The sequence below is a fragment of the Macaca nemestrina genome, chromosome 8, assembly GCF_043159975.1.
Source record: "Macaca nemestrina isolate mMacNem1 chromosome 8, mMacNem.hap1, whole genome shotgun sequence".
Taxonomy (NCBI): domain Eukaryota; kingdom Metazoa; phylum Chordata; class Mammalia; order Primates; family Cercopithecidae; genus Macaca; species Macaca nemestrina.
This window is the reverse complement of record NC_092132.1, coordinates 128,949,181-129,050,259: the sequence shown is the minus strand read 5'-3', so window position 1 is coordinate 129,050,259 and position 101,079 is coordinate 128,949,181. Positions and strand designations below refer to the sequence as shown.

Here is a 101,079-nt window from a genome sequence, read left to right as displayed (position 1 = left end):
GAACATGGAACCAAACATGGCTGGGTCTCCTAAACTCTCTGAGCCCCCGTTTCCTCATTTTAAAGCAAAGCCAATACTAACTACAATCCAAGGTTCTTACGATGGTTAGTAAAAATATCTGTGCACATATCTAGCACAAAGCCTGCTCCTGGTCTTTTTGGAGAAAGAATGGTGGCAATGCTATCTGACCAGGGGACATGGGAACAAGAGTCCCGTCTCCAACAGTCTGTGTACTCCACTGTGTTTCTTAAAATCAAACAGATCAAGCAGAAGAACACTCTTACTATTTTTAGGTCTCAGTCCCAACCCTCAGTGTACACCACGTGGACAGATTGTGTGGGACCAGAAGGAGCACTGGACTAGGAGCCCTTGGAGGCCCCCTCCTCCTCACCTCCAGGTCTCACTTGGGTTCCACTAAACTTTCAAAGGGTTTGGAGACAGTCAAGGGAGGGAACTTCTTTCCAAGTGGGAGAAAGCCTTGGCTGTGGCCCCACCTCAACTTCTGTAGAGTATAGTCAAAGATAAAGTTATAATCCCATAGAAACTGGAGCTGAATCAGCTTTTTCTGGCTGGACTAGTAGTGTGGCTATTCTGCTTGTGGGCAGATGCAGGGTAGGGGTGCTGGAGAGCCTGAGATCCCTGCTGTCAACAACAGACACTTTATCTCATCTGCCCTCCCATCTAACACCTGTATACACACCTGGAGGGCTCCCTTTTTTGGGCTTACAGTACCCCTTCCCCGGGAGTTCTGAATTGGAGAAAGATTTAACCAGGTATGCCACTTCACTCACAACACAGCACTTTATTATGGAGTATGTGCAACTTGGTGTAAGGATTTCTGAAATTCACACAATTTACAGGTATTTAATGGGTTATAAATTTTCAATGTCAGAATTATACTCAAGCCATGTTAGTAATGGTCACTCCTTCTGGCCCAATAGATTTAAATCTTCTTCTGCCCAGTTTCCTCTTCAATCAGACTTTCCTGAAAAATATATAACAAATATATCAAGACTGACTTTACCAGCTGAATTTCATTACATTTTTGACATTTTAGTTTCTAAAATATCAGTCTAGAAGGAATTGGTCTGTTTGATTTTGTACTCCAGTTAGCGCTAGAGAGACATGATAAATTGGGTTTGTTGTTTTTTTGTTTGAGACAGAACCTCACTCTGTCACCCAGGCTGGAGTGCAGTAGTATGATCTCAGCTCATGGCAACCTCCACCTTCCGGCGTCAAATGATTCTTGTGCCTCAGCCTCTCTAGTAGTTGGGATTGCAGGCATGCATCACCACATCTGGCTAATTTTTATATTTTTAGTAGAGACAGTTTTGCTGTGTTGGCCAGGCTGGTCTTGAACTCTTGACCTCAAGTGATCCACTTACCTCGGCTTCCCAAAGTGCTGGGATTACAGGCATGAGCCACTGTGCCTGGCCGATTGGGTCTTTTTAAGCTACTTAATATACATAAAATCTACATTAGTAGTTTAAGAGTGAGTTGTGAGGAAGGAAGTGAAAAAAGTCTGGTTATTTACTTTGCTATTAAACCAGTCTTTGCTTCAGTTTCTTCATAATGTCATGTTTGGCAAATTTCACTGCTTGCCAGTTTTGTAATGCAGTAAGCAAAATTAGAAAAAAAAAGGAAATAGTCCGGGCGTGGTGGCTCACGCCTGTAATCCCAGCACTTTGGGAGGCCAAGGTGGGCAAATCATAAGGTTAAGAGATCGAGACCATCCTGGCCAACATGGTGAAATCCCATCTCTACTAAAAATACAAAAATTAGCTGGGTGTGGTGGCACATGACTGTAATCTCAGCTACTCGGGAGGCCGAGTCAGGAGAATCACTTGAACCCAGGAGACGGAGGTTGCATTGAGCTGGGATTGCACCTCACTCTGGCCTGGCGACAGAGTGAGACTCCGTCTCAAAACAAAAAGAAAGTAAAAGAAGGAAGTAACGATGTCTGCCCACTTTTTTCTTTGTCCGTGGGTATATTAAGTTGAAGTCACTGTAGACAAAATTATAGCTTATTTTTATATATGATTTATTTGGGCTTACCTAGCTCCTAGGCATAACTGATAATTAACTGTAATGCCTTCTGATTGCCACAAATAAGTGGACAATAGAGATCAGAGAATATCCACATCAAATCCAAGATTCAACTTAAGTCAGGCAGAGTGGCTCACACCTTTAATCCCAGCACTTTGGGAGGATCATTTGAGGCTGGGATTTCGAGACCACCCTGGGCAACACAGACCCTGTCTCTACAAAACATTAAAAAATAAAATCAGCTAGGTGTGGTGGCAAGGGCTTATAGTCCCAGCTACTAGGGAGGCTAATCTAGTCTCAAGAATTGCTTGAGCCTGGGAGGTTGAGGCTGTGGTGAGCATTGATTGCACCACTGTACTGTAGCCCAGGCAACAGAGCAAGATCCTGTCTCAACAAATATTTTTTTAAAAGGATTCAACTGATACATTCAATTCTCTTTATACTTTTTCATCAAAAACCTAATAAGATTAGTGTATTTCCACTTTGGGGGGTGGAATTTGGAGGTGGTTATAGTCCTATCAGGAAATTGGAAATCAAATCCATCACTCTCTAAATTATAAATTTAGTAGTTTGATAATTTTCATTCCAAAGGAGAAAAAAAACCCATCTAGAGTAGTGTTTCTCATGTGTATATTCCCCAGGGTTCTGGAAAACCATGTAAGATAAAGTGCAGTTGCAGGATCAGGTGGAGGGCTATGGAGGAGCCTAGAGAGGAGTAGTCTAGGGGGTTTGGTGATTTTACTTGAACTGAAACGCAGCAGTGGGAAGAAATTTGCTTTGTTGGTTATCCCAAAAGCTAGAGCCAGGATTAACAGATAAAAGTTACAGAGAGATTTCAATTCAACTTCAGAAACAAACAAACAAAAAAACGTTTCAGCCCCTAGTGCTGTCTAACCACTGACTGGGATTGTCATGAAACACAGTCCTACCACAGGAGGTAACACAGGAGTCAGGAACGTAAGCCCCGCAGTGGCTGGGAGGTGGCTGTCCTGAGTGATTCCCAAAGGCCTATCCACCTCTAGAGCTCTATGTTATGATCACGTTATGATCACTTTAACTTACCAGAGCTCCTTTCAGGTCTTGGAGGGGAGAACGTGGCTGGTGCATGGTGCATTCGAAGTGTTGGGTTTCTGCCAGTTGACCAACCTCTTTGACTATCTGAAGAAAGAGAATGTGATTCTTTGAGATGGAGATAAAGAAATGAAATGGTGTTTTCCATTTCCACCAAAAAATCGTGGAGAGTGGGGTCAAGGGGGATGTGGGGCTGAGGGGGACTGGGAAGGTTGCAGGATTAGCATAGGGACTTTAAGGACACAGGACATTTCTACAGAATGGCATGGGGATCTGGAAATCATGGAGACAGAAGATATCATATTTTCCCCTTAAAGATGACAAGAGGGAGGCGTTTTGAGCCTCCTGAGAGTCAGTAGACCCCAAAAAACAAACCCCAAGAGTTTTTTATAGTTGTAAAAAGGATTGGTTTTTATTTTCTAGGTTTTACTAAATATGTCATAGTTAAATGAGATTTGCTTCATGTATAACCTGCAGATAAGAGGCTTCAGATTCCGGGTCTTCTTTAATATTAAAGTATCTTTATTATTTCTCAGAAAAGAGATAATTCTTTCCAATGATAATGAAACGATTTTAAATTTTTCCCTTTCTCAGCCCTAGGTTATTTTTCGGGTTAATCAGCTAACATAGATGGCTTCTTTCCTCACATGACCCTGATGAGTAGTCGTATTTTATAAATAAAAATCCTCCCAGCACTTTGGGAGGCCAAGGTGGGAGGATCCCTTGAGCCCAGGAGTTTGAGACCAGCCTGGGCAACATAGGGAAGCCCCATCTCTATAAAAAATTTTAAAAATTAGTTGGGTGTGATAATGCATGCCTGTGGTCCCAGCTATGCAGAAGGCTGAGGTGGGAGGATCACTTGAGCCCAAGAGGTCAAGGGTGCAGTGAGCTGTGATTGTGCCACTAAACTCCAGCCTAGAAAACACAGTGAGACCCTGTCTTAGAAAATAAGCCCAGAAAACAAAAAAGCAAGTACCTCACGTTAGCGTTGGTGCCAGTTCTATCATCTAATCTTTATGAAATTAAATCAGCATGTTTTCTACTACGTTATTTTATCATCTTGAGTTTGCTAATTCCTGTATTCTACCAGTCTCCAACTTTGCTTAAATGCCCCTATCAGTGAAAAGAAATGATAGGGCATACATCGTTGATAAGGATACTCATTTATAAATTATAAAAATGTAGTGATCTAATATCACAGATATTTTTAAAAGATGAAATGAGGAGAAACACATACAAAGTTCTAACGTTTTCTTTCCAAATCCCAAAGAATCATCTTCTGATACAGACCTTGACCCTATCGCATTGTTTCTAATTCCTTTAGCAATCCCAAACACTCAGAATGTGACGTGCTATCTCACACTTGTTGCTATTAATATATTCTTTTGGAATTTTTCCAGCTCTTTGTTTAGCCCCTGTCTGAACCGAAAGTAGGAATGGTACTTCTATTTTGTCAGTGCCTTATCTCAGCTGGAGTATCTAGGGTACAACATCATAGAATATTGCCATTGGGGCTCATCCTGAATGTTTAATATAGTTAAATTGAATCAAATTGCTATGTCTTATTTTGAAGCTGAGAGAAACTTACCTCTTGGAAAGAATCCATCAAATTTTCAGCATCTCTCTTTCCTCCAGGACGCAGTCCATAGGACCAGTGCTGGCTGGAGCAGCCCTCCACACACAGAGTCAGCAGAATAAGGCCAGCTAGGAGTTTTGGAATTGGCTCCATTCTAAGGCACATGAATGCACAATCAAATTAGACGCAGCAAGGTTGAGTAGAAACTAAAAGACCTCTTTAGTGAAAAAGCTAGCATCTATATCACTAACCCTGCAGAAGACAGAAGTCAGAGTCACAGTTTTTATACACAGACACTGAAACTGAGACACCTGCTGGCTTGCCTTGAGTTTCTTAGCCACTGGGGACAAAATGAGTACTTAAGCTCACATGTTCAGGATCTTTTTAGTACTAAAACAGTCTATACTTTTATTTTTATTGTTTGGTTATCCAAACCCCGTAATTCATCCCTTATCAAGTTCACCATTTTGCCGTAACATTTCCCCCGTGATTGGTCTTCAACTCTTTCATTCCTGAGATAAAGAGAACTGAGCCATCTGTTAAGGAAAGTAGCTCCTGCTAGAAATCTCTGGCTAATATAAAATTGGTTGACATTAAATGGCTACCCCATGGTACTAATGACATTTTTCTATTTATCCTTCAGTCTTCCTAGCGTTACTGCTGGCTGGACCATCTGTGGCTCAGGACTCAACACTGTTCAAAGTAGTTAGTCCCCGACCAAATGCCTTCCTAGCCAAGGGGGCCTCTAATTTTCTAATGAAATGTGTCTCCAAGTTAATTTTCATTTGATGGGAAAGAGGCTAAAGACTAAATCAAACACTGGTCAATAAGCTGTGTGATTCCCCAAAGCCTGGATCTCTATGGCTCGTGCTGGCAAGGACAGTGAAGAACAGAACATCATTAGATACCGTCACACCTGGATTTAGCCCTTAGGCTGTCAAATGCCCTGTAGACATACAATAGCATGCAATCTAAAAAAGAAAAACTCGTGCTAGAAATAATACAAAGCCTTTTACCTGTTTAGAGGCAGACAGCCAAAAAGATCCCAAGCTTCCCTCGAAGTAGGTTGAGTATTGTGACTTTTCTGTTTTCCTATCTTCCTTTTTATAGGGAATTTTTCCAGGACATTGAAATGTTTCCTGCTGGTAAATTATACTGCACATGGACTATGCTTTTTTTTTTTTTTTAATGGTAATTTTTAAAAATCCTCACAGAAAGCCCTTTAATGGTGTATGTAATTGGAACACCCCCTGGTGTATCTGTTAAATTTACTTAAGTGCAGCCATTAAAACCTCAGCTAAAACTGTTATAGCTGAGGCCACAATTCAAAGAGATTAAAATCCAACTAGGTTGGATTCCCTTGAGGAAACCAGCAGACCTATCGAAAGTTCAAGGAAAATAGATGTCTTAGATTAAGTGAAGTCAAATGCATACATAACTTCCACAAAGGAGGCTACACAATAAATATAGGACATTGAGTCAGGATGTCTGGAAGCTTCTGGCTCTTGGATTCTTCATTTGCAAAAGGAAGGGTGTAGACTAGATGGACTAGATCACAGAGTTGCTTCCAATTTTAAAAATCTGATTTATAAATAAGTGACACTATATACCAAGTTCATGTAGGATCCTAAATCAGTGCGTGTTTGAAAATTCCCTCATCTACCCATCAGGTTCCCTGCTTGACTTATCTTGAAAGCCTAGTTCTAAAGCATCAAAAAGGCAAGAAACCTATACCAAGAGCAAGACCATATTGAGCAGACTTACATCAGCAGACCAACTCATTTCAGTTGATGCTTATTGAGTTAAATATGCAAAACATTGTTAAGGGCAGTGGGAACAGAAAGATGAGAAATTATAGTTATTTAATAAATAGCACATGTATAAGAGCACTCATTACAATAGCCCTGCAAAGTGGGTATCATTATCCAAATTTTGTAGATGTTCCACCCCAGAGGTGTAACGGTGGACATGTTATTTACACAGGACAAGCATGTAAAACACACACACACACACACACACACACACCCACCCATTACTCTTCATTACATTTATTTGAATACCCATGGTTGTCTTCCCCTAATTTACCCCTAGGCTGAAACCTATAATAGTCAAAGATCCCATCTTATTTAAATCTCTCTTAAGAAACCCCTGGCATTTAGTCAGCATTCAGTAAGTACAGGTTTGAATGAATGAACGAAGGAATGAATAGAAAGCAAAAACCTTTTAACCAGGTAAGGCCTAATGCTGCCTCTATTTCTGCATCAAAGATATGCTTTATCTGACACAGAATTAAACTTTCATGTGTAATTGGCTGTAAATCCTGTTATATTAGCTAAACTGTAAGATGGCTAACAAATATAACTGGATATTGGTTCATTTTACAGCTGGGATTGGCAATTTCCCCGCAGGTAGGATGCTAAACCCATCAGTCATTGCCCAGTCTCCTCTGGAATAACTACATTTGCAGGGATTTCAGGGTAAAGAGAAATGGTGTCTTATCTAAGCAAATTCCCTTGCTTTGTCCAGCCATCTCTGTGGAGTCTGTCCAGTCCTCATGATAGGATAGAGAAGGGAGTACACTTTAAAGTATAATTGCAAATAGAGGAGAATTTAAAAATAAAACGTAAGTATTTGACTTTGTTCCATTTAAATTATTTCCTTTAGACACTTTGACTCATGTGTCATTCTGACATGAAGAGTGGAATCTCATTGCACTACAGTATACAATAAGGACAGACCATTTTTCAGCAAGAGTTCATTATGGTTGAATAGTGCTAGTTTAAATTGTCCAATTGATTTGTATTTGCTGAGAGATGTGCATCTAAGTATTGCTGAAGCAGAAAATGTGGTCTCTGGATAGGACTAATGAAATGGGAGTTAAGACTTGTGGGCCGGGCGCGGTGGCTCAAGCCTGTAATCCCAGCACTTTGGGAGGCCGAGGCGGGCGGATCATGAGGTCAGGAGATCGAGACCATCCTGGCTAACACGGTGAAACCCCGTCTCTACTAAAAATACAAAAAACTAGCCGGGCGCGGTGGCGGGCGCCTGTAGTCCCAGCTACTCGGGAGGCTGAGGCAGGAGAATGGCGTAAACCCGGGAGGCGGAGCTTGCAGTGAGCTGAGACCCGGCCACTGCATTCCAGCCTGGGTGACAGAGCAAGACTCCGTCTCAAAAAAAAAAAAAAAAAAAAAAAAAAAGACTTGTGACGCCTATTGTCCGGTGAATCACTTATCTCTCGATTTCTTGTAGGTTATTTCTAACAGTTGAGATTAAATTTTTGAAAAATGCTTTGAAATTATTAAGATGAATACAGCAATACCGTATTAACATTCTCTAGAGGGTGAGAATATATATATACACACACACATATATATATAAAGGAGAGTTTATTAAGTATTAACTCACACGATCTCAAGGTCCCACAGTAGGCCATCTGCAAGCTGAGGAGCAAGGAAAGCCAGTCCGAGTCCCAAAGCTGAAGAACTTGGAGTCCGATGTTTGAGGGCAGGAAGCATCCAGCACAGAAGGATGTAGGCTGGGAGGCTAGGCCCATCTAGACTTCTCATGTTTTTCTGCCTGCTTTATATTTGCTGGCAGCTGATTAGATGGTGCCCACCCAGATTAAGGGTGGGTCTGCCTTCCCTAGCCCACTGACTCAAATGTTAATCTCCTTTGGCAACACCTTCACAGACATTCCCAGGATCAATACTTTGCATGCTTCAATCCAATCAAGTTGATACTCAGTATTAACCATTGCAAACATGGTCTATGAATTCATTAATATGCTGTATGTCCTTAAAGTCTCCATTAGCACTGTCTTAGGTCACACAGATCTCAAGGCAAAAGTCAACTTTGTTTTGACTTACTTTCTATATCACCAAATAGGTTATCAAACCACTATGTAATTAATGAGTTTTTGATATTGAATGAATAACTTAAAACCATTTAAGGATTCCATGGTTAGGTCAATTTACCAAAAAGTTAAATATAATAAATTGGGTTTAAATAATTGGATTTTACAGTTGTCATATTTTTTCTAAATTTGAAAGAATGGCTGTAGAGAAAAAACTGCTTCATCAACATCAAAACACCTCAAAATTATTACAGCAATGATTTCATAATCTCACTGAAATGACAGATGAAAAAAATCTTTTCTTGCCCTAATGTAAAATCTCAGCAGGAAGCACTTAAGGTTAACTCCTGCTGACACGTCTAATCAGGTTGTAAAAGGGTTTCAGAGAATTAATCCTTGGATAAGGTGCTTTATACTGAAATAATGTAACCACTTTTCTTTGTAGTAATGAATCTTTTAATTTTAAAGGTAATTCTTCCTTGGGGACTTAGTGCAATTCTAAGTTTTTCCATATATTAAAGATGATTTAAAGTTGACATAGGGCAGATTTACAATACACGTAAGAGTCATAAAATGAAATGGAGAAAATATTCCAAGTTGATTTATGATTGAACCCTTCATAAGAATAATGAATTTACAACATTTTCTACTAGAATCTCCTTGAGACTGTAGTTGAAAGAACTAGACTACAATAGATAGTATTGCTTAGGCAGTTACTTGAGTACCAAATTTTACTAATGCAGATAATCTAGCTAGCTTACATTTAAAACCTTTTTCCTGTCATCCCAACAACTGTATTTTTACCTATGTGTACAGACATGTTTCCTCTCTAGGGTTAATGGAAGTTTTACTATTTTGACGGTTTCTTCCCTCCTTAAAAATTCTCTATCCTAGTTATCAGGCAAAAAATGTTTTGGGGCATACTATTTATCCAGCCTAATAAAGCTAACTGGTAATATTCATCACCTAAAGAGTGATGAATTTAACACAAACAAATTAAATGAATTATTGGGGAGGCAGTCTTTTCTTTTGTTCAGAATTCATAAGGTTTGTGTTGTTAGCATGGTGTGTTTTTTAAAAGAATGATAAAAATAATCATGTTTAAAGAAATAAATTTACTTTAATGGTACTTTCAAAAAGACTAATCCACAACAAATTAAGTTATACTGTATTTCCTTTGTTACCCAGAACCACAGGGCTGATTGTCAACACATATTGAAGAAATGTAAGTAAAATACGGAAAGTGATGATTTTCAAAAGGAAGAGAAGAAACTCCTTTTCAACACTTTATATCATTTATTAATGCAGTATACATTAGATCTAAAATCTGCAGTTTCTAAGCACACCATGTTTAGATCTTTCAGATCCTTCTGCAGTTTTAGGTTATTTCTACAGAGGTACCTTTAAGTGAATGAGTAACACATTCTATAATTCCTGAAAATATAGTACAGAGTGAAATGATTTAAATATAATTTAGGCACATATTGATTATGAAAATAGATTATCTCTCAATACAATACTTCTCTGTCTTGGTAAAAATAATAAAGCAAAGAAAATAATTCATTTCTGAAGTTGCTTTCCTTCACCTGTAAAGGTCTGATCTCCTCCCACTATGCATATGTACCCTTTACTGTTAAGGAAAGCTTTGCATATGTAGATATACAAGAATAAGCTACGTAAATACTAAAGATATGTCATTCTCCCAAAGGAGACACAGGTGGTTTTCAATGATTCCTTGCCTCATGTTGATGAGTCTGTAGAATTCAGAACCCATTTGGACACAGCTAATATCCCTGCTCTTGGGGTAGAAATAAGGACACCAGGTCATTGGTAGGGAGGTACAGGTCCTTCCTCTGCTGCTGCAGAGATAATGACTCAAGAAAATTGGGCTACAATTTGTTTAGGACACACACACACACATATATATATGTATATGTAGAAGAATCACAGGTGCTGACTGATTGGTATTACACCTTGGACCAGCCAAATGCCTTTATTTTTACTTTACATATATTTTTTGGTGGCTGTAATCAAATGTGTGTTTAAAATTCCTCATTCCCCACTGTAGGGTTCTAGCTGCAATTATATTACATTGCCTTTTAGCAGGCAACTCTACCATCTTCATTCATATATGCTTTGATTGCAGTAGCTCTGGATTTAGTATCTATTTCTAAGCTGGCCCTATGTCAACTATTCGGTATTTGAATTAAATGAATATTAATGATGCACCTTGGTTTTTTGGTTTTGAAGTGTCTTCTTATCCTTGTGATGATTGTATGAGAAAACTAGGCTAACAGTGTAAATAGAATTGCTTGGCCTGGTGTTGAGTGGAACTTGCCTAGAATGAAATTCTGAGAAATTCTCACTTATAAGTGTTGTAGTGATAGGTAAGTGCTTCCTCCATCCAGAGTCCCACTGTACCTTTGGAATGACAGTGATGTACAATGATGTCTTTCTTTCCACTCTGTCTCAATCAGTAAGAACTGGATATTACTTTAATTTAGCTACTGTTTTGTCCTAAAAAGTAAACATTTTAAAAATGAACCTGAAAAGAGTCTTAGGGAGTCTGATCTCACCATATTCATATGGTGTGACAGGTATTTAAAGAGAGGAGGCATCACTAAAGCTATTTATAAACCTGAACAACCTTTTCCAAGTTTTCATAAAGTTTTAACAATTTAAATATCCATACTGCATCTAGGTATTCAATAAATATAATTGCATATGTTGTGCTTTCCATAAATTAAAATCCTCAAATGCATCTCAAACCAAGATGGTATTTCCACATCATGCCTATTTAAAAGCAAATATAATAGATACTATTCCTGGTCATAAAACCAGGTAAACCCCCCTACCCCGTTCAAAAGGCAGCAATATCTAGTTTCCCTACATCTATTAAATGAGTGCTTTTCTGTTAAAAATCAGAAAATGGAAAAAAAGTCAGTTTTTTCCCTTATGCACCGCTCAGAACAAGCATAATCCTCTAAATGTTTTTTTTAAATTTCCTTACAGTGTTATTTCTTCTAGACAACTGAGTGGGTGGAGAAAGAAAAGTGATAAGGAAAACATTTTCATCTTGTATATCTTCCTCCAGCCCCTAAAATTCTCATCTGACACTTTGTGACATGTGTAGTGGTGTCAGCATCTCTTCAAATATAGCTCCCTTCACGTTGGACCCTCTCAGGTTGGCTTCTTGAAGATCACACCCAGACAGATCACAATTCTGCAAGATGAAAACAATATTCACATAATTCATGTGGAAATTTCAGGCCTTATCTGTTTCTGCTCAAAACGATTTCTGGGGCAGATTAGGAAAATGTTCCTATACAATAAAACTCATTTAATTTCCGGAAAACTGATGATACACCACCCTAAATTAAGATGATATTCTATCTGTATTTGTTACCTCTAGTTAATGTTCAGGCTGTATATATATAAACAAAGGTTAAAGAAGAAGCATGTCCCTTGTTCTTGCATATTTTAAAATGAGACATTGAAAACAGGGGTCCCCAACTCCTGGGCCACAGACTGATACTGGTCCATGGCCTGTTAAGAATCAGGCCACACAGCAGGAGGTCACCAGTAGATGAAGCTTCATCTGTATTTACAGCCACTCCCTGTATGGCTCAAGTTACAGCCTGAGCTCCATCTCTGTCAGATCAGCAAGGGCATTAGATTCGCATAGGAGAGTGAAACCTATTGTGAACTGCACATGTGAGGAATCCAGGTTGTGTACTCCTTATGAGAATCTAATGCCTGATGATCTCTCACTGTCTCCAACATCCCCAGATGCGAATGTCTACTTGCAAGAAAACAAACTCAGGGCTCCCACTGATTCTACATTATGGTGAGTTATATAATTATTTCATTATATATTACAATGTAATACTAGTAGAAATAAAGTGCACAATAAATGTAACGCACTTGAATCATCCCAAAACCACCCCTGACCCTGGTCTGTGAAAATATTGTCTTCCACAAAACCAGTCCCTGGTGCCAAAAAGGTCGGGGACCATTGATTTAAAATACAAAATGGATTCCAACATAATAAATAAATAAATAAATACACACACACACACACACACACACACACACACACAAACAAACAAAAAAAACGGAGTTTTGCTCTTGTTGCCCAGGCCAGAGTGCAATCTCGGCTCAGGGCAACCTCCAGCTCCAGGATTCAAGTGAGTCTCCTGCCTCAGCTTCCCGACTAGCTGGGATTACAGGCACTCACCACCACACTCAGCTAATTTTTTGTATTTTTACTAGAGACGGGGTTTCACCATGTTGGCCAGGCTGGTCTCAAACTCCTGACCTCAAGTGATTCACCCACCTTGGCCTCCCAAAGTGCTGGGATTACAGGCATGAGCTACTGCGCCTGGCCCCAAGGTAATAAATATTATCAAAACAATTTTACTATGATCCAAGAACAATAACAACAAAAGGAATGAGATGGGGGGAAGACTATTTTTCTTTTAATCTGAAAAGATTTTACTTAATCAAATTGTGTAATACATTTTTCCATTCCCTAGCCCTAGTATTTTTACACCAAGGAACTGCCTTTCTTTTTAAAGCCCCAAAGGTATGTATATAATACAATGAGTTTTGACAGATGTACAAAATAGTGTAACCACTGCAATTTGAAGCTGTTTCTTAATTTCTCTTGAGATCACGGAGCGGTAAGATAGAGATTCCAGTTAAGTCCCTGGATATGATACGGGACAATGGTTAGAGAGAAGGGTGACTAAATGTAACCTCTTAGGAGAACAAATGTCAGCAGCTCACCCCTCAATAGTCAACCTGATCAGTCTTTGCAATCAGTTAGACAGAGGGAGGCTTTTGCTGCTAAGCCACTCTGAGTACATAAAACCAAGGAAAATAATAGAATCTTAGGTGAAAGTGATGTAATAAATAATAAATAATTGTGTTTGTGATAGGATTATAATCTTAGGCCAATTCTTTTTGCCTTGAAGTTGAAAGGGGTCTGCTACTCTGCTACTGAGAGCTATCAAGAGATCTAGGCAAAAATATTAAGAAAAAAAACAGCAAGCTAAATTTTGACATACTGTTCTCTGCTATCCAATTTATACCAGATTTCATAGCTACCAGCCCCATGTGGCTACTTAAATTTAAATGAATTAAAATTAAATAAAATTTAAAAATCAATTTCTCATCTGCACTAGCCACATCTCAAGTGCTCAACAGCTCTATATGGCTAGTAGCTACTATACTGAAGAGCACCGACATAGAACGTGTCCCTCCTGCACAAAGTGCTATTGGATGGTGCTGATGTAGACCTATCAACAGCTATCGAGTCTGCTAGCTAAACTGGCAAATTAAGAAGACATACAAATACAATTCTTTGAAAAAGATGACTAGGCAAAATTATAATCTCAGGCTGATAAACCAAAAAACATATGGTTCCAATTTTAAATAGACTTCCTGAACCTGATTTCAAACCTGGATATCATTTAAATTTCTCAAGTAGTTTAAGAAGTAATCTAGCCCATTTAGTTCTGTTCGGAATTAAATTTTATGGAAAATACAATACATTAGATAATGCATCTATCAAACTTATTTACTTGAGAAAAACTTAAGGAAAAGGAGAGAAATGAAATCAACTTAGTCTGAATGCCAGATGAGTCTTCCAATCCAGTTTTACCAACCAACTACTTTGTTTTGATTTCAATACATTTTGCATGAGATGCTTAGTAAGTCTAGAGTAATAAAAACTCTTAAAATGTTGGTGAACTCACCTCTAAATCAGTTCCTGCCAGAGTTGCTCCTCTGAGGTTACAGTTCTTCAACTTTGCATTTTTTAAGGTAGCCACTCTCAGGTTAATTCCTGTCATCTGACTTCCTTCCATATCCACACCTTTCAGATTAGCACCTACAGTGAACACATTCTGGGAGTAGTTTAACTTAAAAATATAGTTATCTACCTTCAACAAAACTGCAAGATGACTTAATGGAGGTCAATAATGACAGTCTCTTTTGACTTTTGGAAATGAATCTAAAATCTTGTCTCTCAACGAACTTATAAACAGTTCACTAATGAAAGAATGCTTTCATTGATACTTTTGAGGGAAGAAATTTAGTTCTGTCTTATGATGGTTAGCACTTTCATAATATGCCTCTACAGGTTTATGATAAGGAAGGTTAAGTAGTCTCCTAAATATACAAGTAAACAAAGTGATCAGTCACAGATAAAACAGTAACAAATTAAGAAACAATAAATTAAATCTTAAAATGATTTTTATAAACTCCCTGGCTTTATGCAAAAGAAATTTTTCCTTTTGGTCAGTGTAAGAATATTTTATTCCATTTGAAAGTTTAAGACATTGATATTTAATTTTCCAATTAAAACTTTATTAAATATTTGAGGCTTTATTTTTTCTGAGTCCTCCGTTTTGATTAGCATTTGACTGAAACCAAATGGAGGTATCTTACTGCTTTGGAAGTTCTCCAAATATGATGACAGAAGAAACCTATTCCCTACAGCTATCCTGTTTCACCCTTAACAATTATTTTCCAGGGCTTTTTCCTTTACAGTCTGCTTCCTCCATAGAATAGGTATTTACAGAAAGGATCTCACCTTCTAAATTGGCTTTAAGACCAGAAGGATCCTCAAAATTACACAGTTTCAGGGATGCTCCTTCTGCATTAGAACAGAGCATCTTGACTCCCTGGAGATTTGCACACTGCAAAGAAAAGAGAAAAGTCCTGGTGGTAAGGTTCATAATTTTGTTCAAATTAGCTCAAACAGTAAAAGAAAAAATAGAAAAGGGGAAAAGGCTCAACTCAACACACTCATAATCAATTATTTTCTGTTTACAATAAAGGCTTTTCTAATTAAACGCAGTAAGAAATGGGAACATTTGAAAGAAATTTTTTTTTAAAGAACTGTTTTTAAAAAAATAAATGCAAATTAACAATAGCATGCTCATTTTACATGAAACATAATGGTGTAGATAAAGAAGTTGGGAGAGTCAGAACTATGACATCTCTATCTCTATTTTTATAAACACACCTATGCATGACAATGAAATAGTCAAAATGTATGGGTAAAGAAGGCATACACTTGTTAGGGGTATGGATTTTCTTATTACTATGGGAATCTTAATGTTCTGAGTGAAATTACTGATATTCTAAGATGCTACTACTGCCTTCAAGTCAGAGGTCAGAATACGAATGCCAGCATTTAAACGCATTATTTAGCTACAAAACACTAACAAGATGCTTTTTGAGTCTTTCTGCACCAACCATGGCTAAACATTAGCAACCCTGAGCAGGCACATCACAATGCATAATGCAAGGCAGAGAGTAAAATGGTAGAAAATATATGTTTTAAGGCTGTTTTGTTTTGTTTTGTTTGAGACAAAGCCTCACTCCGTCACCCAGGATGGAGTGCGGTGGTGCTATCTCAGCTCACTGCAACCTCTGCCTCCCAAGTTCAGGTGATTCTCGTGCCTCAGCCTCCTGAGTAGCTTGGATTACAGGCATGCACCACCACGCCTGGCTAATTTTTGCATTTTTAGTAGAGACGGGTTTTCACCATGTTGGCTAGGCTGGTCTTGACCTCAAGTGATCTACCTTCCTCTGCCTCCCAAAGTGCTCGGTTTACAGGCTTGACCCACCTCATCCAGCCAAGAGTTTTAAATTATGTTCATTTATCTCAAAGAGTTTTTGACAAACTTTTTTTTTAGGGCTTAACACAAACAAAGATGCCTCTCGACATTCCACTATTTAAAGACTAGGTCCTTCAAACTTTTTTTTGATGCTAGTCTTTTTCCTGTTTTGTTACTAACCTGACCCTCCATAAGACAGAATAAGAACAGTGAAAGTAACTAAAATGCATATTTGGTAGATTTTGTTACTAGCTCGGATACATGGCTTCATGGAGAAATAAGCTGCAGCTAATGAGTAAAACCCAAATTACAATAATTCAATAAATGACCACCAAAAGCAAGATGGTATTAATTTAAAAGACATACAGACATGGGCCTTGGTGGTAAGGAACTTAAAAGTTGTTAAAAATTAATAGATTTCGGCTGGGCGCGGTGGCTCAAGCCTGTAATCCCAGCACTTTGGGAGGCTGAGACGGGCGGATCACAAGGTCAGGATATCGAGACCATCCTGGCTAACACGGCGAAACCCCGTCTCTACTAAAAACACAAAAAATTAGCCGGGCGAGGTGGCGGCGCCTGTGGTCCCAGCTACTCGGGAGGCCGAGGCAGGAGAATGGCGGGAACCCGGGAGGCGGAGCTTGCAGTGAGCTGAGATCCGGCCACTGCACTCCAGCCTGGGCGACAGAGTGAGACTCCATCTCAAAAAAAAAAAAAAAATTAATAGATTTCATTGTTGGTCTGCATCTACCCTCTAACTTCAAATAAACACAGGTAACTGTCATGAATACATACATATACATACATATAAATATACACATATACAGAGAGAGAGGGAAAAAGCCACTGAGATGTTAACTTCCACAAACTGATGCATACCATATTTATTTCAAAATATCTATCAAATAATTCTTGAGCAGTAACATTTTCCCATTCCAGAAATGAGGTTGAATAGATTTCAAGGTTCCTTTCAGTTTTACCTTTATAATTTGCTGAAAATACGAGTCCTGACAAAGTACAGTATATTGAGGAGATCAGGAACTAATTCCAAGATTTAATTTCTTTTTAGTTGCTAAACCTTTCAGGTCTATGTTTAATAAAGGATATCAAACCTGTAAAACCAAATTCATTTCACTTTCAGACCCTTTAGTCTTATATCAACATAATAAATTATCTGTTTTCAAGTAAAAGCTCCCATAAAAGACAGTTATAATTCCTGTCTCAAAGGCTCTTTGAGACTGTTCAATAGACTAAACATTTACTTTTCTCTTGTAGCCTAAAATGATACTTACGTCAAGCACTGATCCAGAAAGATCAGCTCGTTCAAGATTTGCACAGCAAAGATTTGCATGTGCAAGATTGCAGCGGCTTAAATTGGCCATTTTGAAGTTAATGTATCGAAGGTCCAAACGAGAAAGATCAGCACCACTGAAGTTCAAACCCTGAAATAAAAAAGCACAAATTGTCACCATAATTAAATCGTCTGTTTGTATTAAATTTAATTACTATAGCTAACCACCAAGTTTTTTTTAGAAGCAATTGGCAGTTCAGTTACTTGGAGTTTATTACAAAACATGATCAAAATGGACTTAGATACATGAAAGAAGTGTCCTTAAATAGGTTCCTCATAAAAGAAACTCTATCAACATATACATTAGAATATAGCCTGGCTATAATTCATTTATGTGTAGAAGTTTCTAAAGAGGTATCCCTGTTAGTCCTATACCTGCTAATAAGTATTTAAACCTAATTATATTTAAATTATTTTATTAATTCAATAATTCAAAACAGTTTATCAGGCAAAAATGAATACTGTGGTCTTTAAAATCTGAAATGCTACAGTACACATAAGTAAAGTACCTGCCACTGATCGGACCATATATTGCAAATGTACAAATAATTACTTTTAAAAAACTGCTGCAATTTCCATGCATTATTCATAAACTGCTGCATGAGGTATAATTAGGCAATTTAAAAAGGCTATTATTGCATCTCTTTTTGGTTAACCATTTCAGAACTAAATCAATGCTATGACCCATAATTAAATTAGATCTTGCACATAAAAGAAAAATAAAGCAAAATAACCCCAAAACACTAGAAGAATGTAAAATTTTATTTTGCTGATAGAAATAATTCATGTAATTCATGTAAAATTCATGTTAATTACCTGGCATCGCAGTTCTGACTTGGTTGGAGTTGCTAGCAAAAATCGGACAAATTCCTTTCGGGATATTGGTGAATGATCCTCTGGTGGCTGAGAATTCTTGAAAAAGATATTAAGAAATTAGTGGAGTCTTTTGGGAGATAGCTACAATATATATAACAGTGGCTAATGTAAAAACAGGCTTACCTTTATTGCCACTTCCAGGTGTTCAATCAATGAGTCAATACCAAAAAACCTTGCTTCTTCTAACACACCTATCAGAACAAAAATGATTCTGAAACAACTAATTTAGTGAATGTATTACAGTCACTTTAAATTTAGTAAAATACGATTAGTTAACATAATTTTAACATTTAATTGACTTTTTAAATGGAGCAGATCTGAACATGTTTGCCACAAGTATCTTTGACATAATGAGTCAGAAAATGATGGAAATGAATAAAAGTTTAAAAAGTACAAAAAAGTGGCTGGGCGCGGTGGCTCAAGCCTGTAATCCCAGCACTTTGGGAGGCCGAGACGGGCGGATCACGAGGTCAGGAGATCGAGACCATCCTGGCTAACACTGTGAAACCCCATCTCTACTAAGAAATACAAAAAACTAGCCGGGTAAGGTGGCGGGTGCCTGTAGTCCCAGCTACTCCGGAGGCTGAGGCGGGAGAACGGCGTAAACCCGGGAGGCGGAGCTTGCAGTGAGCTGAGATCCGGCCACTGCACTCCAGCCTGGGCGACAGAGCCAGACTCCGCCTCAAAAAAAAAAAAAAAAAAAAAAAAAAAAAAGTACAAAAAAGTATAATTCAGAAATCTTATAGGAGAATAAATTTTAAAAATATTGGTAAATACTAAAAGAGGTTTCATTTATCATTTACTTTAACTTGGTAAAAAACAATGTACATCCTTTACATGACTTGGTATGTTTACTTATTCTAATCTGTTAATAAACATCATCAGAATGTGTGGGAATACATTTGGGTTCCATTATCTTTCAAATGAGAAGACCTCAATCAGTTGGCTGTTGACTTGGTAAAAAACTACTTAGAACTCTGGAATTACAAAGAAAGTATCAGACATAATCCCTCCCTTCAAACACAAGCTAATAAGGTAAGTAGATACCGAAAACCACAAGCCGTTATTTGGGAAGAATAATACAATCTTTTCTGTGAAAACCAAACTCTATGGACGATAATACAATTGTAAAACAAAGGTCATCCAAGGTACAGCATCCGGCTACCACTCTGGCATACAGGGTCCACATTTCCCCTTCAAGAGGCATCCAAAGATTATGCCATTCTGGTCGGATATATATCCCCGGTGGAAACCCAACATATTACAAAAGAGGTTCTTGTGGGCCACGCTCTCAATTTGCCAAGATCTGAGTAAAGCAGAACTCTTAGGGAATGCAGCCAGGATACATTTCTAATTCTAGGTTTAGAAATAAATCTTTAAAACATCCAGAGAAGCCTCAGAAATACAAAAGACAGGCCAGGCACGGTGGCTCAACACCTGTAATCCCAGCACTTTCGGAGGCTGAGGCGGGTGGATCACTTGAGGTCAGGAGTTCGAGACCAGCCTGGCCAACACATGGTGAAACCCTGTCTCTACTAAAAAAAAAAAAAAAAAAAAAAATATTAGCTGGGCATTGTGGTGTGTGCCTATAATCCCAGCTACTCGGGAAGCTGAGGCAGGAGAATCACTTGAACCCAGAAGGCACAGTTTGCAGTGAGCGGAGATCACGTCATTGCACTCCAGCTTGGGTAACAGAGGGAGACTCTCTCAAAAAAAAAAAAAAAATCAAAATCTGGATTTGAATCCCAGCTCTGCCACTCACTACTTTTTGGTGTTAGTGAAATTACTGTAGATTGTTTTAAAGCATATAATTACTTGGGCAATCTGTAGGCAATATAAAGAGTTTGGATGGAAACTGTACTAATTAAAAACAATGCTTTATAAAATGAATCCAGCAGAGAGCTCTGCTTTTTGAACACTTGCACAAATAAAAGAAATAGTTGAGAAACATGAAAAAGAAAAAACTAGCAAATCTTGGTAATAGCTTGGTTTGCAGATATATGACAGAGCATGGATAAATATATTTCTGATGTTATTTTCTAGGCAAGTAGGATACAAAATGCTATCAATAATCTGAAGAAAAATTAAAATGGGAGAAATAGAAAGCAACAAGAATTTAGTTACAAAGTTATAGAACTAGCTAAAAGAGTCAAATAATGTCTTTTTTTTTTTTTTTTTTTTTTTTTTGCAATAGGTACATGTTAAAGGGAATATAAAGTTTGTTATAGCAACACTAGAAGTTAGTGGGTGTTTTGTATTTCACTACAGAAACTGTAAGCTAGCAGTCCTCAGGCTGATTCTGATGTATTCAGCATGTAATGTTTTCAAAATAAAAACATGTCACATAAAATTTTAGATACCCAGGTTTCTTCAAAAACCAAGGTTCTGGCACTCTACATCTGTCCACATTGCACATGGCAATGATCTGCTGAAGCTGGCAGGCATGTGACCTCAAGATCACCAACTGCCTACCACTCCTCAAGTACTAACATCACATCAACTTCAGTCACTTAGAGGCCTAATAGCATCCAAATGTGCAACCAGTGTTTTATAAGGGCTTTTGTCTACATCACCTCCATTAACCTTCACAAAAATCTTGTGATGTAGATAGGGTTGAGAGTGCTTTTAACACTCATTTTTCCAATATGACTCAGAGAAATTTTCCCCAAGTTAGTCTCCCTAAGTTAGCAAATTGTAGAATCAAATCTCTAATTGAGAATTATGATTGCAAGTCATGATTTGCCCTCTTGACTACTCTAGTTCTCACATAATGTGGAGAATATCCAGAACTTGGAGCCAAGTTACATTCATAATTCAATTTTTAAAAAAGGAAACAACCAAATCGTTTAAAGTCACTTGTCATATAGAATCTATATCAGTTTAGAATATAAAGCTGATGTGTATGGCTTAGATATTTACCTATATGTACAAAGACTACCTACCTGAAGGACCACCTGTCCGTGCCTAAATCTATTTCTACACCTATATACACTCATATACATGAGAAAACATCTAGTTTAAAAAATAGAAAAAAAAATACTTTTACTTTATGGAAATATACTGTCACTGAGTGAAACAAAGTTAAAATCTTAAACTTACAAAAATGTGAGTAGTTACATAATTATATTGAAAGTCTACATAAACTCACCCAATAAATTAATGCCATCATTTACAATGAGCTGTCCATGACGCAAGTAGTTCAAAATGGGTTCAAAGTACTCAGGACTTCGGTCAATTAAGAAAGCTCCTCTATGATCTTGCTTATTTCCCCAGACACCTGTGTTACCATTATAATAAAGAAAGTACCCCATAAACAAAAAATAAAGTCAGAAATGTATGAGGAAAAAATTGCTTAATATATCAGTAAGTTTTTACTCTTAAAAACTGACATAATTAGTAAGTACAGAAAGTCGGGAGTTATAAAGGCAGCACAGATACAAAACAGGTAAGACGAAATGTGAAACCAACGTATTACACTCACCTTTGTCCTTAAACATGTGGGCCAGCATACTGTCAGGTTCTTTATTCACTAAAGTGCTCCTAAGAATTCAGGGAAAAAAATTGATTTCTCCATTTGTCTTTATAAACAAACATATTTAAGTCAAGAGTATACTCGATCCCAGCTGCTCTCTCAAAAAGATGCATGCTACAACCTGGTAGGAGTAACGCTGGGAAACAAAAACGTGCAGTAAGTTGCCATTTATCAGATCCCTTCTAATCGGGTACTTCCTTTGATTTAAACATTTTTTAGTTTCCTTTGCTGTAAATACTTCTCTGTCTATCCTGTTAGCAAACTATTACATAATAATATTCTTGATCTTCCAAACTTACATTTTTCTGCCCTTTAATAAAAGCAGTTGTAGCCTCTACAAATTTCAGTACTGTTAATTTTTACTTATATTGTGTGTCTATTACTCAATATCTAAAAAGCATGTTCTAAAACACTGAAGTGATGCCTTTTATGCTTTCTCAGGAATGAACCATGTTTTTACTTTGTTCTTCAAAAAAACTTATAAAAAATGGTTTCAGATCACACAGTATATTTAAGCAGCATTTGAGTATCTTTTTAGGGAATCAGCAAATTGAAGAACAAATGGTACACAGTGCTCCTTTTGCATTCTCTTTCTCTCTAACACACATACACATACACCTACCGTGTAGTTGTAAAGTACCGCCCTCCAACATTTAACGTCAGCCAGTCTGTGTGGAATCCTAACAATCCCTCAGGAGGCTTAGAATCTGTCTGAGGATCTAGAGATGACATGTAGAAAATAATACAAATATTAAGATTGGGGATTCTGGGAAGACGGTAATGGCATAATTTTTAAAACTGAATACACACATAATAAAAGCATACCAGAGCTACTAGGACAGCAATACCCAAACCCACAGACTGCATCTAAAACAACACTAGGTGATAAGGTAGTCCCACCAATACCAACAGCTATAAGAGCAGCATGCTTTCAGCGCCTGTGAAAGAAAAAGCAGAGAGATGCAACAGGGTATATGATGAACCCATGAATGTGAAAGCCATCCATAGATACTGACTTCATTGCTTAATAAGTTCAGCTGAGAACAACAGATTGAGATGACCCCAAAAGTGAGTGATGCAAGTACTTTGCAGTAAGATCTGATAGGGCTGAAAATAAACTCTCAAAACCATAACCAAAATAAATGGTCAAAACTCCCTTCTATGGACAAAGCCCCACACTGATAACATGCTGGGAAAATAATCCAAGCTGAATGCAACAGAGACAACAGAGACTAAAAAAAAAAAGGACTCCAGACGAAAGTTAAGAGGTCTAATAGACCAAAATATATCAGAAAATGAGTTCTGTATGTTTTTAACACTTCACAAAAACAACAGAAAAGGGAACTCTAGAGCCATGAAATTAGAAAAACTGTCCTGTCAGCCCTCTTTTCAAGTTAAGAAAAACTAACTTCACATAAAAATGAGCAATACAAAAGGATTGATCAAATGTAATACAAAAGTGTTAAAATAATAATAATAATGTCCTTATAGATAATGCCAGAAATACCCACAAAATAGATCAAAATTATAATCTAATATTCCAAAACATGCTAAAATAAGTTTATACAAGGTATAAAATAACAATATAAACCAGGATTTACAAATTCAGAAACGTGTAGCAAGAACTCCCAAGAGAATTAGAAATAAAAGAAAAACGATTTTTAAAATAAAGACTAAAGCAAAAGAAATACAAGAGTGATTAAACACAATGACAGTGACTTAAGGGAAAGAAAAGGTAAAAAAGAGAATAGCTTGAAAAATTAAAAAGAAACGGCCACACATGGTGGCTCATAACCGTAATCCTTTGGGAGGCCGAGGCAGGTGGATTGCTTGAGCTCAGGAGTTCGAGACCAGCCTGGGCAACAGGGCAAAACCCCAAAATCCCATCTCTACAAAAAATACAAAAAAATTATCCGAGCATGGTGGCACACATCTGCAGTCCCAGCTACTGGCTGGGGGCTGAGGCAGGAGAATCACTTGAACCCAGGAGGTTGAAGCTGCAGTGAGCCAAGATCACACCACTGCCTTACAGCCTGAGTGACGAAGTGAGGCCCTGTCTCAAAAAAATAAATAAATAAAATACAAAGAAAAGAAAAGAAAGTTTCAAATGTAAAAGACAAGTGTAAAAGATCCACCATACATACAATAGAGTCCTGAAAGAAGGAACTCAAATCAAAGTGAACAAAATAAAAATGTAAACTTCAAGAAAACTGTACTGAAATTTTAAAATACACACACTTGAAACTATATATTGAAAGGATCCATCACATACTGAGAAAACCAATTCAGAACAACTCAGAACACCAAAAAATATTCTACTAAAATTACTGTACTTTAAAGAAAGAGAAATATCCTTTGGGTGATCTATGAAAAATAATCACATAAGAAAGATCAGATTTTTTGAGACCAACACCTCAAGCCAGAATAAAACGCAGTAACGTATTTAAGATATTCAAAGAAAAATGATGTGAACCAAGGATTTTTCAATAGCTTCACTGAGGTATAATTAACACAGAACAAATTACACATACTAAAGTTTATAATAAGCGTTGACATATAATTTTATACCAAAATCATATAAAGATGGTGGATGGCAATGACATCTTGCCACTGGAAGATGTCAGAGACTATTGTTCTCATAGTTTCTTGGAGAGAAATCTACTAGAGAACAAGTTTCAGATAACCACTGGAAACATAACAAAAGGATGGAGGTAAATGTACGCTTGAAGAAGTAAAACTAAATGAGAGTATAAAGGGAGACAGTATGGTATACAATGGCTGTATGTTCTGACAATGCAGAAACAATACAATTATTTTTAAGTAAGGGGAGAAAAGATTTAGCATATGAAAAACATTTAACTGTTTTTAGTAATTATATTGGTACTGAAAGTATTGGGTTTGTTACGCTGACATTTTTAGATGTGTTCTGTATGGGATATAGTAAATGAGTAATTATGTGACATTATAATTCTATTAGTCCCTGTGTCCCTGAAAGTCAGTATTATTGATATAGAAAAAGGAGACACAGATGTAAGAACAGAAGAGGAAAAGTAAAAACCTTATAATCCTTAATATAAACTTTAAGTATTAGTATGAACCCATGAGTTATTTCATCTATCCATATTGTGTTATATATGATATGTAAACTTTCTATCCTATAACATATATACAAATTTTATCTCTACCTATATATTTTCAGTTCTGTCCACCAAAAAGCATAGCAACAATGATAAACCCAATAACAAACAGCCTCCCTAGCTCCCAGATTTGTCTTGGAAAGACACTTCCCACTAAAAAAAATCAAGGCTTGTTGGAAAAATGTTGATCCAGGTCTGAGACAGGAAAAGGCTTTAAGATGAACACCTGTTATTCCAGATAATAAGAAAGCTATAAAATCCAACAGGGCTTGTTAAAAAGACCTGAAGAGATTTCCAGTGGCCAAAAATTAAGACAATCTGAACACCAATAAATGCAGAGGATGAAAATATACCAAATATTTTAAAATCCATCAGTTAACAATAAAAAAAAACCTTAATTGATCATTTTTTATTGTGTTTGTATGCAGTGGACCAATTAAGTGATCGTTGCCTGCCAATCACTGTTAGGCCAATGGATAAAAGATGAGGAAAAGTTATTACTCACAGTTTTAAGGTAGAGACAGACAGACAAGAGTATGCACTTACTTCCAAGTTGACAATTGCCTGTGCATCAATCCTGAGAACTACTTCCACTCACCAAATACAATTAGTATGATGTTTTAAAAAATACTTAAATATTCAGTGTTGACTGTATGGATCTAAATAAATCAAATACTTTATCTTACTTTTGGCCTTTTCTTTTGAGATATACAACTATAAGCTTTCTTCCAAATCAAAGGGTAGTGTGTGTGCACACCCATGTTTGTGGTTGATACCAAGTTATTTTTTGACTGATCTGATCACTGTGAAATACTGTCAAACACTGTTTATGCAAGCAATATTTACTCACAAATATGTAATACAACATGTAGAAAAATTTTGACATTTACTATCAAAGAAAAAATTCTGAAACAATTGTTTCTAAAATCAAAACTACCTTACTATGTTATAGTTAATGAATATGTACACCTTGAAAGCATTTTAAAGGCATGTAAAAGATGAAGCATCCATAATAAACTACGATCATATAGTAAAAAATTTAACACATACACCCAATGTAGAATAAAAAAGTGTGAAGATCTGAATACAGCCATAAGATCATTTTTGATGTTTAAGCTTAATAGCCCCATTTAAAGTAATTGCCATTCCATCTTTTTTTTTTTTTTTTTTGGCAGATAAAACTGGCTTTTAAAGTCACTTACCAATAAATGGCTCTCCTTCACAAACAAACAAAACATCATCATCCCTGGGGAAATCAAAATTTAAAAAGCCACCATCAAAATCTAAAAATCACATTAATTATCTGTTGCTTATAGGAATTATTCCTTAGAATTATATAAACAAAAGGTTTTGCTATCAATCTAGACTGCAAAGAAGCTAAGTTTCCAATGCTTTGTTTGGCTCCCTGAACTTAACTGTCTTTGAATTTAAATTCAAAAATAAGATCTTGCACATGAAAGTACTTTTGAAATGGGGGGGGGAGAAATCCCACTACACAAATTATGTGAGTTCAGCTTTCTTATCAACTGGGAATGAATAATTATGCTCAAAGGATAGATTAAAGCCACAGCTAACTCCTCTTTTTTTCTTTACCTTTTTTTTACCCCTAAATCATTAGCTGTTGTGTGCTTTGGAGATGAAATAAACTGTCATATTAAATCTAGGAAAAATACAGCTGGAAGTAACTCTGCTGTCAGTGTTTACCCACTACAGATCCACCATACACCCAAATGTAAATGGTTGCACATAACCCACAGTTCTAGACAATCAGTGTACATCCTCTTCCTCAACCTATTACACCAGATAACGTATTGTGAACCTAAAACGAATAAGTCGATATTTTATAGCTCAGAAGGCTTCAGTTATAACCTTCCATTGTAGAAGTTTTTATTTCCTATAGGACATCACAGGACACATTAAATTTTTCTAAGAAGCAGAGTTTGTGCTTGTTAAGGAGAAAGTTAGGTTGATGAGGACCATCATCCAACAATGTGACTCAGTTTTCCTTAGAAACTGAAAGAAGCTGGGAGATACATATTGAAAAACTCGAAATTATCCTAATTTATTTGGATTTAAAATGTAGTATATAGTATTTCCTACTTGTTCACCATGCCAATTTACTGTTTTCAGATTAGTATAAAAATCTGGTTTTTTTTTTCATTAACAAAACCCAATTAGCTGTATGACCTGAGTGAGTCCTCAGCTTCACAGGTAATTCGTTTCCTCGTCTGTAAAATGAAGGGTCTAGAACTGATTCACTGCAAAAGCAGTATACTATATTGAAAGGTCATTTTGATCTGGATTTATACAGAGACTTTGTGTATTATTGTAACTTAAAGCATCATTATCTTCACATCATTGATAAAAAAAACTCATGCTCTGCCAATCAAATGGTATAACTCAGGCAAAGCAATAATAACATAACTGGCATAGTCAACACTTAATTTGTGTTCCCTTTACCATCTTCTTTGTTAAGCATCTTCCTGCTCCAAAATTCTCTGACCTCGTGAAGATGAAGTAAGGTGAACTACACACTTGTTTTAAAGAGATGAATCTGCCTGGGATATTTAAAGAACAAACAAATAAGTCTATAATTATGGTGGATCACTGGTGATATCTCTACTTAGAATTATATCATATTTATAAAGTTTTCACAAAATCTGGCCTTTGTAATATTTATAAAATGCAAAGCATTTCTTAGGAAATGATTAACAAGCAGGTGCATATAAAAGTGAAGAGATGAATTAGATTTCTAATGTTAAAAACTGCATGTCTTATTAGATCCTTCTGTAGTACCACAAAGAAGAAATTCCTCATAGCCATATATGAACTATGCAGAAAGACTATCAGTATACTGAAATGTATACTAAGGGTTTTCTAGCTGATCAATACAGCTTAAGCCCAAATGATTTAAATTCCAAAGAGCAAATTCTAGGTAATCACTTGCCAAAATCCTGTATTCTTAACAGTGATTAAACTACTGCTTAAGGGAAACAGCATAGCACCAAGAAGTTGAGGCACACTGTTGACAGCTTATAAAAAGGTGAAGGTTACCTGATCAAAGCAATATCATCAATCAGTCCACCTTTCCCATTATATACACTGGTGGCTTTTATGCCGAGTTTACTGCTGGCCACAGAAAGCAAATCAGATAAAGTTCCATATACAGCAACCACCTGTAAATACACCAGATTAATATGAACAACTTATTTAATAAATGTTATCCCAACAAGTTACAAACCATCACAGTAAAACAGGGCTAAAAAGAGTATCATATAAAAGGAGACTTCAACAGGTTCTTAACAGTGCCCCCTTTTCTTCTATGACTCACTTATTCACTTGGTGCCTAAAATTGTCGAATCCTAAACTAGAACATAAGAAATCATCTCTGACCAAAACAATCTACAATCCTAAGGTGCGTTAAATAGCACTCCAGTTGTGAAGTAAGATAGACCCACACTTCAATCTAGAGTCTGACATTTTCTAGCTGTCAACTTGAGTCAACCTATTGATGCTTCTGTTGCTTTAACTAAAAATGAAGAAAATAGTAGCACCTACTTCAGAAGGTTATTACGAATTCATGCATAAGAGCTTGGCAAAGAGACTGAGACCTAGTAAGTCCCTATTATGTTGTCCTTTTATTATTTATTTATTTGAATGGTGCACCCTTAGAATAGGAGTCCACTGGTGCTGTTTATTATATCATTATCTACATAAACTACCATAGAAAATATAACTTCCTACCTCATTTATTTAATTCTTCATTAACTAAGACAGATTTTAGCATCTAACATTAAGAATACAGCAAACAGCTGGGTGACAAGGAATTGATCTGTCCTGCTGTGAATCCAGCATTCTGATATATGTGTAAGATACATGCAACTGTTTAAGCAAGGGGGCTGACAATCTCTACATGTAAGTGAATTTTGTGCCCTGGTCCTAACTGTAACTATGGGTTCCCAGCGGCTGAGTTGTACAGTTGCACCATTATTAGTTATGACCTCTGAAAGTTAGGAATAAAAAGTAGGAGAGGGTCGGGCGCAGTGGTTCAAGCCTGTAATCCCAGCACTTTGTAAGGCTGAGACTGGCAGAGCACTTAAGGACTGGAGTTTGACCAGCCAGACCAAAATGGAGAAACCCTATCTTTACTAAAATACAAAAATCAGTCAGGTGTGGTGGCACATGCCTGTAGCTACTCCAGAGAATTGCTTGAACCCGGGAGACAGAGGTTGCAGTGAGCCAAGGTTGCACCACTGCACTCCAGCCTGTGTGACTGAGCAAGCCTCTGTCTCCCCCACAAAAAAAAAGAAAAAGAAGTACGTGAAGAGCTAAACATGAAGCACAATCATCTAGCTCATGGATGTCCCAAGATCATTATGTCAAGATGCCATATGAAGTGAGCACTAAGGCTGGTCCTCTGTCCACCAGTGACTGGAATACAGTGGAGAGTTTCTAGTTAAATAAATAAAGTAAATGGAGGCCATAGAAAAAGCTGCTTGATAACAAAGAGTGTGCAGTTTTTCAAAAGCAGAGTACTCAGATTCCAACTTTTTTCTCTTGGATCAGAAGGATGAAAGAGAGAAGAGTGCTGGAGCATTTTGGAAAGTGTTGAAGGCGAGAAAAATGTAAGCGGAACCAAGTACATTATTAAAAATAATGCATAACCCAACTGTCTATAAGCAGGTAATTGTATAAATATGGTATAGACATACAACTGAATATTATTCAGCAATAAGAAACAATGAGGCCAGGTACAGTGGCTGATGCCTGTAATCCCAGCACTTTGAGAGGCTGAGGCAGGTGGATCGCTTCGAGACCCGCCTGGCCAACATGGTGAAACATGGTCTTTACAAAAAAAAAATACAAAAAGTAGCAAAGATGGTGGCACATCCCTGTAGTCTCAGCTGCTTGGGAGGCCAAGGTGGGAGGATGACCTGAGCCTGCTAAGTCAAGGCTGCAGTGAGCCAAGATCATACCACTGTACTCCAGCCTGGACATGATGGGATGGAAAAGAAAAAAGGAAAAGAGAAAGGAAAGGAAAAAGGAAAAAAAAGGGGAAGGGAAAGGAAAGGAAAGAAAAAAGAAAATGAAAGGAAAGAAGAGAAGAGCCATGAATTCTGACACGTTACAACATGGATGAACCTTTGTGACCGTATGCTAAATGAAGTAAGCCAATAAGAAAAGGATAAATATTCTAAGATACCACTCACATGAAAGTACCCAAAACAGGCAAATTCATAGAGATAGAAAGCAGAATAAACGTTACCAAGGCATAGATGGGAATGGAGAGTTATTTCTTAATGGGTACAATTTCTGTTTGGGATGATGACCAAGTACTAGAAATAAACAGTGGTGATGGTTACACACATTGCGAATGTAAACAATGTCAATGAATTACACATTTAAAAAATGGTTAAAATAATAAATTTTGTTCTATCTTCTATCACAATAAAAAAATAATGCAAAGCACTAGGCACAGTGTCCTACACACAGCAGGCTTGCCACAAATAATTAAAGCCTGAGTAAAATATGTCCCCCATATTTCCTATGATTGTTCACCTCTGCAACACAGTGAGGAATTCTGTAATTGCATTATACACATTCCTGGGAAAAAGGTAAGAGAAATATAGTACCTAGGGCATTGCACATGGCAAAGCTGGGGTTGTGTTAAGGCAAAGAGCATGAAGAGAGTAAAGACAGAGAAGAGAGAAGCAAACATGCAAAGGAGCAAGAGACTGACCACAGCAGATGCAAAACAACTTCTGCAGTCAGAAGGTACTGAGAGGAGGGTAAGAAGCACCTCTTTCCCAATTCAACGTTCTTGGCATAGTTGCCATTATACAAATAATTTTCTAAATCTTTCGTTTCCCTCTTATTTACCTCTGGCCCTTGTATCTCAATATGGCTTTCTTTTGCCTGATATCCCCTCCTTGCCCTAACATCAACTTTCTTCCTCAGTATCGCTTTCACTGCTCTTTCACCCATACCATAAAATAGATGCAAGTTGAATGCACCTGCCTGTATTATCCTTCTGTGATTAACATATTATAGCTTAAGATCTTATATGACTTATTCAAAATACACTAACTTGAATTGTCGTTTACTTCTATAGGATTGACTTGGTTTTTCTGTGGGTTAGCTGTCTTCCGATGAAAATAAAGGCCACCTGCCACGTTTTAAAGCTGTGCTGTCCAATGTGGAAACCACAAGCTTCATGAGTCTATTTAAATTTTAATGTATTAAAATTAAAAGTTAAAATGCAGTTCAGTCACACTAGCCACATTTCAAGTGCTCAACTGCCACACTGGCTAGTGGTTTCCATATTGAATAGCACAGATTTCCATCATCTCAGTAGTTCTATCAGACAGTGCCATTCTGAAGAGCAGAATAAAATGAAAAAGAAGGAAAAAAAACCCACTATTTTAATTCTATTAGGCTTTCCCATGACATAGGAACCCAAAGTAACAAATTGATGAAATACAACTCAAGACCTGTTTGTTGTTTTATTCAGAGGGTTAGGATGTTGCCATCTTCCATTTCTTCCCCACTGAAGTCAAATGTGACCAGATGAGAGAAAAAAAATCACACATACTATTTGGCAAGGACTATTCTCAAGGCAATCAAAGTACAATAGGTGTCTCCTTGAAGGCTGTAAAACTACTAAAGGAGCACAGTCTAGGTATAAACTGAATTCAACTTTTATTTTATTGCCACTTAAATCAATCTTAATAAACTATCAAAAACAATTTACCATATCACTAAGTATTTTCTAATCTGGCTGTCTGCCTGGATCCTAAAGGTCCAGTAAAAATATTAATTTGCAAAAAGTTGCCATGAATTCTGTGAACAGAGGTGACTACCCCTTGGTAAAGCTGATAAGCAGCACTAAAGAAGTACATCCCTGAGTTGTTCTACTAATAACCGCCATAGGTTCAAATTGAAGGATCCACCTAGCTAAATGGTACATTACCTGGCTTATAGCAGGTCTTTGATAAGTATTTCTTGAATGTTGAGTGTTGAACTAGGACACGCCTTTTTTGTGTGACAATCAGTCATATTCATTTAAGACAGTCACACTGTCATTAGGGTAAAAAAATACACAGTATAAATGCAATTCTAAAGCAATCTGGGCACAGTGGCTCATGCCTGTAATGCTGGCACTTTTTGGAAGGCCAAGGTAGTAGGATCACCTGAGGTCAGGAGTTCAAGACCAGCCTGGCCAACATAGCAAAACCGTGCCACCACACCCAGCTAATTTTTACATTTTTAGTAGAGACGGGGTTTCACCACGTTGGCCAGGAGGATGTCGATCTCTTGACCTCGTGATCCACCCACCTCAGCCTCCCAAAGTGCTGGGATTACAGGCGTGAGCCACCACGTCCAGCTGAGTTTTTTGTTTTATTTTGTTTGTTTTCCAAATTTGTTACAACGAACCTTTATTAATTTTGTAATAAGGGGGGAAAGTTTTAATTTATTTTAAGGTCTCCATAGCTCCAGATACTAGTTCTACAAATAAAATTAACAGTTTACAATCAGGCAGTTAACAATTTCCTTTAAGTGAAATGACCAAATGGTAGTCAATTAGAGAAAATAGAATTAAAATTAATACAAAGAATCTTATAGTTCTAGAAATTTGAAAATTTCCCTCGATTTGGGCCAATATACTTATTTTCACTTGGAGGGCTATTCTTGACATTTGTTTTCCAACTAGTCATTCGAGCATACTAACAATACCAAACAAATAAAAAGGAGTTATATTGTAATACTAATATTCATATATTCAAAATCTCTGTATTTTAAACTAATTAGAAACCAGATTTTAAAATATGTATCAACATAAATTTGTTATACATATAGAAAAGATGATTAAGTTAGATTGGCACATGTATTCTTTATACAACAACTCTGTTGAGAAAGAGGAACGATAAAAATCTTGTGTATCATGGGCATAAGCTCCAGTGAGTATATACTAAGTTTGTTGTTGTCCTCATACTGAGCCAAAGAAATCATAAAATGATAGTGCTTACAAAGATCATTTGCTTTCTATGTGTTGTCTCCACCATGTGGGCCTGATGTTTCCATGTCACTGTGATTATCTACTTTAATAACTTAGGCCCTAAGAACAGAAGCATTTTACAGAGTAAATTGAGAAGCATGTCTATTAAAGTTCATGATGACTGTATTATACTACTGCTCAGAGTCAATTCTTTTTAAATTTCAGATCCCATGACAAGTGAAAGCTGTCTATGAGTTGGAAAGTAAAAGGACACCATGTCTAGTAGGATTGGCTAGTTTTAATTTGCCTTTAAACACAATTTTCAAATTGTAACCTATATTATTTAAATTTAAAAATTAAAACCTGCACACGTACAAAAAATATTTTTTCTTCTTTACCCACAATATTTATTACATAATACACAAGGAATACTTGTTGAATTTATGCAGGCTGATTTACCTAACAAAATCACCAATCACAATTAATAGCTAAATGTAGAACTCAATTTTCTCTACCTATACTTTTAGTCAAATACATTTTAAATATTTACATGAGCCGATTCTTTAAAAGGTGAGATAATTAACTCTAAGGTGAAAAAAGAAAATATTTAAAATGGAAAATGTTGACAATACCAAGTGCTGGAGTAGTTGTAGCCCAATGGGGAAGGTTCATGCAGTGCTGGTGGGAATATAAATTACTGCAATGACTTTGAAAAAAATCTGGTATTATTTTACAAAACTGAATATTTACATTACTTAACACCCAATAATTACAACTACGTGTCTATACCTTAGAGTGGTGGTTCTCACATGTGTGATCCTGTCACCTAGAGCATCTGAATCACATTTCACCTGCAAATTAAAAATGCACATTCCTACCCCATCCCAGACCTGCTGAATATTAACCTTTGGGGATGAAGTCCAGCGGTTTTCTCAAATCCTCCTCCTCCTTCAAGTGACTCTGATGCATGCTAAAGTTTGAGAACTACTTCCCTAGAAAAATGCTTGCTGCTGTGCACCAGGATACATATATAGAAATATTCATGACAGCACTGTTAATTTAACAACAAAATATAAAGAAAATAACCTAATGTCTACTGACAGTATTTGTATAGCATGTACTTTAATAAAGCAGTAAAAATGAATAAATTATCACTATGTCAGATATTATGGTTAGAACAAAATTATACTGAATGAAAAAAGCAAGGACTGGCCTGGCATGGTGGCTCATGCCTGTAGTCCCAGCACCTTGGGAGACTGAGGACGGAGGACTGCTTGAGGTCAGGAGTTTGAGACCAGCCTGGGCAACAGAGAAGACATTGTCTCCACAAAAAACTATATACAGTATAATATCAATTTGAGATACAGTATGTCCCGGAGCTGATTTTTTAAAAATGGCTAGGCGCAGTGGCTCACGCCTGTAATCCCAATACTTTGGGCGGCCGAGACAGGCAGATGAGGTCAGCTGAGACCAGCCTGACCAACATGGTGAAACCCCGTCTCTACTAAAAATAGAAAAATTAGCCGTGAGTGCTGGCAAGCTCCTGTAATTCCAGCTACTCAGGAGGCTGAGGCAGGAGAATCACTTGAACCCAGGCTGTCAGAGGTTGCAGTGAGCCAAGATCGCGCCACTGCACTCTAGCCTGGGCAACAGTGCGAGACCCTGTCTTAAAAAAAAAAAAAAAGGGTAATTTAGTTATGCATATATATGTGACAAAACTATTGATTTAAAAACACACACACACAGCAAAGAGAAAAACAAAACAGAGGTACAGGAAAGTGGATGAGCACATTATGTTATTGATAACATGCTACTTCTCGGGTTGTCTGGCAGACTTACAGATATTTTCTATATTATGTTCCTCTTAATTTTTATGTACATTCTTTATTGTATTCTTTACTATGTATCAAATATATTAAGAAATGTTCAAGCTTAAAAAGTGGGCTCTCACTAGGTTCTTTTTTTTTTTTTTTTTTGAGACGGAGTCTCGCTCTGCCGCCCAGGCTGGAGTGCAGTGGCTGGATCTCAGCTCACTGCAAGCTCCGCCTCCCGGGTTCACGCCATTCTCCTGCCTCAGCCTCCCGAGTAGTTGGGACTACAGGCGCCCGCCACCGCGCCCGGCTAGTTTTTTGTATTTTTTAGTAGAGACGGGGTTTCACCGTGTTAGCCAGGATGGTCTTGATCTCCTGACCTCGTGATCCGCCCGTCTCGGCCTCCCAAAGTGCTGGGATTACAGGCTTGAGCCACCGCGCCCGGCCTAGGTTCTTATTAATGTTTAGACTTCAGAGGCAGAGGTTCACATAAAATTTTCACCTTCCTCCAACTCTAACAACGTCATGGATTCAAACTGGCATACTTACTACCAACAACACATTTCTTTTTCATTCTTTGTTGTTGTTGTTGTTTTAGAGATGGTATCTCACTCTGTTGCCCAGGTTCGTCTTGAACTCCTGAACTTCAGCAATCCTCCCACCTCAGCCTCTCAAAGTGCTGGGATTACAGGCATGAGTCATTGTGCCTGCCCCCAACAACATGTTTCTGACCTAATACCAAAACCTGAAAAAAAGTTATTTCTTGGACCAAGAATGAAAACACGGTACAGAATGAAAGTATTTCCTACCCTGTTTGCCATGTTTGGCATGATGCCACGTACTCAGAAGGCATTTACTAAGTGTTCACTGAATGAATGAATGAATGATGAATTAATCAGTATACAAAAGGCCTAGGACTTGCACAGCTCATTAATGAATATTCTGAAGTAAAAAAAGCACTCTGTGTTCAAGACATGCAGAAATTCTGCACTGACATTAAGTTGCTCAGAAGCCACACACTGCATTCAGATGTGCAAGTCCCCATTTCAATTTCCTTAATGCCAACTCTTACAGGGAATATTAAAAAGAATAATGAAAATGTTGAGGCACATGGAAAAAGGATGACAGGCACAACATAACTGACTCTTTTGGAGCAGTTTTAAAAAACAACAAAAAACCCTCAAAATTTAAATTAAATATTCCAGTGATTAGAACTAAGGCCTTCAAATGTTTCTGACCACACACCCCAATGGTAACACACTTTTGGGCATGTGCTCAAACATCTGTATATTTATGTAGTTACAAACCATATTCCACTATTAGAAAGTACATGTTTTCCCAAATGATGAGGACTTTTAGTGATTTAGACTATGAATCAGCCAGTAAGAATCTCCTAAATATTTATCATTAAATTTAGTGAAATTCTGCCAAATACAGGATTGACTTTAAACATCAAAATAAGCCGGGTGTGGTGGCTCATGCCTGTAATCCTAGCACTTTGGGAGGCCAAGGCAGGTGGATCACCTAAGGTCAAGAGTTCAGGACTAGCCTGGCCAACATGGTGAAACCCTGTCTCTACCAAAAATACAAAAATTAGTCCCAAGTTATGCAAGAGGCGGAGTCAGGAGAATAGCTTTAACTTGGAGGGTGGAGGTTGCAGTGAGCTGAGATCACGCCACTGCACTCCAGCCTGAGTGGAAGAGCAAACCGCTGTATCAAATAAATAAATAAATATAAAGATAAAAGTAAAAAACAAAAACCAAAAAATAAAATCAGAAAAGAAAAAAAATCTGAAGCCATTTGTCTTCATGTCCTAGAAAGTATTTCTAAATATCTTGCTAACTAGGATGACTCATCCTGTCAATGGCTAATATTTCAAAGAATAACATACACTTAGGGAGAGGCTGATTATTAATAGCAATTAATAAATAGGACTTCAACTAGTCTTCTTTAAAACTCAGCACTGTTTCAACTTCTCAGGCCCAAAGAGATCCACTCTTTTTTTAGTCTCATGGTTTATACATACTAGGAGAAGTGGCAGCTCCTGCCATTTCCTCATTGTTTACTTGTGCTTGCATAATTCATATTGACTTCAAGCTGCAGTTTCTTTGAAGTAATCCTTTAAGATCACTTGGCATTTTGGTGAGGGTTAATTTAGTTAAAACTAGATATAAATCTTAACGTGGCAGTTGTAAGCTTCCACAGCACAATGTCAATGACAACCAATCAGTGAAGAAGCCACTATTAATTAACCTTTTCACATGTGAAGGCCCTCCCTTCTTACAGGAGACCTGAGACCAGCTGACATGTTCAATGACTGGAGGCACCTGTGTCTTTCCAGATCCAAAAAATCACGTTTCCATATTATTTTATATTTTTAAGTGTAAGATACAAACAAAAGGTATATTTCTTCCTGACCTCCAATAAATCATCTTGGACACCGTCCGTGGTGTGCCATCTCACTCTGGAAACCACTGTTCAGAGAATGCATAGCCCTCTCTCCAACATCAAATACATTCACCACTAGTTACATTTATTCAATACACAGAAAATTCGTGGTGAGCATGTAACACAGCACCTTGGAAGAATTCTCTGCCTCTCCACACCTTTCCCCGGGCTTTATAGTCCCACAGTCTGGTAACCACTAAACAAGCTATAAGAGGGAAACTTATTTGAAAAAAAACAGATTATTCTTATAACCAGGAAATAAAAGCAGAAGCGAGGTAAAGGAGATAAAGTAAGTGGTACAGATATTCCAACTGGTGGATGGGAAATCAAATTCTGTTCTATTTGAGTAGCACTTTTCCCTAGCTTATTCTTAATGAACATTCATGTCATGATCATGCCAATCCAATTAGTCACTTTATATATAAAAATGCAAGCTGTTATGTATTATGTAGCTCTTTTGTCAAATAAGAGTAATTATAAAATTTTTTAATCAACTGAAAGGAGAGAAAGCACTGCCAACGTTATCTTAGAATATGTTCATCAGCTGAGCAGTGAAGATCACGGCTTTGTTTCTTTTTATCTAGTATTCTCCAGTTTGGATTTTTATGATCGTTGTAACATGAACATATTCATATTTAATTATTTGAGATGCATTTCCCCCAATCTTCTGAGATTCTCTAGCAGAATATTTTTAAAGTAAATAAAATTTAAATCCAAGAATGTAGTCAAAACTAGATAGTTTAAAAAAAATCCGTGTGAACAATATGGAAAGACCAATTCAGTTAATTTTTGACAACCAAATTGAGTGGATTCGGGAGAGATTTAGAGCAAAAATATTTATGACTAGGTCTAAATATTTGTCTTCCATGAGTAACATAGCAGAGATACTGCATTAAAAAGGTCAATCGGAAGTTTGTTTTTGAGAAATATTACCAATTTTGGATATACTCAATCTTTCTTAGAGTAACAACATACGTTTTAGATAACACCAGCTAACTACAGAACAGGTTTAGAAAAAGTTAATAGTGATGAGAAATGTAAACTTCGTGAGCATATTTTCGGGGTAGCATTCATGATAACTCGAGAACTCGAATTTATACCAATTCTGTTTTAAAATGAGTATTAAATCTCTAGGACCAGAAGAACAGAAAATTATAGCCAACAAACCACACTCTGGTTCGAATTTTCAGGGCATGTTTACTCTACACTGAATAATGGGAAAGCCATTTTTAATGCCACTGGACAATTTCACTATTTAAAAATTTACAGTGTTTCCCGAATGTGCAGGCACCAGAGTATTTTGGCAACTAACACAGTGAAACCCATTTACCTTTACCTTAGACTCGTAAAGGCTGAGTTACTTCTGGGTGTCATTTAGCAACGCAGTAAATGTCTGCCTTGAACAGTCAAAATTTCCCAAAGTAGCAGAACAACTTTCATGGGTGGGGCAAAAGGCTGGGAAGGAAGAGAATTCATTTTGGCTTGCTCCAGCGCTGGAAGAACACTTAGCACCACACCCTCCGCAAAGGCCTACCTAACACAGCAAAGGCGACTGTCAAATCGATCCCTTTTGGGTCTGCTGTCCCCGTCCTCTAGGGAATCAAAATAAGGCAAAATAATAAAACGAGTACAGAGAAGTTTGGCGGCGTCGGGGAGTGGGGGCTTGAGGCATCTCAGAGAGAAGGGCAAAAATCAACAAGAAAATGCCCCCATTTTTAAAATCCTGTCTTCGACCTCGGATGGGAGATTTTGTTTATCCACGGGCAGTTTACTTCTGTCTCCCTGACCCAGCTCCACAGGCTCTGGTGCTCGCCGCCACTTTCCGAGCAGACCATTACTCAGCACGGGAGCCGGCGCGCCTCCTCCCGCAGGCGGGAGCGGGGTCTCGGGGAGAGGCGGGAAGAGGCGCGACCGCCCGGGCGCCCAGGTGACCGCGGCCCTCTCCGCTCCCCAGTCCCCGCGCCCCCTGCACCGCGCATCCGGGAGCCCCGGAGCCCCCGGCCCGACCCGCGCCGGCCCCCAGGCAGCTGAGGCGCCGAAGGGCAGGCTCGGGGACAGGGGTCCTGAGGGTCGGGAGGAGGCCGCGGGGACCCTGTGCTGTCCCCGGGCGCCCCCAGCCCGCGCACGCCCACCTCCCAGCCCCTCTGCCCAACTTCACGGCTGCCCCGCCAGCCGGGTCCGCACCCTCCACCCTCGCCCCGACCCACGGCCCGCCGCGCCCACTCACGCCCCCGTTACCTTTCCGTTCTTAGGGCTGCCGTTCAGGAACAGGGTCACCCGCCTCATCGCGCTGCCCCCGCTGGGTCCTGAGTGAGCCGCCACCCTCCCACCTGGTCCTACTCCCACCTTTTTCTCCTCCCGCCCTTCCCCTCCCTCCACCCACTCGGATTCGCCTCCCTTCGCCACCTTCCTGCCCTTGGGGACACACCACACACACGCACTCTGTCCCACACCCTGGGCTCGGCCGGTCCTCCTTCCCACCCCGCCCCTAGGCTCCTCAGCCTGCCTGGGGCCCTTCCCCCACCTCTCCGAGACTGACATTCAGCCTACCAACCAACCTGCGTCACCGGCCAGGGTCCAGCCAATCAGCACCCAGTATCGGGCGGGCCCTGGCTAACCTAGCCGGCATGGAGGGAGGGAAGAGACGCTGAAGGCTAGTAGACGGGAAGGGGCATCAGCCAATCAGAGAGGCTCCTGGAGCCGGACGGCGACTTACAGCGTTACTGAGCAGGCGCACACTCAAGTCTAGGTAGCGCTCATCTGCATACGAGGGCGGGGTCTACGGAAAGGAGGTGGAGCGCTGAAAGGGACCCAAGCACCAGTCAGCCCCTCCTCCTGCGTTAGCCCCGCCCACAAGCCGGCCCAGCGAGGAAACGGCTGCGGTAGGGACAGAGTGATTGGGTAAGAGCCAGCTCTTCGCTCTGTTAGGATTGGTTGAATGAGTCTTTTCGAAGTTTGCAGCATCCAATAGAAAGGTGGTAGGCGGAGTTAAAGCGCTAACTGAAGCGTTACTCCGCGAGACTCTCCCGGAAAGTAGTCCCCACGGTCACAGGTCAGTAGTAGGTGTCTGTGGTCGGCGGGTTGACTGCAGCTCGCGGTGGCCCGACTCCGAGCCCAAGAAGTCACTGGGAGGGCTCGGAGTGTGCGCAGACCGGAGAAAGGGGCGGTAGCGGAGTGATTCGTAGAGTAAGTTCGGCATCGAGGGGCGGGGCCGGGAATTTGAATCGGGCGGCGGGCGGAGGAGGCGGCCGGGCAGAGCGAAAGACAGGGACTGCGCGGGTTGTGAGTCCGAGTCGGCCTCGGGGACCCTGGACTCCTTGTTCTGAGAGCGGTTCCCGGCTACGGGTGCTTTGCCAGCAGAGCCCTTCCGGACAGAGGAGCCGGGGTCTGGAAGCAGCGACCTACGCGACGCTCGCCTGCCTCGGGGCTCTGAGATTAAGCCTATCTGCCTGGCGGGCCTTCAGGTGCGGCGTGAGAGGTAGGATTGCAGCCACCCTGCCATGGGGCTGCTTCTCCGGGGCGTTTTTATGGCGTTTGTTCGGCTTACCCTGCAGCACAGAGTTAGTACTCCTCTCAGGAGCTGCTCTGGGTGACCAGGGGTGCATCCGGACCTGCTGAGACAATTTCTGGAAATGGACGGAGCTGCGTCTTGAGAGGGGTACCCTTATGATTCAGGTCTTCACTTCGGTTGAAAAGCCATGGCTTATCCTTTGGGGTCTGCTTTGGTGCCTGAACAGCAGTTTCCTCCATTTCTTTCTGTTTAATTTGGCCTTAAAAGTACGCGCTTTGAGTAGAAGAATGGTTAGCACAGGCTGGGAAGGGTATTGGGGCTGAGTGGGAGGGAAGTGGAGTTGGTTAACAGGTACAAAAACATAGAATGAATAAGATCTAGTATTTGCTAGCACAACAGGGTGACGGTCCATAATTTAATTGTGCATTTAAAAATAACAAAGTGTAATTGGATTGTTTTTAACAAAAAGGATAAATATTTGAGATGATGGCTACCTCATTTACTTTGATTTGATTATTACGACTTGCATGCCTGTATCAAAATATTTCACGTACCCCATAAATATATACATCTACTGTATACCCACAGAAATTAAAATAAAAAATGGAACCTGCGACGTGTGTTTCTATGCCAGTATGGACTGTATTACAATTCAGTCTTGAATGAGGTTTGTGATCGAATCACATTCATCTTGCTGGTGGGGTTATTTTTCATTGTTTCTCTTCACCTCTTAGATGGATGCCAATTCAAAAGACAAGCCCCCTGAAACCAAGGAGTCTGCAATGAATAATGCTGGTATGTGATGATCTGCTGCCTCCTTGGGAAGTTAAAGGTTTAGACAGAGAGTTGTCCTCACCCCTACAATATGTCGTGCGTTTCAGGAAATGCGTCTTTCATTTTGGGAACTGGGAAGATTATGACTCCTCAGAAGCATGCCGAATTACCTCCTAATCCTTGCACACCAGATACTTTTAAATCCCCTTTGAACTTTTCCACAGTAACCGTAGAGCAATTGGGAATTACACCTGAAAGCTTTGTTAGGAACTCTACAGGTAAGAAAAGTTGTCATTCTCTTGTAATGCTTTTCAAGTTTAAACATGACTTTAATGTAATTCAGCTTTATTTGTTTATATGTACTGTCATATTATTTTAGGTCCTAAATTGCCTACTCTGCACACTCGCTTCTTCAGGGAGACTTCTGTGCTCGTGCATGGCTCATTTAGCATAGCAGGGATCACAGAATTGCAAGGCACCCAGCATGATAATGTTCTGAAGTCAGAGTTGTGCTTAATGCCAGTACTAGAAAAAAATGTGTGTGAGTCACTTTTTGACCTGTCATATGGGATGCAGGAGGGTGTTTGATATGAATAGTAATACTACATTTTGTTTTCATTTATGGCAAAAATAAGAGAAAGTTTAAGAGCAATTAAGAAAATATAATACTGAAAGATCAGGATGTACCTCCTTTAAAAATCACAAACAGGGCTGGGCACAGTGGCTCATGCTTGTAATCCCAGCACTTTGGGAGGCCGAGGCAGGCAGATAACCAGAGGTCAAGAGTTCAAGACCAGCCTGACCAACATAGAGAAATCTTGTCTCTACTAAAAATACAAAATTAGTCGGGCGTGGTGGCGCATGCCTGTATTCCCAGCTACTCAGGAGTTTGAGGCAGGAGAATCGCTTGAACCTGGGAGGCGGAGGTTACTGTGCGCTGAGATCGCACCATTGCACTCCAGCCTGGGCAACAAGAGTGAAACTCTGTCTCAAAAAAAAAAAAAAAAAAACAGAAGATTGATTCCAGCTAATGTCCTTCAAGCAGTAGAAATGAAGTTTACCAGTGAAGTCTGACTTAGATGGAAAAGAAGGAAATACTATATGAGAATGGAATTGGATCAGAGAATAGGTTTTAGAGTTGGAGGATAATGGAAGTCTTGAACATCACAGGGCACTAGACCAGGTAATACATAAGACAAGGTACAAGTGGCATGCCACCCTAACTTGCATTCTCAAGAACATGACTCTTAGACTTTTAAAAAGCCAGATTCATTTTGTGTGCTTAGGCATATGTCCAAAATTCAGGATAGTACCAATGGTAGGTATCAGAAAGAAACCAATCATCTTGAAGAATTAAGAACCTGAGACTGCATGTACCTAGGTGGAGATCTTACCTTTCAGTTGTTGGGGATAAAACTGACTTATTTAGAAAAAGAAAAATCCTGAGTCAAAAGCAAAAGCCATCTGTGTGTAGGAAATATGAAACGAAAATGAAAACTTAAAACGTGTTCATGTATTTATTCCACAACTTTTAATAACTGTTCTATGTACCAGGCACTGTTTTAGAAGCATGGACTAAGTCAGCAGACAAAACAGATTCCTCTTCCACTGACTGTGTATGAACGACTCTGCCAGTAACTCTCTACTGAGCTTTCTGTAGCACATGTTTATCATGTTTTCTCTCTCAGGCTGGTACATCACACGTATTGGACGTGGTTACTGATGATTGCCTTGTTTTGTTCCAATTTGTAAGAGAGTTTCATTACAGGAAAGTCATCATCCTACCTTAAAAAGTCCAGACGACGTTCTGCAGTCGGTGCTCGGGGCTCTCCTGAAACAAACCATCTGATTCGTTTCATCGCTCGGCAGCAAAATATAAAGAATGCTAGGAAATCTCCTTTGGCACAAGATTCTCCTTCCCAGGTATGATTTTCTTCTGAGTTCTGTTGTGAATTCTGTTATGAAGCTTTTGTGCTGTCTTTACACCTTCTAGTGCATCTGCTCTGTTTCAAACCTGGAGAGAGATTTTCTCTGTGTTTTAGAGAACATGCAGTTAGCGGCTGGCCGCGGTGGCTCATGCCTATAATCCCAGTACTCTTGGGAGGTGGAGGGAGGCAGATAACTTGAGGTCAGGAGTTCGAGACCAGCCTGGCCAACATGGTGAAACCCCATCTCTACTAAAAATACGAAAATTAGCCGGGTGTGGTGGCAGGTGCCTGTAATTCCAGCTACTCGGGAGGCTGAGGCACGAGAATTGCTTGAACCTGGGAGGCAGAGGTTGCACTGAGCCAAGATTATGCCACTGTATTTCAGTCTGGGCGACAGAGTGAGACTGTCTCAAAAAAAAAAAAAAAAAAAAACAATGCATAAATGATGCTGTTGACCATGGGTAATTTTTCTTTGTTTTGTTTTAGAGACGATCTCAGTCGCCCAGGCTAGAGTGCAGTGGTACAATCATAGCTCCCTGTAGCAATGAGCTCCTGGGCTTAAGGAATCCTCCCACTTTAGCTTTCCAAGTAGCTGGAACTATAGGCATGTGCCACAGCAATGGACTAATTTAAAAAATTTTTTTTTGTAGAGATGGGGCCTCACTGTGTTGCCCAGGCTTGTTTTGAACTCCTGACCTTAAGCACTCGCTATCAAAGTGCTGGGGTTACAGGTGTGTGCCACAGTGCCTAACTCAAACAAGGGTATTTTAAGAGTTGTGAGACCCTGGATAGAAATAGCTTTCTAGAGGAGCTTTCTATTTTATTTCACAATTTTTTTTTCTAGTTAAGATCTAGTTTTCTATGAGGTGAGGCACTATTAGCTTTTTAAGAGCTTATCTCTAAGTTTCTAATTTTTTCATGACTACTCTGTGTTGATGTATAGGGGCAAGGGTCTCCAGGGACAAAATGTATTTAGGACAGCCTTGTGGAGAGGAGCAGCTTATTTACCTGCTGATGGGGGTGTATTTAACTATTTTTTCAAATTTTTATTTAAATAATACCTGCCCCTAAAAAGTCAGATACAGTCTTGTGTTACATAGTGACATGTTGCTCAATGAAGGACTAAATATACAATGGTGGTCTCATAAGATAATAATGGAGCTGAAAAATTTCTAAGGCCTGGTGATGTGGCTCACGTAACATCGTAAAACAATGCATTGCTCACGTGTTTGTGGTGATGCTGGTGCAAAGAGTTCTACACTGCTGCCAGTTATCTACAAAAGGTTATCTACAATACATAATACTTGATAGTGATAATGAATGACTGTTCCTGGTTTATATATTTACCATAGACTTTGTATCATTAATTTAAAGTGTATTCCTTCTCTGATTTAAAAAAAAAAAAGGACCTTAATGTAGTACGTGTGTCGTGCTGGCAGCAGCCTCACATGTTCTCCCTAATCCATTGGCTATCCCACAGAGCAGTCAAGGAGAGGTACTAATTTAAAGTAGAAACCGAATCATTCACCCAGCTGCTCAAAGTCTTCCCATGGCCTCCTGCGATCCCTTGAATTAAACCCATACCCCTTCCTGATGCCTTTGTATGCCCACTCTGGTCTCTCCCCATCTCCTTCCACTCAAAGGGCATGCTGGCCTTTCTGCCCCATTCTGTTTCCACTTGGGGCCTTGGCCCTTGTTCTTGGAGAGTACCTCCCTCCTGTGACAACTTCCCTTAGACCACTTTCTCATTGTTTTGCCTTCAACTCAGATTTTACTAAAGATAGAGGTCTGTCCTGATTCTAGCTAAACCAGCACTTTTAGGGACTCAGCCACATTACTGATTTTTCTTCTCAATAGCACCTCTTGTACCTGTAACTACATTTATATGTTTTCAGAATTTCACTCTAGACAGTAATTTCCCTGGCCGGATATGGTGGCTCACACTGTAATCCCAGCACTTTGAGAGGCAAAGGAGGGAGGATCATTTGAAGCCAGGAGTTTGAGACCAGCCTGGGCAATATCACAAAACTCTGTCTCTACAAAAAAAAATTTTTAATTAGCTGGATGTGGTGGCACATGCCTGTGGTCCAAGCTATTTGAGAGGCTGAAGTTGGAGGATTGTTTGAGCCCAAGACACCAAGGCTGCATTGAGCTGTGATTGTGCCACTGCACTCCAGCCTGGCTGATGGAGCAAGACCCTGTCTCAAAAAAAAATGAAGTAATTTTCCCTAGATCCTAACCCCCTCAAACAGTTTGTGGTACATGGAAGAAAGGTTGTTGACTAACCGACACAATTCCTAAGACAAAAACCTCAAAAAAGCAGTGCATTTTAAATGTTTCATTTGCTTTATATGTAAACATTGTTCTCCTTCTCCAGTAGAATATAGAGAAAAAACTATTTTGACTAGAGACACTTACCATTTTTTTTAAAGTAGCATTTCAAAGGTGCTGCATGTTCCTAGGATATTAAACCTGCCCCTACCATGTTCAAATATGAGTACAGAAAAAGCATGTTCAAAGTAAACTGTATGAATTTGAGATCATCTTTTCCCTATTGTTCTATTAGATGAGTTGAGCACAAGCCTTTTATGAATATTATTGCTGTTTATGTCATGAACGTTTATGTCATCAAGCATATTTCAATGTAAAATGTTTTCTTATTATATAATACAGAATTTGCTTTATACTTAACCAGGAAGAGAATCAAATGTGTGAACAGATCACCATCAAACCTGGCTTCACAATATGAACTGCTTTTTCTCTCTATGATATATATATTTTTTCTGAGACCAAGTTTTATTCTGTTGCCCAGCCTGAAGTACAGTGGCGTGATCTCGACTCATTGCAACCTCCCAGGTTCAAGTGATTCTTCCACCTCAGCCTCCCACATAGCTGGGATTACAGGCACGCACCACCATGCCTGGTTAATTTTTGTATTTTTAGTAGAGACGGGGTTTCACCATGTTAGCCAGACTGGTCTCGAACTCCTGACCTCATGTGATCCTCCCACCTTGGCCTCCCAAAATGCTGGGATTACATGCATGAGCCACCGTGCCCGGCCTACTGTGTATGATATCTTAAAGGGAGGTAATTTTTACTTCACTTTTTGCCCATTAGTATAATTTTTAAAAATTGCCACAAACTTTGTGTCAGTGGAAATGTTAGTAGTGCAAGTAATAAAAAAAAAATTTAGAGAGAGAACTTCATTTGTAATTTATTTTTTATGTAAACGGAACTCTCAATTTTTATATTACTTGCCTTTATCTGGCACTTCTATCCCTACTAGTATAGATTTCATTTTATCAGTCTCTGGCTGGAACCCTGCTAACGGGGTTTCCATAGAGCTTCTGTGCTTATACCGTCTAACTTTGTATTTTAAGAGAATGGCTGGCTTTCAACCCTACAAAGTAAATATCCTCCAGTTCCCATACAATCAGGAAAATTAACTGGGAAGAGCCAAAAAAGAGAGCAAGGCAAATGTGGTATCTGAGTATGTATGGAACTTCTGTATCTCGTTCTGGCCCCTGGGCTGGAGGGCATGTGTAGAGCGGTGCTGAGTAGAAAGAGCTTGGACTGAAGTAGGTATGCTGAGACTTACCTGTGACACAGGCACCATGCAGATGGCTTCCTTTGGATACATCCAGCACAACACTTGGTAAAAATTACAAACAGGTTCCTCCTGTCCCTTTTTGTTGCACCATCCCAGAGCGCAATGTTTTCTTGGCACCCTCCATCTGCTCTTAGGCTGGCCTCTCAACATTTTTGTGCTAAACTTCTTTATTCAAACTGAAAATGTGTAATTCCAGGGTAAAGAAGCTCTGCCACACTAACTCCTTACCTCTGATCTTCAAAAAGCGTATGTGTACTGTATTTAATTTTGGATTCAAAGGCTGTAGGCCTAGAATATAGGAAGTATGAATTGATTATAATACTTCTTATATATTTTGTACTTTCACAGGGCAGCCCTGCACTGTATCGAAATGTTAACTCTTTAAGAGAGCGAATATCGGCCTTCCAGTCAGCTTTTCACTCCATAAAGGAAAACGAGAAAATGACCGACTGTCCAGAATTCTCAGAGGCAGGAAGAGAGTCCGAGATGACAGACTTGAGTGAGTAGAGATAATTCGTTCAGTTTTGACTTCAGTATTTATAAAGACAAGCTTCTGAGATATGAAATTATTTAGTGTGAAACCATTCTTTTCAGAACACAGTTATATTTATGAAATGAGACTAACATTAAAAATTTGGGGCATTTCACACAAAAATATGGATTTCTGGTTTCTCTTGGAAAAAAAAATCTGGCATCAGGCATTCCTAATCCTACATTTCCACATGGTTGCAATTAAATTTTAAGTTTTAAAATGTCAGAGATAATTAGCTCATTTCACCTTTACTATAGAGCTTTTGGCAATTTTGAGTTTACAAATCTTGATTTTTACAGGATTATTATTAAGCTTGGCAAGCATTTAATACATGAAATAAATTCATATAAATTTTATATGAGTACCAAACACCCAACCTTGATGTTAAAAACAAATATATCCAGCCAGGCGCAGTGGCTCATGCCTGTAATTCCAGCACTTTGGGAGGCTGAGGAGGGAGGATCACTTGGGGTCAGGAATTCGAGACCAGCCTGGCCAACATGGTGAAACCCTGTCTCTACTAAAAATACAAAAATTAAGCAGGCGTGGTGGCACATGCCTGTAATCCCGGCTACTGGGGAGGCTGAGGCGGGAGAATTGCTTGAACCCGGGAGGTAGAGGTTGTGGTGATCCCAGATCGTGCCATTGCACTCTAGCCTGGGCAAAGAAGTGAGACTCACTTTCAAAAAAAACAAAAAACAAAAAAAAACCACACACACAAGTATATCCAATCTGATAATCTGCTATGTTCTTTAACTCTTAGATTGTAATTTATTTGGTTGTTTTTTCAGGTTTTTTTTTTTTTCTCTCCAATCACCAAGCATTTCAGACACCAGAATGTGACAAAATCTTGGTCTTACTGTAATCATTATAACCATTCTCTGGTACTTTACACGCTAAGGTTCCAAATGAGTTTGTTTTGAATTCTTGAACCATCTTTAAGTGCAATTTCAACACCACCCATGAGGATTGCTCTGTTAGCCCAAGACAAGTCCCCCTCATCTGTCTCTAGAGTGCGTGACCCGTTCAGATGTACCGATTTATATTTGTAGTTTGTGACTCACTTATTGTTTCAGTTTTTTCCTGGGTCTTAAAATTTATTTACATCATTATAATTCTGCAGACAATTCCTTTTTTTTAAGCTAGAAAAAACTGAGGCACATTGTGATTGTCTGTTTCATAAAGTCATACAGAGTATTGGAACATAACCACATCTTTTAAAATAACAGGTGTCGTCATACATTTAAAAAGCGTAAGGTACCATATTAGACATGCGAAAGTATTTTAGTATATCTTATCTTTTCAATAGGCATGTTTTCTTTCCTTTCAGTTAGATTTATTGTTTTGGAATAAAAAAGTGTGCTAGATTTTTCTTTTCATTGATAATTTAGACTCAAGCACTAGATTTTACTAAAATTATTATGATGCACAATAGCCGGGCATGGTGGCTCATGCCTGTAATCCCAGCACTTTGGGAGGCTGAAGTGGGTAGATCACCTGAGGTCAGGAGTTCAGACCAGCCTGACCAACGTGGTGAAACCCCGTCTGTACTAAATATACAAAGATTAGCCGGGCATGGTGGTGTGAGCCTGTAATCCCAGCTACTCAGGAGACAGAGGCAGGAGAATCACTTGAACCCAGGAGGTGGAGGTTGCAGTGAGCTGATCCAGCCTGGGTGACAAGAGTGAAACTCCGTCTCAAAAAAAAAAAAAAAAAAAAAGAAAGAAATATATATATTATATATATGAAAACATTTATGCCTGTGTTGTTTTGTTTTTGTTTTGTGTTTATAGCCAGAAAGGAAGGCCTCAACGTGTGCCAGCAGTCTGGGTTCCCTGCAGTGTTGTCCTCCAAACGTCGGAGAATATCCTATCAGAGAGACTCTGATGAAAATCTAACAGATGCTAAAGGAAAAGTAACTGGTCTCCAGATACTCAGTATTGATACAGACAGAGCATGTGCAGTTGAAACTTCTGCAGATCTTTCTGAGGTAATTCACTTACTTTACGCATAGGAAAATGAAGTTTTGGTTTTCTCCATAGGCAGTTTTAACGCTGTCAGTGCCATTCTTCAATTTTAGTACCTTGTTCTAGCTGGGTGTGTGTGTGTGTGTGTGTGTGTGTGTGTGTGTGTGTGTGTGTGTGTGTGTGTGTGTGTGTGTGTGTGTGTGTGTGTGTGTCTGTGTGTGTGTGTGTGTGTGTGTGTGTGTGTGTGTGTGTGTGTCTGTGTGTGTGTGTGTGTGTGTGTGTGTGTGTGTGTGTCCTACCCCTTAATTTCGTGGTTGTTGGTATTTATCGCTTATTAGAGACAGTTTGGATAGCGATCTCACTTTTGACTACTAACCTTACAAAGAGAATAAGCCCTGGGGTCTTCTGTGTGTGAGGTATTCTAGAGGGTGATACTCTAAGAAGGGAGGAAGTTACAGTCCTGCCCTCAGGCAGTATTTTTTCTACTGGGGAGCAGGGTATAAGCAGATGCCTTCTATGTGGGGTGTACTCCACAGGCCTGGGAGTCTTGCACTTATGCCTGCCCCTGACTGCTTTCCTTCTGATGGAAATCAGGGTGCCATTCAGCAATTTCTCCTTTGCTCTGCTCACTTCTTTCAAGTAGCTGTAGGGATTTTTGTGGCTTACAACTACCTAAACCCTGTCAAGACGATCAAAAGGTGATATTAGGAGAAAAGTAATACTACTGAAGATCAGCTGACCTGTGTGCACATGTGAACAGGGAGCTGGTCTTTCCTGACGGGCTTTTCTTGCTTCATGCTCCTAGTTCTGGTTTGACACACTAGCTCCTCATGTCCTTTGTGAGAGGAGACACCTAACACCATTACAGTTGGAACTCTTTCTGCACCTTCTCTATCACTTAGATCCAGTGCTCGTCCTATTCGTTTTACATGGACTGGCAGAACAAAGATTTGATAGTTATTAGAGATTCTTCAGGCTCCAGTGGGTTTCCTTTGTATTTCAGTCACCTGTAATCTCGGCTCCCTCCACCCTGTTCAGGTTGTTATGAAATCCCCACCGAACAGAAGCAAGAGTAATTGTTTGTTATCAGAACTTTGATTAATTGTTTGAACATACATCATGATTCAGATATTATTTCTGAATTAATGTGGCTGTGTTTTCTATCCTAGCCTTTAATGTTTTTCATATCCCAGTTATTGATTTCATTTGGCATTTGATAATTATATAAACTTTATTTTGAGAATTTTCTCTAAACAATTGCAGATGATACAACTCTCTAGGCTATAACAACAAAAATATGTCCTTTAAACTTTTCCTGGGGAATTAAAAGTTGATTTGTCAGATGTTTAGGATGCAGTTAGTATAGATACTTCATTGTTAGATCCTGTACACTTTGAGTTTATGAGATAATGAAGGTGACTGATTGAACATCAGATTTCCAGGTAATCCATAATGTTTACTCAAATCTTTAAAAAGACATTAGTAGTACTGTAATTAATAAAATGTAATACTCTTTCCATTTTTCCCCAAGAAATCGTCTAAATGTGGTTCAATACAGTCTGGAGTTTTAGTTGAAGAGTCTCTTCCCCTTTCAGAGCTCACAGAGACTTCAAATGGTAAGTAATCTTTTCTTAGTACATGGCCAGTTTCCCGATTCATAGACATTTATGATTAGTGTACCTGTTTGCTAAAATTTGGGGGAAATGAAATTGCTTCCTACTTTTTAGGAGCTCATGGCCTAGTAGAGATGCTTGCGAATTCTTTTTATATGAGAGATATTCTCTTTTTTAAGCTACCTTCAATAAGAATTAGTGAAGTATTTCCAAACTCATGGAATTTAGTATAAAGAGGTAGCACCTATGAACATATTAACAAGTATTCTTTGTTAGAGAAACCCTACTTGTAATAATTTTATTTGTTTTTAAGCATGTAAAAAGAGTTTTACCAGAATGTAAAAATCATTCTTTCTCAAAATCAGTATGCTTGTACTGAGTGAAGTGAACATTACTAGCAAGGGTTTAGCTTGACTTTTTTTTTTTTTTTGAGATGGAGTCTCGCTCTGCCGCCCAGGCTGGAGTACAGTGGCCAGATCTCAGCTCACTGCAAGCTCCGCCTCCCGGGTTCACGCCATTCTCCTGCCTCAGCCTCCCGAGTAGCTGGGACTACAGGCGCCCGCCACCTCGCCCGGCTAGTTTTTTTGTATTTTTTAGTAGAGACAGGTTTCACCGTGTTAGCCAGGATGGTCTCGATCTCCTGACCTCATGATCCGCCTGTCTCAGCCTCCCAAAGTGCTGGGATTACAGGCTTGAGCCACCGCACCCGGCCGCTTGATTTTTTTTTCTACTTAGATCTTTAAAGTAAAACTCTTATGGGCATATAATTGGATCTTGTGTTTTTTTAATCCATTCTGATAATTTATTGTAATTGGAATATTTCATCTATTAACTTCAGGTAATTACTTAACGTGGTTTTATTCACATCTGTCATTTTATCATATGTTTTCTATTCCTAATTATTGCTCTGTAATCTTTCATAGTCTGTTTAATTGATATTATACAGTATCACATAAAATACAGAAACTACAAACTCTGCAGATCAATTTCCTCTCCTTTCCAGCCATGGCTTTTATGATCCTTTACAGATATACATTTATTTCATTATAAGCCCCACAAGATGTTGTTTTTGGATTAAACAGTTATATGTGCTTTTTTTTTCTTTTTTTTTAAGGCAGTTTCTTACTCTCTTGCCCAGGCTGGAGGGCAGTGGTGCAATCGCGGCTCATTGCAACCTCCCCCTTCCAGGTTCAAGCCATTCTTGTGTTTTAGCCTCCTGAGTAGCTGGGATTACAGGTGTACACCACCGTGCCCAGCTAATTTTTATGTTTTTAGTAGAGATGGGGTTTTGCCATATTGGCCAGGCTGGGCTTCAACTCCTTGCCTTCAGCAATCCACCTGTCTTGGCCTCCTAAAGTCCTGGGATTACAGGCGTGAGCCACTGTGCCCAGCCAAAACAGTTGTATGTGCTTTAAATAGGTTAAGAGGGGAAAAATAGTCTTTTATATTTACCCAGATACACCATTTCTTATGTTCTTCATTTTTTCCTAAAGATCTGAGTTTCTCTGTCTTATTTTCCTTCAACCTGAAAAAGAACTTCTTTAGCAATTTTGTAGTGAGCATCTACTCTGACTTTGAATTTTAATCATAAGATAAATAGGTGGATGTGCACCTGCATGGTCCCCCTGCATAGGGCAAGGTTGTGAGTTTGTTACCACGATAGAATAAGGTGTTCTTGCCTTCAACAGTTTCTTTTTTTCTTCTTCTTATTTTTGAGATGGACTCTCGCTCTGTTGCCCAGGCTGGAGTGCAATGGCGCAATCTCGTCTCACTGCAACCTCTGCCTCCTGGGTTCAAGCAATTCTCTGCTTCAGCCTCCTGAGTAGCTAGAATTACAGGCACCTGCCACCATGCCCAGCTAATTTTTTTGTGTTTTCAGTTAAAACGGGGTTTCACCATCTTGGCCAGGCTGGTCTTGAACTGCTGACCTCATGATCCACGTCTCGGCCTCCCAAAGTGCTGGGATTACAGGCATGAGCCACTGTGCCCGGCCCAATGGTTTCTTAACAATTCTTTTTGCTTTGCTCTTATGGGACTTTGCGTAGGAGTGACAGATTCTCTGTGACAGTGATTATAGATTGTATGAAGTGTGGTGATTAACAGTTGTCATCGTACTAAACACCTCACTCTACAATGTGAAATGTTGAAATCACACAGGCCAAAATTTTATTTAGGCGTGCCATGAAGCCGTGCTCGGAAATACTGTAATTAGACAGGGAAGACTAGATCTACCATAGTAGATGGGGCCTTGATGAAAGGAGTCTGGTGTTGATTTCTGTATTTTAAACTCTGTTGTTTTTTGGTGGCACCCCAGACAGTGCACCTTCAGGAAGAATAAAAAGATGTTCTAAGATGGAATCAAATGTCCCTTGTTAAGGGGGAGCTTAGGGAGACCTGCATGGCACCTCCGATCTCCTTTACCCCGTCTGCTTCCTCTGTTTTACCTATGTAGCCAGAAATCCAACTCAGTGACTCTGCCTGCCTTCTCTGCACCTGCCCCAGAGCTGCTAATATTTGGTATGCTGATAGCCTCAATTTTTTTTTTTTTAACCTCAAATGGCTCTGTGCTGTTTCTTTTTTTTTCTTTTTTTCTTTTTTTTTTTTTTTGAGATGGAGTCTTGCTGTGTCACCCAGGCTGGAGTGCAGTGGCGCGGTCTCAACTCACTGTAACCTCCGCTTCCTGGGTTCAAGCCATTCTCCTACCTCAGCCTCCCGAGTAGCTGGGATTACAGGCACTCGCCACCATGCCCAGCTAATTTTTGTATTATTGTAGAAATGGGATTTCACCATGTTGGCCAGGCTGATCTTGAACTCCTGATCACAGGTGATCTGCCCGCCTTGGCCTCCCAAAGGGGTGGGATTACAGGCGTGAGCCACCGCTCCCAGCCCATCTGTGCTGTTTCTTAATCAATCCACACACTTTCACACCTTATTTTTCTCTTAAAATATCCAACACTCCTTCCTTTATTTCTTTTTAAAATTTAGATACATATAATTTATGTTTTCAACAGATAATTTTATAGTGTATGTGTCATGTAATTGTTTTGTTTTTCTTAAATGTATTACTATTATTTTTGAATGACAAGCCATAACTGTACATATTTATGGGGAACAATATGATATTTTGATATATTTATACAATGTGGCATGATTAAATCAGGATAATTAACATGTCCCTCACTTCACTTACCTGTCTTTTTTTTTTTTTATGGTGAGACATTTAAAAATTATTCTCTTAGTTATTTGGAAATATATAATACACTAATATTGACTATAGACATTGTTGTGTAATAGATCTCAAAACTGATTCCACTTGTCTATCTGAGACCTTGTATTCTTTGATCAACAACTCCCCATTTCCTTCCTCACCACTTCTACAGCCTCTGGTAACCACTATTCAACTCTTTACTTCTATAAGTTCAACTTTGTTAGATTCCTCATATACATGAAATCATGTGGTTTTTGTCTTTTGTGCCTGGCTTGTTTCACTTAGCAAAATCTCTTCCAGATTCATCCATGTTGTTGCAAATGAGAGTCTCCTCGCTTTTAGGGTTAAATAGTATTCTGCTGTGTGTATATACAATGTTTTCTTTGTCCATTCACCCATTAATGGACGCTTTTCATTGACGAGAATGATGTTAGCGACAGGTTTGTCACGTATGACCTTTACTGTGTTGAAGAACATTCTGTTCCTAATCTGAGAATTTTTATTGTGATATTGTGTTCAATTTTGTCAAATGCTTTTTCTCTATCTATTGAGGTGATCATATGGTTTTTAATCTTTGTTTTCATTTTCCAAGAGTGTTTATTAAAATAGGCAGTAATCAGTACATTTACATCATATGAGCAGTTATTCAAAATCAGCCCTTCCAGGAGAGGGGCTACATCTCAGTTTTCCTGTCTATGTAATAAAATGCCAAAAGTACTTCCCTAAAGTACAAAGGCATTTCCTTAGTAGTCTTGGTACCAGTAACAGAATATGATTACTAAACATCTCTAACGTGGTTTTCATTACAAAGAAACATGTTTCACATAAGAGCTTCATAATACCCAGAGACAGAATTTGTGCGTGCTTAAAATTTGAAGCCAGGCTATTTCTGATATATATTTTTTCATTTCTTCCAGTTTTTTATTTTTATAAATATGCATGCAGTTTCCTACCAGTTTAAAACACACACACAAAACACTGCTCAGAGCACCACGAATGCCTTACAGTAGCTTATTTGAGACTATAATCGTAATTCATGGAGGGGAGTACTAATTTCTATTATGATTTGCTCCTTTCCCCAAATCTCAGCAATTGTCAGATACAAAAAAGGTTTCTGGGCAGAGGGCCAAAGAATAATTATGAATAATTTCACAATGATCTGCTTAAGGAAACATAAATGGTTTCTTAATGGTGATCATATGACTTTTATTTTTCATCATCTTTATGTCATGTATCACATAGATTTGGATATGTTGAACCATCCTTGCATCCGAGGGATAAATCTAATTTGATCATGGTGAATGATTCTTTTAATGTGTTCCTGAATTAGGTTTGCTAATATTTTGTGGAGGATTTTTGCATCTTTGTTCACCAGGGATATTGGTGTATAATTTTCTTATATGTAGCAGGGTAGTGCTAACCTTATAAAATGACAAGGAAGTATTTGCAAGTATTTTCTCTACTTTTTTTTTTTTTTAAGTGTTTGGGAAACCTTGTCAGTTCTTTAAATGTTTGATGGAAGTCAGCAATAAAGCCATCTGGTCCTGGGCTTTTCTTTTGGTGGGAGATTTTTATTACTAAATCAGTCGTCATCTTACTCATTATTGGTCTTTTGAGATTTTCTATTTGTTCATGATCCATTTCTTTTACCCAATTTGTTGGCATTTAATTATTCATAGTAGTTTCTTGTGATCGTTTGTATTTTGGAGTCAAGTTCTCTGGTTGCTTCCTGTGCTCTGAAGTCAAATGATATTGCTAGCTGTCCTCCACGGTCTAGTAAGATCACTGGCTGGACTCTGCCTCCGTCAGGTAGAGCTGCTCTCTGGGCTCTGTGATTGTCTGTGATTTGGCAGAGTTGCAGGTTGTCTTCCTTGGCTGGTCAGTACTATTGTTTAGAATCTGTAGTTGGGCAGAACCAGGTGACGGGCTCTGAGGCTGCTTGAGGTTGTTGCTTGGCCCCATAGGGTGGGCAGGGCCTGAGGCTGTACTCCACAGATGTGTGTGGATTTCGGCTTGCCTCCCAGCCCAGGGTAGGGTTAAGCAGAGCACTGAGGTTTGGTAGAGTCACCCCTCTGCAGCTGGGGTCGATCAGGGACAGATGCTCCTTCCACAGGTAATCACTGACACCACCTGGCTTGGGGAACACTTAGTGACGGCAGAAGGGCTTAGTTTGATCACCTTTCCACTGCTAGGATTGGGTAGGCCCAGATGTACCTTTCATGGGTAATTGCTGACCTACAGTTGCTCCCCCTAAGCTAAAGTCCAAACTCTGAAACTTTTTGAGTGCCAGCATGACACTCAAAGGAGATGGTTATTGGAGCATCTCTGGATTTTCAGGTTAGAGATGCTTGACTGGTAAGCAGAATGCAAATATTTAGGCCGGGTGTAGTAGCTCACACCTGTAATCCCAGCACTTTGGGAGGCTGAGGCAGGCAGATCACAAGGTCAGGAGTTCGAGACCAGCCTGACCAATATAGTGAAATCCTGTCTCTACTAAAAATACAAAAATTAGCCGGGCATGGTGGCGCCTGCCTGTAATACCAGCTACTCAGGAGGCTGAGGCAGGAGAATTGCTTGAATCTGGGAGGCGGAGGTTGCAGTGAGCCGAGATTGCGCCGCTGCACTGGAGCCTGTGTGACAGAGCGAGACTTCATCTCAAAAAAATAAATAAATAAAATAAAAAATGCAAATATTTAATTGCAAGCACCAGAACTTAGTTGGCTCACATCTTTACAGCTAGGGGCCAGATATTTCCTCTGTGGGCAATCGCTGACCTACAGTTGCCTCTGGACCTGGGGAAGACCTGATGGGAGCACCCAGGCTGTGTGGGGAAGCTGGACAGGGATTTGAACCACTAACCATGTTTCCTGCAGCTTAATACCGCTGGCTGGTTTCTCTGGTGTGGCATCTCTGTTAGCTGGAATGCAGGAAACCACCAAAATTTGCTCTCTGGTGGCTGTGATCCCCATCCCTCATTCTTTGTTTTTATCTGAGCCCCAGTGGTCCAGCCTTGCCAGTACTCCCAGTGTTTCCTGGGGGGCGAGACAAGAATGCAGCGCCTGTGAAGGATCCCAGAACGGTGGGGAAGCCAAATGTCTGCCTCTCACTTACCCTTCCCACTGTAGAAACTGTGGGTCCAGGGGAATTCTCTGTGTGTGGCACTGTGCCAGTTGGGAGAAGGGCAGCACAGTCAAACAGAACAGTTTCTTACCACTTGTTTGTGGCTTTTCTCCATTCTGGGGTCCAAGGAGGTGTCTCAACCTCACTCCCAAATTCTGGTATATTCAGGATGTTATTTTTGCCTGCAGACAGTTGCTCATTAGATTTCTCTGGGAACAGGAATGAAGCCACAGAACTCTTACTCCACTATCTCCCCCATGTCACTCCAGTATTTTTGTTTTATATCGAAGTACATATATGTAAGGAATTAGATATAATTCAGATTTAACTGGGCCCCTGCATCTTTATTTGCCAAATCTGGCAGCTCTACTCATGAGTGATCTGAGAGAAAGTTCCCTGGTAGCCTTTTGCAGCTCCTTGCTTCCTGTACCGTTGAGAAAATAAGAGATGTTGGGAGCAAGGTCTTGGGCCTCTCACCCCTGAGCCCTCCTGCATCTCTGTATGTGTATATCTACCTTCGCTCCTCTTTCAAAAGGGTCTCGATGTTCTTACCTAGGGCCAGCCTCTTTTTTTTTTTTTGAGATGGAGTCTCACTCTGTCGCTCAGGCTGGAGTGCAGTGGTGCGGCCTCAGCTCACTACAACCTCTGCCTCCTGGGTTCAAGTGATTCTCTTGCCTCAGCCCTCCTGAGTAGCTGGGACTACAGGCACAAGCCACCACGCCTGGCTAATTTTTGTATTTTTAGTAGAGACGCTGTCTCACCATGTTGGCCAGTCCGGTCTCAAACTCCTAATCTCTGGTAATCTGCCCACCTTGGCCTCCCAAAGTGCTGGAATTACAGACATGAGCCACCATGCCTGGCCTCCACCCTCTTTTTTATGGACTGATTCCCATTGCTCCTTCTCTTTCCAAGGACTTTGTGTCTGAGTTGTCCCCTCTCTTTTCTGAATTGTTAACTTTTCTTATTCAGCTACAAGATGCTGTAAAATATCCCATCTTAAACTTCCCTTTGCCCCAGGATTCCCTTCTAGCCAGAACACCATTTCTTTACTCTCCTTTAGGCAAAACTTTTAAGAGAAGGCCGCACTCTGTCTCCTTGCCTCCCATTCTCTCTTGATCCAGCTCCAAATAGGCCTTGTTTACCAACCATCTCCTGGCTGCCATCCCAGTGGTAGTCAGTCTCAACACATTGGTCTCCTTGATGTCTTAGCAGCCCTATGGACAGATATAGACATCTATAACCAGGCCCTCCTGTGAGAAGTGTTTTCCTCACTGGGTTTCAGGATGTCATTCTCATTTTCCCGTGTATCACTGACCATTTCCTCTTTGTGTATTTTCTTTGCTCCTCTTCTTCCATCCTGACCTTCAAATATTTGAATGCCCCCCGACCTTCGCGTTCAGTGCTTGGACCTTTTTTCTCTATATACAGGTTGAGCATCCCTAAGCCAAAAATCCGAACTATAAAACTTTTTTTTTTTTTTTTTTTTTTTTGAGACAGAGTCTCGCTCTGTCGCCCAGGCTGGAGTACAGTGGCGTGATCTCCGCTCACTGCAAGCTGCGCCGCCTCCCGGGTTCACGCCATTCTCCTGCCTCAGCCTCCCGAGAAGCTGGGACTACAGGCGCCCGCCACCATGCCCAGCTAATTTTTTTTTTTGTATTTTTAGTAGAGACGGGGTTTCACCGTGTTTGCCAGGATGGTCTCGATCTCCTGACCTCGTGATCCACCCGCCTTGGCCTCCCAAAGTGCTGGGATTACAGGCGTGAGCCACCGCGCCCGGCCAACTATGAAACTTTTTGAGTGCAGACATGACACGCAAAGGAGATGGTTAGTAGAGCATTTCTGGGTTTTCAGGTTAGAGATGCTTGACCGGTAAGTAGAATGCAAATATTTCAAAATCTGAAAAAAAAATTGTAATCTGAAACACTTCTGATTCTAAGCATTTGGATAAAAGATACCCAATGTGCACTCTTTCTAGGTGACTTCAGACATTATCACATGCTGTTGACTTCAAATTAAAATAGCTGCCCGTGGTCTTTTCCCGGAACTCTTGAATTAAGTCCCCAGCTCCCTTTCATGACCTTCACTTGAATGCCTAATAAACATCTCAAACTGAACATAGTCCAATAGGTCTTGATTAATTTTTCCTTCACGAACCCGCTCATCTCTGTTTTCTTCATCTTAGTAAATGACACTCTCATTCACCTCATTGCTGTATCTCAAAATTGGACTTAACTTGATACCTCTCTTTTTCTTTTCCCTTTTTTTTTTTTCTCTTAAGTCAGAGTCTTTGCTGTGTCACCCAGGCTGGAGTGCAGTGTGGTGTGATCTTGGCTCACTGCAGCCTCAACCTTCTGGGCTCAAGGAGTCCTCCCACCTCAGCCTTCCTAGTAGCTGGGACCACAGGTGCGCACCACCATGCCCAGCTAATTTTTTTTTTTTGGTAGATACAGGATCCTACTATGTTGCCCAGGCTGGTCGCCAACTCTTGGGCTCAAGCGATCCTTCCATTCCACCTCAGTCTCCCAAAGTGCTGGGATTACAGGTGTGAGCCACTGCACCCAACTGATACCTCTCTTTTTCAGATGAAACTTGTTATCACATTGACAAATGCTGTTGGGTCTTCAAAATATGTCAAATGTCCACCCCCTTCTCACCTTTTGCATTCCTATCAGTGTGGTCCAGGCCATCACCATCTCCTGCCTGGATTGTTTTATATGTCCTCTGAAGTTGTCCTGCTTCCCCTCTTTCCCCAGTCCCCTGTTACAGTTTTTCACACAGTAGCCAGAACACTGGTTTTATAATGTAAGTCAGTCACAGTATCTCACTGCCCTCCTCAAAATCTTTTATCAACTTCCTGTTATACTTAGAGAAGTAGCCAAAGAACATATTATTTCTACTAGGCCTTCCCTGGCCTGGTTCTGAACCACTGCTCTGAACTTATTTCTCAGCTCTCTTGTCCATGCCCCCTGTTCCAGCCACAGCAGCCTTGCTGGGCCTCTGCTATGCCAGGTACATCTTTACCTCAGGTCTTTGCACTTGGCTTTGTGTGCATAGTGTCCATTCCTAAATCTGTGTGTGGTTCACCTCGTTCTATTCAGGTGTCTGCTCAGGAGCTCTCTGTTTACCCAAAGCAGTAGCACTTCCTTCCAGCTTATCATACTGTATTCCTCTCTTGCTACATTATTTTCTTTAATAGCATATATTAACTACTTGTTGTGTGTGTGTGTGTGTGTATATATATATATATATTTAGCTTTTTATTTGAAATAACTAAATTTGTTATCTAGTTGTAAGAAATAATATAAAGAAATCCAATATTCCCTTCACCTAGTCTCCCCCAGTAGTGACATGTTGCATAGCTACAATATATTAATATCACAACCAGGAAATGGACATTGCTACAATCCACCAACTTGTTTTCAGATTTCACCAGTTTTACATGCACACACTTTTGTGTATGTTTAGTCCATGTGGTTTTATCACGTGTGGATTCATGTGAGCACAGTGCAGCCAAGTCACAGCGTGCGGTTCTGTCCTGAGGATCCTCATGTTACTCTTCATAGCCACCACTCCTTCTCTCTCCCTCCTTCCTGCTGTGAGATATTATAATCCCTGCTTATTCCGTGCTGGTTGATGGAGTGTGCTCGTCTTTACTTCTTCAGCACCCAGAGGAGTGCCTGCCACATCGTGTATTTGTTAAATGGATCACTTAATCATAAGGCAACGTTCTCCTGTGGGAAGAATTTGGGAAGAAAAGCCATGCCTGTTTGGGGCACATGCAGTGTGTTTGTAGTTTGGTGTGATGATCTTTCTCTTCTCGTTCCTGCCACCCTCGAATGTTGACATGCCTGTGACTCTAGCAATAAAATTGCTTATTAGTCAGTGCTTGGCTCAGATTAGTTTTTATGGTCCAAGTAGTAGGTGTCATGAGTAGAGGCACACTAATAGCTTATAGCTGATTCATGATACCTTCTTTCAAACTCTGACTCAGAGATTTCCTGGGGAGCCAAATCCCCATACCCACTTTACCCTTCATAGTCATATTTGAGGTAAAAACTGACCAATGCTGCTTCTTTACCTCCTTTTTTCTTTCCAAATGAAATCCCAGACGTTACTGCCTAATCAGGTTATATTAGGTTTGAATTTCTTCATAGCACGTTATTATCTTTGCAAATACACAATATATTTTTGGTCTGGAACAAACAGATTTAAGAGATCTTCCACCTCTCAAGTTTACATGTTTATCTTGAAGCACTGAAGGTTGCTGACTGTGTAGTGGGCAAAGGATCAAGCGATGCCGTTTCGCCTGACATGTTCACAGCAGAAGTGAGCTCAGACGCAGTCCCTGATGTCAGGTCACCAGCTACTCCAGCGGGCAGGAGGGACCTTTCCACCCCTAAGACCTTTGTACTTCGTTCTGTACTGAAGAAACCCTCTGTTAAGATGTGTCTAGAGAGCTTACAGGTAAGAAGAGAGTTAAATTTCCTAAAGCAAATGAATAAAAAGTTCAAGTAATACCCTTGAAATGTCATATTTCATACTAGTTTAAAAGAAAATGTCTTACCTGTCTTATTGTGAATTTTTTTCCTTATCTTTTCTTATTGACAACACTGTGTAGTTTCTTTTTGTTCTTATTTTTTAAAAATTAAATATAGTGTATAGTATGCAGAATTTAATATAAGTAGACTGTAGTTTATAAAGGGTCATAATCTTACATAATCTTATTGCACTAACATTATTGATTTATATAATTATATAAGTGATATTGATTACTTAATCATAATTAATGTGTCAGTCTGTTAAACTGATTATTCCTCCCAAAATATTTGGTCTTAAAAGTACCTCTTATAGCCATCCTTTTTTCTCTAAGCCCACTCAATGTGAGGAAAGAGGAAGTTGATAGGAACTAGCTGGCATTTATTGAGTAGTTTCTATTGATAGTTCTGGCATATATATACAGCAGTAGTGCTCCCAGAAAGGTATAGGACCTGTTTGACATACACTTAGGCTTGTAGGTTGTTAAGTGAACCCAGATAAGTCTGCTGTTAAAATCCGTGACAGGCTGTCAGTCCATGAGAGGTTGAGAGAATAGCCTCAGGAGTCAAAATGCCAAGTTTCAGATCTTGACTTGGAAACGTAGTCACTGAGCAAATTATTTGACCTTTCTGTGCCTGGTTTCCTTATCTATAAAAATGTAAAGTTAGTAACTACTTTTCGAGTAATTTGAGCATTAAATGGGATACTATAAAATCACCACGAGTGTCTGGCACCTCAGAAATACAAATCTTTTTTTCAAACGATAAACATTTTAACATACAAGTATGCCTACAAGCCTATTCTGATCTGTTCTGAAGCCAAAAGGAACTAAATTACCTTCTATTTACGTGGATCATTGATGGTCAGTTGCTATTTATAAAGCTTTAATAATTTTGGTTAAAGAGCTGATTTGTGGCCAGGTACAATAGCTCACACCTGTAATCCCCTGACTTTGGAAGGCCAAGACTGAAGGATCGCTTGAGCCCAGGAGTTTGAGACCAGTCTGGGCCAAAAAAAAAAGCTGGTTTGGATCTGTAATACACACAGCGCTGTTTGTTCATATCTTCTCCTCAAAAAGACAACATCTGAATGATCCGTGGAACTCTTATTTTATAACAATATGACACAGCAAGTATTAAGTCTTGTCATTAGAATCATATGAAAACACAACTGGCCGGACGTAGTGTCTCACGCCTGTAATCCCAGCACTTTGGGAGGCCAAGGCAGGTGGATCACGAGATCAGGAGATAGAGACCGTCCTGGCTGACACAGTGAAACCCTGTCTGTACTAAAAATACAAAAAATTAGCCAGGCGTGGTGGCAGGCGCCTGTAGTCCCAGCTACTCAAGAGGCTGGGGCAGGAGAATGGCTTGAACCTGGGAGGCAGAGCTTGCAGTGAGCCAAGATTGGGCCACTGCACTCCAGCCTGGGCAACAGAGTGAGACTCCGTCTCAAAAAAAAAAGGAAAACAAAACATTTACAACTAATGATCTTTATACTAAGATGGCAAAAATTGGGAGGCATATAAATTGTGAGTTGTTTGCTGACTTTTCTGATTGTTTTAGTTAAAAATAAATCTAAAAGTAAACATGAGCTTTGTTGTATAAGTTAACTTATTTTGCAGTATTTGGTATGTGCATTTTCCTGGTCAGAAAAATGAACTGACTTGAGAGACAGATGAAGGAGGTTTATTTGGGGCAAGATTATTTCTTAGAGCAGGTACTGTTCTTAGAATTGGATGTACAGGAGAAAATGAGGAATTCTTGATAACAAGGACTGGTCAGAGGTTTAGGTTGAGGCTAGACGAGTAGGTGGTGATTAAGAGGGAACTTTGATCCAGTCTGTAGGCCTGGCTGTCTCCTGCTGAGCTCCAGGGGCCCTGTGTTTAGGCTTGTTCTGTCTTTTTCTACGGGGCTTACAATATCCCTTCCTTCCTAACTTGCCTACACTGTAATCTTCATTTGGAGAAACACACAGGGACAACTGCTACCTTCTTTCGTTGTTTCTTCTTCAAGAATATAGTAACGTAAAAAGATTTAAATACCAGGAATAGGTGTGGTTCGCATGTTTAAAAGATAGAACACGATGTTACACCATTTAACTGTTGGCTTTTTTCTTATTTTAGTGCAATTCTTCTATCTCAGATCATTTATATAGTTTTCCTCATCTGACACCATATATGGTACATGTAGCCTTCAAATCCATTGGTTCTGCATCCATGGATTAAACCAACCACAGATCAAAAATTATCAGGGAAAAAAAGTCACAAAACACATAAAAACAATAACATATAACAGCATCATACCATACATATTAACAACACCATATATCAATGCCATTTAAAAGTATTCTTTTAGGTTGGGCACAGTGGCTCATAGCTGTAATCCCAGCACTTTGGGAGGCTGAGGCACACGGATTGCTTGAGCTCATGGGTTCGAGACCATCCTGGGCAACATGGCGAAACCTCATCTCTGCAGAAAAATACAGAAATTAGCTGGGTGTGGTAGTGCGCACTTGTAGTCCCAGCTACTCGGGAGGCTGAGATGGGAGAATGGCTTGAGCCTGGGAGACAGGTTGCAGTGACCTGAGATTGCACCATTGCACTCCAGCCTGGGTGATAGAGCCAGACCTTATCTCAAAAATAAATAAATAAATAAAAAGTATTCTTTTACGTGACATTTAACATTGTATTAGATACTATAAGTAGTATTTAAAGTGTACGGGAGGATGTGTTCAAGTTGTATGAAAATACGGGCCATTTTATAAAAGGGACTTGAGCATCCGTGGATTTTGGTATCATGGGGGGGGGCCCTAAAACGAATCTCCCATAGATACCAAGCGATAACCATATGCTTTTATTCTAGCTACTCATGTTTTCCTTAACTTTATTTGCTAGATCAAACATTGAATGAATTTGATCCACGTTTATTGATTCCTGTGCTTCAATTTTGCCCTGAAATGCCGTGTTCTAAAGTGGTATGTAGGGGACATAGTTATGATTTTTGCCTGATATCATGGTTTTGAGCCAGGACAGTTACTGAAAATAAAGGTAATCTTTCATACAGGAGTATCTATCTGCAGCTGACAGAGAATTTCAAAACTGCCGTTTTTAATGATGACATCTATGTATTTCTATATGTAAAATGATTCATTGATGTTTATTCTGTTTAGGAACACTGTAACAACCTCTGTGATGATGATGGGACTCATCCCAGCTTAATCTCAAATCTCCCAAACTGTTGCAAAGATAAAGAAGCAGGTAAGAAATTCATACTTGTTTTTAAGCTTGAGGATATCATTTTCTTGTTAATAAACCTGGTATAATATATGAAATTTTCAATGCCTTAATGTTTCTGAAATAACACTTGAATGAAGAACAGTTGAAAGGGATAGAATCTCCTTGGAGAGCCTCAGAATTGGTGTGTCCATTTCATGGATCCATTTTTACTTAGTGGTGGGATTTGTAAGAAAATTTATATTTCAATTTTATAAACGTTTAAGATATGCACATTTTTACTTGGAAATCTGTTACCATATTTTAATTGGAAATGTGCTTATCTTCTCCATTTTGAATTTGCTCTACCAACAATTATTTTGTAGCTTTACTAGCTATTATACAAATAATAGCTGAATATAATCACATTAAAAGATTCTAGTATATGCCTTTTAGATAAGAAATATAGCTTAGTTTTTAAGTTACTCTCATTTATTATCTAATTATAAAAGACGAAGAAAATTTTGAAGCACCAGCCTTTCTAAATATGAGGAAGAGGAAGAGAGTTACTTTTGGAGAGGACTTAAGCCCGGAAGTGTTTGATGAATCTTTGCCAGCAAATACTCCATTGCGTAAAGGAGGAACACCTGTTTGTAAAAAGGACTTCGATGGTCTCAGTTCCCTGCTGCTTGAGCAGTCACCTGTTCCTGAACCATTACCTCAACCAGATTTTGATGACAAGGGGGAGAATCTTGTAAGTGTGAAAAGCATGGAACAGCTGGGCGCGGTGGCTCAAGCCTGTAATCCCAGCACTTTGGGAGGCCGAGATGGGCGGATCACGAGGTCAGGAGATCGAGACCATCCTGGCTATCATGGTGAAACCCCGTCTCTACTAAAAATTACAAAAAACTAGCCGGGTGAGGTGGCGGGCACCTGTAGTCCCAGCTACTCGGGAGGCTGAGGCAGGAGAATGGCGTAAACCCGGGAGGTGGAGCTTGCAGTGAGCTGAGATCCGGCCACTGCACTCCAGCCTGGGCGACAGAGCGAGACTCCGTCTCAAAAAAAAAAAAAAAAAAAAAAAGAAAAGCATGGAACAAACTTGCCTGTATTTTCATCGAGATTCACCTGCTTTGCATGAGCAATCACTATGCTTTGAAATAATGAGATACACTAAATGATATGCCATGGTTTAAATTAATCTATTTTGTATGTAGGTTTTTGTGAATTTTTCCCCATTACAAATAATACTTCCCTGACTCCTTGTACATATTGAACAGATTTATACCAATGAATTTAACAACTCAGGTAAACTGGATACATTCCTTGGAAGACAAACTACCAAAGCTCCCTAAAGGTGAAATAAATAACCTCAGTAGCCCTATATCAACTTAAGACATGTAAATTTTAGTTAAACCTTCCCACAAAGAAAACTCTAGGTACAGATGATTTTTTTTTTTTTTTTTTTTTTTGAGGTAGGGTCTTACTCTGTCACCCAAGCTGGAGTGCAGTGGTGTGATCATGGCTCACTGCAGCCTCAACCTCCCAGGCTCAAGCTATCCTTCTGTATCCTTCCATCTTAGCCTCCCAAGTAGCTGGGACTATGGGCACACATCACCATGCCTGGCTAGTTTTTGATGATTTTACTGATGAGTACTACCAAACATTTGAGCAAGTTAAAATACTAATTCTACACAAGTTTTTCCACAAATTGAAGGAGTAGGTTAATTGATGTCAGCATTGTGATTTCAGCATTAACCTGGTGCTAAAATCAGACAGGCATTGCAAGAGAGGAAAACTACAGTTCAGTATCCTTGTAAACATAGCAATATATAAAAAGATAAAATACATCATAACCATGTGAGATTTAGCCTTGGGCTGCAAAGTTGTGTTATGTTTGAAAAACAATCAGTGTAATTCGCCTTGTTAAGAAACTAAGACAGAAATATGGTCATCTGAGTAGATGCAGAAAAAGCATTTAACAAAATCTAGTATCCATTTCTCATTTAAAAAACAAAACCTCTGAGCAAAATGGTAATAAAAGAGAATTTCTTCAAAGTGACAAATGTTGTCTATGCAAAACCAACAGTTAATGTCTTACCAGCAATTATGTGGAAAAGATTTGCTATCTGTATTTATATTGCCATCTTACCCTGGAATTTCCTGAGTAATGTTATAACATTAGATTGTGTTTATGAATGAATTTTTAAATTTTCTTTATAGGAGTTAGAAATTTAGCAGCAGATCATTATGTGTACTTTTGCTTATAAATTTTCTTAATAGTTTGATGGATTGCAGTTAGTAAACCTTCAATTGCAAACATGATTGGTAAGTGATATACATATATTTTTCTATTCAATATATTTGTTTTGCTTTGACTTTTAGAATCTTTTATTGATTACCCATCTGTATGTTTATTATAGTTTCTCCTACCAAAATAAATTCTTACTTTTCTTTTGGGCACATTATATATTCACTGCTTTTAAAGATATCTAACTTCTACTCTTTTTTCCTTTGTTTAGGAAAACATAGAACCACTTCAAGTATCATTTGCCGTTCTGAGTTCTCCTAATAAGTCATCAATCTCTGAGACCCTTTCAGGTAGTAACTTTTGTTTACCTTAAAATCATAAGTGTTATTTTTTATGTGTGTATATGTTGACTGTTTTTATTTTCTTTTAAAAATTTCATATTTGTTACCACAACATATACTTGGTTTAAAAAAACCTAATAGTATTGGAAAGCTGACATGAAGCTATTCATCCATCCCTTTTCCATTCCAAGCCTCATACTTCATAATCACCCACAATTCACTTCCTCAGATGGAATCCCCATTTTGTTAGTTGCTAGAAGCAGTGGAGTTAGCCTCTCAACTCTTAAGTATCAGTGACAAACTGCTCTTCACGGTTTACAGAACTGATATCTGGATTATAAGGATCATTCTTGAATATCCAGACTTTTTCCTCAACATTAGTGTGGCATTTTTAGCACATGTGCTTTCCAAGGTCTCTGGATATTTTATGATTATGACAAAGCAACAGAGATTGCTCCCATCTTTTCTGACAAACCAGGACTTAGCTGGCAGATGTCATGGGACGGGCACCTTTATTCAGGTGTCCTCCCTGGCGGAAACCCTTTAGTGGCTTCTTGTTGACACAAACCAAACATAGTAGACTCCAAGCCATGCGTTACTAAGTTAGAGCTAAAATTTGAACTATAGTCTATCACGTTCCAAAACCCATACCCTTAAACACATTATATGCCTTTCATTTATATCATTAAAAGTCACATGCCGGGCTCGTTGGCTCATGCCTGTAATCCCAGCGCTTGGGGAGGCCGAGACAGGCGGATCACTTGACGTCAGGAGTTTGAGACCAGCCTGGCCAACATGGTGAAACCTGGTCTCTACTGAAAATACAAAAAAAAAAATTAGCCAGGCATGGTAGTGGGTGCCTATAATCTCAGCTACTCAGGAGGCTGAGGCAGGAGCATCACTTGAACCCAGGAGATGGAGGTTGCAGTGAGCTGAGATTGCACCACTGTACTCCAACCTGGGTGACAGAGTGAGACTCCATCTCAAAAAAGTAAAGTGGTCAAAATAAAATTTTCCTATCCTACACTTTAAATAAAATTTGAAACAAGTAAAGTATTTTCATGGTTATCTTAATGCCCTTTATTGTGATTTCATTATACAAAATGTATCGTGGAATAAATGGACGTTCATGAAAATACATGCATTTATTATAATGTGATTTATTCTGCTGTCTTAGCTTGGTAATGTGTTAAGCAGTCACCATGGAAAGTGGTGAAAGTTTCTGAGTATCCAGTAAACTTAAAATTTTTTAAAACGAAAAAAAATTGGATTTCAAAATTTCTGCTGCTTGACTCCTCTTTTTTTGTTTAGATATGATATTAAATGTGGGTATCCTAAACACAGTGTTTCCAAAGGAAGATGCATGTTATAATTTTTGGTTTCCTACCCTGATTCTGTCTTTGTCTTATCAGGCACAGATACCTTTAGTTCTTCAAATAACCATGAGAAAATACCCTCTCATAAAGTTGGTAGAATAACAAGGACTTCTAACAGAAGAAATGTAAGTGTTTGTGTTTGGCACAACATACTTGTTTTTAAATCATACAATATACTTTTTCTGTTTTCGTTGTCAAATGATAATGGGTGAAATCTTGGTTTAATCAGTGTCATTAAGAACTAATACTTTGGCTGGGCGCCGTGGCTCACGCCTGTAATCCCAACACTTTGGGAGGCCGAGGTGGGCGAATCATGAGGTCAGGAGATCAAGACCATTCTGGCTAACACGGTAAAACCGCGTCTCTACTAAAAATACAAAAAAAATTAGCTGTACGTGGTGGCGGGTGCCTGTAGTCCCAGCTACTAGGGAGGCTGAGGCAGGAGGAGAAAGGCATGAACTCGGGAGGCAGAGCTTGCAGTGAGCCGAGATCGTGCCACTGCTCTCCAGCCTGGGCGACAGAGCAAGACTCTGTCTAAAAAAAAAAAAAAAAAAACTAATACTTTATCCTACCTAGCATGTAACCTATAAGGTGATAATGTGTTTCTGATTTGATTTTAATTATATTAGAAGAAAAATCTAAAAAGCTGCTTTGGGCCGGGCACGGTGGCTCAAGCCTGTAATCCCAGCACTTTGGGAGGCCGAGATGGGCGGATCACGAGGTCAGGAGATCGAGACCATCCTGGCTAACACAGTGAAACCCCGTCTCTACTAAAAAGTACAAAAAATTAGCCGGGCGAGGTGGCGGGCGCCTGTAGTCCCAGCTACTCGGGTGGCTGAGGCAGGAGAATAGCAGGAACCCGGGAGGCGGAGCTTGCAATGAGCAGAGATCTGGCCACTGCACTCCAGCCTGGGCGACAGAGCGAGACTCCGTCTCAAAAAAAAGCTGCTTTCAGAGCTGTGTTAACATGGAAGTTAACAAAATTTGTTTGGGATCTGTATGATTTTATGAATTTCTTTGATGTGAAAGTGGAGAGGATCAGCATGTAATTAACAGAACCAGAAAATAAGTATAACCTTTTTAAAATTGTGCTTCAGTCTGTTTGATTTTTAACACTTGATTTCACCTGGGAGTTATATATAAGCATAACTCCCATTGAATGCATGTTTTTTGCTATTTTGTTAAATTAGATAAAATTTGGATTTTTGTTTATAACATCATAAAGTATAAACATATACTTTCATATGGTTGGATGTTAAACCCAGGATTCAAACCTAGATAATCTAAAAATTCATGATTTTGTCCCCATAACCCAGCAGTTAGGTGCTAAATTGTAGGTTCTTAAGGAGTAGTTGATGAATGAATAAATTAACGAATTCTTAAGCTGTTTTTTCTTTCTTCCCCAATATAATTGGGTGATGTATATATGCTTCTGGGTCTGCATTTGATGATTCAGAAATTGGTAATTACCATTTCCACCAATTTTCATCAAAGTGCTTTTAATAGGATTTGTGAATTAAGAAGTGGGATCTAAAGTGGTAGAAGCATCCTGGGAAGCACAACAAGATTGAGAGCTGCACATTTACATGTAATTGCTTGTGCTTTATGGTATCCTTACTTTACACTTTCTTTATAGCAATTGGTCAGTTTTGTAGAAGAAAATGTTTGCAACTTATTGAATACAGAAGTTCAGCCTTGTAAAGAAAAGAAAAGTAATAGGAGGAAGTCTCAAGAAACGAAGTGTACAAAGAGAGCACTTCCTAAGAAGAATCAGGTAAGCATGTGTTTAAAGATATAATAAAGAGTAGAAGTGGTGTGTTTCCTTATTGTATGATTAGGAAGATACAGAAACAAATTTTTTTCCAGTCGACATTGGACAAAGATTATTAATGCAATCTTGTCGTGGAGTAGAATGGGGTTGGGGGGTTATATACTTAACTTTGAATTACCTAAGGAACACTTTTGCATCTTCTTCATCTTCTTGTGTTGTGTGTGTCCTGCACAGTAAATTAATAGGCACTCAAACCTGAAATTGATTCTCATGTTTGAATCTACCCCAACGTATCATCCTTTTGGGAATCCTGATTTTTTTAGACAGGGATGAGTGTGCCACTTGCTACTTGTTAGATTCTCTTCTTCCAGTTGCTGAATCAAATTTTTCCCTAAATTTAAGGAAAAATTTAGAAATTAGCTCTCAGTCTTTCCTAACACTTCTCATCATCTCAGATACGCTTACAGTCCATGTGATTAGCCAATTTAACACCTTAATCCAGTTCCTTTTCCTTCTCCAGCCCAGTGATCTGGACTCCACACTCTGAAGCCACCTATTCACTCTTGCTGCCATTCTTACAACTTGTTACTGCCTAACACCTTCGCATGTGTAGCAATGCTCATTCTCTGACCGCCAACTTCCTGTCCATCCAGCCTGCTCACTCCCTTACTCTGAAATTCTTTCTGCACTATTAAGCTTTTAGACACATCTTAAGTTCACGTTTCCCTCTTCATCCTGAACTGAGTGAAGTGTTTCCAACTCTTGTCAGGAATCTCAATTCCGGATCCTTTTCCTTCCACCTCATCCATCCAGCAAAATTTCCAGTCTGACTGAGTTATCCTTTCTCCTATCTGACATAGCCTCTAGAGACACAGGAGTTGGGGGTAGTGCTACTACACATTCACTGACATCTGGCCTTCTTCACCACTTTGCTGCTTCACCTTATTTTTAATACTAAAGCCAGTGCATACTTTTCAGTCCTGTTCCTATTGGACATCTTAGCATTTGACATGATGGAACACTCCTGTACAGTCTCTGTCTAAGGTTTGTTTTCTGTCCCCCATTGTTAAATGTTTGTATTTTCCAGAATTCTCTTCTTTGCCCTTGTAAATTGTTTGTTTTCTGGGTAATTTCATAAACATAGTTAATGACCATATATGAAGACTAGAACTTCCTGATCTATAAATCTGTGTTCAACTACATACTAGACATCTGCCTTTAACCATGCTATGTCAAAATCAACATTTCTAAAACTAAACTTATCAATCTACACACCCACCCAAAACATTCCATAAACTTCCTTTCCCCTCCATAAAATAAAAATAACTGCTTTTCTTGGTTAAATGGCACAGATATCCTTAAGTCATTAAATCCGGAAGGAACTGAGTGTTTTCCTGCTTTAGTTCACTTTTTTAGGTCACACATTCTTGATAAAATGATGAAAGATTATCTTACTGAAAAAAATACCATTAATTCAAAAATATACATACAACTTATTATATTAGAAATTGATTTTCTTCGTGTGTGTGTGTGTGTGTGTGTGTATATATATATATATACATTTTAAAGCACTCTTACAAAGAATATGCACCTATTCATATAAAATTTTGGCCAGAAAGTACAAAAAGGATTGAGCATTAAGTCACTGCAATCCCTCCCAGGACTTTGCTGAACTAATACCATTTATGTAATAAAAGGAATACAGTTAGAATAGCAATGAGAGGAGGAAAGGGATGAGGAGGGGTATTGAGAAACCGACAACAGCTTTCAATGAATTTCTAGAAGACCAAGCAGATGGGAGCATGTTGACAGATAAAAAAAGGTGGAAAGATTGACAGCTCAGAATGTTCTAGGAGGGAACTAGAGAGGAGCCGGGAGCAGGCCTGTTCATGGGAATCCCAAGAGACCCTGGCCCAGAATTGGCAGGTACGATGGATGGTGAGTGTGAGAGGTGGTACTGAAAAACAGAGAGATGAATTGAAGTCCTATATTTGGGACAGTTTGCACCAGTTGGCATGCCAGCCCCCTCCCACCCTGATGCTCAGAACAGATGTTGTCATCTAGATTAAAGCCCTCATTCTGGCATTTGGAAAGTCCCACAGTCTTGACAGCCAGCTCCTGCCCTGATGCAAATCCTGACAGTTGACACTCCAGCATTCTGCCCCACCCTGCCCCACACAGAGTTCCTAGGTAGGATTTTCATGCAGGAAATAGACTGAGCTGGAAAGCAAGTAAACCTATACCAACTTACCCAATCTTAAATAAGAAACAGACAATTGAATAGAACAAATAGCATGAAGGAGAAAAGACCAATGTTAATAAGGTTAAAAACTGACCTCAGAGAAATAGGTTATTCAAGGAATAGAAGGAAATTTTATATACATAAATATGTACTCTAATTTAAGAAAATATCATCTGCATGAAAGTAAGGAGATGCTATGAAAAAGGAATTGCAAAAACATGAAATTTAGTAGTTGGACAAAAGAATTAAAGTTAAGGAAAGTCGCCCAGAAGGTAAAGCAAAAGAAAGACTGGAAACGAGAATCTAGGAGACATCTATAGGACTGTTAGGAAGAAGAAGGATAAAAGAGAATGGAAGAAGTTATCCAAATAAAAGAAGAGGATTTCCCAAAAATAGAATGGAAGAAATTATCCAATTAAAAGAAGACGATTTCCTAGAACTGAAGAAAGGAGTCTTCAAGTTAAAAGCACCCACTGAATGCCTGGTACAATGAAGAACAGCCAGGGGGTAGGCCTGTAACTGTGAAACTGAACAATAAGGATAAGGAGGAAAGTGGACTTTTCCTACAGAGACATAAGAACCAGAGTGGCATCAAGTCTAACAATAGCCTGAAAGCCGCAAAATCATACAAGAGTTCATTTAAAGCTTAGAAGAAAACTTAATTTTAACTGAGTATTCTACACCAAGCCAAAGTCTCAATTAAGTGTGAAGGAAAAAATAAAAGACATTTGAGTGTTTCTTTTTTTCTTTTCTTTTTATTTTGAGAGGTCTCACTCTCACCCAGGCTGGAGTGCAGTGCTGCAGTCACTGCTCACTGCTTACTGCATGCTTGACCTCCCGGGCTCAAGTGATCCTCCCACCTCAGCCTCATGAGTAGCTGAGACTACAGGTGCACACCACCACACTTGGCTAGTTTTATTTTGTTTTATTTTGTTTTTGAGATGAAGTCTCACTCTGTTGCCCCAGGCTGGAGTGCGGTGGCATGATCTTGGCTTACCACAACCTCCACCTCCTGGGTTCAAGCGATTCTCCTGCCTCAGCCTCCCAATTAGCTGGGACTACAGGTGCGCACCGCCATGCCTGGCTAATTTTTGTATTTTTAGTAGAGACGAGGTTTCACTATGTTAGTCAGGCTGGTCTCGAGCTTCTGACCTCGTGATCTGCCCTCCTCAGCCTCCCAGAGTGCTGGGATTACAGGCTTGAGCCACCATGCCTGGCTGGCTCATTTTGTTTTACTTTCTTGTAGCAGGGTGGGGGTGTGGGGGTTGGCCTCACCTTGTTGCCCAGGCTGGTCTCAAACTCTTCCTGGGCTCAATCACTTCTCTCACCCCAGCTTTCTAAAGTGCTGGGATTACAGGCTTGAGCCAGCATGCCCAGCCATAAAGTTATTTTTCTTTGGATGCTACTGGAGGAGAAACTTTAGCAAAATGAGGAACTAAGCTTAAGAATTCAGGACACAATGGATCTAACAATACAAGAGTGTGATCAAAGGGAAATCGCTGGTTATAGCTGTTCAGCCAGCCCAGAAGAGCAACCAGTCCAAATTTGAGCAGGGAGAAGGTGCTGGAGGAAAAAAACAGAAAAGACCTGTGATTGAAAGAATGAAAGGTATGTCACATACAAAAAAAAAAAAATGGTAATTATATACCATTTCAAATAGAAGTCTGTGTAAAAGTTTTAGAGTAAATATGAAGCAAACGTTACTATGATTTCAAGCAATAATGCAGAATAAGGAAAAGTAGATTTTATGGTGCTAGGAATCATCTCCCTCAAGGGTCCCAGAGGAGAAGAAAGGAATATGAAAGTTGTGCTTGGCAGAGCCATGAAAAATGTTTGCACAGTCATCATAATATAGATGCTATTTGTTTTCAACTAAGGACGAAGCTTTTTGTTGTGCAGGACGATGTAAGTGTTAACAATCCAATAATAACAGGAAAATGTAGTTAATGGCAGAAGGTGAAAAATGAGTTAAAAAGGTAGAAACAAGGGGGCTAATGATGTTGCTGGCAAGAGTGCAGACTCTGGACCAGACCCCTGGGTTTAAATCCTGCGTTCATTCCTCCCTCCAGTGCAATGCTGGGTAAAAGTCTGGACTCCTGTTTTGTTTGTTTGTAAAACAGTGGTGGAAATGGATGTTAGAAGTTTGCGAATCTTAATGAATTCATGCGTGCTCAACTCTTAGAAAAGCGCCTGACCATAATAAGCTTTGTGGCCATTATCATTATCATGAGACATTCAAGATATATATTTTAAATTTTAATGAAATAGAAATGTAAAAGTTCAATGTTTACCAACAGAAGAACCAAAATTAACATAGAAAAGAGGCAGGTTTGGTTTTAAGTGAGCAGTTTTTTTCATCTTTCATAGCAAGGCATTGACAGATAACTAAAATTAGATTAAACGCCACTTCTCAACCAGAAGTAGCGTTAGAATCCTCAAGAGTAAATTCCTTTATAAACCAGAAATAGAGAAAGTTCCCAAAGTGTGACTTAAAACCAGAAACAGTGAGGGCAAAGGATTGGTGAATTTGATATCTTTTGAACCATACATCATGGAGTATACATAAGGAAAAAAATCCCCATAAGAAAATTTAAAAGACAAAGGACAAAAAGTATTTGCAACTCATATCAGACACCAAGGATTAATGTCACTAATATTTAAAGAGCTTCTAAGTTACTTAGAAAGGAACAGTCTTCAAAAGATAACAAAACATTTACAAAACTGAAATGAAAATGACCTTCAACATAGGAAGGAAATGTTCAGGCTTCCTCATCGTAAGAGAACTGCATCTCTAACATGCATTGAGATGCGTTTCTCACCTTTTAGATACCAAAAATCTGAAAGTTGACAGCATACTCACGTGGTGAGGCTATGGGGCAAAAACGCACACTCATACATTTTCTGTTAAAGCAGACCTCTGTGGAGGAGTATTTGGCAGTATCTGGCCAAATTAAATATTCATTTATCCTTTGACCCAATAGGCCTATTTCTAGAAATCTATCTCAGAGATTCACTGATCAAAATACAAAAATATGTGTTTATTTATTGCAGCATTCTTCGTAAAGCAAAAGACTAAAAGCAAACCATATGCTCATCGATATGAGACTTGTTGAAAAAACTGTGGTATTTCCATAAAGTGAGTATTAGACAGCTGTAGAAAGCTGTGAAGAGAACTTCCATACACTTCTATGCAGTGATGCCAAGGGGACACAGATGGCCCTTTATATACTGTGGTCCAGCATCTGTGGTTGGTTGAATCAGAAACATTCAGGGCTGGGTGAGGTGACTCACACCTGTAGTCTCAGCACTTTGGGAGGCTGAGATTGGAGGACTGCTTGAGGCCAGGAGTGCGAGACCAGCCTGGTCAACATAGTACAACCCTATCTGTATTTTTTTAAATATATTATTTTTTAAAAAGAAAATACTCAGAAAAATCCAGTAACAATACAATTTTAAAAATACAAATTTTAAAATACAGCATATTAACTATGTAGTATTTATATTGTATTCAGTGTTAAGTCATCTAGAGATGCTTTAAAGCATAGTTATGCTGTATTTTTACAGTATAATGCTGTGAAAGGAAGTTTGCATAGGCTCTATGCAAATACTGTGCCATTTTGTGTCAGGGACTTGAGTATCTGCAGATTTTTGGTATCCACAGGAGGTCCTAGAACCAATTCCCGTACAGATACTGCAGGGTGACTGTGTTTACTGTTAAAATGAAAAAAGCATGTTATAAAACAATATATGTGATCAACTACCGGTTATGGACTGAATTGTGTCCCCTCCCACATTTATATATTGAAGTCCTGACTCCCAGGATCTCAGAATGTGACTGTATTTGGAGATTTGGTCTTTAAAATAGTTATTAAGTTAAAATGAGATCCACAGAGTGGGTCCTAATCCACTCTGACTGGTGTTCTTGTAAGAAGAGGAAATTCGAACCCTCAAAGGGACACCAGGGACGCGTGTGCATAGAAAATGACCATGTGAGGACACAGCCACAGGGTGGCCATCTGAAGGCCAAGGAGAGAGGCCCCAAGAGACACCAGCCCTGCCAACAACACTGCCAGCCTCCAGACCTGGGAGAAAATTAATTTCTGTTGTTTGAACTACATAGTCTGTGGCATTTTATTATAGTAGCCTTACAAACTAATACATTACCCTTCGTCTAAGAAAGTAGAGACCATTAAAAAATAATAATGGTATATGTATATACACACACATAAAGTTTCGATTTTTAAGTTGTAGAATAAGCCAAAGAAAAATTAAAAACTGGCTATAGGGAGAAGGGAGGAGACAGGAGAGAATGTGAATTCAAGCTAGACTTCATTAAGTGTACTGTTTTTTAGTTTTGATTGTGGGACCATTTAAATGTTTTGCCTGACTATGAAACAAAATTAAAGTTAGGAGAAAGAGAACAATCTCTAAAAAGCGAAAGCAAAATTTGACAAAGTAATCTTACTACGTCAAGTTGGTGGCTTAACCTCATTAAGAATTTTTTCAAACCTAGAAATTTGAATATAAGGGGGATAAGTCTTTTTTTTTTTTCTTTTTTTTTTCTTGAGATGGAGTCTCGTTCTGTCACCCAGGCTCAAGTGCAGTGGTATAATCTCGGCTCACTGCAAGCTCCGCCTCCCGGGTTCATGCCATTCTCCTGCTTCAGCCTCCCAAGTAGCTGGGACTACAGGCGCACGCAGCCATGCCCAGCTAATTTTTTTTTTTTTTTTTTTTTTTTTTTTGTATTTTTTAGTAGAGACTGGGTTTCACCATGTTAGTCAGGATGATCTCGATCTCCTGACCTCGTGATCCGCCCACCTCAGCCTCCCAAAGTGCTGGGATTACAGGCGTGAGCCACCGCACCTGGCCCTATAAGGGGAATAAATCTTAAGGATAAAAATAACTGCAAAGAAATTATAAACAGTATGAAACACTCAATAGAAGCACTCAATTTAGAATAAAACAAATAAGCAATTTTTCCCATCATTAAGAATCATTCACTAAGAGACAAAAGATAAATTTTTAAATCCAAGAAATTTAAAACTTTGTAAGACTAAATTTGACTTGGAAATAAGAGTAGAAATTGGAATTGTTCAGCTCTATCCACTGATAAAGCTTTAAATTCATGAGCATCCCTGGTGCATAGATTGTCATTAGACATACCAGTTAAAAGGGATTAGCGTCCCTTGGTGAAATGACTGCTGTCAGATTTACAACAACAAATTTAAAAAGTGAGCCTGGCTGGGTCTGTACCAGAGTACAAGGAAGGATGCTAAATAAAACTACTGGTGTCGTGTTAGCGGACACAAAACCATCTTCAAGGGGCTTCCACTGACCAAATATGACCATCAGCATTGCAAAGCGTTGAAGTAGTACAATCATGAAATAACACGTAAGTTTATTACTTTTTTTAAGTAATGGACACTTCAGAAGCTTGCTAGGATACCCACTCATTTTTCTGATAACAGGAAAATAAAATAACAAATAGTTGATGAGGGAAAAGTTGTTTATAGAAGAATTCCAGCTAATAAAAAAATGCTCAACAAAGCTGCTAAAACATTTGATAAAAGGCTGATGTGACATCATAGTAACAATCAACAGAGGAAGGAAACACCATATAGAATGGGAGAAGATATTACAACTACAAACCATACATCTGATAAGGGGTTTATAGCCAAAATATGTAAGAAACTCAAACAGCTCAATAGCAAGAACACACCAATTGAAAAATGGGCAAAGGTCCAGAATAGACATTTCTCAAAAGACATGCAAATGGCTAACATCACTAATCATCAGGGAAATGCAAATTAAAACCACAGTGAGATATCACTAGCTATTATCAAACAGGTGAAAGATTACAAGCATTGGAGAGGATATGGAGAAGAGGGAACCCTTTGTATACTGTTGGTAAGAATGTAAATTGCTACAGCTTGTTTTGATTGGCAAAGTCAACTAAAAATACAGAACTGAACCTCTAAACAAAATGTTTTATTTGGGAAAATGTAATTGCAGTTTGGGGCATACACAGACTGAGGTGGTCTTTGATATGTCCTAAGAACAAAGAAAGTTGGCGTTTTGAGTAGAAAGAGAAATGTTACATATTATTTAGAAAGAAAACTCACTGGCCCTACGCAAAGTTTTGGGGAGCTGGTAAGCTCTGATTGGTGAGTGATGGTGGTAGTTAAATTTAGTCTTACAGTCCCAAGTGCTTTTTGCCCCCTGGTCTCTGGACTCCAGTTGTTGATGACACGGTAACTCCAAATCCATTTTCACAAGACATTATGGGAAACAGTATGGGGGTTCCTCAAAAAGTTAAAAATAGAACTACCATATGATCCAGCAAATCCCACTTCTGGGTATGTATCCAAAGGAAATGAAATCAGTTTATCAAAGAACGATAACCAAGTTACAGATTCAGGCTAAGTATCCATCAACAGATGAATGAATAAAGAAAAAATATGTATGTACACACACAACAAAATGCTGTTCAGCGTTAAAGAAATCCTGTCATTTTGACAGCATAGAAGGATAGAAGGACATTATGTTAAGTAAAATAGCCCAGGCACGGAGAGACAAGAAGATCTCACATGTGGAATCTTTAAACAAACAAACAAAAAACTTACAGAAGCTAAGAATAGAATGGTGGTTGTCAGGAGGGCTAGTGGGTTGAGGGCTAGGGGGATGAGGAGATGTTGGTTCAAGGGTACAAAGTTTCAGTTAGACAGGATGAGTAAGTTCTGGAGATGTATTATACAGCATGGTGACTAGGAAATAATAATGTATATGTGAAAATTGCTAAGAGATGACATTGTAAGTGTTCTTACCATAAAATAATTATGTGAAGTGGTGGAGATGTTAGTTTAATCATGTCCCAATGTATACATATGTCAAAACATCTCATCCACCATATTATATGCAAGTTTTAATTTGTTGGTTATACAATTGTATTCAAATTTGTCCATCAAAACTGAATCTAATCAAGCTTCTAGATCTAATTGCCAATTTATAGGACGTGGAGGAACATAGACACACTGACCGTAGTGAGCCAAATCTAGGACTTGGCTAATTCTGTAGGAAAGATGCCTCAATTTACTCACCAAATAAATGTCAAGGGAAGTAAAAGAAGGAGCTGTAGTATAAAAGAGACTAAAAGACATTAATCCAATGGTACGTATGGAGATCTTATTGGGATCCTGATTAGAACAATTGTTTTAGGGAAAAAAAAAAATTATGGGCCAAGGGAGAAATTTGAACTTTGAGGAGATACTGGGGAAAATTGCCATCATGGTTTTTGTGTTTTGTTGAATTACGTTTTGTTTTGTTTGAACAGAGTCTCGCTCTGTCGCCCAGGCTGGAGTGCAGTGGCACGATCTTGGCTCACTGCAACCTCCTCCTCCCAGGTTCAAGTGATTCTCCTGCCTCAGCCTCCCAAGTAGCTGGTACTACAGGTGTGCACCGCCATGCTCAGCTAATTTTTGTATTTTTAGTTAAAGACGGGGTTTCATCATGTTGGCCTGGCGGGTCTCAAACCCTGACCTCAGGTGATCTGCTCCCCCCAGGCCTTCCAAAGTGCTGGGATTACAGACATGAGCCTCTGTCCCCTGCATACATTTTAAATTTTGCGATCATTCTGTATACACACACTGTTCTAAGAAGTGAGGCAGAGAGATCCCAAGTACCCTTTTCCTAGCTAGTTTCCCCCAATTGTGACATCTTGCAAAACCATAGTTCAGTGTCACAGCCAAGATTGATACAGCCAAGATCCAGAGAGCTCTCCTATGGCCTTTTGTAGCTACATCCACTTCCTACCCATAACCCCGCCTCATCCCCTGGCAACCACGAATCTTTCTCCATTCCTACAGTTTTGTCATTTCGAAAAGGTTACCCTAATGGAGTCATGTACTGTGTAACTCTTGGAATGGCTTTTCACTCAGCATAATTCTCTGGAGATTTGTCCGGGTTGTTATGTGTATCAGTAGTTCTTTTTATTGTTGAACCATATTTGCAATTGTCTCTAAAAGAAAAAGAACCTTTAACTCTTCAAGACACTGCAGGATTTTCCGATGAAATGATGTGTAACATCTGGGATTTGCTTTGAACTAATCTGGGGTTAAGGAGAATAAAAGTGAATCATGATTTCTATATGCTAGTAATGGTTGAAGTTAGCTGATGGGTACATAGGGTTCAGTAAACTATTCTCTGTACTTTTTGGGTGTTTGAAATTTTCCATTAGACAAAGTTAAAAATATAGCAGTATGAACCCTTTATTAGAAAGAGGGAGTTAACTGCAAGAGCTAAAATTGGACCCAGCAGATAAGTAAGCACCGGGGCAGGCAAGTGTGTGCTTGATCACCGTAAGCTTTCCTATATGGTGTGATTTGTTGCCATGTCCATGATTTTTTTTTTTTTTTTTTTGGAGACGGAGTCTTTCTCTGTCACCCATGTGGAGTGCAGTGGCTCGATCTCAGCTCGCTGCAGCCTCCGCCTCCCAGGCTCAAGTGATTCTCCTGCTTCAAGCTTCACTAGTAGCTGGGAGTACAAGGGCCCACCACCACACCCAGCTAATTTTTGTATTTTTGGTAGAGATGAGATTTCATCATGTTGCCCAGGCTGGTCTTGAATTCCTGAGCTCAAGCAATCCATCCACCTCGGCCTCCCAAAGTGTTGGGATTAAAGGCATGAGCCACCGGGCCGGCCTGAATTATTTTTAAATAATTTTAAAGCTATTCTCTGAAAATAATTTAAAGAAGTCTTAATTATGCAAATAAGACAAAAGATAAACATTTACTTCTGCTTCCTGACCTCCTTCACTGTGTGAGAAGAGGAATCAGTGATTTTGAAGTAAATAGAATTGCTTTAGGGACAGTCCCTTCAGTTGTTCTTTGGCTTTTCTAAGCCATAATCCACCGTAACCATTTCTTAATCAAATGGCTTTCCTCGGGGGTTCCAACCATATACAACTTCTTCGTTATTACACTATCAGCAAGGCTTTTGTACTGTGGTAAATTCAGATTTTGATAAGTTTCTGGCCTTTGCTGATGAAATCTTCTTATGACTAAGATCAGCTCTGCCAGATATGTTTTCAGGACAGACAGACCTGAGGTGCTTTAATTGTTGTTTTTTTTTGGGGGGGAGGTGGTGGTAAAATACTTTTGTTGGCCCATGACCATGAAAAAACAGAAATTTAGTCTTTCAATCGCATTGAGCAAATTTTATGTAAGCTTAACTGTACTTCTTTGACCATTCATTCATTCATTCATATTTGTGGAGTAGCCACTGTGTGCTTGGCACTGTTGTAGATCCAGGGACATGATTTCCAAAATCATGAGAAGAGGGGATCTTTTTTTTTTTTTTTAAACCCATATATCAGAAGCTAATCTGGTGTTATAATCTGGTGGCATTGCCCAGTGTGTTAACTGACCACACTGGGTCTATGCCGCATAGTAATATTAATAGCATAATTTAATATTAAAAAATAAAAGTATATGAGGTAATCGATATGTTCATTAGCTTGACTTAATCATTCCACAATGCATACATATATTGAAACATGGTGTTGTATGCCATACGTATATTCAATTTTTGTCAATTAAAATTTTTTTTTCTGTTTTTTAAAAAGAGTCACTGTGGCCTGTAATCCCAGCACTTTGGGAGGCCGAGACGGGCGGATCACGAGGTCACAAGATCAAGACCATCCTAGCTGACATGGTGAAACCCCGTCTCTACTAAAAAAAAAAAATACAAAAAACTAGCCGGGCGAGGTGGCGGGCGCCTGTAGTCCCAGCTACTCCGGAGGCTGAGGCAGGAGAATGGCGTGAACCCGGGAGGCGGAGCTTGCAGTGAGCTGAGATCCGGCCACTGCACTCCAGCCTGGGTGCCAGAGCGAGACTCCGTCTCAAAAAAAAAAAAAAAAAAAAAAAAAAAGAGTCACTGTGTTGCCTAGGCTGGAGTGCAATGGTGCGATCATAACTCAGCTGCAGCCTCAACCTCCTGTGTTCAAGCAGTCCTGCTTTAGCTTCCTGAGGAGCTAGGACTACATGGGTGTGCCACCACACCTGGCTTAAAAAAAAAAAAGTGTTGATATTTTTCCTCATATTCACTCTCAAGTAATGGAAAAGAATTTGAGAGAACAAGATAGCTTTTACCATGGGTCAGGCCCTACATTAACCAGCTGTATCACATGTCAGCTCATTTAATACTCACCTCAGCTTTATGTGGGGTGTGCTGTTGTGACTCCTGCTTTGCAGAGGAGGAGAATGAGGTACAGAAAGTTGACTTGCCCAGGGTTATAAAGCAGTTAAGTAACAGAGTCAGGACTTTAACCCAAAGTGTCTGCCACCAGAGGCCAATTTTTTTTAAATTTTTTTTTCCAACTTATCTGTGAGCCTCAAGTTAAGATTTTTCTTTTCTCTTGGCTTTCAGGTTCATTGACCAAGCCAGCATTTCCCCAACTGTTCCACGGAATGTCAACAGATGTTCCATGAAAAAAATATTTACTGGAAAAATATTTAACCCAGCACTTTCCTAATGTGTATGGAGATTATTTATACTGTGGACTTCTCAGAGAATTTCATGTTAAATGTACACTGTAAATCACCAGGAGGAACATTCATCTTGTACAGTTCTAAAATTATTTTTCTGTGGAATGTTTTGTTTTCACAGGATATCTATAGATTTCTCAGGGAGCACATAGTTTTGTGCCATTTCTGTACTCTTGAATCTCACCATTAGTTTCACCTAAATATGCTGTGCTGTCACCCAAATGACCTTTCTTAAATTTAAGATCAAACGTTGACACTCCCAAAGTCACCATGCAGTGAGCCCTCATTGCTTTCATTCAAGTCACTGTGACAAGGGCTCTGATCCTGCCACTTCTGCATGGATCCACGGGCCATGTCTTGCTGCATGCAGCCCTGCACCTGTAGCTGTGCTGTCTCACTTTGAGTTCAGGCACGTGGCATTCCCCTCTTTGAAAAGCCTTTCTGCATCGTCCCCATAATAGGCCAAAACAGCCCTTGCTTGTTCGAGATTTGACTTAGACATTACATTTTCCGTGGAGCCGATCTTGAACAACTCCTGCAGGCTGGGTACCCATCTTCTCAGTTCACATAGCCTGTCATGGTGCAATGGTGCGTGTGCATGGTAACTCCTTTCCTTTACACCAGCAGCTCCTTGAAGAACACATCCTCTTTGCTTCTAGATCCCACACCTGGCAAGTTATTACCTCTCACACAGCAGTCTCAATAAATGTGTGAATGAATTCCACTTTCTGGATTTTTTTTTTTTTTTTTTTTTTTTTTTGAGATGGAGTCTTGCTCTGTTGCCAAGCTGGAGTGCAGTGGTGCGATCTCGGGTCATTGCAACTTCTACCTCCCTAATTCAAGCAATTCTTCTGCCTCAGCCTCCTGAGTAGCTGGGACTACAGATGTGCACCACCATGCCCAGTTAATTTTTGTATTTTTAGTAGAGACGGTTTTCACCATGTTGGCCAGGATGGTCTCGATCTCCTGAGCTCGTGATCTGCCCACCTTGGCCTCCCAAAGTGCTGGGATTACAGGCGTGAGCCACCACACCTGGCCTGTGTTGTTAATATGTTTTGTGTTGTCCCTAAATTCTGGTTCTCTTCAACATTATCACATTGAATATATCTCATTCCTTTTGCCCATAGCAGTCTGTCTTTCTAATATTTCAGTACAGCATTTCCCTGAAGTCTTCCATATGAAACTTTTTTAAAAACATAAAACATTGTTTCTTAGTTACTGATATGGCACTGAGAATTGAATGTAATACTCCATTCTGGATATATTAAGTGACTTTTAATTTTTATGGAAACTTACATTTTCCATCAATTAATGTCAGACCTTTGTCTTCCATCTTCTGCTTGTGCTTGTTAAAATCCATTTTGTTTTGACTGAATCTTGATTAAATCATCTGTTGTTTGAATCTGCAGATTCAGCTAGCTTTGTGTTTTCTTCATATTTTACATACACACCTACTGTTTCTTCATCCAGACCTAGGAGCATAAAGCAGTCTCCCATAGCTTGCAGTATGTAACTCACACTAGGTTAATCCTGAGTCATCATAACTGTGTGCTGCTTACAAATATCTTATGACGTTACATTCATGTAGTTAGTTCTAAAGCATCTCATATAGTTTTTCATTTATCCAGCCCTTGTTTTGGCAAGTGCCTTGTGGAAATGTAGAAAGCTACCATACAATTTATAAACCGAAGTTTGTTTGACTTTGTGGAAGTTACCTGACTTCCTACCCTCGATTTAGATGCTTACAATTTTAAATGAAATATAAAAGTGATCTATTCAATAAAGCACTGTATAAACAATAATTAGAGATATTATAGAAGTTGAAGGGTCAGGCTGGGCGTTATGGCTCACACTTGTAATCCCAGCACTTTGGGAGGCCAAGGCAGGAGGATCGCTTGAGCTCAGGAATTTGAGGCAAGCCTGGGCAACATGGTGAGACCCCATCTCTACCAAAAATACAAAATAAAAAGCCGGTCGTGGTGGTGTGCACCTGTGGTCCCAGCTACTTGGGAGGCTGATGGGAGGATTGATTGAGCAGGGGGGCAGAAGTTGCAGTGAGCCGAGATTGTGCCACTGCACTCCAGCCTGGATGAGAGTGAGACCTTGTCTGAAAAAATAATAATAATAATAACTAGTTAAAGGGTCAAAGTTTTACGTGGTGCTACATCTTTCTCAATTGCAATGTTTTAATGCATTTTCTCAGGTTTTAAAAAGTTGCAGAAAGAAGAAAGGAAAGGGAAAGAAAAGTGTTCAGAAATCTTTATATGGGGAAAGAGACATTGCTTCTAAGAAGCCCCTCCTCAGTCCTATTCCTGAGCTGCCTGAAGTCTCTGAGATGACACCTTCAGTTCCAAGCATCCGAAGACTGGGTTCAGGTATCCTCACCTTTTCCTGGTAGTTATATTTTATCTTTTCTCGTCACCTTCTTCGTTGCTATTTTACTTTTTTCACTTTTTTCCCATTCACTATGTAAAGAGTACGTAAATTTAAAAAGCAACGTTTCCTTACATTACCATGAGCATTTCTAGTGGAGGAAAGAGAGTCACTTTTAACTTATAGGTGGCTTAGACCCTTTTCAGAATCTGATGGAAACTCTGGATCCTTTCCCCAGGAAAACCAAGACACAAGATTTTGCTTATAATATCAGTAATAATTTCTGTGCATCCTATTTCCTTTTGCTTTTTAAAGCATTTTGTGAAAATAAATTCCATTTGGTGGTGTAGTCCATCGTTGAAAGTGAACGAGAGCTAGATGCAGTGAACGAGAGCTGGGGCACCTGCCTGTGATCCCAACCATTTGAGAGCCTAAGGCGGAAGGATTGCTTGAGCTCAGGAGTTTGAGGCCAGCCTGGGCAACCTAGCAAGACCCTGTCTTTAAAAAAAAAGGAACAAAAAATGTGAACGAGGTTATGGTTCAGTAATATGTATACCTTATTTGAGTTAAGGATGTTTTGTTAGAGTTGGCACTACTGAGCGTTTTCTAAAAATAATACATATAAGTTGCGCTTGATTACCTTGAAAGTTATTTTATTATCAAGTCAGTTGATATATGGGGTAGATAAAAAATGGAATTGTTTCTGGTTTCTAATGCCCAAATTTTAAACGTACTGGATCTTGATGAAAATAATAAGGATTTTTTTTTTTTTTTTTAATTTTTAGTAGAGATAGGGTGTCCCTGTGTTGCCCAGGCTGGTCTTGAACTCCTGGGCTCAATCAGTCTTCCTGCCTCAGCCTCCGAAAGTACTGAGATTACAGACACGAGCCACGCTGTCTTGCCTGAAAATGATAATGTGTGTCCACTTGGTGTGTTGATTTGTATAGAATCATTTTTTAAATGACTACCTTTGTCAATCATCAGATATTTGTAGCCTGCCTCCTATTTGCAGAATACCATACAAGATTAATAATAGACTTGAGGATGAATGAGGTACATGCCACCATAGACTCTTGGCTTCTGCGTCCTTCTTAACATTAGGGTAGCACAGGAGTTTAAATAAACAGCCACCCCTCTGTCGCACATGTCCTGGCACACACTCTTCTCCTGCCATGCTTTCTCACAGGCTGTGTTGCGACAGGGCATCCACCACTCTACCTCTTTTTAATCTGACCTAATGTTGCTTATCTTCCAAGATTTTGCTGTACTGTCTGTTTTTCCAGGAATACTCTGCAACATACTTCCATCACCTGGTTTTATGATGATCTATTTTCTGTGTTCCCCTGTTCCCTAAAACTTCAGTCTCCTTGAGAGTGGAAACTAAGTCTTATTTTCATTACATCTCTGGTTCTAACAGGAGTTTTTCAAAAGATTTTTAAACAGTGATTGTAGTAAAATTTTCCATCTTGCATCCTATTAGAGAATTTATTTTTAAAAATACCTAAAGCATTTTTTATCTGTAACCAGTGGTATCACCTGCTACATGGATTTAAAGCAATTCAGCTCCTTCCTTCCTTTATCTCTTTCTCCTTTCCTATCTCCCTATATCTCCTTTACCTTCCTTCTCTAGTATGTTGGATTTTATGCGAAATATATATCTTTTTGTTAGTTAGTTAGTTTGTTTGTTTGTTTGTTTTTTGAGATGGAGTCTCACTCTGTCGCCCAGGCTGGAGTGCAGTGGCTCAGTGTTGGCTCACTGCAACCTCCACCTCCTGGATTCCAGCAATTCTCCTGCCTCAGCCTCCCAGGTAACTGGGACTACAAGCATGTGCCACAACGCCTGGCTAATTTTGTATTTTTAGTAGACACAGGGTTTCACAGTGTTGGCCAAGCTGGTCTCAAACTCCTGACCTCAGGTAATATGCCTGCCTCAGCCTCCCAAAGTGCTGGGATTACAGGTGTGAGTCACTGTGCCCGGCCATAAATATCAATTTTTAAAGCTGTCTAAAGAACCCAACTAACATTGGTTGGCATTGAGTGGACACTGATCTGTTTAATCTCTAGCTTTAAGTGACATAATTTTAAGTATCTTAGTCATGGATATATTTTTAAATGGAAACATTGATTTTTTAGACTTGTGGCTCACCTTATGTTTTATAAATCTTTTAGTTTTTATTTTGTTTAAAATACTTTATTCATTTGACCACTGAAAAACATCATCTGAGGTAACAAAGATTGCATCTAATTTTTCTAAGATTTAGAACTCATAAAGCCTGAACTCATGTGGGCTGTGTTACTTACCAATTTGATGATGGTTTTTCCACCTCTGATGTGCCAGAAACACATGAAAGGCTGCCCATGTGTATCTTCCTGGAGGATATTTAGTCAAAGGCTGAGGAATTAAGGGTTAATTTTTATAATATTGAAACAAACATGGTTCTGCTTGAGAGTACAGTGCACTTTATAGTAATTTTTAACAAAGGGCATGAGACCTGAGTGTCTTCAGGCATGCTGTTTTAGCTCGTAAGTCCTCAAATACCCCCAGAATTCCACATTTTCCCTCCTGTGTTTCGGAGGGTACCTTGGTAGAAAGTTTCAGAAGCATAATGTTGCCCATTTGCAGTCATTCATTTTCAGGGAAATGGGAGATGTCGCTGCCTCGTGCTAATGGACCCTGTAGCATGGGAAGGGTGTTAGAATGCAGGAAGCAGTTTCAGATGGCGTTCTCACTTTCATGGTTTTAGTTTTATATGCTTTATTAATTCATGCATTGAATACGTATTTTCTTAACCTGTGGATCATGGGAGAACTAAGAGAGGAGGAGGAGGATGACAGATGGGCAAGTACAGTGTAACATTTTTGGGTCTTGTGAATGCTTAAAACACAAAAACAAAACAGGGCACCTGATTATTTAATAAATGTAAAGTTCATTCCCATTGTTACTTTTTAATTCGATTGAAACCTATTTACATGCCCATAGGTTATTTCAACTCAAATGGCAAACTGGAAGAAGTGAAGGCTCCTAAAAATCCAGTGAAAAGAAAGGATCTTTTGCCTCGCGACCCAGATTTGCATATGCATCAAGGCTTTGATAAATATGATGTGTCTGAATTTTGCTCTTATATGAAAAGTTCCTCATCGGTTGTCTATGCTACTTCTGATGAAGATCCAAATACAAATATAATGAACATTAATGAAAATAAAAATATTCCAAAAGCAAAAAATAAGTCAGAAAGTGAAAATGAACCAGAAGCTGGAGCTGACAGTCCTGCTTCTTGTGCTTCTGTACCTGAAGAACATGTGGCATCAGATAGTCCCAAACCTGCTCTGACCCTGCAACAGGGTCAAGAATTTGCTGCTGCTGCTCGTCAAAATGCAGAAAACCTTTGTCAAATCTTGAAAATTTCACCAGATCTAAACATAAAGTGTGAAAGAAAGGATGACTTCTTAGTAGCTGCAGAAGGAAAACTGCAATGCAATCGTTTAATGCCTAACTCTCAAAAAGACTGTCATTGCTTAGGAGATGTCTTAATTGAAAATATGAAAGAATCTAACAGCCAAAGTGAGGATTTGGGAAGAAAACCCATGGAAAGTAGCAGTGTTAAGAGTTGCAGAGACAGGAAAGATAGAAGATGCTCCATGTATTATTCTGATGGTCAAAGTTTACATTTGGAAAAAAAGGGCAATCACACACCCTCCTCCAATGTGGGCAGCTCTGTAGAAATTAGTGTAGAAAATTCTGAACTGTTTAAAGATTTGTCTGATGCCATTGAGCAAACCTTTCGGAGGAGAAATAGTGAAACCAAAGTGCGACGTAGCACAAGGCTACAGAAAGATTTGGAAAACGAAGGGCTTGTGTGGATTTCACTTCCACTTCCTTCCACTTCCCAAAAAGCCAAAAGAAGAACAATATGTACATTTGACAGCAGTGGATTTGAAAGTATGTCTCCCAGAAAAGAAACTGTGTCCTCCAGACAAAAACCACAGATGGCACCTCCCGTCTCAGATCAAGAAAACAGCCAGGGCCCTGCTGCTGGTTCTTCTGATGAACCTGGTAAGAGGAGGAAGAGCTTTTGTATATCTACACTTGCAAATACTAAAGCCACTTCCCAGTTCAAAGGCTACCGGAGAAGATCCTCTCTTAATGGGAAGGGAGAGAGCTCTCTGACTGCCTTGGAAAGGATTGAGCATAATGGAGAAAGAAAGCAGTAATTGACATTTCCTGCAGAGTCTGTGGCAAGATGGAAAGTAACCATCTATGCTGAAATGATCTGTCTAGTTCCCATCCTCTGTTCAACCTCGGTGTTTCAAAAGTTGCTAATAAATAAACTCATTTGAGTTGAACCTACTTTTATGTAGAAATAAATAAGTTTCTTCACCATTCAGATAGAAAACATTCTATTAAATATATTCGTCTTTCCTCAGAGAGTAAATGCTTTATTACTATTTCGCTAAAGGGGTTGTTTTTAGGCCCAACAAGACATCTCTCAATTTTTAGACTTTTTTTTTAGTGTATATATATATTTTAAGTACATATTTACCACTGAAGTTTTAGACTCTGTTGTTAGAAGCATCTTTTAGAATTGGCTAATTTTATCTGGATAAGAGGTTTGTTTTTTGTTTTTGTTTTTGATTTTCCCCCACAAAAGACAAATTGATAGAATTAATGGAACTTTATTAAAATTGAAGGAAATATAAACTTTAAGACGTAAAGCGGGTGAGATATGTATTTTTCTTTAAATAGGAAAAAAAAAAACTGGCTATGAATTTTAACTGACAGAAGTTGAAATTACAAAACTTGTTTTCCTTTTGGTTAAATTTAAGAGAAGCTTTGATGGTTTGTTTTATCTGTCCCAAATGAGATTTTTATTTTAATAGTTTAAATCCTAAACAAGAAATTTCAGAAAATTCTTTCAGTAACCACAGTCTTATAAATTCATCACTATAAATGAATATATAATTTAGAAATAACTCTGATATGAAACTATTCATTCCTTCAAATAAGATTCCTGTATGTTTTGTTGTGTGTGTGTGTGAGAGAGGATTGGTTTTGTGGGGTTTTTTTTGTTTTTTTTTTTTTTTTGGTGAAAATATAGCAGCTCAGTTAAAGACTGGGCTCTCAGATTATTCTAATTAGTCACAGGCAGTTTAGGACTTGATTCATGATTTTCCATTAGAAGTTTTAAAAACCAAAACTCACTGAGAAATTTAGTTTACTAACACTAAGTGTGGTGGTAGGTCACTGATTTTTTTAACACTGAGTTTTCCAGCGATTCTTTTTCTTTTGTAATGTCTGGCACTTGACTTGGTTTCTCTAGCTTTTGCAACATCTCCTATGGCTGTTTCAGTGATAGCCGTTTGAAAAACTAAATTGCCATATATCTGGAATTTATGAATGCACATAAATCATTATATCATTAAACAATTGTCTTTGAAATCCTTTAAATCATTAAACTCCCCCTCTCCATGATAGCAGAAACATGTTAACAAATAGAGCTCTCTATAAATAACACAGCAGGGAAGAAAGCTCCCGCTGGGCACCCATTTCCCCCTTCTTACATAGGGACTATTTGTTACCTTCTTGGCACCGGCAGGTCTGGAACTCCCGCTGCTAAAGACTAATGTATTTTACATTAACACTCAAAGTGATCCCCAATTTCTTCTACTCAAGGGTGGATTGTTTTTAAAATTCTTTTATCTTTACATGTAAATTATTTATAGATTCTTTTTTTCCATTTCTAGTTTGGTGGTGTTGGCAAATCACTACCACTAAAAACAAGTTCACCACTCCCCCCACCCAAGAAAATGAACGAATTAGCTTCTCTGAAGCTTTTTCATTTTAATGATTTGAAAAGAAAACTTTCAGAAACCTAATAAAATTGTTTTGCATTTCTACCTTGTCTAATATGGAGACTAACAACTATTATTATTTCACTCCCTATTTTCTATGATGATATATAATCTCAATTGTATTGTAATTTTTAAAATTTCACATGCTTTGTTTTATTTCTCAAAAGAAACATTTCCAATCTGTGATTTGGGCATGGTTTTTCAAATGTGAAATGTTCTCTTTTTCTAGCAGCAGTTAAAAATGTAAACACGCCCTTAGTTTCAAAATGTTTCCTTATAAACATTTGTCGGCATTTGTCAATAACCAATAGGCGTTTTTCCTAAAAAGAACAGATACGAACAATCAAAGCAAGTTAGATGCAGTTTTATCTACCAGGTCTCGTTTGTACAAGATTTGTAAAACATTAATAATTTCTGTATTTGGTCATTCTTGGTTTTTTGTTGTTGTTGTTGTTGTTGTTGTTTTCCCATTTGTTTTCATTAATGGTTAAATCAAAAGCTTGGCTTCAAAATTTTTTTTTTCCTGCCGTAGTTTTTCACTGCTATAACCCTTGACGTCCTTCCATCATGTTTCTGTTCCTGTACATTCTTGTTTGTTCCAGAAGATGGCAGCACAACCTCTGAAGTTTTTCCTTCTCTGTGCATAACCTAATGGCTGTGGCCTGTGTGGCCCTCTATTTTTACTCATTTTTCTTACATAAATAGTATGTATCTATTGAAAAACACAGAACTGTATAGAATTTAAAAGTGGAAATGTGGAATCTATCTTCCTTCCATTCCACGTAGGTGTCATCTAGCCACACCCTCCTCTCTGCAGCTCTCTCTGTGCAAGCACTTAACACCCGGCATGCACCTTTCAGACCTTTCCCGTGTAAACATGCACGCATCGTTTTGTTGTTTTCTAACAGGATCACTGTATGTGCCATTCTGCCACTTGGTTTTTTTAATTCAACAAAATGCCATGAGTATCCTTTAGTCTTTTTATGGACAGCCCTAGTGCTGCTGTTTCAGTCTTTTTTAACCTCTGCATATACACCTTGAACATCTGTAATGAAGGTGGCTATCTCCTCACTAATGGATGAATGTCAGTTGTCTCCAGCTTTTGCAATTATAGCAGTAAATATAGCAAATACATAGCCATGTTGGGCTTGTTGAAAATATCTGTAAGATAAATTCCTTGAAATTAAAACGATTACGTTCTCTTCTGTGCATCTTAACTGGCACATTCCCCTTACACACATTTTGGTATCCTTGCCTTCTTTCTGCCTCTCATTTTCTGTTCCTACTACTTAATGCCATTTTGCTCCCATCTTCTGTCACTACTGCCTCTACTTCCACTTAAGCTGCAGAATTGAGGGTGAGCCTTAGACCTGGCATATGGAGGAGAGAATGATTAATTATGCCTGGTTCATGCTTTAGATTGAAAGAGCTACTTTTCAAAGTCAATTTATTGAGGTATAATTAACCTACAGTGAAGTTCGCTTTTTTAAAGCATCCAGAATTTTGGGAAATTTATACAGCCATGTAACTAGTGCCACAATCAAGTAATAGGACATTTCTGTCACCCCAGAATTCCTCCTGCCTCTTTATAGTCAATTGTCTACCCGCCAACCCCAGGTCTTCACAACTGCTCATCTGATTTCTAGTGTTACAGTTCCGTCTTCTCCAGACTGTCATACAAATGAGATCCTACAATATATACTCCTTTGTGTCTTTTTTTTTTTTTTTTTTTTTTTTTTTTTGTTTGAGACCGAGTCTCGCTCTCTCGCTCTGTCTCCTAGGCTGGAGTGCAGTGGCGCGATCTCGGCTCACTGCAAGCTCCGCCTCCGGGGTTCACGCCATTCTCCTGCCTCAGCCTCCCGAGTAGCTGGGACTACAGGCGCCCGCTACCTCGCCTGGCTAGTTTTTTTGTATTTTTTAGTAGAGATGGGTTTCACTGTGTTAGCCAGAATGGTCTCGATCTCCTGACCTCGTGATCCACCTGTCTCGGCCTCCCAAAGTTCTGGGATTACAGGCGTGAGCCACGGCACCCGGCCTTCCTTTGTGTCTTTAGCTTAGCATAATACTATTGAGATTCCCCCATGCTTGCATGCTATCAGTAGTTGATACTTGTTTATTGCTGATACTTGTTTATTCCATTTTATAGACGTACCAAAACTTGTTTATCAGTTTACCACTTGATGGATATTTGGATTATTTCTGGTTTGGGGCTATTATGAATAAAGCTGCTATAACCATTCACATATGGATCCTTTTTTATAGTCACATGTTTTCATTTATCTTGCATAAGTATCTGGTGGTAGGGTTCCTGGGCTGTATGGTGGTAGTATTAATATATGTTTACCTTTTTAAGAAGCTGCCAAACTTTTCCATAGTGGCTGCATGATTTTGCATTTCCACTGGCAACACGTCGTTTTGTTTGCTCCACATCTTCACCAGCATCTGGTATTGTTGGCCTTTTTTCATTTTAGCCATTCTAGTATGTGTGCAGTAGTTTCTCATGGGTTTTGATTTATTTCTCTAATGACTAATGATATTGAACATCTCTCCTATGCTTATTTGCCATCTTTCTATCTTCCTTGTTGAGATGTCTGTCCAAATTTCTTGCCCACATTTGTTGTTGCTGTTACTGTCTTACTATTACTGAGTTACAAGAATCTGTACATTTAGATACACATCCTTTATTGGATATGTCTCTTAAAATATTTTTTCCCATTCTGTGGCTTGTCTTTTTATTTCTTTAGCAACGTCTTTTGAAGAACAGATTTCATTTTGATGAAGTCCAGTTTACCTTGTTTTTACTTTAAGCATATGCTTTTTGTGTCCTAGCTAAGAAATCTTTGCCTAACTCAAAGGCACAAAGATTTTCTCCTGTGTATTCTTCCAGTTGTATAGTTTTAGCTCTCACTTAAGTGTTAGATACACATTCATTTTCTTGTGTAAGATGAAGGTGGCGTTTTTTTTTTTTTTTCACTTTTTTATTTTTTTTTTTGAGACGGAGTGTTGCTCTGTCGCCCAGACTGAGTGCGGTGGCGCGATCTCGGCTCACTGCACGCTCCACCTCCAGCTTCACGCCATTCTCCTGCCTCAGCCTCCTGAGTAGCTGGGACTACAGGCGCCCGCCACTGTGCCTGGCTAATTTTTTGTATTTTTTTTTTATTAGAGACGGGGTTTCACCGTGTCAGCCAGGATGGTCTCAATCTCCTGACCTCATGATCCACCTGCCTCGGCCTCCCAAAGTGCTGGGATTACAGGCGTGAGCCACCACGCCCGGCCAGGTCTTTTATTTTTAATGAAAATCATTCAACACCATTTGTTGAAAAGATTAACCATTTCTCATTGAATTACATTGGCACCTCTGTTAAAATTATTTGACCTTATATGTTTATATCTATTTCTGGATATTCTTCTGTTCATCTGTATGTCTGTTCTATCAATATCATACCACCGCGAGTATATGAGAAAATTTTGAATTTTTTAAAATCATCGTTGAAGTTTTTTTTGGAGAGTAGAGAGGAGGCCAGAAGAAGCAAAAGGTTGGCCAACCACATCTGTCTGGGGCCTTCAGTTATATACCCAGACTTGTAGTACCATTTGGGTGCAAGAAGCCAAGCCAGCAATGACAGGCTATCAGAGACACAGCAAGGAAACTAACTGATCTGGGCGCCTCTGCGTTCAGCCTAGTCCTCTAGAAACTAGTTTTCTACAGTTTATGATTTAAAATTTGACCCTAAGTCACTGAAAGATTGTCATCAAGAAATAATTCTCTCTTTGGACTCTGTACTCTGTAGAGCAGTAAGAAAATAAGGTGAATTAAAATAAGGTTCAAAATTCAATTTGGTAAAAATTAATAAGCATAACTCATTTATTTTCATAAATTGAAGCTTTTATTATAGTTTGGTTTAGTATAAAAATTAGCCAGGCATGGTGGCTCACACTTGTAATCTCAGCACTTTGGGAGGCCAAGGCAAGGAGGATGGCTTGAGCCCAGGAGTTTGAGACCAGCCTGGGCAACACGATAAGACGCTACCTCTACAAAAAAAAAAATTAATTAATAAATTAACTGGGCATGTTTGGTTTCAGCTACTCTGGAGGCTCAGGCAGGAGGATCGTTTGAGCCCAGGAGGTTGAGGCTTCAATAAACCATGTTCATGCCACTGCACTCCATCCTGAGTGACAGAGTGAGACCCTGTCTCAAATAAATAAATAATGAATAAATGTCACTGTCCTTAGTAACCTTAGCATTTGAGAATTAGTTCCTAATATAGGAAAATTTCCTGCACTAGCTCATTCTAGGTAGGCAGATTATGGACTCGTTAATAAAATAATTTGCCAGTCATTTATTCAACAACTATGTGCCAGGCATTAATTTCTAAATATAATTACTTTGAAGATGCTCAGTTTTCTTCCTATAAGGGATCAAAATTACATTACAAAATACATTACAGGGTATAATAAAAAAGAAATACCCTAACCTGTCAACCCTCCAGGGGGCATCAACTTTCAATCACGAAAGTTTAGTTTCTTTCCAGAATAGGTGATGCTTGAACCAAATTCACTAATAGGAGTTTTAGAGGAGTGGGGACCCAAAAGGCACATCCTGTTCCAAATCTCCTTTGATTATTATTCAATAATTATTAATAATTTCATCATTAAACTGAGACTAGATGATACAGGCTGGCTTCATCTCATGCTTTTCTTTTAAGTATTTATTAACTTTCTTTAAAATCTAACCCATAAATACATCTGGAAAAGCATGGATTTGAAACTAGACTACAAGTTGTGAATTGTACCTAAAATTTTAAAGAAACCTGCTCTGTTCTCAATTGCTTAGGCGTTTCTGGCTCATACTATTGGGTTTCTTTGTAGCGTGTCTAAAGGGTTTCACTCTGGGTTTGAAGTCCTAGACCAAGTGAGTGGAATTGGGATTAAATTACAGCAAATAATTGTTTCCCCCTTTTGGGGTGTCTTAAATTTATTTGAAGATTATTACATAGCCTTGACTTAGCTCTAGAATGGGTTAATTACTAATGTACTAATAGTTTCAAGTTTGTCTAATATTGTGCAGGTGTATTCATTTTTGCACATTCTTTGATACTTTTCTGTTTATGAAATTGTGTTACAGACTGCAAGTAACATAGCTTAAATGAGAAGGTAAGTAATTACTGTCTTTCAACTGATACATATCAGTTGAAGATTTGTTCCACATCTTCAACCAAGATCATACTTCGTCTGATTTTGATGTGACCTTAAAGATTTATTAGAAAGGTTTTTAGAAATTTCTAGGAAATTGAGAAGCAAATATTTTCTGAAACTGCTTTTATTTTTTGATACTTTTTAAGCGTTGTATCTCTTACATGAAAAGAGAAAATAAAGGAGCATTTACATTAAAGAAGAATACAGGTTTGCATTTTCTAAAAGGCAGGTTGGGATTTCATCACAGAATTTCCGGCGACCACCTGGAGAGCTGACTTTCTTTTTTCTCATTTATCCTAGACATACAAATTGACTAGCTTGATTTATGTTCTGTGATAAAAAGTTTCCTTCAGGGATGCAAACAGCTGACGTTTTGGTTTTAGATGTAATTGAAGAAATGTCAAATTATATAAGTTTTTAAAGTTCCAAATTTGTAAGTGTATGTGTGAATTTTTAAGCTCAGAATTTAAAGGTAACTTATATATTTGCTATATCTGATAATTTATTCTGATGGTTTTTTTACTGTCTTAAAGTTTGCTTTAAAAGTTCTTCCACTTTGATAATATTTCATAATGTCAAATACAGTGATCTGATACTGGCATTTCTTTTTCTTTTGAAAAGCAAACTGCATTCCCAGTGTTCTGATATCCCAGGTCCTTGTTGGTAAACAAGGAAGTAAATGTCAATTTCTTCTACTTTTTTCACATCACGTAACTGCTAGGTAGCAGGTGCTTTCAAAAATAGGTTCATCCCTATGTCTGATTCAAACATGAGAATAATTTTTCAGTATAAAGTGGGGGTCAAACAGTTGAAACGTTGTAGAGAAGATGAGTAAAATAGGATTTTTTCAGTTCACGTACATTTAGTTTGGATGCCAAGCACTCAAATGTAAAATGTAAGATTATCTGCCTAACGTTTGAGCAATACAGTATGTCCATTTTCTAATTGTTCACCACAGAGCAATAATCAATGAAGCAGCCAGTCTTGTCTTTTCTTGTTTTAAGTAAACGCTGGGAATGAAGATTTCAGAAGTATTCCCTAACTCAAACCTGAAAAACCTGATATTAGTCTTGGGTGATTTCCAGTGACCCTCTGCCTCCCTTCTTCCTGCCCCCTGTGTAGATTTGGAACTGGGCAGCCATTTTTGTTTTTGGAAGGGAAAGGAGACAGATATAATGAATGACTTTTATTGTGCAATATTTCAAACTCTCTTGAATGCATTCGAAGGGATGGAAACTGTTCTGCCCTATGTCATAGCCAAAACAAACAAAACATATTCCCTAAACCTGGATGTGTGTTTCTCTCAAACTGGCTGTAGTTAGAGTTCAGCTCTCAAGCAAGAATTCGGTTTGACAATTTTTAGCCCTTGTTCAACTGAGTATTAGGGTAGGTCACAGCCAAAGCAAATACTATGGGGAAAAATTAATGCACATATTTACAGCTTGCAGGTGGCATTCTTTCTTAAAAGTTGGAGATTTGTCTTAAGGAATTGCATTTGTGGTAATACTTTTAAATAGACTACTTTTTGTGAATATTTTTTAAATGAACTCTCTGATAATAGTAACTCCAAATGTAAATAAAGTCTATGGAGGTCCCCAAAGAGTGATAAATGCTTCAATTTAAGTATTTAAACATTTAGAGACCACTAAGAATCTCAGAATTCTAGGAATATCAGACCCAGCAAATATGCACCAAAACCCCCTTGACAGTAGCCTTCTACTGTCCCCAAGGCCTCCACTCTAGGAAGCATCAATGGCTCCTTTATGACGCAAGCCCCAGCGTTGTTTACTGACTCCAACCCCCCCACCCCCACACTTAGGCTGTTAAGTATTCCCTGCTTTGGATCTGTGGGGAGAACATATTCTGCACCATCAAGATGATTCATTTTGTAATGTGCCATTGTGCTTCATGACCCCGACAAAATATATTTATTATTGGTCACAATAATAACTTAGAATTTATGGTTGCCTATAACCAGCTGGCTCGGTTTGTGTCTTAACCAAGAACTACAGGAAACAAATTGTAAGCCAGGCAGCCTGCCTCGCATAATAGTGGCAAAGACTTCACCGTTGGTCATCCCTTTGAAATATAAAATTCTAGCCTGCCTTTAAGTTTTGCTGAGCAGTATTAGACATCTGTGTGAGTGGAAATAAGTGGAAATTCTGCTGGCTGCTACTTTTCCGTCGAATAAACACAGCAGATGAAACGGCCCACGTCTTGCATCTCAGAAGCACTGCAGAGCAGTGCAAAGATAACCTCTTCCCAAGCACTGCGAGGTCCAATTATATTCCTGTCAACCAGCCCGACTGGCACATCCTGGACATATAAACAGTTTCAAGCAGTGCGTGTTGAGTGTTTTGTAGTTTGTCACGAGTGGGTACGTGGGTATTCCCAAGATCCTTGGCTCAGGCTGTTAACAGGTGAATGTAAATGTGGGGAGGAGGCACTAGAGTCTTGCGGGGGGTGGGGAAACCCTTTTCAACCTGTAAATGTTGCCTTAAGTTCTTAGTCTTCAAACTTAAATGTGGTAGGCCATAGAGTGCTTGCTTTGGGTAAAAGGACTAATTGAACACTTTGGTTTATCCAAGTTCTGCCTTACTATTTTTTAACCCTGTGACAGCTGAAGGGATCCCTTTAAACATAAATGAAATTTGCGGGTTTAAAAACAATTTACCTTCTCCAGTCAAGTTGAAGAGACTCTTAAATGAGTCCCACTGTGGCTTTCTTTCCCCTCAGAGAGAAACAACCGGCTTTTCTTTAAATAAATATCCTGCCCCCCTTAAAATGCTTAATCTAGACTTTGTCCTCCCCCCAACCTTTTTTTTTTTTTTTTTTTTTTTTTTTACAGCTCACACTAGAGTAGAACATACAAAACATCCTTCTAAGGTATCGTCAGATCTTCCTGCCTCTGAAAGCACAGAGGGAGATGTGCTAGTGCTTCCATTGTTATGAATGAGACAGCCACAGGAGTGGAGGAGCAGGCCACCGCAAGGCTGGGAAAGGCTGGAGGCCTGTGACCCTCAGCTTGTGGTTTATTTGCCTGCCTCAGCTGCCGCCTCCATCTTGCAGCTGCCTCCCCTTCCCATGCTTGAGGATGTCAGGCCATTTGGATTCCTGTTGGCTGGTCTTTAAAATTTTAGTTGGGGATCTGGTGAAAGTGGCCCACAGCAGAGATTTGAAGCCATCCAGAATTTCAGAAATAATCCAAAGTTGCCTCTGTTTTCTTAAAATTAACTGAATGATGAATGTTGACTTACATTTTCTTTTCATATTTGGGGTGCGGGAGGGGTTGGGAGCAGGAAGAAGATAGAAGCAGCACTGTTTAAAGCAGAAGTCGGCCAGGCACAGTGGCTCATGCCTGTCTTAATCCCAGCAATCTGAGAGGCTGAGGCAAGAGGATCACTTGAGGCCAGGAGTTTGAGACCAGCCTGGGCAACATGGCAAAATCTCGTCTCCACTAAAAATACAAAAACAGGCCAGATGTGATGGCACGCTCCTGTAGTTCCAGATACTCGGGAGGCTGAGGCAGAAGGATCCCTGAGCCCAGGAGTTGGAGGCTGCAATGAGCTATGACTGCACCACTGCACTCCAGCCTGGGCAAGAGAGCAATATCCTGTCTCTAAAAAAGTGAATAACCTAGAAGTTAGCACTGTGTCTGCCTTCCAGTGTTAGTACTCTGTCTAAGGAGCATTTTCAGTTCAGTCCCTAAGATTTGTGCCCAGTGCCCTAGAGCTGTCCTATAAATGTCTGGGTGGATCTGTACCCTCTGTTTCTCCAAGAAAGGGAAACAGCCCTAGCCATAT

General features: G+C 39.2%; 3 protein-coding genes across 7 annotated transcripts; 1 reads left to right on the top strand and 2 right to left on the bottom strand.

Moving 5' to 3' along the window:
* Positions 1–782: 782 nt before the first annotated feature.
* On the bottom strand, positions 783–9,685 carry LOC105482042 (gonadotropin releasing hormone 1). Of its 2 annotated transcripts, none has more exons than XM_071068483.1 (4): positions 8,099–9,685; positions 4,706–4,847; positions 3,109–3,204; positions 783–985 (listed from the first exon to the last, which is right to left on the bottom strand). In XM_071068483.1, exons 1-4 carry the CDS (start codon positions 8,257–8,259, stop codon positions 944–946), a joined length of 441 nt encoding a protein of 146 aa, XP_070924584.1. In that variant the 5' UTR covers positions 8,260–9,685; the 3' UTR covers positions 783–943. The 2 variants fall into 2 exon arrangements, with proteins under 2 accessions (XP_070924584.1, XP_011740210.1); XM_011741908.2 differs by lacking the exon at positions 8,099–9,685 and adding an exon at positions 5,710–7,735.
* A 134-nt stretch (positions 9,686–9,819) lies between these two features.
* On the bottom strand, positions 9,820–39,799 carry LOC105482041 (potassium channel tetramerization domain containing 9). The gene is made up of 12 exons (XM_011741906.2): positions 39,564–39,799; positions 28,125–28,246; positions 26,273–26,316; positions 22,556–22,652; positions 21,883–21,941; positions 21,550–21,678; positions 18,525–18,592; positions 18,342–18,437; positions 17,467–17,616; positions 15,145–15,250; positions 14,306–14,439; positions 9,820–11,769 (listed from the first exon to the last, which is right to left on the bottom strand). Exons 1-12 carry the CDS (start codon positions 39,609–39,611, stop codon positions 11,653–11,655), a joined length of 1,170 nt encoding a protein of 389 aa, XP_011740208.1. The 5' UTR covers positions 39,612–39,799; the 3' UTR covers positions 9,820–11,652.
* Positions 39,800–40,096: 297 nt separating this feature from the next.
* On the top strand, positions 40,097–90,578 carry LOC105482040 (cell division cycle associated 2). 4 transcript variants are annotated; one of them, XM_071068480.1, is made up of 16 exons: positions 40,097–40,226; positions 40,686–40,803; positions 41,571–41,631; positions 41,718–41,888; positions 43,364–43,533; positions 47,497–47,647; positions 49,474–49,670; positions 51,179–51,263; positions 61,841–62,052; positions 65,296–65,383; positions 65,851–66,092; positions 67,858–67,936; positions 69,340–69,428; positions 70,940–71,077; positions 86,061–86,232; positions 89,211–90,578. In XM_071068480.1, exons 3-16 carry the CDS (start codon positions 41,571–41,573, stop codon positions 90,440–90,442), a joined length of 3,087 nt encoding a protein of 1,028 aa, XP_070924581.1. In that variant the 5' UTR covers positions 40,097–40,226; positions 40,686–40,803; the 3' UTR covers positions 90,443–90,578. The 4 variants fall into 4 exon arrangements, with proteins under 4 accessions (XP_070924581.1, XP_011740205.2, XP_011740206.2 ...); XM_011741903.3 differs by lacking the exon at positions 40,097–40,226 and adding an exon at positions 40,372–40,511; XM_011741904.3 differs by lacking the exons at positions 40,097–40,226; positions 40,686–40,803 and adding an exon at positions 40,391–40,511.
* Positions 90,579–101,079: the final 10,501 nt, after the last annotated feature.

Bases quoted from the DNA above. Each gene is read 5' to 3' on its own strand.
- LOC105482042 (XM_071068483.1), bottom strand. From the start codon at position 8,259: ATGAGAAGTCTAGATGGGCCTAGCCTCCCAGCCTACATCCTTCTGTGC. The intron at 3,205-4,705 runs GTAAGTTTCTCT...CTCTTTCTTCAG, and splicing joins TGATGGATTCTTTCCAAGAG to ATAGTCAAAGAGGTTGGTCA. The intron at 986-3,108 runs GTAAGTTAAAGT...TATATTTTTCAG, and splicing joins AAGACCTGAAAGGAGCTCTG to GAAAGTCTGATTGAAGAGGA.
- LOC105482041 (XM_011741906.2), bottom strand. From the start codon at position 39,611: ATGAGGCGGGTGACCCTGTTCCTGAACGGCAGCCCTAAGAACGGAAAG. The intron at 18,593-21,549 runs GTGAGTTTATGT...TTGTTCTGATAG, and splicing joins TGATGGCATTAATTTATTGG to GTGTGTTAGAAGAAGCAAGG. The intron at 17,617-18,341 runs GTAATTAACATG...TTTTTATTTCAG, and splicing joins AGTCAGAACTGCGATGCCAG to GGTTTGAACTTCAGTGGTGC.
- LOC105482040 (XM_071068480.1), top strand. From the start codon at position 41,571: ATGGATGCCAATTCAAAAGACAAGCCCCCTGAAACCAAGGAGTCTGCA. The intron at 51,264-61,840 runs GTAAGTAATCTT...TTTATCTTGAAG, and splicing joins GCTCACAGAGACTTCAAATG to CACTGAAGGTTGCTGACTGT. The intron at 65,384-65,850 runs GTAAGAAATTCA...TAATTATAAAAG, and splicing joins TTGCAAAGATAAAGAAGCAG to ACGAAGAAAATTTTGAAGCA.